The sequence below is a fragment of the Perca fluviatilis genome, chromosome 23 (assembly GCF_010015445.1).
Source record: "Perca fluviatilis chromosome 23, GENO_Pfluv_1.0, whole genome shotgun sequence".
In the NCBI taxonomy this organism is placed as follows: Eukaryota; Metazoa; Chordata; class Actinopteri; order Perciformes; family Percidae; genus Perca; species Perca fluviatilis.
In genome coordinates, this window is record NC_053134.1 from 24,490,064 (window position 1) to 24,593,859 (window position 103,796).

Below are 103,796 nucleotides of genomic sequence, written 5' to 3' on the forward strand. Positions count from 1 at the left end.
ACTTCTAACCTAATCAAAACTACCAAACATTCAATCATTTTCAGGATTTTAACCCTTTAAATGCCAGTTTATGTATTTGAAGTATGTCATTTTTTATTACAAAAACACAAAAAATTATTTTTTTTCCATATAATGAATAATATCTAGATGGGGCTTTGGTGGTGATTAGAGGCTTGGATATGTCAAAGATAAGCAACAAAATTAATTTGATTGCATTAGTATTTTTTACATAGTTCCAGATACTCCCTTTGGACACCTTTGAGGCAAAAATGTACATGTCCAAAAAACTGATATTAAATCATCATATATCAATATTTTTTCTGCTTTTTTCATAAATCACTTAAAAACTTGTAAATTGCTCAAAACTACCAAAAATTTAATAATTTTCTGGATTTTAACCCTTTAAATGCCAGTTTTAAATCTTTGAAGTAACAATTATTTATGAAAAACCCAACAAAACATTAATTATTTTCCATAAAATAAATCATAGGGGAATGGGGCTTTGGTGGGGATTAGAGGCTTGGATATGTCAAAGATAAGCAACAAAACTGATTTGATTGCATTAGTATTTTTTATGTAATTCCAGATACTCCCTTTGGACACCTTCGAGGCAAAAATGGCCCCATTGACTTCCATTATAACCACATGTTTTGATCTCACTGCCTTTACAGTATAAAACCATGCATTCTGTAATGTCAGCATTTCATTTGGAAGAAAACTAGTCATATTTGACATTTTTACAGTATTTCACCAGATTCAACCATTTTGCCCTTGTAGGCCGATGCATGAAATTATAGTTATATTATGGAGCTGTGTGTGTGTGTGTGTGTGTGTGTGTGTGTGTGTGTGTGTGTGTGTGTGTGTGTGTGTGTGTATGTTTTTTGTGTTTGTGTGTGTGTGTGTGTGTGTGTGTTTGTGTGTGTGTGTGTGTGTGTGTGTGTGTGTGTGTGTGTGTGTGTGTGTGTGTGTGTGTGTGTGTGTGTGTGTGAGAGTTTGCGTAAACCTGTAAGCAAGCAATGATCACTTTAGGGCTGAAAAAAGGCATCTTTTGAAGGATGCATTTCATGTGTCTTTGAAGACGTGCTTGAATAAAAACATTGTCTCCTGCATGTGCTGTAAACTGGCGCTTATCATTTCAAATGGTTTGTGGGACATGGTGGCCCTGAAGACTGGTCTCCCACTATGGACATCCCACAGGCTCCGGGTGGATTCCCCTTTGGACCGGTACACACCAGCCAAGTGTGAAGTCCCATGTATGTTTGACTCTCTTGAGCATCCACATCACTCCATCCTGAGATTGAACACCTCCCGTGTAGGTTTGTCATTTCCTGAATCAGCTGGATCAAGTCAAGAGTGAAGAAAAGGTGGAAAGAGGATGCCACATCATGGATTCTTGATATGGCATATCTCGTGGGCTCTGACATCATGCCGGTCGGTGCTTGAATGTTGCGCAGCGTCTCAGTATTAGATGGAGACCAGACTTGCCAACTCTTCACTGTCCATTCAATGTTAGGATGGACAGGATCTTCAGTGTCCTCTCCACTTTCAGAGGAAGGGTTAGAGGCACTCACAGAGTTGGAGCACACCAGTGACCATTTTGTCAGACTCCAGAAACTTGTGTCACCTTCAGATGAGTCCTGCAGTTGGCTGGAAGATAAAGGCTCCTTCTCTCTGCTCCAGGTCTTTCTCCTTCTCTAGAGCCAGGTGCATCAACACACTAATTGTTGTTTTTGTTTACAACAAATGCAGGAAACAATGTTTTTAGTCAAGCACGTCTTCAAAGACACATGAAATGCATCCTTCAAAAGAAGCCCTTTTTTCACCCAGATTTACACAAACTCTCTCTCACACACAGACACGCATGCACGCACACACACACACACACACACACACACACACACACACCGGCTCCATAATATAATCTAGCTAAATATGTTTGTTTACAAGAATTTAAAAACTAAATATAGTATACACACATGTACATACAACGCATCACACAAACACACACACACACACACACGCATACACACACACAACACACACGCACACACACACGCACACACACCACCCGCAATCCGCAATAACCAAAATACATAAACACCGCATAAATACATAAGCGATTCGACCTTTGCGCTTTTTGCTACATTTCGGGCCGGCCTCAAACATAAAGATATAAAACTGTAATTTTTGTGAAGAATCAACAACAAGTGGGTCCCAATTATGAAGTGGAACGAAATTCATTGGCTATTTCAAACTTTTTTAACAAATAAAAACTGAAAAAGTGGGCGTGCAAAATTATTCAGCCCCTTTACTTTCAGTGCAGCAAAATCTCTCCAGAAGTTCAGTGAGGATCTCTGAATGATCCAATGTTGACCTAAATGACTAATGATGATAAATAGAATCCAGCTGTGTGTAATCAAGTCTCCGTATAAATGCACCTGCTCTGTGATAGTCTCAGAGGTCCGTGTAAAGCGCAGAGAGCATCATGAAGAACAAGCAACACACCAGGCAGGTCCGAGATACTGTTGTTTGGAGAAGTTTAAAGCCGGATTTGGATACAAAAAGATTTCCCAAGCTTTAAACATCCCAAGGAGCACTGTGCAAGCGATAATATTGAAATGGAAGGAGTATCAGACCACTACAAATCTACAAGACCCGGCCTCCCTCTAAACTTTCAGCTCATACAAGGAGAAGACTGATCAGAGATGCAGCCAAGAGGCCCATGATCACTCTGGATGAACTGCAGAGATCTACAGCTGAGGTGGGAGACTCTGTCCATAGGACAACAATCAGTCGTATACTGCACAAATCTGGCCTTTATGGAAGAGTGGCAAGAAGAAAGCCATTTCTTAAAGATATCCATAAAAGTGTCGTTTAAAGTTTGCCAAAAGCCACCTGGGAGACACACCAAACATGTGGAAGAAGGTGCTGTGGTCAGATGAAACCAAAATCGAACTTTTTGGCAACAATGCAAAACGTTATGTTTGGCGTAAAAGCAACACAGCTCATCACCCTGAACACACCATCCCCACTGTCAAACATGGTGGTGGCAGCATCATGGTTTGGGCCTCGCTTTTCTTCAGCAGGGACAGGGAAGATGGTTAAAATTGATGGGAAGATGGATGGAGCCAAATACAGGACCATTCTGGAAGGAAGAAAACCTGATGGAGTCTGCAAAAGACCTGAGACTGGGACGGAGATTTGTCTTCCAACAAGACAATGATTCAAAACATAAAGCAAAATCTACAATGGAATGGTTCACAAATAAACATATCCAGGTGTTAGAATGGCCAAGTCAAAGTCCAGACCTGAATCCAATCGAGAATCTGTGGAAAGAACTGAAAACTGCTGTTCACAAACGTTTCCATCCAACCTCACTGAGCTCGAGCTGTTTTGCCAAGGAGGAATGGGCAAAAATGTCGGCTCTCGATGTGCAAAACTGATAGAGACATACCCAAGCGACTTACAGCTGTAATCGCAGCAAAAGGTGGCGCTACAAAGTATTAACTTAAGGGGGCTGAATAATTTTGCACGCCCAATATTTCAGTTTTTTATTTGTTTAAAAGGTTTGAAATATCCAATAAATTTCGTTCCACTTCATGATTGTGTCCCACTTGTTGTTGATTCTTCCCAAAAAATTACAGTTTTATATCTTTATGTTTGAGGCCTGAAATGTGGCAAAAGGTCGAAAAGTTCAAGGGGCCCGAATACTTTCGCAAGGCACTGTATACACACACACACACACACACATATACACACACACACACACACATACACACACACACGCACGCACGCGCGTGCACACACACACACACACACACAGCTCCATAATATAACTATAATTTCATGCATCGGCCTACAAGGGCAAAATGGTTGAATCTGGTGAAATACTGTAAAAATGTTAAATATGACTAGTTTTCTTCCAAATGAAATGCTGACATTACAGAATGCATGGTTTTATACTGTAAAGGCAGTGAGATCAAAACATGTGGTTATAATGGAAGTCAATGGGGCCATTTTTGCCTCGAAGGTGTCCAGAGGGATTATCTGGAATTACATAAAAAATACTAATGCAATCAAATCAGTTTTGTTGCTTATCTTTGACATATCCAAGCCTCTAATCACCACCAAAGCCCCATCTACATATTATTCATTATATGGGAAAAAAATCATTTTTTGTGTTTTTTTTTATAAAAAATGACATACTTCAAATACATAAACTGGCATTTAAAGGGTTAAAATCCTGAAAATGATTGAATGTTTGGTGGTTTTGATTAGGTAAGAAGTTGTTTAAGTGATTCATGAAAAAAAAGCAGAAAAAAATATTGATATATGATGATTTAATAACAGTTTTTGTGTGCGTGGACATTTTTGCCTCGAAGGTGTCCAGAGGGTACAAAATGAATCATTTAAGTATAAAAGACATGTAAGAGTAAACAACACTGGATTTAAAAAATTTGACTGAAAAGAAGGATTCCTACAAAATTTCATGCCATAAGAAGTAACACAGCAAAAATGATCACGAAATGAAAAAAAAAACTTGAGAAAAATGTACAAAAATGACCGAAGAGGGCATGAGGGTTAAGGCCATGTTCTCATTCCCAACTCGTGGTAAACATTCTGAATTCAAACAAACGTACTTGGTTAGGTTTAAAAAAAGATCATACTTTGGGTTAAAATACATTATGTTTGTTATGTACATTAAGTTACGTACAAACACCGTTATCCCAAATTAGTTGACTTTATTAGAAATTTGCGTGGAAACCCACTACTTTAAACGGTTTAAGTTTTAACACAAGGGGACACTTAACAGGTCAAGTTGTATTACCACAGAGTGGTAAATTGATGCAGTAAACAAATCAAGTTTACATTAGTAGACATTACTGAAAATCATTAGTAAACTTAAGTTATTTTTGTCTGGAGTCATGTTGGAATATAACATATACAAAGCATTAGGCTATACTTGTAAAAGCTAGAGAAGAATCTTTTTCTTATAAATATGTTTTTTACTTTGTGACAGCCTGATTTTAAGAACAATGTACTCAATACATAAATTCCAATAAAACAGAAAGGATAACAATGCACAGATTGTAATTTCCAATGTATTCTGCAGGGGACATCTCAATCAGGAGACATTACAGATTTCTAATCTATAGGACCTAACATTATGTTACTCCCCAGACCTCATCACGTCTTCCCCCCGCCCCCCCGGGTCTCGGTCATGGTTCACCAATAAATGCAGACAAACATGAAGACTAAATCAACCATACAAAACTAAAATCAAGACAACATAAATGCACACCCAAAACATTTAACACAACATTATTAAAACACACTTTAACTTTTTTAAGGACAGAAAACCATCAGAACATGTTTTTTTTCCCTTTGCACCACTTCAGAACAGTTCCAATGACCCCGCCCCTCCCATACAGAAACTTACCACCCAGGGCCCTCGTGTGAGGAGGACCCAAAAAGATGCTAGAATGAATAGCTGTGGATGCAGGGAGGGGCCCGTAGAGAATTTTTCAATTCAAATCACAACAGGCGTTATCTCAGGACACTTAAGTTGAGTAGGTCTAGAACACACTATGATTTAAAAACTCTATAATTTAAAAAGACAGAGTGGCACAACCAAATGCAAGTTGAAGTCACTTTTTGCTACACCATAACATACAACGACAAAACAAAATGACTCATTACGGTGGAGTACTGGGAATAATACTTTTGCGATTATTGAATGTGGGTGCAGCACTACTGTAGTTTAATCTCAGGCTATTGGGAAGTTTTGAGGAGACTTAAAAAGCACTAGGACAAGGATTAAAGGACAGGTTCACAATTTTTCAAGTCCGCCTGAAAACAGGCTATACTCGCTGTAATCATTCTTCCTGTTCACACAGGCCTTTAAAGTGATGGTTCGGAGTAATTCACCCTAGGGTCCTTTGCACCATGACCTCGAGCCAAACACCCCCCCAGAAGCTCTTTTCTAATGGACCCACGTTTGTATCTCGTAAATGACCCCACTAATAATGCCCGAAATGATACCAAACGTCTACAAGTAGTACAAATAGGTTATGCTCTCATAAAACGATGGATTGGAAAGTTTGTAAGTACACCAGAAGTTTATGTAAATAACACTTGCCTGCTGGCTTCTGCTCTCTGCTGTTGTTGCTGCTGTAAGACGAGTGCTTAGGGACATCTACAAATTACAACACCGAAAAGAGATGCAACAAAAATATTTATTAATTTAACTAGCAGGAGACAAGTAATAACTGAGGTAAGTTTGGAGACATTACCTTATTTAATCATTGAATTAATAAATATTTTTGTTGTAACTCTTTTCGGTGTAGTAATTTGTAGATGTCCCTAAGCACTCGTCTAACTGCAGGTAGCAGCAGCAGCAGCAGCAGCAGAGAGCTGAAGAGAGCAGGCAAGTGTTATTTACATAAACTTCTGGTGTACTTACAAACTTTCCAATCCATCGTTTTATGAGAGCATAACCTATTTGTACTACTTGTAGACGTTTGGTATCATTTCGGGCATTATTAGTGGGGTAACTTACAAGATACAAACGTGGGTCCATTAGCCCCTGCGCTAAGCTATTCAGCTGATAACGCTACTCTAGCTAACTCTAGTCAATGTTCGACCCAGGTGAAAAAAGCTTCTGGGGGGGTGTTTGGCTCGAGGTCATGGTGCAAAGGACCCTAGGGTGAATTACTCCGAACCATCACTTTAAGAGATCCCTTCCTAATGTGCTTCCAATGTAAGTGATGGGGGAAAAAAATCCACAGTCCTCGTTCCGTCTCCCATCTCTCTTTCCATCTGTGTGCATTCACGTCCCAGTAACACTTGTTACTAACTTCCCCAGAGTCCTTATATATTCTCGCCACGGAGATTTCCTTTGAAATGGATTGGGGCGGCACCTTGGTCGTGGTTGCAGCTGCTGCTGTGGTCCAACTCGACGCCCTGCACTGTTACTACTATTATTTCTAGTGCTAGTTCTATTATCTTTATTGATCCTATAATTGCCACTGTTCATCATACCAACTGCTATAATTATTATGAATCATATCTGTACATCTGTATGAGTGTCTCTGTGTCCCAACCGCAAGAGTCTGGGTCTGTCTGTCAAAAGGAAGTTTTTCCTCGCCACTGTCGCACCAAATGCTTGCTCTTGGGGGAACTGTTGGGTCTGTGTAAATTATAGAGTGTGGTCTAGACCTGCTCTCTCTGTAAAGTGTCCTGAGATAACTCCTGTTATGATTTGATACTATAAATTAAATTGAATTTAAGTGGATATTTACATGGTAGCATATATTAAAATGCTCATATTATGCTTTTTGGCTTTTCCCCTTTCCTTTATTGTGTTATTTATCTTTTTTGTGCATGTTATAAGTTTACAAAATGAAAAAGCCCAAAGTCCCCCCCCCCCAAAGGGACAGAAAACACTGTTCACCAACTGCTCCAAACAGCTCTATTGTAGTCCAGCCTTTACTTCAGAGACAAACGTGGGTCACTTTGTAACACACGTTATAATGCTCGCCTAGCTGCTAGCGTGGCACGCCCTCATACTCTGCTTCTGACTGGCTAGTAGTCCTTACCTAGGTACCGTCAGGGCACACCCTCATACTCTGCTTCTGACTGGCTAGTAGTCCTTACCTAGCTACTGTCAGGGCACGCCCTCATACTCTGCAACTGACTAGCTAGCAGTACTTACTGCGCATGCGCGACTCCCAACAAAGATGGAACAGAAGTGAGATGCCTCACTCTGTAGCTAAAACAGAGAGCTCAACACACAGGGTGAAAAGAGGAGCTGCAGCAATGTGCAATACAACAAAAATATGCTGTTTTCAGAAAATTAAACCACATAAACCTATTCTGGTACAACCTCTAAATACAATTATGAACCTGAAAATGAGCATAATGTGAGCACTTTAAGCATTAGCCATAATATGGTTAATAGTAAAGTTCAGAAAAGTTATCCTGTGTCCTCGTGTTTTTCTACCATTAAACGTACCGTGCAGGGATTTGAGCACTAGCGTGAAACCTGAACTGACACTGTGCACTTAGTCAACGTGACAAGATGCTTTTCATCCCTCGTTATCGCAGATACCATCAGATTTACTAGGCTTCAGATTCAAGTTTCCCATGACTGGGATACGCAGGCTTGTGACCAGAACGTTAAAGGGCAGATTCACACAAACAATCAAGAAGACCTTAAAAAGCCAGTAAGAGAACTGTCAATGCACTGAAGTGTTAGGGAGGGTTTTGCTGTAAAAACATTGTGTAAGTCAATTTTCCATCCATAGAGATGAAAAGTGTTGGCAGGATATGCAGACTAAATGGATTATCTGATGTGATGATAAATCACTCGCTGATTAATGCAAATGCTGACATTTAGAGTTAAGGGCTCAATGAACAGAATTAGAGGCCGATCTCTTCTCTCAAATCTCAGGCAGTTTGCGTTCTGAGGGTTAATGGATAATAAAGCTGTCATCTGTCTTCAGGAGGGAGAATTTATAGTGTAAGGCGTTCCCTTGGTCAGAGGGACTGGGCTTTTAACCGGAGCAAACCGATGAGCCATTGGCCCTGCCGAAGTGTCTATGGGCAAGGCACGGAATCCCCACATAACAGGAGCCACAACAGCTAAATGGTAAAGTTGAGACAGTGCCAGCATTTGTAACTAAATATTATAACAAAATGAAATCAACTTAAAGTGATGGTTCGGAGTAATTTACCCTAGGGTCCTTTGCGGTACCACCTCGAGCCAAACACCCCCCCAGAAGCTTTTTTTTTTTTTTTTTGCATAACCTATATATACTAGTGTAGACCTTTGGTACCATTTCGGGCATTATTAGTGGGGTCATTTACGAGATACAAACGTGGGTCCATTAGCCCCTGCGCTAAGCTATTCAGCGGCTAACGCTACTCTACGCTAACTCGCCCAATGTTAGACCCAGGTGAAAAAAGCTTCTGGGGGGGTGTTTGGCTCGAGGTCATGGTGCAAAGGACCCTAGGGTGAATTACTCCGAACCATCACTTTAATGGAATCACTGGATTCACTCACAGAGGTAAAGTACATTTGCGTAGAGTCTAACCTTAGTGAACTGTCTTGACAGTGCTGACCTTTGAGGAAATAGAGAGAGCTGAGCAGTACTAAATAATAATAATAATAATAACTTTTTCTATTTATATAGCGCCTTTCATGAAACCCAAGGACACTTCACAGAATTACAGTGGCTAAGCTGTGGGAGGTTGTAGGCTGTGGTGAACAGGTGGTGTTTCAGGAGGTTTTGTTCAGGGATGTAACATTTTGGATATCTGCAGGGAGGGTGTTCCAGAGGGACAGGGCTGCATCACTGAAGGCTCTGTCTCCGAAGGTACAGAGTCTGGTGTGGGGAACGGAGAGCAGGCCAGCGTCTGAGGGTCGGGTGTACGGATGGAGGAGGTTGGAGAGGTACTGTGGGGCCAGTGCAGATTTGTAGGTGAGAAGAAGGATTTTATATTTGATGCGTTTTTGATGACTTTTGGACATACTGGAGCCTGTCTAGGGTTTTGCTGGGGACCCCAGACAGGACTCTATTGCAGTAGTCCAAACGGGAGGTAACAAAAGCATGTATGAGGGTTTCTGCCACGGAGTCAGAGAGTGATGGCCGGAGTCTGGAGATGTTTTTAAGATGAAACAAAATGGAGGAAGCTGTCCTATTAAGCTAGCTTGTAGAGTAATAGTCTTGATCAACGTAAGTTAATTTGCAGGATAATCGCAGAAAGATCCGGATGTCCCTCGCCTTGCAAAACTCCATTCGTTTCGGGAAACAACAACACGCGATTGTTCTGTCAAGCACTTGTAGAGACAATACTGCGAGTTGGGCAGAAATATGTTACGCTTCTGAGACCCTCCCGGTGTGGTATGGCGCGTGGCAGAGGACGGAACAAAACCGGGACGCAGCACAGACGCGCCCCAGTGGAGAATCACAGGAGTAATATTATGCTCTGTTCCACAAAGAGGAGTGGATGGAAGAAATAACTGTTTGTTTTCTTCTGTCTGGTTAGAGTTAAAGTGCAAGGTAAGTCAATAAGCTTGCAGGACCAACTATTTCACAAGGATATGCAAATTATTTCTGGTGCGCCACTTTCTGGTGCTGTAAAGGTGGAGTTGAGGAGTTCCTCTAAAAGCCCTAGATGCTGCCTCATACAGAACTCTCACTCTACTCATTTCAATGTTGTCAAAATCTCTAATTATCTATAATTAAAAATGCTAATTTGACATTTATAATATGTGTCTTGCTGGTGTATTTTGAAAATATATCCATTAAGAGGATATTGAGGCTTGTTAATTTACCAGTGGGGGTGCTTGCATGCATGATTAGTATGTAACTGGAAAATTAATAAGGGTCTAGAGCGGCTCAGTGATGGCCCAGACACGCCAAACTGACATCAAAGAACTGGCAGCGATGAACGTCGACCGTTACGCCACTTCACGTTGCACGGTAAGGACTACAGCCAATAGCAAACTAGCATGTACATTTTGCGCCTGTGTTAGAGGAAATAACTGTGCATACCAGCAGGCGCAGTAGTCTGTATTCGTCATTCAAAAAGGTAAACCGAAAGACCGGCAGCATGGATTTCGGACGCTAGTAAGCCAGCTAGCACATTAACAATCCATCCAAGTCTAGGCATAGTGTTTCCAATGTTCATCATCTTAGTTTGACACGTTAGCAGACTAACAATGTACAGCTGAGGCTGATGGGAATGGGAATGAGTTTTGCATGTAATTGGTCATTAACCAAAGTATAGGACACATTCAAGTTTTGACCTTATGATGGCGCTAGATCAAAAGTGAAGCGTTTACCAGAGTTGTTAGAATTCATCCTGAGCGGATTCATCCTCCGGGAACAATGAAAGTCTGCAACATGTTTTATTATTTATTGTTATTTCACTGGATAAATGAAACATTGACCTTCTACAGGATAACTCAGAGGATCACCAAAGTCATGAGGGTTCATTCTCTCTTCATCACATAGTTCTTTGAGACATTTCACAAAAAAACTAAAATATTACCCTCACGGTAACGCTAAGGGCAGCTGCGTTTAGGGCGTGTACGAATCCACTTTTGCTAGTTTAACGGCACGTTCTAAAGGGTTGTACTTAGTGTCTTCATTAATCAGAGGTGTGTTTTGGGCGTAACATGCAATAAACCAATCAGAGTGTCATCTCCCATTCCCTTTAAAAGCCAGGCCTTGGCGCATTGCTGTTGTGATGGAGGATTTGCTGAGCAGGAAGGAAAGAAGAAACTGATTGCTCGTGCATGAAGTGAAAGCGCGCGAGCAGATCATATCATAATACTATTTCACATTGTAATATTTTTATTTTTAATCTTTTGCATGTTTGTGTGCTGTTGCGCGTCCCTGTGTGTATAACAAGAAAAGTGTGCGCGCTGTGCACGACCCTAGGCACATTTTACTAATGCGCTGTTAAATTAACAATGAAATGCTGCGCTATTGACTTTAGACCAGGTTTTTGTTGGTCAATGGTGCGATCACTTCCCGCTACCTCAAGATACCAATACGCCCAGAATGCACCTGAGCACGCCCATGCCGATGAATATTCTGCCGGATTTCACTCATTTAGGCCGGATATCCGTTAACCTTCCTCTTTCTTTGTGTTGTCATTCTAAACTCCGGTGGATTTATGAAGACTATGGTTAACTGCTCCTCAGATCTCTGCAGGGTAAATCCAGACAGCTAGCTAGACTATCTGACCAATCTGAGTTTTCTCTCGCACAACTAAAACAACTTTTGAACGTGCACACGTTCCACCAAAACAAGTTCCTTCCAGAGGCTATTTTGCAGAGCTACCGAGGCTCCGTCCGCTTAACGCTACCCAAGATGATGGTGATTGGTTTAAAGAAATACCAATAAACCAGAGCACGTTTTTCTCCCATCCCAGAATGCTGTGTGGACTCGCCGGACCCTCCTCTGCAGCGCTGTGGAGGTAGGTCTGGCCATGCGAGACTAGCAGAACAGCAATATACATCACTATACTGTGATGTAATGTGCTGTGATCACACAAAAAAATCCATATATAACAGCTTTAAATGTTGGATTTTTTGTTACATAGATGTTTGCGCTGGGGGATGTAGAACTAGAGGTGAGAAGGTGAAAAGAGCTGTGACAGCTTGCATATGCGATGATCCATCAGTGTTGACTTGTTTCGTTTGAACCCAATCATGGTTGGGCGGAGGGCGGAGGGCGAAGGACAGTTGCTTTCCTCTGGAGTCAAGTGGTGACATGTGAGCATCCGAGGAAACTTGTCACTCTGCCCGAAATGTGTCCTCATTAGCTGTCCCTACGTGGTGATGGGTAATTAGTGCGCCCGGGTGTTCACAGGGTGGCACACATACAGTCCTGAATCTCTTTCAGCCTCCTCCTGCTATCTCGGTTTAGGTTTGGTGACAAATGAGATTGATAACCGGCTAAATAAAGACGGATCGACCGGCGTTTTCACTGAGCACCCACTACATGCTGAGTCATCCGTCCTCGGCAACAGCACTATCGATCTTCCCTTGTCGAAAGTACAGCTACTGCAAGTGTAAAAAAAAAAATAGAGGACTCTGTGGTGGGGGTGCAGAGGTTACAGTGTCACATCCAGGCCGTCTCTGGCTTTTTCTAAAAAAGAGTGACTCAACGTTTAAGACAGCGGGATATAACGACCCTTTGAAGAGGACAGAGAAGTGCAGGTCAGAGCAGATCAACATCAGAGCTCACTAAATCAGACACAGGGAAAACAATCATATGTCCTGTCGGACTCCAGAGGAATGTCACCCCAAGGTGTCCAGGAATTTCTCGGTTTACCCAATAAGAACACATAGATGCTCTGGTCAGTCTACCTCGACTCAGACAAGTAGAAAAGCCAACTAGTCTGATTTACAGAGAAGTCAGATTCCTTCTCATTAACATTAAGTCAAACTACAAACCCCAGCAATGTTGCTGGCATTCTCTTCCCATTAAGCGCTATCCTTTTTTTTGCATAAATATACTGTATATTTATATAAAACTGTACAAATGGGGATATATTTATATAAAACTGTACAAATAGGGATAGCACACTTTTGCTCAGTCTGTCCTCAAAGGCATTCATGGCGTATAAAACAATCACTTTATGTGAAGCACACTGAGGCTTTAAGAGCAGAGGACGTCCCATACCAGCACCTAGGGGTGATTATGGCAAAAATAAATCCCCCATGCATTGGTAAAGACCATATCATACAATGTAATGGTTTCATTGTTCTCAGCGTCACCCTCACGAACCTTTCGCCCTTTTACTTTACGGTGCAATTTCCGATCTCTGGTTTCACACTGGGACACGCTGTTCGGACATGTCTGAGCACCTTGGCTCGACTGGCAAGACCCGCGGGCCTCTGGAGAAATCTGTTTCCAATTACTTTGTGTATGAAACGTCAGTTGTTTTCCTGAATTTCCAGGGAGCTGCTGGGGGGGATTCACGAGCTGGCTGTGAGCTACCTCCAGACTCGTTTGGGACCCCTGTCTGTCTCAATGCTCCTTGTTAACACCCTAATAGCCCCAAGGGTGGCTGGATGAGTGACGTAGGGGGTGGGGGGTTAGGTTTCACAGGCCCCTCTCAGGTCCCGTCTGGGTCACTGCTGCTGAGCCGGCAAACCGAGGACATACCCCCCCCAAAACTCGAAAAATCTCATATCGACCTTGTTAAAAATGAACTGTCTAGACCAGTAATTCCCAACCAGGGGTACTTGTACTTGTCTGTGGAAAAATCATAGAGCAGCTCAACTAATTTAAAAAGAAATTGAAATTAGAATTTGATAACATTAGGGTCAACTGTAACACCTGAACACTACCGTTATGTGAGAAGCTGTGTTGGAAACCGTTCCCTCATTAACCCTCATAACTCATTAATTATTGACAGTTTAGTTGTATGAAATAATTAACAATATCCTCTTTTATATAATGTATAGTGTTATATATACATTCAGAACATACATTGGGAATTGATGGTGCATGCTAGTTCATCTGACAAAAAGGGTTGTTGTAGACAACAACAGAGGTGCGTTGTTAAATGCAATGCACGTCCGCACACCATCTGAAATATTTTAATCATAGCTTCCCCCTTTAATATCTAAGAACGATAGCCTGATGCGTGCCTGGCATGTGTTGTTCAGTGCTCTGATAATAAGGTACTCCTTTTTAAATGTGCAGCAGTTATTCGATACAAACCTCCTGAGCCATAGAAAGTCCTTCAACTGACGAACACGACTGATTCTCTCAGCCTTTAAGACAATCCATAAGCATGAATAATCTATATCTGCTTGGCTTTGGCTTTGATCACATGAGAGGTAAGAAAATCCATTTGATGATGTTGAAACATTGCGAATAGTGTTGGAATGCTTCTCACCGTGTTTAGAGAAATATGGGAAATCCATTGGTTATACAACCCAGGACTTTGAATTTAGACCACGCGCACAGTCTGTTGGTTGGCTATTTTCTTTTGATCCCATAACTGCCTATTCCTGTTTCCAAGAAAGATGCACCTTGTGACACCCATCTTTGAAGTTTCTTCTTGAAGTTTGCTTGGGAAGCCACACAATTGCAGAGACGTCAGTGCTTTTATCAGTTTTCTTTCCAGCTCACGGACGTACGGTAGCTCGTCTGCTGCAGTCAATCGATTCTGAGCCTTCTTCTGACCCAAACTCTGATGCTCAGCGGTGTTACTGCTGCGGAGAGACGCTTCACTGCCAAATTGGCGAACGGATCTTTCCTCCTCTAAAATGGCAGCTGTCACGCTAATGATCCACCAAGAGGGCAGAATTGAAAAAGACACAAAGGCCTTTAGACGGGATTTCAGGAATGCCGAGGTCAAGAGTCCACGTCCCTCCAATTTGATTTATTCAGTTAACAGTTCAGTTCTGTTTTTCCGTAAATATTCTCTGTCCCATCATGGCCTTCTCCACACTGCAGTAATACAGTCCTGGTGGGGAAACACTGACATTTATGGTGCTTGGTATCGGACCTTTTAGAGCCCCCGAAGTCCTGACAAGTCAAAGGACTTGGAAGCATTCACGCAGGGACGGGTAAACCTGGGTGGGCCCTTCCTTGCTGCCCAATTTTGTGCATACATTTGAAAGATGAATGAATGAATAATAAGTAGGGATTCAATAATGTATAGTGCAGAGTTGACCTGCTTCCCAAAAGCCCTGTTGGCTCTGCCTCTCTGGCAGGATCCAGTCCAGATGATACAGTAGATCGGCTGATAAATGACTTCTACGCAAGATATTTATGTCGCTATATTTTGCAAAGCCCTTAACGTAACGCTCGGAATTTGTTTAGTGAGCGACCGTACAAGCTACTGCTTCTACGTCACGGAAGAGGATATTTAATTATCACAAGATCCATGAATGATGATGAAAAAGTCGGCTTTTTCGAATTCGCGGTGTGCCGTAGAACCTCAGTGCAGCCGACAGAGTACCAGAGTACCGACCAAAATGTTTTCGCAACATTGAGTCTTGAAAAGTGTTAAGTGCTGTTGTAAATATGTCACATTCCATTCTGTAAAATCTCTGAGCAAAGATGAATTGTTCCACTGTTTTCCTCCCTGAAGATTCATCCGTGTGAACCGACCCCCTGAACCAATCCTCCTTTCCTCTGGAGCTTTCAACTCTCAGGTCATCTTAGTGAATGGAGGGATTGTTAGAAAAAGCATATACCCTCGTGTGTCTCAATAAACCTTTAGAAGTTTGGGAACTGAAGCCTGCCTCGTGTCACTTTGTTCTCCGAGCGCTCGCCACTGCTTTCACGATCAAGGCAGGAGAGCTCCTGGGATCCCTTTAACCACCGAGGGCTCGTGGAAGGGGAATGCATTCACATTCAATAATTATGACCAAAAAAAGTCATCCAAAAAAAAATCAAGTCCAGGCACTCAAGGTTGGTTACTGTTGAGAAAAATGAAGATTTACATTCTACTGTCTTGTTCATTTGAAAACGGTTTGCATGGAATGTCGTATTCTGCTGATTGCACTCCCACAAGATAACATGGCGCCACTGACTATCCTTGTCTGGAGCCCGGAATGATCCTGAGGGCTGAACATGCCCTACCTGACCAGAGATAAAGGAGACGACATCGACTCTGTATTATGTCTTCATAATAATCATAAAAAGCTGCTGTAGAGGGCTTTTCTGTGCTTTGCTGTAAAAGTGCTGCAAATTGACTCTACTTGCAAGTAAACTAACTTTGTGACGATGTCAGTGTCTTTGTCCATCTCTTGATAAATAATTATTGTAACAGTTACAAAAAGTGATAAAAGGCCTTTAATAAATAGGACGAGACATCAAAAATACACAAAAATACAACACGTGGCGGCTTGAGCCTTCCTCAAGGTGGGACCAGTGTTGTAATGTAACAAAGTACAAATACTTCACTACTGTACTTAAGTCGAATTTTCACGTATCTGTACTTTACTTGGTTATTTATATTTCCGGAAACTTTTACTTTTACTCCACTATATTTCCTGAATAAAATGTATACTTTTACTCCACTACATTTCCCCTAAGCATCTTAGTTACTCGTTACTACAAAATAAAATTAGAAGAAATGTGTTACACTGGAAAAAAGCAGGTCTGGAGAATCATTGCTCCAAGATTGCCAAGATACTGCACCCTCCATTCCAGTTGGTGACCTGATGCCTGTTTGTTGCCAAGCGGCAAAAACTAAAGAAGAAGAGGAGGAGGAAGCACGATGACTGATAGTGTCATGGATGATGACCACCCCGACGACAATGGTGATGAAGATAACGTTAACACACCTTTGGCCATAAAGTTCATAATCAAAGGTTTTTTTACTTTTACTTTACTTTTACCAGACCCTCCTCCGCAGCGCTGTGGAGGAAGGTCTGGAAATGCGAGACTAGGATACAACCAACTGGTCCGCTCCCAGTACAGCATCAAATAAAAGAATAGTTGATGTTGGTCTGAATCAGACCTCCATTTCACGACTTCAACTTGTACAAAATGCTGCTGATCGCTTTCTGACAAATACATCTAGACGTACACACATCACTCCCGTTCTCTACACCCTACATTGGCTCCCTGTGCGTTTTAGAATCGATTTTAAGATTTGATTGTTGGTTTTCAAGGCCTGAAACGGCCTGGACCCAGAGTATTTGTCCGAGATTTTAACCCTGCGTGAGCACAACCAGTCCTTGCGGTCCTCAAATCAACTGGTTTTAGAAGTCCCAAGGTCTAGGTATAAACAGAGGGGGAGGGGGGGGTGATCAGGCTTTTGCGGTTGCTGCCCAGAGACTCTGGAACAAGTTACCCCGATAATCAGACGATTACAGATGTAGCTCTTTTTAGGTCTAAACTCAAAACCTATCAGTTTAGAATGGCTTTTAATACGTAGTAGCTGTGTGACAATTTCCCTCTCCTATTTCTATGTAACCTTTTCTGATTTTACTGTTTTCTATGTTTCATTCTTTTCATTGTATGATATGTTGTATGATAGGTGTTTTATTCTTGGTTTCTGATGTGAAGCACTTTGGATGCCTGCTAGTTACTGTAAAGTGCTATATAAATAAACGTTGATTGATTGATTGATAGTTGGGTTATATTCTTCCCTGCGATGGAACACCAGCTTTTACAGGGAAACTACTGTATGTGTTGGAGGTGGGCGTACGTCTGAGCTCTGTGCAGAAATGCACGTTTCCATAAACACTGAGGTCAAGAGAAGAGGATGAACATTGCCTGGTCGTGTTGTCATGGAGACCATCGGAGAACGTAGATAATATCTCTGGCTTACTTCAGGCACACTTTTTACTGTTCATTTCAATCATAGCACCTGCTTTTCCTCCCTGGCTGGATACAGATGAGGGACGACGAAAATGAGCTTGTAGCTAACTCTGGTACTGCTAAGGAGCTGTGTAGCCGTTATTTTATTAGATGGCCCTGACAGTACTACGTAAACTACTAGCCAGCCAGAAGCAGAGATATAGAGTGGCCTGACAGTACCTAGGTAAGGACTACTAGCCAGTCAGAAGCAGAGTATGAGGGGCGTGCCCTGACAGTAGCTAGGTAAGGACTACTAGCCAGTCAGAAGCAGAGTATGAGGGCGTGCCCTGACAGTAGCTAGGTAAGGACTACTAGCCAGTCAGAAGCAGAGTATGAGGGCGTGCCCTGACAGTAGCTAGGTAAGGACTACTAGCCAGTCAGAAGCAGAGTATGAGGGCGTGCCCTGACAGTACCTAGGTAAGGACTACTAGCCAGTCAGAAGCAGAGTATGAGGGCGTGCCATGCTAGCAGCTAGGCGAGCATTATAACGTGTGTTTCAAAGTGACCCACGTTTGTCTCTGAAGTAAAGGCTGGACTACAATAGAGCTGTTTGGAGCAGTTGGTGAACAGTGTTTTCTGTTGGAGATGGTAAGTCCCTTTGGGGTGGACTTTGGGATTTTTCACTTTGTAAACCTATAACATGCACAAAAAAAGATATATAACACAATAAAGGAAAGGGGAAAAGCCAAAAAGCACAATATGAGCACTTTAAGCTTTCATCCGCTGCATTCAGAGGTCATGTGACGGCCGTCTTTCCCTTTCAATGCAGTAATGACTATCGGCGTGTGTCCATGTGGATAAGAGGGCGGCCACTTGCCAGCTAAACCCTTCAACAAAAATAACCAGAAATGAGATGCTTCTAAATTCCAAAAACATTTATTTAGACATTTTCGGCTCATATGAGCCACAACTGCAAGTAAAAGGTTTCATACCAAAAAGGGATATATATCCACTTTGAACCAAATTGATGTCACCCTCTAGATGCTGACAACTTTGATCTCTAGAAATAGTTCCATGCCAGTAATTAAAACATCATTTTAGAATGAAAAATGCAATAGTCATCGTCGTAGAACTGAAAGGGAGTACAGAAGGAAAGCATTGCACAGAATTGCAATGCTGCAGAAAGACATTTGCATTAATGACATGACAGAGAGGAACCAGTGAATCTCAAGAGGCACACATTGGGAGTTGATAAGAGCCATGCGCGCAATGTGCTGCCGAGTTATCGGATTAAGGTTTGATTTAGGAGTTGATAAGTAAGCTTGTCCCCCCCCCAACCCACCCCCCCATGTAATTTCTCCAGGAGTCAGAACGACCAATTTAACAATCAGGGTGCTTTATCTGGATCACTTTTCTCTGACCTTTTGAACACATGGCATCTTCTGAAAAAGCCAATGAAATCTGGTGTTTAATCAGGTTGTGTTCACACTGATGTTGATTAGTCTGAAATGAGTTATAACATGAAAGCTGCGGATTAATTGTGAGCATGAATGTAGATACTATGCACACATGCGCTGCAAACAGCATGTGAAACCTCCACTGTGGAATGTTTGAATTTTTCCGGCCGGACTGGCGCAGTGCTCCTGCTGCGTGCACGCAACCGGACCAAAACCATAACAGAGAGGGCAAGAAAAAAAAAAAAAAAACAGGAAATTAATGAGGAGGTTGACATTTCATACAGATGATTTCATGGTTTGTTTTACATGAGAGAAAAGTGCTGTTGACATTTATATAATAGGAGGCTGAAAAGATGAAAGTAAAAGTATCTGTGGCTTGGTCGATGCAAAGCAATAACTAACCGTTCACTTAGCGCTGCTCTACCTAGATCCCGTCGCTACGGCTGTAGCTTTCCGTTCTCCCACAGCCATATGCCGTTTATATGACAATAATAACAGAAATTCATAGTATTCTTTGAAAAAATGGGTCCTTGATTTTGGACCAGAGCAGCTTCTCATTTCTAGGGTCCGCTGGTTTTGCTGACGGACATCTGATGGCAGATGTCGCTGCGCTGTAGGTGCGCTGTAGCTAGCTATATAGCTAATTAAGCTAACGTTAACTTCACGAGTTGCTTTAAAACACTAGCCGTGTTTCCATCCACACGTTTTTATGCAAATTAAGTATTATCTAATGAAGAATGCCTTATGGAAACTGTAATATTCGATTGAATTTCTTGGATATAGACACAAAGTTTGTACGTTCGATCTCATCGGATTTTCTCTTAATCGGTAAACAGCTTACACGATAAACACTGATGGAAACTTTCTTTGCCGAACAAATAATGAATTGCGATTACATTTTACGGTTGTAACCAGCCATAAAGTTGTTTTCATTTCCGCCACGTATTTCCGCTTTCATTGCAGACATGGCGGGTGTCAACAAAGACACCCGCACGAGGAGACGAGAGACTTTTTAAATTTAATTTAAGACCGAAAAATAATGGCTATTTTAGAGATTGTTACTGCCGTTTACCTGCATCATCATAGCGATGTTTTGATAGCGTCGTCGTTGTCTTACTACAACTTGATATGTCGCTATCAGCTGGCACATAAGCACTGTTATAACTTGTGCAATACGAATCATTCGTAGGTAAACGGCGCGATCCATTTTGGCGAGCAAACTTTGTTCGCAATCATCAGCTTGAACGTTGCGCGATTCGGTGCGAAAACAAACGGAATCACCTTAAAATGTCTCGGCACGTGACGTCATTATGCCCACGTTTTTAGCCGCTTTAAAGCCGCTTAATGGAAACGCACTTTCACCGGCTTTATGCGCACAAATGTTTATGAACGGACTTCAGATAATTTGATTGACAAGTGGATGGAAACACAGCTGCTGTCTCCAGCTGACTCTTCTTCTGAAACATGTGGTGGCTACGTGCATGATATAATGCTAAAAGAGAGAGGCGACAGCGGCCTGTCAGTTACCAGTCAATCATCGACATGAAAGACATGCAACACTAAATCAAGAAACAGCACTGTTCTTGCATTGCGGTTGTAGAGCCAGTTAGATTGAACGATCAAGAAAAATGTAAATGTTATTTCATTCCAAAATATGAACACACTATTTGACTGTTCAGCTCGTATACTTGTTTGTATTTTCAAACCGTATGTTTTCACTTTTAGGATGAGGACTAACCGATGTGTCTGGCAAACACAATGGTATCCCAGGTACCGTTGCTGGGCTCTAAACTTGATCAAGAGCGGGGCATTGGAACATGAACTAAATTAACTTAAAAATGATCAAATGATTTTTATTTTGACACTTTCGTTCCTACGTCCCTATGTAAACATCAATCAGGTTAGAAAACGTAAAAGAAAAAACACAGAAATGTCTCAGAACTGCACACGTGCATGTTGGCTTACATGCAGCTAGGAACAATGGTATAGCCTTATCCTTGCAGAGAACAGTGTGGGAGAACTCAAAATATTAAAAAAAGGCAAAAATATGGAGAGATGTATGGATAGAGCTTGAACTGAGTTTGGTGAAAACGGAACCATAAAAACACGTAGACGCAGGAAGAAATGTCGACTTCTCCAGCCATCGTTACAAATGTGTGTTATTCCCGTCTAACCCTGGTGCTGGTGTAGACCTGCTAACGTGGCAGTTCAAAGCGCGTGTTCAGCTGACCTCGGATAAACTTTTCACTTTTCTTGCCTCCATCCCAGCCGTCTCTGTGTCCCTCCACTGCCTTGATGTTGCGAAGCTGTATTACACAAGGCAGATAACAAAGTTTGTGACACGGTGCGTGGTAAATCCCCAAAAATACACACCAAGAAAAGAGATTTTTTTTTTTTTTGACGTTTGGCTGGCAGAGAACGCCACAGCACGCAGCAGCAAAGGTTTCCTCAGCGCTGTGGGTGATGGCTCTTGACAAGACCATCGATATATAATATGCAAGTGCTTTGGTGCAAACTATGCAGAGGAAAAATCTGTACTGAGAAAAGTCAAAATTTTATGGAATATAATGTCTTTTGTATGTACAAAAAAACAAACAAACAAAAAAAAATGAGGGGGAGGAAAATGGTTTCCAAACCATCATGTGGGTCAAGTGAAGTGAAGCAGAGGAATGTGCTGGCCAGAGAGAGAAGGGCACCAACATTCCCACAAGGCTTAAGGAAAAGTGAGAAGCCGGGGCAATGGCAGGAGCAGGAGCAGCTTTCGCGCCATCACCGCCTCAGTCGCCCACATCGCTGTCTTGGTCTCCTATGACCCACAGGAAGTGGAAGCTGAGCGCCAGCAGGGCGGTACCCAACAGGTCACCCAGAGCTGTCAGGTAAGGGATGGAAAAGCTGTCGGGATCTTTGCCGCTCCGCCACATGGAGTGCACCATCCAGTCCGCTATGCACAACAGCAGCAACACCTGCAAGAGAGAGAGAGAGTATTAGGAGATTAGGAAGCCTACATGGTCACTTCTCTCAGAAAGAACAGGGCGACAACATGGGTGGCAGGGGCGTTGGAATGAACCGACTCGGCATCGATGCATCGCGATGCCGACGTGGCTGACGGGAGTAAAATAAAAGTGCCTTGGCCGTCTTGGTTCACGCTGGTTCAGACTGCGGAGCCTCCGTGGTTTTATTTTATTACCCTCAGCTACAGTAGTTAGCACGCATTAGCTAGGAGGGCTAACTTGGCTAGTTTACTTCAATCAGTCACTCCAGAAAAACGCGATTATGCGATCGCATAATTCAACGCATAATCAGCCAAAGTTCGCATATTTATGCGGGGGCCGCATCTTTTCAAATACGCCGCACTTTCGCCGCATAAATGGCAGATTTCCGCGCAAAATATGCGGGGGTTGCATGATTTCATAATCCCCGCATTTTCGTTGCAAAAAAAGTCACATATACTGTATCTTAGCAGAAAGTTGAAAAATATTGCGTTTACTTCACACAAGAGCAGCCATTTTCCCCTGTTGCCATGGGAACGTTGTGACGTAATTACGCGACGTGAACATCATCGAAAAGCAGGGTGTTGGGGGAATCACTTTTTTTCTCTTTTTCATCAAACCGCAGTTTTTGAAAGTTCCCGCAATTTCATTGCGTAAAATTGCATAAATATCCCGCATATTCCATCGCATTTGTTAAGAAAACGTCCCGCATAATCAAGGATTTTTGCCCGCAACAATCACAAAAAAACTCAGCATTTTTCTGGAAGGACTGTTCAATACGTAAACGTCTTTGTGACCCTGAACGTCCCGCAGAACCCCGTCTGGCAGTTCAATAAAGCGTTGCTTGATAATAGATACCTGAAGAAAAAAACTAAAATAAAAGGAACAAATAGTCTCATATCTGTATTGATCAGCTAAAATCAGATTCGACTGAGAAAGTTCTGAGTCGGGTACATTGCTAAATAATAATGGTTGTTGTTTTTGTCAGTTGACTCATTTCACTAATATGTGGTAGAGATGGGCCTGAATCTGGCTACTCCCGAGTGTAATTTGATGTATATTTTTTATTTCTTTTGACCCGTTTAGTAGAGTTTCAAGGCAATACCAAAGAATAATATGGCAGAAAAAAAAAAAAAGGATAAGAAGAGGCAGCCTGAGTGTAATCCTTAACCAAAGAGCAGAAAGAAAAGCAAGACGGAGACAAGAAAAAGCTTATTGCGGGAGGAATAGGTGCTTCAAAATGCTATGCAGAATGGCATAAACACTTAAACTGTAGTGGGAGAAGAGCGGAGGACGAGTAATGGACAGAGCAGCAGACCGAGAGACGAGTTAAGAGAGTTTTATTCATAATTCAAGTTTCCACGCACGGAGGGAACGGTGCCGAGAGTAAAAGAGAAGTCTATTAAAAGATAAGGATGGGTCTATAATTTCGGGGGAAATGAGCTGTCCAAAGTTGGTAGTGCAAACATTATGAAAACAAATATGATATGGCAGTCATGGAAAGATGTTGAATGGATACAAGCAGCGATGATGGTATCAAGAGATAGCCCGGGTGATTGATTATGATAATCTATTATTTTCTGTGTCTTAACGTACGCGTTTTGATAACCTGCTGACGGCACCACTTGTCTTTGAATGTGGGAGAGTTTGGGTGATGTAACGTGTAATCTTGTTCAACAACGTGGCCTCCTGCTTTCCCAACCCAACGTTGTTCAGTCGTGACACGCTGAAAGCGTCTCACAGGCGAACAACAAGCCTTTCCAAAGCCGACTAGCCACAAAGCTAGGGTGTCAACGGCTTTGGCTTTTATTCGTGATGACAGGGTGGCACAGTTGGACATCCTCTCAGTTGTTGCAATTGTGGCTTTTGTAGAATCGCTTGCCTCAAACTGTCAAATACGATCCATCATTCACAGTACACAGCTTCCCATCGAGGATATTGCTTTAGTTTTTTTTTTTCCCCCACTCAGACTAACAAGAAAAGGGAGGAAGAGACAGAGAGGAACCTTTGTCATCTTTTTTTTTTTAAGGATTAAGATGCATCCAATTTCCACAGTTAGCCAAAACAAATGAAAAATGAACGAGACAAATGAAACGGAATGGCGATCCATCATGGAGGCCTCTTTCTCTCCGTGTCTGTATTCCGTCCCCTAATCGCATCTGAGTAGCGCAAGAGATGGAGTGTCTACAAGATGAAGCTGTTTGGTCTCCTGAGGTGGCCATGGCAACATTCGCCATTTGCCTGTGTGTCAGTTTCTCCAATTACAAACCACTTACACAGGTGGCAGAAATATACGGCGGAAAATGAGTCGGACTGTTTTGACATTTTGTTGTGGATGCTGGGAGCAGAATAAGGTGAATGCAATTCCTCTGGCTGTCTAACAGTGTTGGACAGAGGCGCAGGGAAAAAAATTAAAATCTGTTTGGTGCTCCTACGTGTGGGAATCATGCAGAGTTTTAGAAATTGTTGTTTTGTGTCGCAACGTCAAACGGAGCATGAATCCTCTGAATGTGTCTATACACACCTTTTGGTAGGCAACGGGCAAAAAAAAAAAAAAAGGTTTTTCATTATCATGCTAAACATCTCTTGCTTTCTTTCGTGAAGTTCCAAGTCAGATTCACAAATCCTCTGAACTGCACAAACGTGTTGGAAATCATTTGGAAATCATTTCAGCTCGATGAGTGCTGCCTGCTCGTGACATTTGGTCATTAGTAGAATTGGCGCTCTTAAATTGCTAAATAAGACTACATGTTCCATTCTGTTGGTGCGCACGTTTCTTCTTCTTCTTCTTCAAAAAAAGTTACCCACGAGGGGCTGGATGTTATTTTGAAGATATTTGGAGGCTGGTACCCTGGAAATGAGCAGGGATTTTTTTTTTTTACTTTAGACATTGCTAGGATCTCTGAATGTAATTCCTGTAAACTAATTGAATATTACTTGTTACAAAAATGCTTTGAGAAAACACTGCATAGTGTGTGTGTGTGTGTGTGTGTGTGTGTTGCTTCAGGTGCATGCAAGACTTATGACTTGTACTTGCCCCCAAGAACATGACATTTGACTTGCTCCAGAAGAGATTTTGGTGCCACTTGAATGCCTGCGCTGACCTCTGGATGTTACAGGCAACAGAAGCATTCCTTCACGTCACGTTAAAATTACACTTGGCAGAAGGTAACGTTGGCCTACCGTTAGCCTCCTGTTAGTAAGTACCTGGCTTAACCCTTGTGTTGACTTCGGGTCAAATTGACCAGTTTTCAATTTTTGTTTTATATCCTAAAATATGGGACATAGAAATAAGCGCTGAAAATGTGTAGAAGAAAAATTTTACAATTTAAAACGCTGGAAAAAGCAAAAACAAAGTGCTTTTTTTCAAGGTTGACGGGAAGACAACACAAGGGTTCAACACGGTTAAAATGTTTAAAGTCGGGGAGATGTCGGAGAAACCACACCGACAAGACTTCATGGTGCATTCAAGTGCACATCGTAACCTCATGGTGCATTCAGGTGCACCTTGAGAAACTCAAGCTGTAGTCAAGTAAAGTACCGTTCTGTCATCTAGAGGTTGTTTAACAGCAATTGTATAAAGAAATATTTAAATTTGACCATATGGCCTTAGCATTAAAAAAAGCCGTTCTTTAAATGTTGTAAACTCAAACTACAACTCCAACAGAATGATAAGGCTTCTCTTGTAAAATAATTGACATAATTTATCATTTTTGAAAAATATAACCTCAGATCGGAGTCCGTATCAGCAGATACTCAATATTAAAAGAACTCTGATTGGAATCGGGAACAAAAAATTTATCAGGACATTCACAATCGTCATTGCTGTAAATCCAGTAGTCCTGTAACTAATCAGACATTGCTTATTAGCACGTCTTAAGCATGGGGAAAAAAAGCAACACGTTTTAAAAAAAACACAAGGTGCTGCACTCGATTATTGCTTCAGGTACTGGCGAGATGATGAAATGAGATTCAGAAAGGCCGCTTTAATGCATTCATGGCTTACCACACACCAAAACACTGCACGGCAGTTTATCACACTGCGAGACAGGGTTTTGCAACGCTTCAAAGTAATCTTAGCGGCGTTCATTCATGTCTAAAAGATTCATGGTAAACAGCAGAGTATGCAGTTCACTTTAAAAAAGCCCCAACCATCCTCTGAATGGCCTTAGTTGATGTATATGGAATTACATATTTAACATACAATGTTAATCGACGTGGGTATCGACTCAAATAAAACCCCTATTATAAGCTGCTCGCTCTAACACAAAGTTCCCTCTTCTGTTTGCTCAGATTAACTTCTCTGAGCCCCCCTCTGCCTCTGTGCATCACTTAACTATGCAAGTATACATAACCGCCCTGTGTTCAAAGACACCTGCAGATACTGCCTGAAAGAACAAACTCACTTGATTTAACTCCCTTAGCTATTTTAGAACACTGCAAGTATTTATCATCTGGGCAAACATAATTGAATTCTTAAAAGTAACTGCCCGCTGAAATGCTTGATTTGCAGACCGTTTCACATTGTTGATCCAATATTGTATAATAGCATATTCTAGTGTATGACTTGAATACAATTAAGCTCAGGAATGACTTGGGGAATACACCGGTATTTGGACTTTTTCTTTGTATCCTCCTTTAAGCAAGCCACCCTGAATGATACCGTTTGTTTGGACCTCTCGGAGTCATTTGGGTGCTCGTTCCTGGTGCCGAGAGGTCGGGTCAATTTTCCGTTGAGCGATCCGATATTGATTCATAAAATCCTGAGATGGATCTTTTTAGAGGCTCGGTTTTAAAGCTAGAGTGAATATATTGGTATCCATGTCATTCTTAAATAACAATCCAATCCAAATTTAGGCGATACCTTGGTGGGGGAAATGCATCACACCCTCTGCACTTAAGAAAGCACTATTTCTATCTCTATGTCTATGTTTGGGGTCAATTCTTAACAACATTAATATTTTTAATAATGCTCCAGGTTAGAGGGTTTCTGAGAATCTCATTCATATCCAAGCTAAATTGGTATTGTAACGGAAATATCCCTCACTACAGTAACTAGACATTAAATCCAATCAAAATCAGAAATCGAGACTTTGTGAATCAGAATCGAATCCATTCAGGAAATCAGTGGCGACACCCAGCCCTAGCAGCAAAGAGTCCAAAGATTCTTTCTAAAGCCCAATAATTGTGATGGCACAATGGCGGCAGTGTTTGCAGTGGCCTCCGCTGTAACTGCAGGGGAAAAAAATCTGTAGTAGTAGTAATGTTCAGATCTATATAATAGATAACTGTCTAACTTCAGAGAGCCTTATTATAGTGTGTTTCTGTCTGCCTTACTCTTGAGCAAAGTTGAGCGGTTTCAGGAACAAAAGCTCAGATGATAGACCAAGGAACTTTCTCACAGCTTAGATGTGCCGGATGCCTGATCTGTCAAGATAACACTGATACCATCGGATAGCCAGCCAAGACTGAGATAATGAGGTTTGGGCTTCAGAGCAAGAGATGTTCATCCTTTGATTAAGTGCCTTTCACATAGCTATTATTGGTTTGTATCTGACCATGTTTTGACCCAGTACCTTCAGACCAGGGGTCATCATCAACATTTTTTCCAAGGGCCAGAATTTTTCTAAGCAGACACTCCGAGGGCCGGACTTTCAAATAAAGAAAATAAAATGTATTTATGTATACCTAATACGCCTAGTCTTGTTTGATATTTTCACTTTCTTACTAAATTAATGCTATATTTTTTATTTTTTTTTTACATGCATTAGTGTGAGCAAACTCCTAAAAAACATGGAAACTCCATAATGATAACTGGCTCTTTAACTAGAAAATGATCTCAGACTAGGAGGCAGTTCACGGAGGAGTGATGGTTAAAGTCTGTGAAATGTTGTAGTATGCAGTGTCCTGATTGGTGGAAAACGCTTGCAGAAAGAAAGGCCTGTTGTCTGGTAAACATGTCACTGTCAAAGAGGCTGAAGCGAAAGGTTGACGTGGAAAAGCCCAGCTTTAATGACGAATGGACTGATAAGCAGGCTACTCATTTGTAATGAAACCATGCTGTTGCAAAAGAACACAACCGGCATCATCATCAAGAATGAAGAACACGAACACGAACATGACGATGACGTCATTCACGTGCATATTAAGTAGCCACATGCATCTATTTTGGTCTTCTAATACATCCATAGATTTACCGCTCCAGTGGAGAGGATCGTTCGTTTAGCCAGCAGTTAAGTTTACAAGAACTTGTCCAAATTGCAAGATTCGTGGCAAACTAAGATAAACAGACTACAAACCGACAGCTTTTGTTTTAGCTCGTTTGTAAAAATTCGCTATTTAGAGTAGAGCCGTGTTTGCGTAAAACAGCGTGGTGGACAAGAGTGGACTGAGCAGACAGAGCAGATTGAAACATGGCTTTCTACATGTTTATGCCTGTAGACAGGTGAGTCGGCATTGAGAAGCATTTATTTTTTAATCGTGGAGGTGTTATTGTACTTACAGTAACGAGCGTAGCGCAAGTTCATCTGCGCCAACGGCCCTTTTATAATCCTCCCGGTATCGTTCCCAGTCAGGTACACGTGCTGCGTGGTGTAAAACACACCTCTCGGCTCAGCTGTGCGTGTGTGTACAAGGGCATCGCTGTTTAGAATCCCGTCTGTCTTCCAAAATGCAATGCTTGTATCCAAACGCATTGTGCTTGAAGCTGCATGAAATGTTGTCTGGTTTACCCGGGTGTTGTCCAGTTAAGCGTGACTTAACGGTCAGATTTGTGATCATTAATACAAAATTGGTAAACTAGGGTACTGTTAAAATTTTAGTAGGCAATAATAAAAGTAAAAAAAAGACAAAAAAAGAAAATAAAAATAAAAAAAGAAAACCTATAATAATTGTACATACTGTAAATATTGAAATTGCATGTCTTTTGAGGTGATCCCTGTGTAGGTGTTGTATTTGTATTTTATCTGTATTTTATATTGTGAATGAACTTATTAGTAGGAATGCTCATCATCCACTGTATATACCTGCTGTCACTTTGGCTCTGCCCAGGGAATACAGATGAAAATTAGCTTGTAGCTATCTCTGGTCTGTGCAACACATTTGTTGTACAATGTCCCTGTCAAATAAATAAATAAAATAAAATAAATAAAACTTAACGTTAGTTTCGCAATACCAAAACTAGGGGTGGGTTCAGCTCTCCCTGTGGAATGTTATCTGCTGTGAATGCTCGAAATGCTAAATATCAGAGTGCATTTTCTTTCTTCTTCATTTTCTGAATTCAATATTATTCTGCTGGCCGGACTGAAAGCTTTGGCGGGCCGCTAGTTACCGATCGCTGCGTTAGACCTTTTATTATTAAATGTCCCACATTGCGTTACATTACCATAGTAATGCATATTCATCAGTGGTAAACTTTGTGTAGCCTTTTTTTTGTTTCTTGACTCCTAGAGTGTCAAACTACTATTTTCTCGTTCTGAGTTTTCAGACACCTCTTGGGCTTATTGCACTACATTGCCTTATTTTATTTCGTATTGCCTCATTCTTTGTCTGAATACACTGTGGGCTTACACATTTTTGTTAAACCATGTTGTGTATTGTTCAAGTTATGTTCTTACTCCTGTTTGGTATGCCCTCAATTTCCTATTAACTGTGGATTTGTGCAAAACCATCACCCACTGTATGCCAAAATATGCAGAACTCCGGCCAATTTAAATGCATTCTTCTTCTCTTCCACTCAGTGACTGCACCGTGAGGCTCGCAGAGATATCACAAAGAGTCGCGCTATTCTGCAAAAATATTTTTCAATTTATCCGCTAATTTCTTATGGCTCCCACTCTAAATGGAACATTATCAAACCACAGCATGTGCAATTTCCGCTTATCGCTGCTATTAAAAGAACCAGACGGTTACAGACCCTTTTACTTTAACTGAATGACATCAATTTCCATCATGCCACAGACATCTTTGCCAAATTGTGTCTGACCCCATGCTAGGCACAGAGACGAAATATAAAACTATATTATAAGGTCTGCATATATTCAATCTCAAATGGATGTGAGCCCATGCTAAGAGTCTCAGGCAATTGGATATTTGGAATGCAGGTCACGTGTGAATTATACAATTTATTTATTTACTTAGGGTTATTGCGGGACATTAAATGAAATACATCTGCATTGGTAAAGGGATTTCAGTTTTCAGATATGCAGTAATATACCACATCAGGGTCTTTTGAGGGCACTTACCAAAGCTATTGACAGCCATGACTAATGCTGCTGTCTACCTCATTCAAGTGTCTAAACTGAGCCTCTTTGATATCTCTCTTACCCAAACAATCTATTCTAAACATGGAAAACATAAGAAATGTCCCCCCTCCCCCCGTGGTCAGGGATCATAAATGACAACAAAAGCAGATCATCCCAGACCCTCATTTTTCAAACAAATGAGCTTGCGTGTTCATTTGAGTGTACTGTCAGGCGAGATGATGAGAGTGGCAGAATGTTTATTACTATCATTAGTGCCTGGGTTGGAGTATAGTTGGAGAGGCTCACTGAAGGCACAGCCTACTGTAGTGTAAGCATTTCCTGCTCATAATCCTCAAACACCCACACACATTTGTTTGCAGAGAGATAAAGACATGAGCGAGATAAAGACATGAACAAGAACCTTGCGCTCAGTCATGTTCCTTAACTACCAAGTGCTGAGCTCGGTACTGCGCCATGTGCGCCTCCCAACAAAGATGGAACAGAAGTGAGATGCCTCACTCTGTAGCGAAAACAGAGAGCTCAACGCACAGGGTGAAAAGAGGAGCTGCCATGTTAACCTATTCTGGTACAACCTCTAAATACAACTATGAACCTGAAAATGAGCATAATATGAGGTCTTTAAGATTTTTTTTCTTCTTAGATTATTACAGAGTCTAGCATTCATCCATGTTGCAGTAAAAACAATGAGCCACAGATTGCTTATTCAATTAGGAAAACCTACAGTTAGTATTAAACTTCCATATTATTTGCGGCATTCGGCCGAATAATTAGTGTCTGCTATTCTGCCTGTCTGTATGAATACACTGATGACAAAGCAGATGCAATTCCATGGGTAATTTCTGCGGTAAGCTTCAATAAATAAATCATTCTATAATAACCTTGCTGCTATGACACGGTCTAGAAACCATCATTCAAAGCAGAATTTAGGCAATTCCCCAGACATAGATCAAGGAGGACAACAAAGAAGTTCATGAATTATTCTGACACGCAGCGTCTTGTCTGCGCCTGACCCGGCTTGAACACCCTGTCGAACATTTAAAAAAACAAAAAGCAAAGTGCTGTTTAAGGTTCTTAAATCCAGTCAATAAATTGACCAGTATTCTCGCTTTGATGGCTGTAAATATTAGGATGTAAAAGAGGCTGGATCCAAACTTCCTGCCATGGGCCTGTCTCTGCCATTTGATGTTCTATCTGGGACTAAAGCCCCCCCTTAAAGCAGCTCTACTGGCTACAGACTAAATTGATTTGGAAAGTTCCCAACGCCTGCAGTTGCCAGGATTACATCCTAATGTTCCATGTCTGCATTAATGATTAAGGGGAGTCTTTAAAAGCCTTTGAGCAGAGCAAGCTAAAAAAAAAAAAACACACACACACCGGCTAAATTCTTAAAATTCCAGACGTTAACATAGATCATGGTGCACCTGAAAAAGTAAAAAAAAAAAAAAAGGAGTCATTCATGACCCACAAGCCTTCATAATTATCTTAACTGCTGCCGAAACAAAAACGTACAGAAGTCAGATTCATTCAGGCGTCGCCTGAAGCCACAACGCTTGAGGAATTGACAGGATACACACACACACACACAGCTGCTTCTCCTCCTTCACTACAATTGTTGGGAAGGAAACACGTCCACGGATTAATCTTTCATGGGAACTTATCCTCACTGACGGGGAAAATAATGTTTCGAATGATGCTGGAAATCAACAGTGCGGGTAAGATGAGCCTGTGCGCATAATGAGCGAAATGAACTTGCCCGAAGGTCATAATGCAAACGTATATATTGCACAGTCACAGATTATGGTGAACTACGCGGGGTCAACGTACACACAAACACCATTCCAAACCACATCAACAGAAACATACTCTCTTCACTTGTGCAAACAGAACAGGTCCCGTGGCAGGAACATTTCACTTTATGAGGTTTTTTAACATTAATATGTTCCCCCAGCCTGCCTATGGTCCCCCAGTGGCTAGAAATGGTGATAGGTGTAAACCGAGCCCTGGGTATCCTGCTCTGTCTTTGAGAAAATGAAAGCTCAGATGGGCCAATCAGGAATCTTCTCCTTATGAGGTCATAAGGAGCAAGGTTACCTCCCCTTTCTCTGCTTTGCCCGCCCAGAGAATTTTGCCCATGAGAGAGAGAGAGACATCATGGCTTGCAAACAAGCAAAGTGGCAGTTGGTCAAGGCCACACCCCCATCCTCACACATCCCCCTCTCACCTCCTCAATGGCATTTAAAGCTACAGACACAGAAATGGCACATCCTAAGGAAAGCTCATTGTGGGACTGGCTCTAGTGGCTGTAATTCTGCACCAAGGCTGAATTTTGGGAAAGAGACTTCAGATACAGTATTAGGGGACCACTAAGGTCTATATAAAAGAGACTTCAGATACAGTAGGGGACCACTAAGGTCTATATAAAAGAGACTTCAGATACAGTATTAGGGGACCACTAAGGTCTATATAAAAGAGACTTCAGATACAGTATTAGGGGACCACTAAGGTCTCTATAAAAAAAGACTTCAGATACAGTATTAGGGGACCACTAAGGCCTATATAAAAGAGACTTCAGATACAGTATTAGGGGACCACTAAGGTCTATATAAAAGAGACTTCAGATACAGTATTAGGGGACCACTAAGGTCTATATAAAAGAGACTTCAGATACAGTATTAGGGGACCACTAAGGCCTATATAAAAGAGACTTCAGATACAGTTTTAGGGGACCACCAAGGTCTATATAAAAGAGACTTCAGATACAGTATTAGGGGACCACTAAGGTCTATATAAAAGAGACTTCAGATACAGTATTAGGGGACCACTAAGGTCTCTATAAAAGAGACTTCAGATACAGTATTAGGGGACCACTAAGGTCTATATAAAAGAGACTTCAGATACAGTATTAGGGGACCACTAAGGTCTATATAAAAGAGACTTCAGATACAGTATTAGGGGACCACTAAGGTCTATATAAAAGAGACTTCAGATACAGTATTAGGGGACCACTAAGGCCTATATAAAAGAGACTTCAGATACAGTATTAGGGGACCACTAAGGTCTATATAAAAGAGACTTCAGATACAGTATTAGGGGACCACTAAGGTCTATATAAAAGAGACTTCAGATACAGTATTAGGGGACCACTAAGGTCTATATAAAAGAGACTTCAGATACAGTAGGGGACCACTAAGGTCTATATAAAAGAGACTTCAGATACAGTATTAGGGGACCACTAAGGCCTATATAAAAGAGACTTCAGATACAGTATTAGGGGACCACTAAGGTCTCTATAAAAGAGACTTCAGATACAGTATTAGGGGACCACTAAGGTCTATATAAAAGAGACTTCAGATACAGTATTAGGGGACCACTAAGGTCTATATAAAAGAGACTTCAGATACAGTATTAGGGGACCACTAAGGTCTATATAAAAGAGACTTCAGATACAGTATTAGGGAACCACTAAGGCCTATATAAAAGAGACTTCAGATACAGTTTTAGGGGGGCCACCAAGGTCTATATAAAAGAGACTTCAGATACAGTATTAGGGGACCACTAAGGTCTATATAAAAGAGACTTCAGATACAGTATAAGGGGCCTACAAGGTCTCTATAAAAGAGACTTCAGATACAGTATTAGGGGACCACTAAGGTCTATATAAAAGAGACTTCAGATACAGTATTAGGGGACCACTAAGGCCTCTATAAAAGAGACTTCAGATACAGTATTAGGGGACCACTAAGGTCTATATAAAAGAGACTTCAGATACAGTATTAGGGGACCACTAAGGCCTTTATAAAAGCATCCAAAGAGCACCATGTCATGGGACCTTTAAGACAGCATTAATGTCTGCTTTACAAAGACCATGAGCTTCAGTAAATGTACGTGGAATAATGAGCAATACATGTAAAACTGACTATTTTAGAATCATAAAGCTTCTTACATATTAAAGCACACTCATAGTCATGACGTGCTCACCTGCAGCGTAGCAGCAGCCAGGTAGACGGACATGAAGATGGGCGTCAGCGTGGTGTGTCCGCTCTTCATCAGGTGGATGGTATAGAGGAAGATCAGGTGACCGGGGATCACCAAAAGGAGGAGCACCTGAGCAGAGCGATGATTGGCTCCTAAGAAAATACAGAAATGTGGGAGGGGAGGAAGGTTGGAGATGAATGTGAGGGTGTCGCTTCTTTGCAGGAGAAACGGTCTAAAAGCGTGAATGTACGGAAAAGGATTAGGACCCCATGCGGAAAAATGCATTTGAGTTCTGAATTTAAATGAGAATATTGTGTTTAAAGTCAGAATTGTGAGAAAAAAAGTCATAATTCGGACTGTTTTCTTTCAGAATTCTAAGTAGGGCTACACGATATTTTGTTTCATCGTCTACATTGCGATGTGCGCATGCGCGATACATCGCAGGCCATTACGATGTTGACGCGAAAACCTTTTTGCTGCTCGATAGAAAAGTCAACTTTCACCGTTCTCCTTTTACATGATCGATACCGGCCGACCCATCCCCTTTAAGACAACCTGAAATTTAGAGGAAGCAACATGCATGCATCATTAATATCATTCACTTTAGCCTGGATTGATAGTATTATATGGATAGAATGGTGTCATGTCAGTCAACCAGTGTATTTAACCATCTAATTTCCCTCTCCAAAAATCACTTCAGAAGAGTAGTCACAGGTGTACCTTCTTTGGCGTAAAGCATTAAAGTTCAACAAAGAATAGTTCACATTAGAAAAGTTCATTTTTATTTTCTATGTAGACACACTCACCTACAAAATCACCCCAGTAGTCGAGAATGATTTATTATTTCCAAATAGAGCTACTTATGCCATCTTGTAAAAATTTGTCTTTTTTTCATTTCACAATATATATCGCGGGAAATAAAATATCGCAATGTCAGTTTTTTTCCAATATTGTGCAGGCCTACTTTAAAGTCAGAACTCAAATACATTTTCTCACACGTGGCCCTAATCCTCTTCCGTATGAATGGACTCTATCATGACATGAATTTTGTTTGGTGACCAATTTGGGGTCAGCCCTATGTTCCCACAGCCCTATGTTCCCAAAGCCCAATGGTCCCACAGCCCAATGGTCCCACAGCCCTATGTTCCCACAGCCCTATGTTCCCACAGCCCAATGGTCCCACAGCCCTATGTTCCCACATTTCTAAGAATTTGTTTTTCACTGAAAATTAGGGGGAACTGTAGCTGTGGGAACATAGGCATGCTCCCACAAATTGTGCTGTTTGAATCAGCCAACCTACTGTCCACAGGGTTCAGAGTCCTGCTGGTTTCCAGTCTCGACTTCTAACAAGAAATTAACTTACACTTGGGACAGCAGTGCGTGGTAATTACCTGCCTGGTAGGACAGAGAACCAGCAGTACTGCAGCTCACCAGGCACAGAGCTGAAAACCGCTGCTTCAAACTGTGAACTGCACAAGTGATTATAATCCTGACAACTATTCCGTAGACCTTGATATTCAAACCTACTTTAAACATGTGCACTTGTGTGAAAGCCAAATACAATGTGTGAAGGCCAATAACCAGCATTTGACATAGTATTCCTAATGATTACAATAATTAACAGTTTGGGGGACAATAAACTCAATTTCTCAAGAGCAATTTTTCAAGGGGACACAAATAATACAGCCAAAATTGTACTTGTACAGGATATGTGTACACAGAGGAAAGCCTAACTACTATTATTAGTGTAGCACATGGAGACCGTGGCATTATTATTTTTCTCAAGGTTTCTCTATGGTTTTATGAAAAAAGCTGACCAATATATTCTTCTTCAAAACCATGTATTGATTGCAGAGTTTTTGAAGTTGTTCACAATCAAGCTACCAAAATACACTGACATTTGAACTTAACATTAAAAACGTAATGACGGTTATTGTGAGTGTCACAAAGAAATAAAATGATTTTGTGACAAATAAAATGAATAGGCTATTAGGTTTTTAGGTTATAGCTACTGCTGCTACATGTTTCAGCGGCCGTTGCCGATAAGTTTAGCCAACAAAACGGAAACTGTCCTGGGGCGACGACGGTTATGTTTAGACACCAAAACGACAAGTTAAGATCCGGAAAATAATGGTGGTTTAGGTTAAAACAGCGACCCCCTTAAGTAGTACCCCCGAGACACGAAAACCCATTTCCTGGGTAAAAATCTTGGGTTTTCCCCTTAACTTCTTCCGGGACAAGAACTCCACTCCGCTGCTTGAAAGCCCTGTGTCTCCCACCGGACTTGTGTTTTGTAGGTGAGCAAGGGGGGGGGCTCAAAATGTTTCTAGATTTAAAACAATTTTTTTGCCCTATTTGCATATGTATTGTTTTACTACTTTCACAATTGTAAGTATATATTAGAGGCGTACCTATAGCAGTATCTGAAAAGCCTCCGACACTGCCTAAAATGCTGGTATCGGAAAGTACTGGAGTTGATGCACCATGTAATTTAGCCCCAAAGAAAATCTACTTTAATGGGGCGCTATGCAGTTTTGGCCATTTGTTCGCTGTTTTCTCGCTTTTTGCTGGCAGGTTTCTCTATAGAGCCCCCCCTACAGATTCAGAATAGATATTTGGCAGCTCCTATGTATATTTGTGTCTGATTCCTCTCTCGGTCAGTCTGCTGTTTCCTCTTTTTCTGTTCCTCCGACAATACTCTCCTGGCTTTCTGCTTCTTTGTTACCGGCTCAGTCATGACGATAGTGTGAAAAACTCCATCGCTACCTTGTTAGCCGGTTCCTGAATGGGCGTATGTGTGCAGTGCCGTGAAGCAATTCGTTACATCGCGAGACCTGATATCACGCCATACTTCCTGACTCGGCCCGGCTCGCCGGCCGAAAGTTGCAAGGGTGGTTTTACAGCTCACAGGCTCTAGGGGGGAGCGAGACGACCACCATTCAACTCGAAAAAAGTCATATAACCATTCCAATGACTCCGAAGCTGTTCAGTTAAGGTAAATTAAGCTTAAAAAAACTGCATAGTTCCCCTTTAAAAGTAGTTTATTTATGTACTTTTTCCGTTATGACTGACTGTCAAACTGGTTAAAAAAAAAAGTTCTACGGCATTTATGGTTTGTGGTTGTTCATGTATTATAAAGACTTGAGACTTGACAGAAGTCATTTCACATCCGCACAGGGATAGTAGTATACTGCTGTTTAACACACTGGTATTGGATCGGTAGTCGGTACCAAACACAAGTTCAGGTATCGGTATCGGGATGGAATAAATGTTATCGGACCATCTCTAGTACAATCACTATATATTTTTTTGCTATATATTTAGTTTTTTTAGGTCCTGACCCCCCACCCCCACAGCAATGGACAGCTATGCTTAGCCACAGTTCTGACCTGAACCCCAGAATGTGCGGCAGGGGTAGTAGCAGCCCTTGGCCTCGTCAGGAACCTCCCCGGGAGCGCAGTGGAAATGCAGGTGAGTGGAGAACCTGCTGGCCTGGATAGCCACTAGGTTGCCCCCGATTCCTGGAAAAGATAGGAGAGTTCATGGGTCACGACTGGAGCAGAGCATTCAGGGGGTTAAGTGAAGTCAATGACAAGACAGATTAAAAAGGCAGCTAAACGTGGCCATTTATTGTCACTTTTTCAGGGAACACAATTCAATTCAATTTTATTTATAGTGTCAAATCACAAAAAGAGTCGTCTCAGGACACTTTACAGATAACAGTAAAGTGTCGTTCGATCCCTAGTCTTTACTACCAACAATCTCTAACAGCATTGGAAACGCAAAAAGCCCAAGAGGCATGAGTGAGCTACAGTGTGACTTTAACAGCTTTGTGTGAGGGCTCCGCAATTACCTCCACACACACAACTATAAAAAGATAACTACCATGGTAGAAAACAAGAAAATCTGCTACACCAAATTATGTTTATTTTTTTATTAGACTTTCCTCTCGTCTTTGCATTTTGTCTCATCTTGCCTCTAAAAATGAGAGCTTTGACATTGCTTTAACCAGCCAAAATGTTTGGGAGCCAGTGTTTGCAAGTTTTTATTTTAATTACTACCACATTTTTCAAGACAGTGAAATGGATCAGAGTCATTTTCCTTGTCAAGCAGTCTGGAGTATGTTGGACTCCATCTGTACCGACAAAACAAAAAACAACACAGGGCCACTTTACATTCACATACTGCAGCTATCACACCTTCCCTTCAGCGAGTAACGCACAAACTCACTTCCTGGGACTTTCATGTTTGGATCCACAGTCTGGTGTACTAAGCCCTGCAGGAGAGCTCGCATCCATACCGATAACAGCAACAAAGTAGCTGACAGGTGGGCACAGAGCAGCTCAGAACAGGAGACTGGGGATTGACTCTTCATGTCTGTAAAAACTATTCAGGGTAGAAAGCAATGCTCGAGAAGAGATACGGTTTCTCTTTTCACAATCATAAAAAAAAAATTTTTTTATTCAAATGGTGGGTAAACATGGTGGGTCAGTGGGTAAACACATCGTCCATACAGTGTTGGCTTTCATTCACTGAAGTGGTTGTGTACAATAAACTATATACAGTAGGGCAGCGACGATAGGTTGTCCCGATTCGATTCTTTCACGACACAAGGGCGCCATTTCGATTTGGGATGCGATGTTCATTTCTTGCGACTCTAGAAGTACTGAGATTAGTTTAGGGATTTTCTTTTCCTTCTTTGACAAAAAGTAAAGTTGCATGATACACTTCTTTTTTTTTATTTTATTTTTTTTATATATTTTTATTGAAGGAAGAACAGAGTGATGCATCACATACAGAAGAAGTTTAACAATACTCCTTGTTTTTACAGTTTTTTTCCACTTTCCCACAACAACCCACCCGAACTGAACAAAAAAAAAAAAAGGAAAAAAGAATAAACAAAGTTCTTATGTGGTAAACAGTGAGAAAATAATTGACAACATTGTTAGCCAAATGTGTCGGATTACCTCATCCGATCCAGTGTATACAGGTCTTTTGATATCAATAATTATTTTTAGTTTGGGGGAAGAGTTGCGTTCTTTTCAAAATAAGAAATCATTGGGGTCCATACAGAATAAAAACGTTTGGTGGAACCTCTAAGAAAATACTTAATTTTCTCCAGTTTTAAAAATAGCATCACATCACTAAGCCATAGTGAAACTAAGGGTGGTTTACTTGACTTCCAATCAAGTAATATTCTTCTACGAGCCAAAAGACATGCAAAAGCACATGCGTCTTGACACTTTTTGGACAAGACCACATCTTGTTCAGGTACTCCAAAGACAGCCATCTCAAAACTAGGCCTGATATCCTTAACATGTACCACAGACAACATTTTAAATATAGCTGTCTAGTAATCCAGCAGTCTAGGACAAGTCCAAAACATATGAGCAAGGTCTGCCTCAGCAGAGCGACAACGCTCACATGTATCAGCTACATTTGCGTATATCTTAGACAGCCTAACCTTGCTGTAATGAAGTCTGTGTAGGACCTTGAACTGGATTAAACCCAAGCGAGTACATGAGGTTGTTCTGCATGATACACTTCTAGAGACAATATATCATGAGACATTCCAAAAACTAATTGTTTTCTACGAAAGTCAGTCAGTCTGACATTTATTTGATTTGTAAAGAAGAACATAACATGGATTTTCTGCTTTCGGTCTGTTTTGCTAGAAACAGATACGATGTGATCACCGTCGGCGGTACCGTATAAAGAGAAAATATTAAAAATATTGATTCTAGGGAAAAGAATGAACAACAAAAAAAAAAAAATCATGATACATAAGATTTCCCCCCCCCAAACCACTAATATAGACAGAAAAAGAAGCAGGATGTGTGTCTCAGACTTCCCTCTGTCCCTCTAAACCAGGCCTGTTATTGTGCTGAGTGTATTAAGTTAGACACTGCCACCACCTCAGGGTGAAGTCCACTTAATTCAATCTATTGTGGCTCTTTGTCCGCCTGGTGACATTTAATTGGAGCATTAGCAGAACTCCCACAGGGCTTGTAAACAGCCATAACTTCACAATGAGCGTTGTCACACTGTCGCCGCCCTCTCACTTCACACTCCTGCCCTCGCCATCTGAAGATGTCACTGATCTGATGTAGGTCTTTAAAAAAGGAACACTTCAATACACTAAGGCTATGTTTACACTTGGCGTATTTCTTTTTTCTTCTTTTTTTTAAGCTGCCAGTGTCTGTTTTACATTACAATCCTATGGAGTGAACTGTGTTTTCAAAAAAAGTCCTGAGTGCTTTTTTAAACGCCACCGCTGACTTGTCTTTCTGCAGCTCAGGGCGTCTTGTTGAAAAAATTTCAACTTTTCTAAACACAGAAAAAAAACAAAAAAAAAAACATCCTACATCAATCGCGAGTAGCCAGACCTGTCATTTTTACAACGAGAAAAAAATTGAGGCGCTCACTGTACAGGTAACTCGCTTTGTGTTATGCAACGTTAGCAGCACCGCTCACTCTCTCTCTCTCTCGCTTCGCTCCACCACTTTGTTTTATCTAACGTTAGCACCGCTCCACATAGCGCTCTTGGATTCTGTAGCAGTACTTTTTGGACCCAAAACACCGCCAGCTTTTTTTTTACTACAAAAGCGCACTAGTCAACTTTTTCTTGTCAAAAAAAGACGCAACGTGTGAACATAGCCTTATGTGCTTTCTTCCCAAGACTGACAGGTCTTTGGGCCATTTACACATGCACGGCAAAACTTGAAATAATCCACACATTACCCCGGCGGAGCTGTATGTGGGAACGCAAATGTCCACATCAGTCGGACCGGATTTTTTACCCTGCCAGCTCCTGAGTACAAACTGTAATGAATGAATAGAGCAGGTCATCGAGAATTCACAGCGAGCGTGTTGATGACGTTTTCTATTGTGGCTGATGGGGAAAGCGGAAGAAACGTAATGTCCGAGGGTGAAGAAGAAGGGCGATTTAGAGAGACGCCAGCAAAAAAGAATGTCTAACTAGAGAGACGACGAGATTTAGGATCTCCTGCCTAAAGGGAGACGCAGTGTTCTTACACCCTCAGCAGGGGGGCAGAGGTAGAGTGAAGGTTTGGGGGCAATATCTGGTTTATTCAGGTCAGTGGGTTTGACAGGAGGAATGAGGACAAGGAGGTCTGGGCGTAGCGCGGCTATGTGGGGAACTACAGGGGGTCTGTGCTCCTGTCAGGGGGGGGTGTGGGTGTTTGCACAAGAACTGTCTGCCCGCTCATCTCATCTCCTCTCCTCTCCTCCAGGTTTAATTTCATTTTGTTTATTCGAAATGGCTCGAACAGCGGGATGTTACGCGATAACACAAACACAGATCACAGATTGCATATAATCAAAGAAAAACATGGACAGGAGGGAGGAAAGAAATAACTTATTGGTGGAAGTGAGATGTAAAGCAGGCAGACACCTTATCATAAACAAACAACAGGAGAGAGAGAGAGAGAGAATAAATAGGCAAATATGCCGTGATGACAAGCAAAGATTAAAGACTGCTGTATCTGAGTGCTGTCTGGCGGGAAAACTGCAGAACAAGACGTATAACACAATGTGATATCTGCAGGTTCAGGAAGCCAGATCAAAGGTGTTTTAAGACCTTTATAGTGACACGTGAAACTGAATTTAAAATCAAAATCCCCCCCCCAAAAAAAAAGGCAAGAACACCAGGCCCATCTCCGGTGTAGCATACTGCCGCAAAAGAATCGGATTCAATAAACAACAAGTCCAACAGGAAATTAACTGGCAGACGCTTCCTCCATACCTGGATTAAGCATGCCAGAATACCTTTTGAAATATTAATGTAGTTTAAGCAGCCAGAGATACTTTCTATTGCAGAAAAAAAAAAAAAATCATAAAATTGCATAAAATAATGCATTAAAATGAAAGAACGGAGATCAGTGTGGTAAAAAGGAGGCTTTCTCTCTCTATCTTTCATTTAACCTGTCTTTTCTTATCACGCTTTACACGTCTCCTTTCCCACTGCCTTTTCATTCATATATTATTTATTTTTTTATTACTACGGGATCCTCAGTGCATCTTAATCCGCTGACAGGCCGCCTCACTGTGTGATCGCCCGTGAATAAAGTGCCGTCAATCCGAAGCGATTAAAACGTTTGCTCAGACGTGAATTTTTCTGATGCTACACGCACACACACGCACGCAACAACAAAACAGCTCGATTCCCCCGGCTGTATTGTGCCCGGGATACGTCTCGACGGAAAAACCAATTACCGTCAGAATCGTACTCCATCTCGTTAAATGTCCCTCATTAATGCCATTTAATTAAAGGCTTATCTCTTGCTGTTGGAAGGTGCCAGGGCCCTGGCAAACCGTGGCTGAGCCAGTTAGCAGTGGGAGATAAGAGGCGAGAGGAAATGGAAGAGGGACTAGTTTTATGAAGTGCAGACAGACAGACTGACGGACTGCGGCCGACTGCCTGAACCAGTCTCATTAGGCGACTTGTTTATGCCGATGCTGAGCATTCGTGTGTCTTTATTTAGTAACTTTCATTTATCCGGGGACTGTTGACTGGGCCCAGGCGCTTCATCTGCTTTCGCAGTCGCATTAATTCACACCTGGGAGCCGCACGGCACAAGGCAAACAGACTCCGTGGTGTGTCATCCATCTTGTGTATAAACACCTTGTCTATATCTCAGCTCCAAGGGTCAGAGACTGCATTAATTGCACAACTGAGATGGGGGGGAAAGGAGACAAACATCTACAGACAGAGTTTCTCCCAAAATTCCAAGTTAACAGCTTGGTGCCGTCTGCTAAAAAATTACACTGATTCACTCACTCACACACTCACTCACTCACACACACACTTTCTAACTTAACTTTTACTGAATACCCAAAGTATTTCATTTAACTACATAGTTATGCTAAGAAGTTTGTCTTTCTTCCTGGGAAATCATGTTTTACCCATTACTTATTACCACAGGACCCATTCAAAACTGACTTCAAATTTCACAAAGAGTAACCAACTTGGATAATTCCCGATCCAAGTTCCAAGTTGAGCCATGGTGGAATCTTTCAGAATGAGAAGCGTATGCCATGTTGATTTGGGCTTTAGAACATGCATGTAAGCAGGGACCAGGCGTAAAGGTCATTGATCATTTTAACCAAAGTTACACACGTGTATGACCACAATCTTGGGGTGTGTGTGTGTGTGTGTGTGTGTGTGTGTGTGTGTGTGGTCCTGCACTTCCACTGAGGAAGGTGCATTAGAGCAATCCAACTACACAGGCTTTGAGTTTCCATTACATTTCATATGTATATCTCTTTTCTGTAAGGCCCTGGATTTAGGAAGCCATTATATTAAAACCTTTGGTTCCAGATTCTCCTCGTCTGTTTGTGCCCCTGGGGGGAGGGGAGGGGGGGGGAGGGGGCACAATTGCAAATCCAACAGTGACACCTTGAAGCCATTCACAGTGAAAGGAAGATGCAGTGCCAATACCGTGACTCACCGTTGATAACCGGCGTGTACACCACGATGCCAGCCAGATTTGGGTCAGACACTGTTTTGTCCAGGATGAGTCCTCCGATGCTGCAGAACACAACATAATTAGATCATTAACTGGTGGTACTGTGTGTGAAAGAGAGAGACACAGAGAGAGAGAGAGAGAGACAAAAGGGCGCATGGAAATAGAAAGACAGAGCATTCGTTATCTAAATGATGTCCACAGTGAATCTATGGCCTTTTAAAAAGCTTCATCGGCTGCACTGCAAGTGGTGAGGACTTATGCTACCCTGTCACTGTGGTGGGGTTTTTATTTATTTATTTTTTTTGACGGCAGGGATCGCCCTGCTTCCCAGCATTGGACGCTTGATGGGTTTGCCACTAGCAGTAATCAATTTTCTCTTCAATGACCACTGACGAGCAAAGAAAACAGGCTACGCCGTCCTACAAGCGCGATGGCTGACCCTGATTGGACGTGGGGCCGTCTGCTCCCGGGTTTTAAAATAGACTTAAGCGGAGGCTCGTTTTGGAAAGTAATTGAAGGCAATTAGTTCACCCAAATTTGTTTCTGAAAAACTTTTTATGCGAGAAATTAGCTATGCAGTTGCTGAACCGGTCTTCAATTTAGGAACGACGACCAGTTTTAACAAGTTTAAAAGATTTCCTTGAGTAGCCTGGACCGCGAGTAGCCTGGACCTCAACATCTCTCGAAAGTCGCCACTACGCTACTAGAATGGATTGCTTGGCTGCTCCCGTAGACAATGAATGGGTGGAAAAAAGCGGAAAGCATGGAAATGACGCTGACAGTGCACACGTACCGTAAGAGAGAGTGAAAGACTGTACAAGAGTTTTAATTAGGGCTGAAAGGATTCTCCAAGTAACTCGAATAATTTGATTACTAAAAATCCTTGATTGCAAAATCGTTTGCCTCAATGCTTCGTTTAATCAATGTAACTAACGTTGTACGGCTCACTGAATTTCCGCACAGACAATTATTACTAGCGCACAACGGGCTGGCGCTGGACACAAGACTGACGCTTAATACATCCATGGACTGATGGCGCAGATTACAAAATGAAGTAAGACAGCGAAAAATAGTGAGGGGTTAAGAGAAGAGACAGGCGAGAGAAAACGACAGAAAGTTTGGGATCATTTTAAGCTGCAAACATGCTGCTACATCATCTCAGTAGAAAACATCCAGTCTACTCCTCCATTCCACAGAGCGAACCAGACACGAGGTAGGCTGACTAAGGTCTGCTGCTCTCGTCCACCGCGCTGTTTTACCCAACCAGCCTATAGCACGCTACTCTGCCAATAGCCATGTTTTACCAACAAGCTAAAACGAAAGCTTCCGGTTTGTAATCTAACCGTTCATTAGTTTGCTACTAATCTTGAAATTTTGACAAATGTCTGTAAACTTAGCTGCTGCCGGACACAAACCAGCCCCTCCCCACTGGAGAACCTCACGGCTACTTAATATGTGCGTGAATGACGTCACCGGACCATGCCGGTGGTGTCTGCATTCTTTATTTTTTTCTCCCACAAAATTTTTTTTTTCCCCAAAAAATTTTACCTGGGCTTAGTGAACAGCTCTTTTGCATATCCAGTGCGAAGAGCCAGAGGCAAGAAAGGGAAGGGGGCGAAAAAGATTTACATTTGGGCCACAGAAAATGTACTTTTGCCAACAGAGGGGGCTTGGTGGCCCATGTGGCCCGTGCTTGAAAATATAAGCATCTATCCCTGTTATTGAATGCAATTTAGGCAATAAAAAAGGAAAAAAAGAAAACGTCTTTTGTATATTTGCTATTGCCGTTTACTATAAAGCAAAAGTATTTCTTATCCGATTACTCAATTAATCTATGAAATAATCGATAGCTGCAGCCCTAGTTTTAAGCTTCTGGTGTCCAGAGACAATACTTCTGTCTTTTTGCTCTATTAAACCTGGGAAATGTGTCATCACCTGCACTGAGTGTTGCGAGGCGAGCGAGACAATCACTCCCTTCCTACTGGCTGTCTTAGTAAAAGGCTGCCAGGCTCACGGGGACCCGAGGGTGGGTGTGCTAGGGTGCTGCAATTTGTTTTGGGGATGAGTCATCAAGCAAACCAGACACTGGCAAGTGCAGATGCAGAATAGCTGTTCTTTCCCCTTTGAAGACTAAGCACGCACACACGCACACGCACACACACACACACACACACACCTGCTGATGAGCATGGCGGTGATGACTGGCTCCCATCCAGAGTAGAGCAGGGTGCGGCTGGCCGGGTGCTTGGAGGAGATGACAATCCACAGTGGAGTTAGACACATGAAGAAGGCGCAAACCAGTGACGACACATATGGGTAGGTATCTGGGGGAAGAGGAAGAGAGGCATTTATTTTTCCTGATTCATTTTTTCCTCTTTGGGCGGCAGTTTGGAGCTTATCCCAGCATGCACCACTAGCGTGACGGTAGGGAAAAGCCCTGGGTACTGTTCAAACCGAGCGCCAGTCCAGCTTTACAGTGTTATTTATTTTTATACAATGCATCAATGTTTAACTTAAAGCTACATTTTTATACAACCTACGTCTTTCATATGATTATATTTTAGCAAAAAGGGCCCCAGATAACACAGGATCTGCATAAAAGGATATTTTAAAGGGTAACTACGTTTTTTTTCAACCCTATTTCCCTATGTTTCTGTGTCTAAGTGACTGATGGGAACAACAATCTCTGAGGTTGCTCCAGTATTAAGTGAGATCGCTGCAGTCGGCAGCGGTGAAACAAGCTACAATGTAAGTTAACAGGGCAGTTGTCCAGCTTGTATTTACCTTCACAAAAGTGCTCGTTTTGCCGCTGACAGACTCAGATTATTATTCTAAGTGTCTGACAACATTATGGAAGGATTTCTAAGGATGTCCACCTTTCTGTTAAAGAGGAAGATCCTTTTTTTAAACATAAAAACATCTGCGAAAATTGGGTTCGCTAAACCCACCAGACTCCATGTAAATAAACACCATTTTAGCATCGTAAAATACACTTCATTCAAAGACAACAGAAACAAAATAAAACTATGAAAAGCCGTTTTGGGTCATCTTTCCACTTTTCCAACCATCACAACTCTAGTTTTGGTTGAAATAAACATATAGTTTACCGATCTACATGTGAAAATATGTATATACGCTAAAAGTATTGTGTTTTTAAATGGAGTCTGGTAGGTTTAGCGCTAGCGACTTCAGAGCTGTTTCTGGTTAAACAGAAAAGTCTTAAAGAGGTTTTAAAGGTCTAACTCTGCAGGGATCCGCTCCATTATGATGTCACACACTTAGAATATTAATCTGAGCCTGTCAGTGGCACAATGAAGCACTTTTAGGAGGACCAAACTGACAATGCACATTTGCCCCACAGGGTTACATTGCAACCTGGTCTGTTACAGCCTTTATGCTTAATACTGGACCAATTTCAGAGATTATTGTTTGTATCTGTCACTTACACAAAGAGAAAATAGGGTCAAGGTTAGGTAGTTACCGTTTAAGTGAGTCTCTCTCAACTCGCATGACATGAAGGTCTGCACCAAGCAATTTTCGCTGATTTCGGTTACACTCTGGAGTGGAGTCACTATGTATTACTGGAATGGATATGAAATTAATGTATGTAGTATTGTAATTGAATTAAGTTATGTATTACTGAACATTAAAACATTTTTGCACAAATGACACGCAAGTTTACTGAGAGACAATCCCCTCGCTAGGCTCTAAAATGCTAACATGCTAATGATTAGCAGGCTTAATGTTTGCATGTTTACAATCTTCGTTTAGCATATTAGCATGTTAAGATTAGCTAATTAGCAATACACGCAAAGTATGGCTCAGGCGGATAGGAATGTCATTAGTTTTGAAGGTATGTGGGCCTAAACCAAAATACTGGACATATTACATTTCAACCTGATGATGGCGCTAGAGGACAAGTCCGGGGATCATGAAAGTTAGAAGGATACCTCGTCTAGGAACCGTGACTGCCTGTAGCAATCCATCCAAAAGTGGCTGAGATAGTTCACTCAAAACCAGACATGTCAACTTCAGAATAGCACTAAATGAAAAGTCAGAGCATCACCAAACGCATTCGACTTCATCCTCTATGGCAATTCATGAAATTATTTTTCGAGATTATACTTTAATCTGGACCAAAGTGGTGGACCAACCTGCCACCCTTAAAGCCAGGCTAAACAGCTGGTTGAACTCTCTAAATAAAAAAATAAAAAAAAAGGTGCTTGACTTTCTTTCCCATTTTTTTTGAGCCTGAGGTAAATTTAACTAAACTAACAAAAGGAAACACGACTTGCAGTCCCAGAAACATTTGCTCCGTCAAACATTTACAGTACATGCTGCAAATCCACCATTTCTGACAAATTCCTGCCCATACACAGCTTTCCTTAACATTGTGAGTTTCTCCATTTAGGTTAAAGAAAAGTAGCTAGGAAAAGGGGAACGCTTATCACATTTAGCCTACCAGCTTAAGTGTCCAATCCACCTGAGCTGCGTACTATGTTTCAAATGTGAGGGGAAAGTGGAGCACCGAGAGGAAATACACACCAACGCAGGGAAGGTCTCGCTCACTTTCTCTCTACAACTGTACCTCTTTGTTTAAACTACAATATGGCACAACACAACTATTTTTGAAAGAGTAATTAGGGTAAAGCACCTGCTTAGAGCAAACCACCAGATGTTTCCAGGAGGATCCTGTTCCAAGCAGTAAATAACAGTCATTACAGAAACAGTCCCAGATTTATCATCTCCATGGTCTGGTAGCTGGAGAACAGAAATGGCCCAATGTTCAGTTCAGGGTATTAATGGGCTATAGCAGACCTTCAGTCCCAAAAACGCCGAGAAAGATATACTGGAGGCACACATTTGAGAGGAGAGCCTTTTTTTCAAAATCAATCCACCTCCCTCTGAAGCAAGGTTCACGACATTGACATTAAATTGACATGCACAGAGTTGAGCTGACACGCCGATTAAGGTCGTCAACAGGTTAAGCTATTTACATGAACCTCTGCCACCCTGCCATTGAGTTGTCCTGCTGCTAGGAATAAACCAAATGAACTAACAATTGATATTCCTGTCCATCTCTGGTGGAATAAATTCCACTAAAACGCTCTGCCAGGAAAAAGAATGGCATGGCTGCCAACTCTCAACTCTCTCTTTTAGCTGAGAAATGGCAAGATGCTGCTAATGCACGGGAAAGAATGGGGATTTTAATATTGAAGTACTGCTAGCTACCCTGCTTTATGATTACAGAAATGCATCCGAAGCCCAGCATGAGTTTGCATATGTAGAAACTACCAGTAAGATGAGTGAGACGTTTCTCTGCCCAGGAATCCTGTTCACGGGGTTAACTATGCACCTGAAGCAGGATTTTTCTAACTTTTTAACAGTATGGGCCCTAGCTTGCACCCAGGGTGTAGTGCAAAGCCCGACGCAAGTATCTTTTGCTAGTTTAAGACCGACTGCTTTCTCGTAGCTGTTCCAGATGTGGTTCTGAAAAACATGTAGCTAATTTCAATGCCCTGCAGCCAAGGCAACGCATTGTAAGTTGAACATTTTGCATGCGTTTGCTGCAAACTCAAAACCAGTGATGAACATGAGATAGAGCTGCCTACACTGACTGTGCTGTACTTGAGAGACCCTTGTCAGGACATCTGCTTCCTTTGCCAATGAGCTTAGACTAGTTGTGGATACAGGCTCTGCAGTGTCCATTTTGCCACACCACATCTACGATAAGTCCCACATACTAGTCGGCTGGTGACCTACCCAAGGAAAATAACTCCTTTGCTTGGTGCATACACATCACAGTGAGTAGAGGAGTTATGACGTCCTCATCCATGTTCTTTGTGGTAAAGAAAGGCACCCTTCTCCTAGGAAGAGATCTCGTGGCTGCCTTAATAAACATCTGCATTCAAGGCAATACTGTCTGACCTCCGTCCACTGCTCCTCCTGGTCCTGTGTTGACTTCAGACTCTACACCTGCATTCTGCATCCCTGCTGCTCCTTACATCGGATGTGCACACAGCTTTGTAGCCTGGAAATCCAGACCCAAATCCGAAAGATTAAGGGTCTGGCTATGAGTAATGAAAATGGCCCAACTCGAGGGGCGGCACCAAGCATGCATTTGAAAATATCACTGCACGCAATTGGATAACACTACGACCAATGTTTACTGACTGATTCCGGACTTGGACGTCGCAGCGCTGTCGTCATCGGTTTAGATCGCCTTTGACCCGCCTATATCAGATGCACCGATGTGATTGGTGCAGCTCGGCTCCACGGGCATAGTTAATGAGCATCATTGCCAGAGTGACTCGCTGAGCAAATTCAAATTGGGCTCTTGCAAGAACTTGCGAGATTTCCAGGGTAACAGCTTTGTGCATCAGGTGAAAATCGACCATATTGTCAAACCTGTACGTCAAAAAGCTAGGACCACTGCCTTTTGCTATAAGGGCTTCCGTCTCAGCGGAACTGGATCGCTTGCTGAAAGCTGGCGTCACTGAAAAGATTGATGCATCACCCCTGTGTTTCACCTATAATAGTCACAGGACGGAAAACTGGTGCAATAAGAATGTGCACCAATCACCGTGAACCTAACAAAGCCGTAGGTACAGACTGCTACCCCCTGCTCTATGTGGATGAACTGTTTGCAAACCTACAAAGTTTTCTCTTCAATTGATCTGGCTAATGCATATTACCAGCTGGCCCACTATGAAGACAGCTGAGACTTCACAGCATTCATCACACATGACATGAGGGTCTTTTCAGATACTGTAGGGCCTACTACTCTAATGTTTAGAGAATGCACTCCGGACCTGCCGCTATAGTCCCCTAAAGAGGTGTGGCAGTCGTGAAACCCACGTAACGTAGATACAGGAAATTATTTTGAGTTGGGGCTGCTCGGTTCTCAAACCCATAAAGTATTAAAACTGATGGCCATGAAATACATCTGTAATATTGTTAAATTACCCAGCACACTCACGTGTTTCTATGTTGAGGATACCATTCAAAGACAACTTTCAAACACCGCTCCCACTTTATAACTCCATACAGTATTTTTGTTCGAAAATTTAAAAGTTGTCTGGTAAATAGATTAGCACACAAACTTTAATCCAGACATTTAACTCTGGAGCTGTTCAGCTTTCTGGCACTTTTTTTCCAGGCACAGCCTTGTGCCAGTTTATGGCCGCCCGTAATAATGTGGTGAAGTTAAAAAAAAATACTAAAAAGCATGGGAGGATAATGTCCCCTCTCTTTGTAATTGTGGGCAATTTGTCATAACAAATGGATGTGTGTATATGACTCCCATTCTGCAGGTGTAAATGCAGTCCGTTTCTCACTATTTGAGTCTAGACCCAACCTGATTTTTTTTACTCAATACTAGCCATTCCTTCCTGTTTTGTCTACATGATGGTTTAAATTCTCTCATGGACTGCCCTGAAATGACCCATTGTTGCAACATCCACACAAACACACAGCCATGCACGCTCACAGGCTTTGACCCCATTTCTTGGTGGTGCTGCTTTTATGTATTGTTGAGCCCTCTCAGTGAAGCTCTCTCTAACAATCCTGTTTGTTAAAAGCACTTCATGAATAAACTCGACTGCGCTCGACCTGGCTCCTGCAGCTACTGCAGTCTCGCTGGTGTCTCATCTCTACTCCTCAACATTAGAAGCATTAGAGCCATTAAAAGGTGCAGTAGGTAAGACTTATAAAACTAACTTTGTCATATTTTCTGAAACTGACCCTATGTTCCAGTAGAACTACATGAAGCAGGTCATTAAATAAAATCTGGCTCCTCTGGCGCCACCTACAGCCTGTAGTGGGATTTACAAAAATCCACCGCTCACTGTTCAGATGCACCAATCAGGGCCATTTGTAATTTTTTTTTTTATATCAATGATTGACCTAAATATTTTCTGTTTATACAGTACAGCCGACGGCAATTACATCTGTTTTCAGCATAACGAAAAGCAGAGAAATGCTGAAAATCCATGTTATGTTCTTCTTTACGAAGTAAATAAATGTCAGTCGGACTGACTGATGTGATGTGCATTCTTCTTAGAAAACTATTCGTTTTTAGAAATGTCTCACGATATAGTGTATTTTTCAACTTTTGTTTTTGATAAAGAAGGAAAGGAAAATGTCAACACTCAATACTATTGAATCGCAATCCTTCTAGAATCGCATTATATGAAAATCGCAATACGAATCGAAACCCATGTATCGTAAAAGAATCGAATCGGGACAAAAAGCATATCGTCCCAGCCCTAGTAATCGTGTGATTTATACTCTGTTTAGCTGATAGTTAAACTGACTATTAGTTCCACTTTAGCAGGAAAGTGTTGGCGTGGCTGGGCTCGAGAACAACAGAGCCACTGTCCTGAGAGTGACACAGCCAGACAGCCTCACTGCACTGCACTGCCATGGAAATATGAAATCTGAAGTGTGTTTAATACATTTAGCTCACAGCGCTGAATTGTTCCCTTTCACTGTGGTGAAACATCTGTGTCATACAATTAGACCAGACAGGGTTAGTTAATATCAGGAGCCTTTCCAAGAGGAAACAGGTCCCAGTGTACGCTATGTTAAGTGAGACAAGGTGGTGCAACGGCGGTCTGGGTGTGACATGAATTAAACATGTGGAATGTGTGGTGGTGGGAGGGGAAAGAGACGGTCTGTTCTGCAACTAAAGAGCGAGGCAAGAAGGACCTCTACTGGCCGACAGAGGGAAGTGTCTCACTACAAAAGCCACCGCAGAAAGCAAAGATCTGGGCTCTACAACTATTTCTAACGGGAGAAGATTGACCAAATGAAGGGATTGTAAATGGGTTCTGTGTTACTTCAATCTAGGGCTGCACCTTATGATTATTTTAATTGTCGATTAGTTGTTTGGTCTATAAAATGTCATAACGTTGTGATAGATGTGGATCAGTGTTTCCCAAAAAGCCTAAGATGACGTCCTCAAATGTCTTGTTTTGTCCACAACTCAAAAGATATTCAGTTTTCTGTCACAGAGGAGAGAAGAAACTAGAACATATCACCACGCCACCAAGTTATTTAATTTTTTTTTTTTTTCTGCCAAAACTTGAAATAGGTCTGAAAATATATACATAAACATGAGTCCAACATATTATCAGCAAAAATAAATCAGCCTATTTGTGATTTATTTATTTATGAAATAACATGGATGACATGCATATTGGCCTTGTAGGTACGGCAGCCACTAGGCATCCACAGACAGTTAAGCTTAAGGATTAAGGAACATGTATGTTTAACATTAAATCATCATGTATGAATATGTTAACCCTTGTGTCTGTCGACCTGCAACTTTGAGTTTTTCTGGGTCAAAATTTGAAATAAAATAGGTCAACGTTTAGGTCGTCTTTTTCAACACTTTTTCCAACGTTTGTGTCACTTTTTCCGATTTTTTTGGTTGAATTTCTTCTGCACTTTTGAAGCTTTTTTCCACGTTCTTTTATCATTTTTTTTTTTTCAAATGCTATAAAATTGAATAAAACACACAAATTCAACAAAAGTAGTGAACCCATCATTTATTTTTCTTGTGAAGAGTAATGGTTGTAGGGAACCATCCACATTTGTTTTTTTGACAATTTGAAAGAAACTCAAATTTCTAAATAGAAACTTTTTTTAAATGGGTCAAATTTGACCCGAGGACAACAGGAGGGTTAATATGTCAATTATTATTGTAATACCTTAGTATTGTATGCACCATAATAAAAAAGGTATGTGTAGAGGTTTTAGGCCACCCTACACGTTATTGTATAGGCCCAGTTTAATATGCAACTTAAGTTTAGACAAAAGAAAGTAAGGGGTCCCTGCTTCGTGTCTCTTTCAGCTAAGGGGTCATTTCCTCCAATATTGTGAATCACATCGCAATATCAGTCAAAATAACTGCAATTAGATATTTTCCTCATATCGTACAGCGCTACTTACAAGGAGCTCATTATTAAGAGCATTATTAGTCCAGACTGTAACCCGACCTTGTATATCATAAATCATTTTACTCACTTATCTGGGAACTGATAAATCATACAAAATAGGACAACAACACAATACAGCTTTGTTTGGATCCATTTTCTGATATATCAGGTAAAATCCACACACTCACATGGGGCGCAGAGCCTGCCCCTCCCCTGTTACCACAGACATGCTCTTGAGGGAGGCCTTACCCTCCAGCCTCCGCTTTTCAGGTGGTCTCGATCTGGTTGGATTGGCCCGTTGGAAGTTTTAACACCAGCACAAAACATGCAGACTGTTGGCTCATTGGACATTTTTTAGCCACTCCTGATGTACTTATATAGCGGTTTCTAAAAGGAGTAACCGTTCACCTACCTAGGCACTTGTAGAGGCCTTGGCTTATCCCGGCCAGGATCGCCAAGGTAATGAGGTCCCCGAAACTGGCGGCAATGGGTGTGGCTACATTGTCTGGGTTGATGCCCGTCTTCTTGGAACCCACAATTACACCCACCATGATGATACCTGAACGGGACACGAAAAGGGTCAGCGGTCATCACATAACTGGTGTGCCCTTCAGACATCATTACACAACCAGTCTGTCAGAGAGACATACCTGTTTTTTAAACTGCATGTGATATTAGTCACAAAGACTGTTTGGGAAGGGGACATAAGTGACCCAGTTTCTCCAGTCACAGTATTAACAGCTTATTTTAAACTGGGGTACTCAGCTGTCACTGTGTGTGTGTGTGTGTGTGTGTGTGTGTGTGTGTGTGTGTGTGTGTGTGTGTGTGTGCGCGTGTGTGTGTGTGCGTTGTGTTTACCCTGCAGCAGGGAGGCTATAAAGGCCGTGGCCACGCTGCTGGAGCAGAGCAGCACAGCGTGGCTCATCTGGAACTTCCCTTCCGGGATCCAACCGAGAACCACGGCTGCTACGGCAGCCAGGAAACCCACCACGGTGGCCTGAACCTGGAGGGGAGAGAGGGAGGGAGTGTGTGCTCTTTTACTAGAGTAGAGAAAACAACGCAAACTACGTGTGCGAAAACAGTGCTTACAGGATTAGCAGGAGGTTAGGTAATGTTCCATATAAACAGGACTGTGGTAATACTGTGAGTAACATCATGTCCAGGTAGATTTTCTTCCTGCTGACGTGTGTGTTATTGCGGGACATGTCAGACAAACAGTTCACGAAAAACACAGTGACATTGCACGTGTCGTGCTGTGTTTATTTAGTGTGTGGGTAGATGATTAGCAGGAGCATGTACGCATTCTTACACAGACATAGATCAATAAGACTAATCTAAATCCAAAAAATGACCAACGTTGGTAGTCAGCGACAATGTGTATCAAGAATATTACAGACCATAGAACATCCATAGTGTCACATAAATAAGATAGTATGCACGTGAGACTGTGTGCCTATGTTTAATATAATTCAATTACATTCTTTTAATGGCCAAATGTGGAACACAAATCAGTAGAGGCATTCGGTTTGTAAAGGAAAATGCATATTTAAATGGAAGCTAATCAAAAAAATTCAAACAATTATTGCAGTATTGATTCATTGTCAATGAAAAGGGCAATAATGGCTGTTCATGCACGTACTGTAGATAGTTTAGGGCTAAACTGTGCGTGTTACCTGCTTCAGTGCCAGGTTGCCTATGATTAGATTCCACTTCTCTATGGGAGAATCCATCTTGCCCACATTCACCTGTGTTTCGAGGTAGGACAGAATGAAGAAAAACAATTAGTAACATTCTGTTAGTTTTCGATGACTGCCTGTGAATATGCCAGAGCCCCATGAAAAGCCTGTAGCATTTTATACACTAGTAGAGTGCCCATTCAAAATGTGCCCGTTTGGAACAGGCTGATTGCTTGGCCTGTGCAATTGCTGCTTGAAGCTGTTTTTCAGAACTATTGAACCCCAAAATTACTTTATTAATTATTTTTTTTTGTCTTTATTTCTTTTTGTTTCAACGTACCCTTTGAGGGACATGCACAGAATTTGTTTATTATCTGTAATAATTATATCATAATTATCCTGTTCACTTGTATTATTATATCTGATGTAGTTACTCCTTGTTGCTGTTTACATGTATGTTTCTTCTTATGCTTTGGCAACGCAGATGTATTTTTTTTGTCATGCCAATAAAGCAACATGAAATTGAAAAAAAAATTTAAAGATTGAGAGAGAGAGAGAGAGAGAGAGAGAGAGAGAGAGAGAGAGAGAGAGAGGGCAATGGAATAACAGAAGTTTTTTGTTAAACTACATGTTAGTTTTGTCCCTAAGAGTCTTTTTGGGACACCAGTGAGGGGTGTCAGCTCCCGCTGAGCTCTGCTGTCCGTGTTGACACAGCACTGTGAATGTGGAGCGTGTATGCTGAGAGCCGGGGGCCGACAGGACGAGCCAGAAACCAAACAGAGAGAGAATTCTGCTGTGTCACTTCTTCAGATTTTTGTTCCTACTGTGCAAGAGTCTGAGTTAGGGGTGCAAGATATATCGACTCAATATCGTTAGCGCAATATATCGAAAGTGTCGCAATAAGTACGCAATATTTTGTTTATTTTGTGGAGCGCTGCGTCTCGTCCGTTGGCTGTGTGGCTTAGTTGGGTTTGATTTAGAGCTTTAAAACGCTATAATGATCATGTTTCATTGGCTAATTACCGTGCCACTTGCACAAGTTAGTGCACGTCAGCGCACGGGGCCACTACCTGACAAACCCTATGGAGCGTAACATGTGTGCGCATATTGTAAGTGACAGTGTGAGTGAAGAAATAGATAGAGAGAAACAAAACGAATCAGAGAAGTGAAAGAAAAGTTGTGTCCTGTTCTCTTTATTTATAGATTTTCTACTGTCCAACCAGTAAAACATCCTGTTCTGTAGACATTATTATTAGGTCCTTATTTATTTATTCATGTGGGACCAGTCCAATATGACTGTCAGGTGCAATAAACCTTGTGTTGTAAGAAAACTTGTTTAATTTGTTATGAATCTATTTTGATGCGTTTTCCCCGTAACTTTTGTAATTTTACACGTTTGAAAACATCGAAATTAATATCGATATCGCAATATTCATAATCAATATCGCAATATCACATTTTGTCAATATCGTGCAATCCTAGTCTGAGTAGTTGAGACAAACACAGAGCCGTCGACACACACTGCTGAACAAGTGCTTTGTGCACCGTAGTACAGTAATATGACAAAAAATATGACAACATTACAACTAGGCCTGTAGCAATGATTACATAATTGACTTGTCGCAAGTTTTTTTAACGTAATCGCCATTTCTTTGTTCAACCGCAATTAATTGCTAACATTGGCTAAGGTCCTGGGGTATGACTTTTGATGGTAACTGTTGATTTTTTAAGTATTTTTTGTGGCATTTTTAGGCCTTCATTAGATAGGACAGCTTTAGACATGAAAGGGGAGAGAGAAGGAGAATCGGACCCGCGACCGCTGCGTCGAGGACTAAGCCTCTGTATATGGACGCACGCTTTACCAGGTGAGCTACCCAGGCGCCCTAATTGTTGATTTTGTTTAGATATGCCAAATTGTAATTATATAAGTGAGTATTCGTGCTTTGTATTTTATTGATGGGGATAAATGTGCTATTGTCAATTTGATGGTACTAGAAGAAAAAAATACCATGTTGTACAATAATAAAAGGAGCGTGGTTTACTTCACAGGCTGTGTACTTGTGATATTACCGGATATATTATCTGGGTCACATGACATATGTTGATGATATAACCAAAAGGTGTATCCTGGGATTCATTCAAAAGTTGAATGTGTCTGAAAGTAATACATAAATAAATGTTTCTTAAAATGTGACTAAAAGAAAAACCTCAATTATTTCTGAGCAAATTAATTGTACAGCAAAATTTTGAATTGTTACAGATCTAATTACAACATTACGGCACAAATCTTTTTATTTATTATAGAGTTTTTACCGCGTGTCTCCTCGACGTGTCTAGTCAGACAGCCAATCACTAACATTATTAGAGCTTGGTAGAAGCATGCTGCATACTTATTGGCTCACTCACTCTGATGAGATGTACTACTTAGGGATTGAAATTGACTATTGAATGACGAGGCATTTTTCGATACTCGACACTTAAGGACGCAATTCAGTCGCTGCCTAAAAAGTATCGAACTCGGTACCCAGCCCTATTTATGACGCAGTTTCATGGGGAATCACGAGCTGCAAATGAATGCACGCTCGATCAGGCAAACCTGTTTCTTTCCTCACTGCTCTTGCCTTGTTACACTGTTTGCTAAGGGAGATCCGAAGTGGAGCAGTACATTCAACATCCTGGTTGCAGCAGCCCGTCCCACCTCCGTCTACAGCAAATCACCCCTCACTCTGCTACATCAGCAAATTCCTCCACTTATTCCTAATCCGCAAAGCTCGTACACCAAAATGCCTTCAATATGCAGCTAAATAATTCTTGCATTAAACTTTCCATAGTAATAACAGTGTTTTCCCCCAGTGTATTGCCAGCCTAAGATGCCCGCCACCAGGCCTAAGCCACTGGGAAGTTTTTTTTTATGTATTTTAAAGTGCTCATATTATGCTTTTTGGCTTTTTCCCCTTACCTTTATTGTGTTATATATCTTTTTTGTGCACGTTATATTAGGTTTACAAAGTGAAAAAGCCCAAAGTCCACCCCAAAGGGACTTACCATCTCCAACAAAAAAACCCTGTTCACCAACTGCTCCAAACAGCTCTGTTGTGGTCCAGCCTTTACTTCAGAGACAAACCTGGGTGAAGCTTCTTGGACTTTGGCTCGATTCTACATTGTCATGGTCTGATCACATCAACAAAGTTGTTGCTAAAATGGGCAGAGCTGTTGCAGTAATGCGTAAATGTGCACAATTTTTAAATTCACAGTTGTTTAGTCGTGTTGTTTGTACATTGGTTTTGTGTCATTTGGATTACTGTTCTGTTGTATGGTCTGCTGCATCATGCAGTCATTTAAAGAAATTACAAGTGGCTCAAAATAAGGCTGCAAGACTGGTTCTTGGTTGTTCTTCGAGAACTAGTGTTGCAGAGATGCATGAACGTCTTGCTTGGCTGGTGGTCAAGCATAGACTATCTGCTAATATGTTAGGATATTTTCATAGAATTATTAACACTCGGATTCCAAAATTTCTTTACGACAATATAATTTACTATTCAGATATGCATTCACATTACACAAGAGGGGCGAATAGTCGACAGATTTCTTTACCCCTACCTAAATCTGACTCTATGAAGAGGACCGTGTTTTATAGGTCAATTGTGTTTTGGAACAATCTTCCAGTTGGGGTTCGTGAAATCAAGGGAAAAACTGGTTTTAAAAAAAGACTAAGACTGTATTTGTTTTCAACATCGTAATATCGTCTGGATTGGCTGAGAGAGGTTGTATCATGTGCTATGTTTTGTATTATTTTACTATTATTCTAATCAGTACTTTTTGTATTGTTATTTTTTCTTGTTCTTTTATGTCTATTATTATATGATATTTTTGTGAGTAATTGTGATTGTAATTACTCACATACACGTTTTGTATGTATTGTTTGGACCCCAGGAAGACTAGCTGTCGTCTTGGGGGCAGCTAATGGGGATCCTTTTAAATAAACAAATAAACTTTGGAACACACGTTATAATGCTCGCCTAGCTGCTAGCGTGGCACGCCCTCATACTCTGCTTCTGACTGGCTAGTAGTCCTTACCTAGCTACTGTCTGGGCATGCCCTCATACTCTGCTTCTGACTGGCTAGTAGTCCTTACCTAGGTACTGTCAGGGAACGCCCTCATACTCTGCTTCTGACTGGCTAGTAGTCCTTACCTAGGTACTGTTAGGGCACGCCCTCATACTCTGCTTCTGACTGGCTAGTAGTCCTTACCTAGGTACTATACATGTGCGACTCCCAATGAAGATGGAACAGAAGTGCGATGCCTCACTCTGTAGCTAAAACAGAGAGCTCAAAACACAGGGTGAAAAGAGAAGCTGCAGCAATGTGCAGTACAACAAAAATATGGTGTTTTTTGAAAATTAAACCACGTAAACCTATTCTGGTACAACCGCTAAATACAATTATGAACCTGAAAATGAGCATAATCTGAGCACTTTAAGACGTTTTCTAAAACTACAGGTTTTTTACGACTCAGTTGGAAACTTAGACGGAGTCATATTTTCAAATCTCCAGTTAGCTTTTACCGTTGACTTAAAGTAGGATAATGTATGGAATCTGTCTCATGGACTGGACTTTTTAAATTCTGAATTTTGCGATTCCATCCACGATTCTGTTACCACAGAAACGATAGGGCTCTCCATTAATGCTGCTATCAGTCTGGGACCGACCCCAACCGGCCCTCGTCGGGAAAAAAAGACACTTGCCTGAATTATAACTTGAATTTAGAAGGCGGCAGTGAGCGCCAACACAGCTGCACTGACAAACAAGGTTTCCACTGTTGTGTTTTTGTCTTTATTTCACCTGACAGAGAAGACGCTCCAGCTGTAATTACAGACTGGGATGTCACAGAGGTGACCAACAGACTATACGCAGAGAGAGGCTTAGTCTGTGCAGATGAGACGTCACCGCAAAGAATGATGTAGCCACACACACACACACACACACACACACACACACACACACACACACACACACACACACACACACACACACACACACACACACACACACACACACACACACACACACACACACACACACACCTAAAAAGTTAAGAGAACATGTTGTGAGGGCTGGCTGGAAACGTTTCCAACGTTGCGACATAATATGAAAAAAAAAAAGACTAAATAGCTTTCTGTCGACTATGCCGTAGCGGGGAAAAAATAAATGAAAAAGCAGACCGAGTCAATGCAGCGTATCTGCATTATGAGAATGTATGGGATGTCAGTTCTTCAGTCGTGCAAGCTGACTGTTCGCTACATCACAATATATGCATTTATTATATATTCTATTGCACTTTTACTGCCGAAACCTTTTAGTGACAAATCCATTCCAACTGAGCATATGCATTGTAATTAGTTTCCTCGCACATCAGGCTGAACATAAAAATACTTCCCTGCTAGTCACTCACAGAGAGAGCCAGTGTGTGTATAAGGGGCGGGGGACTTGACGAGTCGTTTTGGTTCCTAAAACTTAACTTCCATCGTCGCATGACGCTCACTTTTTCTGTCTAAACTCCACTACTACGGCCCCTGAAAGGACCGTCACCTGGCGGTGCCTGTACCCGACTTACAGTCACCTGTTGGCGGCTAAACAACTGCTGCTGGTAGCCGGAGTCCGGGAGCTCTGGAGCGGCTAAATACAACCAGCAACTGCTGCTCGGATTTTATCCTTCTACGGCACTAAAGACTGTTCACGTTACAGTGCTGTACTTAGTTTAAAATACTTCTATTGTAGATAAATAATTAATATATGGTCTATTGATGAAGTAGCATTGATCACTTTGAAGGGGAATACATTTTGTCCCCACCAGGGATAACAATAATTCTGTAAAGGCAGGGATCTGTAGACCAGAAAGGAGGAAATCCCATGCATGCCCCTCCAAAAATCCCACCCTGGATGAATGGACGCCAAGTATTGATCTTTCATTGTATAAACTGCACATGAGAATTTAACTTTTTGGTACTAGAATAATAAACACGTATGACAGGTTTGTATGACAGTGTTGGCCAGTTTGTCTGCTTGACAATCCCATTTTGCATTGCATTTTACAAAATTGAACAAAACAGAAATTGATAAGTTGCACAATACACCGCAGAATATTGCAATATGCTGAAAATTTTTAAAGTATTGTGACATAAGTATTGTGATATCATTTTGCGGAGGCCTCTGGTGATTGCCAGCCCTAGTGTGTGTGTGTGTGTGTGTGTGTGTGTGTGTGTGTGTGTGTGTGTGTGTGTTTGTCTCACCGCTGTGGACAGCCTCGAGGCCAGGGTCATCTCCAGGTTTCCCTTGAGGCCGAGCAGCGCCGGTACCAGGATGAAGATCTCCGTGATGTACTGGAACGCCTCCCAGTGCTGCGGAGGACACAAGCACGGAATACAGAACATCACGTCTGACCTAACTACTGCACTTTCACTCAGCCTCATTTAACGTTCAAATTAAAATGCTACGCTATCATTTAGACAGCGCTAGATAGAACTCATCATTTGCATATGCATCCATGAACCAGATCTTTCAAATGCTAGCATGTGGAACTTAACAAGGTCCCATATTGGAAGTGTAAGGGAGACTTCTAGTCTAGACTAGGGCTACATTTACACTGCGACGTTTTGGTTTAAAAATGAATATCTTTTGCTACGTTTACACCTTAGATTCACACCGCTCGGACGTTTCCGAGCCCCTAAACCGGAGAAATGTATAACCCTTCTGACCCTGTGTTGGTTTTGCAAAAGTCAATGAGTAATCGTGTTAAATAAGTGTGATTTCAATATTAACCAAAATAATTGTGGTTATGATTTTTTTTTCCCTAATTGAGCAGCCCTAAGCAGGGTCCAAGATTAGCACCACCTACCAGCCAAATGCAGGTAAAATATGCAAGTGGCTGGAAGATTGGCTTCACTCAACAGCCAATATATCAATTATTTATTGAGTGGCTGATCAAATTTGACCATTCCCAAGTAACATATGTTTTATCAAAGGAAAGGTAAATTTTAAAAAGAAAGTCAAATCTTACCTTCACTTCACTTAACTGATCGTATGGTTGTATTTGTTATCTTACTGTGTGGTTGGAAATATTATATTTCTTTCCTTGTCTATGTGAACTACCTTGATGTTAGCTATGTAATGTACTGTAATATGTTTAAGGTATTTCTTTATTTTCATGTTTTTTTAATTATTATTATATATATTTCCTTACTTTTTGGTTGTTTTCTGTTATTTAGTTCTATATGCATATATTGCTGGGTTTCTTTTCTTTTCTGTAGGAGTCATGAAATGTTTAAATATAGTCTGATTTAATGTTGTGTTGTGTTGGTTCCCCCAGGAAGACTAGCTGGTCGTCTAGGCCGCAGCTAATGGGGGATCCTTATAATAAATACAAACACTCGCCATTTGGCTGCTGGACCCTGGCCCTAAGTGTACTTACTTTTGGATTTACCTCCAAAGAAAAAGTGGTTTCGATAATCTCGATAAACTGTTTACAACCAGTGTGATTGTCTGACTGACCGGGTTTCTTAGTTTTATGTTCCCACGTCTCTGTAATTCCTTTGCAGAGTACAGTGTTAGGAAAATAAATAAACTGGCATTAGCCTTTAATGCCACTCTGTCTCGAGCTCTCAACCATGCTGCTTGTTTCTTTCCGAATAATGGTTGCATTGTAGCTCGGCTTACCTGCACAATATCCAGCACCATTCCAGCTGAAACGGTTCCAAATCCAGCCAGCAGGAAAGGCAGCAAGATCTGCAGCGCCATGGCCAGCAGCGACTCCTTGGGCATGTTCTGCCTGGTCGACCTCTGCCCTTCCTCCTCCCCTTCTTCTTCTTCTTCCGCCTCCTCGTCCGCCTGCTCCCCGGAGAGCCTCCTCTCGGCCAGCATGGGCTCCGTTTCGGAGTAGCCTCCGTCCCCGCAGTCGGACAAAGTCACGGAGGAGCGCGAGGCCCGTTCCAGGAGCCGTCGGGAGCCTTCTACGTGCGACGGCTCTTGCCTGTAGCCGTTCTGGAGCGAGACGGGCTCGGGCTTGGCTCCGACGTCCACCATGGCGAGCCGCTCCTCCTGCAGCTTGGTGTAACCGGTGGGGACCATGGCCTGGAACAGAGAGGCAATCCGTCCGGAGGAAGGCGGCTTCAGAGAAAGAGCGCTCCGGCCGCCGCCTGCCCCGCTCATACGCACCGTCAGGCTAGAGCCTAGGGAATCCCCGATAGCTCCTCCCAGACTCTGGATACTCATGGTGTGCTGCAGGGCCGCAGTGTCTCATCTCCTGTCATCCAGCATGAGAGCAGTGTGAAAATGAGACACAGTAATAAAGTGGTTTAGACTAGCTCAGGTGCACCATCCATGCTGGAAATTGGAAATGGAGTCTCATGAGCCTGAGGGAAATACAGAAAGGAAAGATAGCAGAGGAGAGAATAGCTAGAACAGGAAAACACAGCGTGAAGCAACATGAAGGGGAACTTCGGGTATTTTCAACCTATATTCATATGTTTATGTGTCTGGTAGGGCTGCACAATAGATCGGGGTTTTTTTTACCGGCAGAGCGATATCAACTGGCACAAGTTGTTGTACCAGTCCAATATGACAGTCAGTTGAAATAAACCTTGTGTTGTATTTGTTGCCAATCTATTTTGATGCGTTTTCCCGTAACTTTTGTAATTTTACATCGGTTTAAAAATATCGAAATTAACATCGATATCGCAATATCACATGTTGTCAATATCATGCAACCCTAGTCTGGGCCAAAAATTTGCACTGGAACACAGCGCACAGACTACAGCCGCCCTGCAGGGTTACACTGCAGCCTGGCCCGTGGCTACCGGTTACAGCTTTCTTGCTCAATACTGGACCAATTTCAAAGATTGTTGTTTATGAAAGAAAATATATGTGTCACTTAGACACCAATGCATGGGAAAATAGGTTCCAGGTTGAAAAAAAACACACTAAATGACCCTTTAAGATGACATTGCACCGTCATGGAACAGCTGAGACACTTCTTAGAAAGAGGAACAAAACATTCACAATCCCCGGTAGCCAGAGACCCAAGGCTCTAATTAGGCTGGTTTCTATTGATATACAGACCGGCTGTAGGAGCCACATACTGTATGCTGTTTATGGTCTCATTTATAGTATTTACTGATTATTATATTGTGCACTTATATTGTAGGTGGTGGGCGTTTTCATGGCGGTTTGAGCGGAAGTGATAACATATTTGTTTGCGTCACCTGTTCACCTGGGAGCGAACACTTTCTGTTGACTAATGCTGCGGCTGTAAGCAGTCCAACAAAGTGCCGCCGCACTAAGGCACTTATTTCGACTCACGCGGTAACTTTACATTTGGTAACTGCAGTGCTAGTTGTATTTTACGTGTGGAGGGAATAAATCATAACAATACAGGCGTCACAGTGTGTTTATGCATCTCTCAGTGTTCAGGCCCTCACGGCAGCACTTTGTCGGACTGCTTACAGCCGCAACATCGGCTCTGAGGGACTCTGTGCAACTTTCCATCAACAGGAGTTACAGGAGTGTGAATAAAAAGTGGCCTGCCATGTCATTACGGTAGCTACAGGCTTCTTAAAAGATACGATGGCTTCAAGATACACTGTAAACCCGAACGTTCAAAGTAATTAAATAGATTAAGTAGTGTATACTCAAAGTTTTAGAACAAGTTCTACTAACTTAATTTTGTCAAGTTGGTGTAACATGTTCTTCCTTTTTGAGTATTGTTAACTAATATTTTTTGATTAAATGGAACTATTTTGTGTATAAGTAAGCATAACTTAAAAACATAACTTAAGTACAATGTAATAGAATTGAGTAATAACATACTAAGAATGATAAAGTCCTGTTATTTCTATTGTTTAAAATAGGGATGATTTAAAAATAAACTGAATTTATATAGCACATGTTAAAATACAATAAAATCTCAAAGTGCTTTACCAAATAAGTAAAATCGATCATAATAAATAAATTGCAATAGCAAATGGTCTGAAATGCATTAGACATTAGTGGAGGACAAAATGTTTTTATTTTATTTATTTTTTGCTTCATCAGTTTAATGTAGCCTATATATTCTTTTTATTTTTATTTAAGCAGCTGCAGGGATAATTTTGTATGGAGAGTTAATCTCTGATTCAACCTGCGCGAAGCAGAAGGTGCGCGCTAATTTGCACACTACACTGATTCCTTACCGCTCTTTGGAAAAACACAGAAGAAGAAAAGTTTGCAACGCACAAGGCGGGAAGCAGCAGACAGTAGGGTTGCAAAACTACACCTCGCGGCAGCAATCAGGCTCACTGGACTTACTGTAAGTTTTGAATGTTAATATTCATTCGCTTTTACTACTTTTATACATTTTGTATGTGTTTGTCTCAGAGAGCGTAGACCTTCTCCAAGCCCCCGCCCTTCACTGGCTTATCATGGGAGTCTTGTAGGGATTGGCAACTTGTCAGATATAGGTTAGCTGCTAAAGAGCTAGCTAGCCACTTAGCGCGCGACCAATAACGTTACCAGAGACTATTTAGAAGGACTTTGACGTTACACACTCCAGCAGCACAACTAGCGACCTAGCTACCACTAACCGACTCCCTGAAGAATTTGACGACGGATGAATCTAGTAATCACACGCTCATTCCCCGCTTAAAGGTGGTGTTAGAAAATTAGTTGTTAGTAGAAGCACTAACAGACACCTGGTATGTTAGTAGAAGCACTAACAGACACCTCGTATGCGATAGTTAGTTTTTTTGTTGCTGGAAACTTTCAATAGTGCACAAAAGAGCATAAACGCCTCAAACTGAGTTCCTACACTGCAAGTCCGCGCTCTCTGTGTAGCTTCTAGGGACGCTAGTTTTAAATTCTGTGTGAGCAGACTGTCTGAGACACGGAGATTGCTGTTAACAGAACGAGTCAACTGCCCGTGCCTGCCTACTGTTGCCTCGGTTTTAAAACAAACGACCCTGCTGGAGGCAAGCTGCTTTTCATGACAAAGATGAATAAAGTAAAAACCCTTAACAGTAAAGCTTTGGTTTGTAGTAATGGTATTATTGTTGATTAACCATGCACTAAGGTTCAAGTGTGGCTGCTTTTCTTTACAGTAATGTTAATTTTGCTTGATGGCTTTAGTAACTTGACACTTATGGGGATTAAATGAAAAGATCATTAACAGGGAACATTTATAAATGGAAGTATTTATAATTTGACACTCTTTGAATCTTTTAATTGTTCAGTTTCAGATCAGTTTATGCCTTTGCATCTTGCTGTTCCAGTTTCAAGAAGTTAAGGAAGATAACTGGAGATGTGATAACGATACCAGGTAATCCAATGAATGTGAATTCTTCTATCACCCCTCTAAATACCAATAACTTGAATTGTTTTTTTTTTCTCAGACAAGGTTTTAGTGTGGTAACCCCAAATTATACGCACTCCCACATACACACATCATTGTTTTTTCTACTTGCCGGTTTGATCAAAATAAAGTGTTTTGCTGTATTTAAGTCAACAAATAATGAATGTGTTCTGTTCACGAATACTACTAATCATATTTTACTTAACTTTGTATTTGCTTGCAAAAATTGTTGAAGAAGACTGAGAAGAAACTGACCCTCATTAGAAAGATGATGGAGACCACATTTCCTCTACGCCGACAGACCATAGTGATGTCCTGCCCACCAGTGAACGACCTCATGGACCTCTGGCCTGCTCTTAAAATGGAGTCTGAGGTAATATGGATCAGCTCTCTCTTTTAAAGTGAAAATTGTGATTCTTACTCATTTGGCTGATATTTTTGCTTTATGAATGTGTGCAAGATTCTTCAAATTGAACTGTTTTTTTAATAAGTGTTGTTGCTGTATTCTCCTCTGGCTGTTATTTCTATGTAGTTGTATGCAGAGTTCCAGCGGATTACAAATCAGAACCTGCCCAACACGTGCTATGCTGAGCTTGACCGCTATCTTCCTCGACTGATGACCTTATTCAGACGGAAGGCATCAAAAACTGGGAAGACAGCAGATGCTCTGGCTGAAATTTTAAAAATCCATGATGAACAGGTAAATAGATTTTTACACATTTCATAGGTTGAACCAGTAGAACATTGAACAGGTTCAATGATTGAAATGAGCTTTTTGACTTTTGCAATTAGTCCACTTTGTTTGCCATTTGTCTGATTGCATTAAAGATGTTAACAGGTTATTTGTGGACATATGTTCTGTTTGGACTGTTTAAAATCAGCTTTATGTAAACTCTTCAGTATATGCAATTCTGTTTTTATCTGAATAGGAAATCCATGACATACACACCAAGCGCACTACTGTTCTCCACGTCCTTCCTGTGTATCTGCGTGAGGACGTCTCTGGATGTTTAAGAACCTGCACAGTGAGTCTCCTTAAGTCACTAACAGATTCTGCTGTGTATTATCTAACCCGTAAATACTAACATTTTATTCAATGTTCAGTAAAACATTTTCTTGTAAATGTCCTTGGTTTCAGTCAGCACTTAGATTCTCTGGTATTTTGGCTGATTCATGTGTGCAGAACATGGATCTTATGTTTTTCAACTCTTACAATGAGACCCAGGTCTCTTTTGTAAAAGTGGTATTGGATTTCAATGGGACTTGGTTAAGGAAAGACAAATTATGTCATCTGTTCTGTTCCATGTGTTAGTTTGTGATTAGTATCTCTTTTTTCATTCATTCAGGATGAGTCTGATGAGCCAGAGCTTGATGGTGTTGCAGTGGGCCTCATTACTTTCATCGGTGACCATGACGCAAGTCCAGTTCACTACCACCCTGTGAGAATCACTGTCGTCATTGAAAGTGATGCCGGGTCAGCCTTCCCAGACTTGGCGATGCCTTCCTGGTAATCTGTGGAGTGATCTATGCACTACACCTCAGCTATCCCAAAGCACTGACCAACACTTTTGAATTCACTCTAAAGATTTAACTTGATCTAGAAAGTGGTAAACTATCCCCGAGGTTGCAGACCCTCAAGAATGAATTAATGATGTAGAAACTCATCTGAAAAAAAGGCTGCAGGGTAAAGCATTATAAAAGGCTAGTTCAAAGTTATCTCCTTTTGTCTAAATAATGCCTCAAAAAGTTACTGCACTACTGCAGGTGTTCAGCCAATAGGCCCAAACTACTCAATATGCCTTTGTTCTTATTAATATAATGCAAAAGTAACGCTAATGTTTTGTATGTTTTAATGTTTTTCTTAACCATTGTGGGCTGCGCAAGATGACTCACATTTCCCTGTGCATTTGATATGGTTTGTAAAACATTTACATTTTAGAGTTTTAAGTGAAAATGTTCTTAAACTCTATAGAATATTTGAAATTTCATCCAAATTGCTGCCCTGTCGCCTTACTCAGGAATTAGCAAGGAAGCCAAAAGCAGTGTTTTTTCTTTTATAGCTGTAGACGATAACTTCATTTTGGTATTATTGTTTTTGATTACTCCGATTATTTTCCTGACTATCTGATTAGTTGTCTGGTCAATATCAGAAATGTGTGATAAATATTTATTTCCTAGGGCCTTAAAGAAACATGCCTACCGTATTTTCCGGACTAAAATTAAGCTCCGGAGTATAAGTCGCATCAGTCAAAAATGCGTCATGAAGAGGAAAAAACGATATAAATCGCGCACGGACTATAAATTCGCATTTATTTAGAAATGTATTTCACAAAATCCAAAACTACACAATAGCACCCAGAACAACAGGCTGAATACGGTAGGTGTCCGGTATGTTAACGTAACACATTAACAGTTATTAAACTATACAATAGCACACAGAACAACTACCAGGTGGCGGCGTAGCGAGCTAACTGCACCGTTGACAAGCCTCTCCGCAGCAGCACCGTTGTTCAAGCACCCATGTGTGACTCGTTCCTCCAGCTCTGGCCATCTTGCTTTCAGCCCGCGATTAGCCGATTAGCTTTCTTTGTTTTCTTCATTGCATAAGAGTTACCCTTTTCGCCAGTCCCTCACAAGTTTCTCCCTTGTTTCAAACTTTCTTTCTGCTGCTCGATTACCGTTTTCGGCTGCATATTTTACTACCTGCAGTTTATCTCTTTTCTCTTTCTCAGTTGTCTTTAGGAGCAGCATTCTAGTTGTCACAAGCATAGACGCCCTCTTGCGGGCTGTAGATGGTAATGTGTTCAGTATGAATTAACATTTAAAAACATGTTAAATTATATATATTTTGATATACAAGTTGCACAAGTCACAGGACCAGCCAAAGTAGGAAAAAAAAGTGCGACTTATAGTCCGGAAAATACGGTACTTATTGGGATTTATTCACAGTATCCCCCAGAGTTAGATACAGTGCCTTGCGAAAGTATTCGGCCCCCTTGAACGTTTCGACCTTTTGCCACATTTCAGGCCTCAAACATAAAGATATAAAACTGTAATTTTTTGTGAAGAATCAACAACAAGTGGGTCCCAATTATGAAGTGGAACGAAATTCATTGGCTATTTCAAACTTTTTAACAAATAAAAAACTGAAAAAGTGGGCGTGCAAAATTATTCAGCCCTTTACTTTCAGTGCAGCAAACTCTCTCCAGAAGTTCAGTGAGGAACTCTGAATGATCCAATGTTGACCTAAATGACTAATGATGATAAATAGAATCCAGCTGTGTGTAATCAAGTCTCCGTATAAATGCACCTGCTCTGTGATAGTCTCAGAGGTCCGTGTAAACGCCGAGAGCATCATGAAGAACAAGGAACACACCAGGCAGGTCCGAGATACTGTTGTGGAGAAGTTTAAAGCCGGTTGGATACAAAAAGATTTCCCAAGCTTTAAACATCCCAAGGAGCACTGTGCAAGCGATAATATTGAAATGGAAGGAGTATCAGACCACTACAAATCACCGAAGCCCGGCCGTCCCTCTAAACTTTCAGCTCATACAATGAGAAGACTGATCAGAGATGCAGCCAAGAGGCCCATGATCACTCTGGATGAACTGCAGAGATCTACAGCTGAGGTGGGAGACTCTGTCCATAGGACAACAATCAGTCGTATACTGCACAAATCTGGCCTTTATGGAAGAGTGGCAAGAAGAAAGCCATTTCTTAAAGATATCCATAAAAAGTGTCGTTTAAAGTTTGCCAAAAGCCACCTGGGAGACACACCAAACATGTGGAAGAAGGTGCTGTGGTCAGATGAAACCAAAATCGAACTTTTTGGCAACAATGCAAAACGTTATGTTTGGCGTAAAAGCAACACAGCTCATCACCCTGAACACACCATCCCCACTGTCAAACATGGTGGTGGCAGCATCATGGTTTGGGCCTGCTTTTCTTCAGCAGGGACAGGGAAGATGGTTAAAATTGATGGGAAGATGGATGGAGCCAAATACAGGACCATTCTGGAAGAAAACCTGATGGAGTCTGCAAAAGACCTGAGACTGGGACGGAGATTTGTCTTCCAACAAGACAATGATCCAAAACATAAAGCAAAATCTACAATGGAATGGTTCACAAATAAACATATCCAGGTGTTAGAATGGCCAAGTCAAAGTCCAGACCTGAATCCAATCGAGAATCTGTGGAAAGAACTGAAAACTGCTGTTACCACCGCTCTCCATCCAACCTCACTGAGCTCGAGCTGTTTTGCAAGGAGGAATGGGCAAAAATGTAAGTCTCTCGATGTGCAAAACTGATAGAGACATACCCCACGCGACTTACAGCTGTAATCGCAGCAAAAGGTGGCGCTACAAAGTATTAACTTAAGGGGGCTGAATAATTTTGCACGCCCAATATTTCAGTTTTTTATTTGTTTAAAAGGTTTGAAATATCCAATAAATTTCGTTCCACTTCATGATTGTGTCCCACTTGTTGTTGATTCTTCACAAAAAATTACAGTTTTATATCTTTATGTTTGAGGCCTGAAATGTGGCAAAAGGTCGAAAAGTTCAAGGGGGCCGAATACTTTCGCAAGGCACTGTAAGTCCATACATACGCTTCTCATCTCTGTGCGTGTCGTATCTCTGTCTGACGCACCCATGCCTAGCTTAGCACAGATCCTGGAGGTATCTGGCTCCATCTATGCTCCTAATAAGTGACAAAATAACGCCAACATTTTCCTATTTACATGTTGTGATTTGTACAACATGTGCTAAGCTAGGCTAGCAGTGGGTGCGCCAGACAGAGTTACAACACACACTGAGATGAGAAGGGTATTTATGGACTTCTCTAACTCTGGAGGATACGGTGAATAAGACAAAGTCCCATTAAGTCGGCGTGTTCGTTTAAGTGACCAGGAACACATTTGGAAGGATAGGATCAGAGAATTTTGAGTTTTTCTTCTTAAAAATCTCTCCAATTTATTTATTTATTTAATATATATATATATAAGTATATTTTAAAATTATTTTTTATTTTAATTTATAAATGTTTTTCTATTTCATTTTAACATGTAACTGTTCAAAAGCAGACGTTCACGACTTTAAGATATATTAAGTTAGTTAAACTTAATGTAAGTGAGGCAATCGGTTGCCTAAAAATTTTTAAGTTTTGAATCACATGTTTTTAAGTAAACAAACTCAACATATTTGACTAATGTGTACTTAAAACAATGACAAAACAAACTAATAAACATTGAGTTTTATTAACATAAAAATTGTGTGGTTGTGTACTTATTTTTTTAAGTTCTGTGAACTTATTCCTGTGGTTTGAAAACTCAAAACTGTAAGTCATAATAACTGAAAATAATTGAGTTCCCTTAACAGAAAACTAAGTCATATTAACTGCAAATATTTGAGTTGAGCTAAATGAGCACTTTTAATTTAACTGTTATCAAAAGGTACAAGTAGCAATTAAACCAACCTTTTAAGTTCGGAAAATTTTGACTTTTAAGTTAATCAACTTAAAAAAAGTGAGGCAACTGATTGCCTCACTTTTTTTGAGTTCTGGTAACTTATTCGGGTTTACAGTGTAGTGTTTGGTCTCCTGTCACTGCTCGTGATCACAATTCAGTCAGTGGTGGGGGGACAATTTGTTGTTAAGGACACTAAACAATTGTCCACATCTCCCAGCGCTGTTAGGCAAAAATACATTTCGCTGGATGGCGTTAAGGAAGAGAGTCAGGTACGGTTAGTCACAAAGCCTGGTGAAAAGGAATGCAGCATTAGCAAGCGAAAACGAGAGCAGGAAAGATACTGATCATTAGAACCAGGACTGATTCAAAGTGGAGACACAAATCTTTAGTAAACTGCACACATCATAATAAATTGTTAGTGTAGCTGACGGAGCGCATCGAAAGCGAAAGCAGGAAATACGCCTTTCTGAAAACCAAAAATGGCATAGACTTGTCATGCAAATAAGTGATCATCTGCCAAAATCTGACTGCCATCTGTGGGAGCGTGTTGATATACTGCACGTCCACGTCTTACTTGGAAAACTGTGTGTCAGTGGTTGTATTGGCCTTTTAAAAAGGTCCCATGGCAGGAAAATTTCACTTTATGAAGTTTTTTAACATTAATATGTTCCCCCAGCCTGCCTATGGTCCCCCAGTAGCTAGAAATGGTGATAGGTGTAAACTGAGCCCTGGGTATCCTGCTCTGCCTTTGAGAAAATGAAAGCTCAGATGGGCCGATCTGGAATCTTCTCCTTATGAGGTCATAAGGAGCAAGGTTACCTCCCCTTTCTCTGCTTTGCCCAACCAGAGAATTTGGCCCGCTCATGAGAGAGAGAGAGACATCATGGCTTTCAAACGAGCAAAGTGGCAGTTGGTCAAGTCCACACCCCTCTCTCCTCCTCAACAGCGACAGACACAGAAATGGCACATCCTAAGGAAAGCTCATTGTGGGACTGGCTCTAGTGGCTGTAATTCTGCACCAAGGCTGGATTTTGGGAAAGAGACTTCAGATACAGTATTAGGGGACCACTAAGGCCTCTATAAAAGAGACTTCAGATACATTATTAGGGGACCACTAAGGTCTATATAAAAGAGACTTCAGATACAGTATTAGGGGACCACTAAGGTCTATATAAAAGAGACTTCAGATACAGTATTAGGGGACCACTAAGGTCTATATAAAAGAGACTTCAGATACAGTATTAGGGGACCACTAAGGTCTATATAAAAGAGACTTCAGATACAGTATTAGGGGACCACTAAGGTATATATAAAAGAGTCTTCAGATACAGTATTAGGGGACCACTAAGGTCTATATAAAAGAGACTTCAGATACAGTATTAGGGGACCACTAAGGTATATATAAAAGAGTCTTCAGATACAGTATTAGGGGACCACTAAGGTCTATATAAAAGAGACTTCACAGTATTAGGGGACCACTAAGGTCTATATAAAAGAGACTTCAGATACAGTATTAGGGGACCACTAAGGCCTATATAAAAGAGACTTCAGATACAGTATTAGGGGACCACTAAGTTCTATATAAAAGAGACTTCAGATACAGTATTAGGGGACCACTAAGGCCTATATAAAAGAGACTTCAGATACAGTATTAGGGGACCACTAAGGTCTATATAAAAGAGACTTCAGATACAGTATTAGGGGACCACTAAGGTCTATATAAAAGAGACTTCAGATACATTATTAAGGGACCACTAAGGTCTATATAAAAGAGACTTCAGATACAGTATTAGGGGACCACTAAGGTCTATATAAAAGAGACTTCAGATACAGTATTAGGGGACCACTAAGGCCTATATAAAAGAGACTTCAGATACAGTATTAGGGGACCACTAAGGTCTATATAAAAGAGACTTCAGATACAGTAATAGGGGACCACTAAGGCCTATATAAAGAGAATTCAGATACAGTATTAGGGGACCACTAAGGTCTATATAAAAGAGACTTCAGATACAGTATTAGGGGACCACTAAGGTCTATATAAAAGAGACTTCAGATACATTATTAAGGGACCACTAAGGTCTATATAAAAGAGACTTCAGATACAGTATTAGGGGACCACTAAGGTCTATATAAAAGAGACTTCAGATACAGTATTAGGGGACCACTAAGGCCTATATAAAAGAGACTTCAGATACAGTATTAGGGGACCACTAAGGTCTATATAAAAGAGACTTCAGATACAGTATTAGGGGACCACTAAGGCCTATATAAAAGAGAATTCAGATACAGTATTAGGGGACCACTAAGGTCTATATAAAAGAGACTTCAGATACAGTATTAGGGGACCACTAAGGTCTATATAAAAGAGACTTCAGATACAGTATTAGGGGACCACTAAGGTCTATATAAAAGAGACTTCAGATACAGTATTAGGGGACCACTAAGGTCTATATAAAAGCATCCAAAGAACACCATGTCATGGGACCTTTAAAAAGGGTAGCCTATTTCTACAGGTACTGGGTGGGCTAAGCTCTGTCAGATATAAGCCTCATGAATGAAATCAAGTCATGTTGAGGCATACATAACCCTTCATTGACGAGGTCAATCACTTTTTTGCAAGTGAAAAAAAGGATAAATTGGTTATAATAAAGGGCATTAGGCGTCACTTTTCGGCACGACTTTTACTGTCGTTGCTTCGCTTATGTTGACGATGCAGTCCGGAGCCCAAAGCTTGTATGTCACCTACGTTTTCATCCGCACTAAATTCCGGCCTTTCACATACCTGTCTTTATAAGTCTTCGCATTGTGGTAACATGTCTACTTTATGGTAGGGCTTTCGTTTAACGCCTTCTTACGGCAACAGCTAATATTGTAGCTATAACAGTTAGTTGTGGATATTTGTTTATGTTAGCTACCCCTCTGCTATCTTAGCTAACGTTAGCTGTGCAACGATAGAAACCAAAACAGTAGGAAGCACGGCACGGCTCCCTAACGTTACTTTGCTTCTTCGTTAACCGGGAGAATACAGTAGCCGAGGTTAGCTTATGAATCTAAGAACAGCAAAACTAACTACTTATTGTTGTCGCCGTATTTTATTGCTTTCCATAACTTACCTTTCTGGCACGGAGACATTTGGTACAGGAAAAGAGATGGGAGTCTTATTTCTTGACAGCCAGCCAGAGCCAAGCACTAGCCGCGTCAGAGCGAAAAGTGCCACCAAAGCTCGTCTATGGTGGGAAGATGTACTACTCGGTTTGAAAATAGTGGCTGTAATCCGCACATAGACAGGTGTGTCGCATAGACAGTATATAAGGTGTGTCGTCGATATGTGCTACTTTCTGCACATGCGTGGTCTATCGAAATACGCTCTACCGCTGAAAAAAGTGAAGTAATAATATGTTTCCCTTAGTCTTACAGTAGCCTACTACCCTGTTTTTAATAATAAAAAAAACCACGTGTCTGATGAAAATACACAAAAACAAATAAGGTGGCATTTTTCAACAAGGCGCAGCATAAATCGTCAGAACGCAGCACAGTTATCAAAGTTTTAAATGTCGGTTGCCTTGTTTCACACGGTCACACCATGGACGTGACGTTAAATGACTTTCAATCTGAAGTTATTTACTAATTATACAAAATTATCAACTCTGTCTGACGGGTTGCGCGGTAACAAAAGCAAGTGAGAGTGGGATGTCACGCTACACCTACAAGCTTTCTTGTCGGAACAAACGGTGCCACTCAGATATTTTGATTGCAGAGCGCAAGCGCAGGCACCTTGGTGTTATTTAGTTATTTTTATCATAAAAATCTTTGGTTCGTTACTTTTTCTGATAGCTTCCGTAAACATGAGGAGTTGTAACGATGTTTTAATGGTCTGGTTGTTTATTAGCGTTAATGTTCGTTGTCTGTGCGATTTTACAGCCAACTTCACACAGTCTAATTTCGTGAAGTCTTCCGAAACAGGAGAGGGTGCTATGTTTATTTTCTTGCCATCCACAACGGAAACCACCCGGATGTTGCTTTTAGTAGTTAGCTAATACATCCATGAGTGAGACACATGTCGACACAAACGTTGCCTCTAAAATGGAATTAAACGTCAAGAAAACGAGTTCAAAGGCGTTGCTTTCATGTGGGAACGGACAAGGTTTGAATAATTGTATTAGCAGTTATAATGTTGGAAGAAAAACGCCGCAAATGAGAATGAGAAAAGCCTGTGTAGTGTGTTTAGCCTAGCTAAGTTACGATACACTAAAAAGTTAGCTAACTACGACTTGTTTTAACGTCAGTTCTGTGAATAAGTTTAATAATATTTTCTTCCAGGAACTGTTAAGCGTCCACATGAGTTTCTTTATAACGACTATTAGCTAGGTGTCTTGAAGGTTTTCTAGCTACGTCCCGGAGGCGATTCATACTATGGCCACGCCAAGACCCGCCCTTCAATAGCATTCACACACTACTATTGGCCAGGCGTCCATGCTTAATTGTTTAGGACCTATCCCCTGACCAATTGGCTGATCCTAACCCCAACCAGCTGCTTCGTAGGGCGGGTCTTGGTGTGGCCATAGTAGGATTCGTACATTTAACGTAAGTTTAACGGTTTAACGTAAGATAACGTTATTTGTTTATTAGCTCTTGAAATGTTTTTGATATTCCCAAAGATCTGGAATTATCATGACTAGCTAGTTTCCGAGGGATGTTGCTAATGTAAGAGATACGCACAGTATAATAGAATATGTTTTGATACAATTCACAACAATGTCCTGTACCGTATATTGTTAATGTTAGCAAGCAATACATATATTTAGTGTTAGACAAGACTAAATGGATATGGGTAAATCATCATCAAGGTATTAATAAGGATCTTTTTTTATTATTATTTATATATCAACGCAGTAGTTTGCAAAATCAATTTTGAAATGATCAAATTCATGCCCTACAGTTATGTATTACATGAGGCATAATTATTCACGTCAAACAATATGAATAACAGAGCTTTTAATGACAACTTCCCCATAATAATTCATTTGTACAGCATAAAAATGTATAGAATGCTAAAATCCAAACATCATAAAACATTGTTTAGCTGAAATGGAATTGACATTATTGAATCTCTAATTAGACCGGGGACAGCTGTAGAGTTCACATCATTTTAGTTGTCACTCTTTTTTTAAAGTCTACAGTAGTACGCGTGGCCTTTCTACACCCCTCAACACCTAGCACTGTTGTGAGAAAAAAAGAAAAACTCTACTCAGTTGAACTTTGTGCCATTCAGTGACCCATAAATATTAGGCAATGTCCCTTTTTACTGTGACTTTGTGCTGCCTTTCTCACACACTTAGTATCAACTTGTGTGTCTTGAGTTGATTCTTTTTCACTCTAGATGAACCGGTGCTGTCCTAACTCATTGTGCGCCTGTTTGTTGTGCTGCTAGGTCTCAGTGAGAAGCTTCTCCTCAAGCCAAAGGCTGGCAGACCCCCGCAGACGGAGAGAGTCCCGAGGAGCAGCGGTGAGACCACAAGTCCCTTCCCCTGCATGCTGTTTTACCATTAGTTACCATCAGTGGTGGAAGAAGTGTTCAGATCCTTTACTTAAGTAAAAGTACTAAATACCACACTGTAAAAAAGGTTGTTACAAATACAAGTCCTGCATTGAAAATGTTAAGTAAAAGTATGTATCGACAGGAAAATAAGATAAGATAAAACTTTATTGTCTGTTCACACAGAAAATGTTCTTGCATCATCTGCTCCAACAGTAACATTTAAAAAAACAAAAACAAACATAAGGCGCCCGGGTAGCTCAGTTGGTAGAGCAGGCGCCCATGTGTAGAGGTTTACTCCTCAACGCAGCGGGCCCGGGTTCGACTCCGACCTGCGGCCCTTTGCTGCGTGTCATTCCCCCCCCCCTCTCTCTCCTCTTTCATGTCTTCAGCTGTCCTATTAAAATAAAGGTCGAAAATGCCCAACAAAAAAAAACAAGCATAAAAAAACATCTGTATGGTCACCCAACAATGTCTGACACACCTTTCCGTCTCACACACACACAAGCTAAACATAAAATTGTTAAATGTCCTCAAAGTATTAAAAGTAAAAGTGCTCAATGCAGAAAAATCCTGACATTTTAGAAACTGGAAACAATCCAAACAGTTCTGTCAGTCAGTTTAATGGTGTTTAATGGTCTAATCATTTCAGCTGGACTTGTAGGACTGTATATTGTTGGCTAGATTAATGTATAATAAAACATCAGATTTTATAAACTACATGTGTTTTGTGCGCAAACATCGTAATTTGTAAAGTAACTAAAGCTGTCAGATGAATGTAGTGGAGTAAAAAGTACAATATTTCTCTCTGAAATGTAGCCGAGTAGAAGTAGAAAGTGGCATGAAAAGAAAAGACTCAAGTAAAGTACGAACACCTCAACATTTGTACTTAAGTACAGTACTGGAGTAAATGTACTTAGTTACATTACACCACTGGGTTTCCACCTTTTAATATATAGGAAAGCTTAGATATGAAAGGGGGGGAGAGAAGACATGCAGGAAACCGTCACAGGTCGGTCTCACACCCCCAACCTTCTTCATCGAGGAATAAACCTCTACATATGTGCGCCCGCTCTACCAACTGAGCTAACCTGGCCGCCCACTGGTTACTATTTAGTTATCACTATTCCATAAGGTGGTTTGCAGCACAACTAAGAACAACAGTCTTTTTTTAAAGCCAGAGGGTGTGTGTGTGTGTGTGTGTGTGTGTGTGTGTGTGTGTCTGTGTGTGTGTCTGTCTGTGTGTCTGTGTGTCTGTCTGTCTGTCTGTCTGTCTGTGTGTCTGTCTGTCAGTGTTGGAGCGGCTGCAGAGCTTCCTGCCTCAGATGGCCGCGGCCAATGAGAAGCTGAAGCAGCAGATGGACGAGGCTCCGGCTGGACGCTTCGACATCGAGAGCGTGGAGGGGGCCGAGAAGGTCATAGAGATGGTTAGCAGCCGCCTGCCTCCCTCGGGGGGGGAATCCACAAAACTGAACGCATCATGAAACGCACACGTCAACTTGTAACAAACGCTCTTTTCAGTCGTTAACATTATTTGTCGGCGTGATTTGATTGAATCATGTGATATAATAATAATAAAAAAGAGTGTAGAAAAAGCTGGCACATCTCAAGTTCCCAAGTTGAGGAGGACTCAATACTTATTTTATTAGGCTCACATCATAATACATCAACGCTGACGCCTTTCGGCACAAAGCCTTCTTCAGAGCGTCTCAGGGAGCGAGACTCTGTTTTGGGTTAAGCACTGCACCTCGAAGCTCCATTTGTTGTTCCGATTCTATTCTTTCACGATACACGGGCACCGATTCCATTTTGGTATTGCGATTTTTATTTATTGCGATTCTAGAACTATTGCAATTCGATAGTATTGAGAATTGCGATTTTCCTTTCCTTTAACAAAAACAAAAGTTGAATGACACACTTCTAGAGACAATATATCATGAGACATTCCCAAAAACTCAGTTTTCTAAGAAGAATGCACATCACATGTCAGTCAGTCAGTCAGACATTTATTTACTTTGTAAAGAAGAACATAACATGGATTTTCTGCTTTTTCTACTTCTGGACTGTTTTGCTGTAAACAGATAGGATGTAGTCGCTGATCCGTGGTACCGTATGAACAGAAATTATTTAGGTGATTCATCGGTAAAAAATATATAAATTCTAGGGAAAACAATTATAAAATCGAGAATTTGATTTCTTATTTTCTGTGCCCCTAGTAAACCGGCTAAAACAGGAGTAGGACCCTGTCTCTCTAATCTTTGATGTCTTCCTCCTGTCCCTCAGGACGTAGCGCTGGTGGAGCTCAGCGGGTCCGACAGCGACTCAGAAGATGGAGAGGAGACGTCGGAGGAGGACTCCGGCGAGGAGAGCGACGTCACAGAGCAGAACCTTAAACTACCGGGAGACAACGGCAAGAGGAAGAAAGCCTTCATCCAGGTTCTCCATCCACCGGGAGAGTAGAGAAGGTGGCGCCACAGACTTTTTGGCTGCGTGTTGAGTTCCTTTTCCGCATGAGGTGATGCGGGTTTAAACTGACCAGGGACAAAAACCTCTGCCTGCCTCAGGCGTGGAGTGATTTCAACCTACTTCACAGACACAGAGACAGAGAACAGGAAGACACAGATCTTCCTCCTCTCATCCCTATGGGAACAAATATCATTTTGTACATTTAAGGCTCACAGCTGCAAAAGTGCCTTTGGAGCCAGAACAGATGCTCTGATTACCTCATCAGCTGACCTCTGAGTGGACATAATGTGCAGGGTTTCCCCCAGAAAAGCCCGATGGCAAGTGTTTTTTTTTCGTCAAGGGCCCGGCTGGGGCCGGTCCCAGACTGATGGCAGCATTAATGTAGAGCCCAATAACAGAATCATGGACGGAATCGGGACATTGTGAGTTTTAAAAAGCTAATGGCTCTAAAGGCTCTACATTGAGTCAGTGCTAAAAGCTAACTGGAGATTCAAAAATATGACTGTGTCTAAGTTTCCAACCGAGCCGCCCCACTGCAACTGTTGTTAAAAAAAAAAAAACACACACACACCCAGTGGCTAAGGCCTGGTGGGGGGCAATTTATGCCCGGTGGGCCACCTGGTTTACAATACACTGGGGGAAACCCTGATGTGTTTAGGCGTAATACTCGCCTTGTTTGTTGGCCTCTGTTCATAGTTTCATCAGTTTAGGCCGCAACGTATTGTGTATTGTGCTTTCATGAAGCACAGTTGGGATCTTCTCAAGGAAGATAGATTACCAGATTTTTTTTTTTTACATGGCAATCCAAATAAAGCCTCTGTGCACAAGCCCTGCTGCATCCAGATGTGTTGATTCTTCTAACATTTTGGCTATCTGAAATAATCCCGGTCATAATGAAATACCATGTTTGGTTCTATTAGATACACATTGATGGCTTCTCATCAACCTACCCATTCTCATATGAAATCAATATTTTGCTGCTGCTGCCTCAAAGTAAGTATTTTGTATTTGGGGTTCAAATTGAAAAGTCTCATTCATGATCAAGATAAGTGAATAAACTGCGGTTTGGATTCAAGGATTTAGTTCCAGGTATAATCCAGGTTTGTGTCAAACAATCAACGATAACTAAATTGACATGCACATATTCTGTTTTTTGCCCTTATTCCGAAAAAACAACATTCCGACTAATCTGTTTATATGGTTAATGAAAGTGAATATTCCACTAATATTCCCGTTAACATGCAGCTGTGCAAAATAGGGTTTATTTCAACATTTTCGACCAGTGGCGGATTAGAAGGTTGGCGTTGCGATGTTTGTGCATATTCAAAAACCCGTTGGTATGCAACTATTTCATAATGTTTAAAAGCAGCTGGGTTTCTCTTGTCGGTTTGTGTACAACAAGCATTGCAACGCACAGAGCTGACTGTAAGCCTTAAACGGGAAAGACACCGTAAACTATCACAAACTGCAGTAGAAACCCTAAATAAGACGCATTATTCCAATTGCGCTATATACGTGTCCAAAGAAAGCTTCTAAAACCCGAATAATATCGGCATATTCCACGTGTCTTTATCGGAAACTGCTAAATTTGGAATATGCTGTTTTAAGATACATACCCCGTATCAAATTAGGATCATTGTCATATTCTGAATAATAGTGGAATATCAGTGTACATGTTAACATACTCACTGAAATCAAGTTTAGTCAGTATGAAGAAAAGGGCCGATGGACAAATGCAACTCTTGGCGACTTTAGTCTGAAATCAGCCATCGCCTGAGCTGTGCCAGTGGTGCATAAGACAGAGACCTAAAGGTCCAAACATAACTCCTGGTAGAGCTGGGCAATATATCGAGATATGAGACTAGATATTGTCTTAGATTTTGGATATGGTAATATCGTAATTTGGCATAAGTGTTATCCTTTTCCTGGTTTTAAAGGCTGCATTACAGTAAAGCGAGTCATTTTCTGAACGTACCAGACTGTTGTAACTGTTCTATTATTTGCCTTTACCCACTTAGACATTATATCCACATTACTGATGATTATTTATCAAAAATCTCATCGTGTAAATATTTGCACTACACTACAATATTGTTGCGGTATCGATATCGAAGTATTTGTTCAAAAATATCGTGATATTTGATTTTCTCCATATCGCCCAGCCCTAACTCCTGGCCTACAGAGCCGTGGTCCTCCCCACCCTGCTGTATGGGTGGGAGTCATGGACCACCTACAGCAGGCACCTGAGAGCCCTGGAACAACAGCATCAAAGACACTTCAGGAAGATTGTATAAATCAAATGTATTTCTTAGATATTACATTTTTGGCTGTTTCACTTCATCAGGTATGCTATCAAAACCTTCTATCAAACAGACAGCATACTACATGTTGACAAATGGACTCCTCATTACCAATAGCCTGTTTTATTATTAAGTTATGAGGCCATTTTATAGTCTTTAAATCCATCTATTCTGTATAGTTCACAACATTCAGTGGTGTAGTGATATTTGTTATTAACTTACAGAACGCTTTTACTTTATTCGCTTATTTGCATAAAGTGCAACAATATAATAAAGTACATAGAGTCCAAGATGTTGTATAAAGTGCTGTGAGATGATCAGCTGCATCATTTCTGTGTTTCACAGAGAGTCCATCTTCCAGGATACAGAACATCACAGATTTGATCTACAGGACAATAAATATTTGAAAAAAATATACAGAATGCCTGAGAGCCTTACTTCATTATGATTTATATTTTCAATTGTCCCCTGTGTTATCCTTTACATGAATAAAGACATTTCCAGCATAAATTGATGCACAAAAGGTGCATGGAAATTCAACAGAATGCAGGACACTAAGTGTTAAATGTTGAAGATTTTCTAGCCCAGACCCCCCACATCAGGTCTCCTCAAATGTGTTAAAATACACCCTATGCCTTTGCAACCCGTTCTCACTCCGAACTCGTAAAACACGGACGCTTGGTCAGTGGCTCTCAGCGTCAGATACTACACAAAAAGCGCCCTTCAGCGTGTGTGTAGAACGCACCGGGCAGAGCAGCAGCTACACGGCGCTTGAAGATGACGTAGTATTAAGATTGATAACAGTAGCGAGTAGTATGAAAGTCTGAAATTCGGCTTAGGGTGGGTGGTTGGGTAACCTAACTGCGCCAAAACGCCAATAGTCCCGACCCAGCGCATTTAGATAAAGCATGTTTAGATATGACGCTAAAGGAGACTTTTAGTGTCAATAACAACGCCAAAGAGGCACCTGACCAAGCGTCCGTATTTTACGAGATGGAAGTATGAATGTGTTGGCCTTTGGGTTGCCAGGCCAGCTGGGATCAGGTCAAATGTTTGTGCCACGTGACCATGGCCTGGAAGCTGGCACCCGTTGGGCCATCAAAGCACTTATCTAACCTGTGTGCTACCAACCCCCAGGTTGCCCACCCTAATATTCCCGGCTAGAACCAGCCCTGCACATACACCACTTTCACCTCGCACACACACAATGCAATGGTATAGGTTAAAAAACATGTAAACGGCGATATTTCAATCTGCTCTGCTTGCATGCAGTCTATTGTTCACCGCACGGTTTTAAACTGTTGTAGTTGACTTTACTAGAAATTTGCGTGGAAACCCGTTACCTTAAACGGTTAAAGTTTTTACACAAGGGGACACTTAACAGGTCAAGTTGTATTACCACAGAGCGGTAAGTTGATGCAGTAGACAAATCAAGTTTACTATAGTAGACACCACTGAAAATCATTAGTAAACTTAAGTTATGTTTTTTCTGGAGTCATGTTGTCTAAAATAAGCATGTTAAGTCAAACATGCAAAGACACATAACAAATAGAAAACATTAGACTACTTAGCACTACTAAATAAATAATATGTTTACATAAATATTGTTTTTCTTTTATGACAGTATGATTTTAAGAATAATGCATTTCAATACATTGGTTTCTAAAAAAACAGAAAACAATCAACATAAAACATTGAAATATTCCAATGTACTGTCCCACATGGATAGTTTATCTCAGGAGACAGTGTTACTGTATGTACTGTATGTTTATGCCACTGAATACTTCCATGCTGCCCAGACCCCATCAGTCCCCCCCAATGCATTTGACAAATCAAGTTTACATTAGTAGTCATTAGTGAAAATCATTAATAAATTGAAGTTTCTCAAGTCATGTTGTATAAAAACTATAGACTAGATTATACCTATCTTAACCACAGAAAGAATATTCTCAATGTGTTTTTCCTTATGACAGCCTGATATTAAGCACTATGTACTCAATACATTTAGTCCAGTAAAACAGAAAGGATAACAATTCTCAGATTGTATTTTCCATTACGCTCTGCAGGTATGTTGAATCTTTGCCTACATTGCTGTCCCGACCCCATCAGTTCCCCATCCCACCCCCAGGTCTCAGTCATGGTGCAACAATAAATTTAGACTAACATGAAGACTAAATCAACCATACAAAACTAAAACCAAGATAACATAAACGCACACCTAAAAAATTAACAGAACATTATTAAAACACACTTTAACTAGGACAGAAAACATTCAGAACATGTTTTTTTCTTCCCATGAGCCTTTGACGCATCGCAATCACTAAACGCTATAAATAATTAAATTTTTTTTAAAAAAAAAAAAATAAACTACTCTTAGATTTTTTTTTTACAAGCTTTTTTTGTACTATGTCTTCATTTGCCACGAGTCTTGAAATTTGAACAAGATCTTGTAAAACTAAACAAGCCATCCTCTCCGCTGGAGCTGTAAATCCATATCGCTACTTAAAGGAGAATTACGGCCAATTTTTACGTTAATCTTGATCGCTATAGCTACGCGAGTACTTTCGATAGAAAAAACCCCGACCCGAATCAGTGCAGGTAACACGGAGAAGCTGCAGCTACGTACTACAAGCGTCCCTGGTACATGTCTCGATCCTGCCGGTAGCTAGCTTGCCCTGCTAGCTGATAGCCGTTAGCTGCTAGCTGCCGTCCGGTGAGTGTATTCAGACAGACTTCTGTGATAATCACCAGGGTAGGTGAATTTAAACAATGTCTGAGTTGAAAACCCATCTTGTTGACACGTAAGGGCCCTATTCATGTGGCACAGACATATTAATTGCATTTTGTGTCTGTTAAGAGGCACAAAGGCACTCTAAAACTTGCCCCGAGCACTGCCGTTTTAGCTCAGGGGACGCTTGTAGTACGTAGCTGCAGCTTCGTGTTACCTGCACTGATTCGGGTCGGGGGGTTTTCTATCGAAAGTACTCGCGTAGCTATAGCGATCAAGATTAACAAAAAAATTGGCCGGAATTCTCCTTTAATATGCACGTGAATGACGTCATTGTCATGTTTGCCTCTTCATTCTAAACTTCACTCAGTATTTTGATATCAGGAATATGATATGTTTTATTGAGAATAGTTCAGGGAAATGTCCAGGTAAATATTATGACATTGCTAATGTTGGTTGGCACTAGCAACCTGCTGGTGTTAACTAGTTGTAAATAATGCAAAGGCTTTTTACTAAAAAAGTAACTAAGTAACATTTACTTTGAGTACATTTTAACTCTTGTGTTGTCCTCACAAAGTTTTTTATATCAGAACTATGGGTTTATTTATTTTAATTTAATCTTTTGGGGGCTTTTCCCTTTATTATATAGTGGACAGACATGAAAGGGGGAGAGAGATGGGGGATGACACGCAGCAAAGAGCAGCAGGTCGGATTCGAACCCACGCCGGTGCAAAGGACTCAGCTGGGGTGCACGCTCTTACTGGGTGAGCTAGAGGGCGCCCCAACTATGGGTTTATAAGTTAATGATTACTTCAATTGCATTTTGGGTGTTTTATTCAATTTCATAGCATTTGAAAAAGCATGTTTGAATGGTTTCAAAACAGTATCCTGACTAAACTTTGACATTAACCAGTCTGTGATTCACCCAACATGCTCTGATTTTAACTATTAGTCAAAATAATTCATAATTTCTGCTTTGAAATTACGTAATGACATATAAATTAGGCTTATTGACCATGAATTAAAAAATGAAATAAGTCACAAAAACGTTTTAAAAGCCTTTTAGCTTCTCTCTGTATTTCCACAACGCACTGAAGAGCATCATTGAAAATGTTTGTGCGTGAGAAAAAGCGGTGTATGTGCATGTGTGAGCTGAAATTGTGTGTGAGGTAAAAGTTGATTATGTGCATGTATTCTTGACCTAAACGGCCCCTCATACAGAGACATAGTGGACTATTTATGTGACAATGATTGTGGTTATTATGTACTTGATTGCAGAAGTGTATTGCTCATTGGCTACAGCCTTGTGTATTTGCTTTACACTTACGGTAGCTGTTTAGATTTCTGTGATAGTTAGGGGATAATAAACACTATATGGATATGCTGAAACTGACTGTCCTGGCCTCTTAGCTCACTGGTTAAAAGCTGCGGGCTCGTCCGGGATTTGAACCCAGGACCTCTCGCACCCTAAGCGAGAATCATACCCCTAGACCAACGAGCCAACCTGTTGGAAGGATGTAATTGTACAGATCTCAGACCTGAAATCAGGCACCTCAAACTGCTGATGTGGCAACTTGGGGCTCCACGTTATCTAGTCCAACAGCTCCCTCTGCTGGTCACCATTATATGTTCATCTCACTGTAGATGACATGCAAAACTGAACCCTCTGTATCACCTGTGATACACCCACCAAACGAGAGAAAACATAAAGCCGTTAAACCATGTCATTCAACACAGAAACCGTAGCCAAACGGTGCACTCCGTTTTGAAATTGAACCTGCCCCAGTTAAGGAATTAGTGTTCACACATGTAAGGAGTATGTGTGTGTGTGAGACCTGGCGAAGTGTAGCATTTTGATTGGTTGTGTTTGGAAAAGCAAAAGCAAGTGACTTCCTGTTAGATTTTTAGAGTTTTTAGAGTTTTAGAGTTAGATTTTTTGTGTCTTAGGTAGAGAATTATGTGTAGTGTTTTGAACAAAAGTGTGCTATGCAATTAAAAACTGAGAAACAGGTCATGGTTTTGGCTTGTAGTTTAGCTGATGCTTTCATCCAAAGTGACTCACAATTGCTATATGTCAGAGGTGCCCCACCTCTGGAGTAACTAGGGGTTAAGTGCCTTGCTTAGAGACACATTGGTTGATGTGTGAATCAAACCCAAATCTCCCACACATGTAAAGATGTTGTATGTAAGCAGTTGTAAAATAAACTGTAATGAGAAAGAAGAAGAACAGAACATGCACCGTTTCTTAAACAGTTGAATCCTGTTGAGTCAACACAGTCTCACTCCCTACTCGTCAAATGTATGACGCATGGTCAAGGACCCTGGCGTCAAGTTTCAACGAAATAGGGGTACCCTTGACGTTATTTTTCGACGAGGGGGTCCGTCAGATAGAAATTCATGTTATTCCCTCACCATCGGATATCGACAAAAGAAAAAAACACGCCCCCCGCCCCTTAACTCCAAATCTGTGACAGTTATTATTGGTATTTTTAGCCCAATAACCACTGTTTTAATCAACATTATTCACGAGATATTATCATGGTTTATATGTATTTATTTTAATGTTATTATTTCGGTCTATTTCGGCCAGAGAAGCTGGGTTGCTTTGTTGTTGATTTATATTTTTTAAACTATAACGCTACATCTATCAACATTTATTTAGATGTTATCATGGTATTCATTTCTTTATTTTAATAATATTATTTCGGTCTTATTACCGGTAAAATATTACAGTAGACCTATATGCTGTAATTAGAACATTACGATATGATCCGAGCTTGACGCATTCAAAGCCAATATCCCCCAATGCAATGCGGCCGTTCATTTCAAAGAATCGGGCAGCGATCAGCGGGTATTTAACGGCAGGATCGCTTCAATATACAGATATACAGTCAGTGATTGTGTCACCAGCAACAACACGTTGCTCAGTTTTGTTCCAGTAAGTTATGAACCATAATAACGTTTAAACGAATCCGCGGAAAACTCCGGAAGTGACGTAGTACGTCCCGCTCAGCGGACACGAAGATAAAAATATATAATATTCGTAATATTAATGTTTTTTTCTAATGTTGTATTTGAGGAGTTAAACAATAAAGATAGTTATAATATTAAAATACACTTGAGTGCTATATGTACCTATTAATCAACAGTGGTGGTTAACTTGCAACATGGGCTTTAAGGGGCGGGGGGCGTGTTTTTTTCTTTCGTCGATATCCGATGGTGAGGAAATAACATGAATGTCTATCTGACGGACCCCCTCGTCGAAAAATAACGTCAAGGGTACCCCTATTTCGTTGAAACTTGACGCCAGGGTCCTTGACCATGCGTCATACATTTGACGAGTAGGGAGTGAGACTGTGTTGCTAAAACAGATGCAATACAAGCCAATACAAGAGTCAGGGAAATGTTAATCAAGTCGCCTGTACACACACAGGAGTGCTGAGATGAAATCACGAGTCTGGGTTTGCCATCAGTGTGCAGAGACTTGTATAACGATAATAAAATGCTGTTAAAAAAATTCAGAATACAGCGCTATACCCAAACATCACCATCCATCCATCCATCCATCTTCGTCCACTTATCCGGTGTCGGGTCGCGGGGGGAGCAGCTCCAGCAGGGGACCCCAAACTTCCCTTTCCCGAGCAACATTAACCAGCTCCGACTGGGGGATCCCGAGGCGTTCCCAGGCCAGGTTGGAGATATAATCCCTCCACCTAGTCCTGGGTCTTCCCCGAGGCCTCCTCCCAGCTGGACGTGCCTGGAACACCTCCCTAGGGGAGGCCCGGGGGCATCTTTACCAGATGCCCGAACCACCTCAACTGGCTCCTTGCCGGCCCCTTTTTTCCCCCCCCCCCCCCGCACAACTCCTCTTCTCTCCCCCCCCCCGCAGGCGCGGGCGCCCCCCCCCCCCCCCCCCCCCCGCCCCGGGGGCGGGGCGCGGGGGGCGCGGCCCGGGGCCGCGCCCGCCCCCGCGGGGGGGGGGGGGGGGGGGGGGGGGCGGCCGGGCCGCGCTTTCTCCTCTTCTTTTTTTCCCTTTCCCTCTTTCTTCTAGCGTTCGTGTTTTTTTTTATCTCTTCTCCCCCCCCCCCCCCCAACCACCCACCCCCCCCCCCCCCCCCCCCCACAACAAACCCAAACCAAAACACACCCCGCCCTTCAGGAGGGGAGGGGGGGGGGGTTCGCCGGGGAGGCGGGGGGGGGCGGGTGAGGGGGGAAGCCCATTCCTTTTAAAAGGTGCTGATCCTCATCCCAACCGCTTCACACTCGGCCTTGCGAACCGATCCAGTGAGTGCTGAAGGTCGCAGGCCGATGATGCCATCAGGACCACATCATCCGCAAAAGCAGCGATGAGAACCCCAGCCCACCGAACTGCAACCCCTCCCCACCCCGACTACGCCACCGATATCCTGTCCATAAATATTACAAACAGGATTGGTGACAAAGCGCGCCCTGGCGGGAGGCCCCTCACCTGAAACGAGTCCGACTTACTGCCGAGAACCCGGACACAGCTCTCACTTTGGTGTCGTACAGAGATTCGATGGCCTGGTAGAACCCCCTCACCCCATACTCGGACCCACAGTATCTCCCGGGGGACCCGGTCATACGCCTTCTCCAAATCCACAAAACACATGTAGACCGGTTGGGCATACTCCCAGGCCCCCTCCAGGATCCTTGCGAGGTGAAGAGCTGGTCGTTGTTCCACGACCAGGGCCGGAATCCGCTTGTTCCTCCTCAACCTGAGGTTGTCGGCGAACCCTCCTTTCCAGCACCTTGGAGTAGACTTTACCCAGGGAGGCTGAGAAGTGTGATACCCCTGTAATTGGCACACACCCTCTGGTCCCCTTTTTTCAAGGGGAACCACCACCCCAGTCTGCCACTCTTTTGGCACTGTTCCGAGACTCGCCCCGCAATGTTGAAGAGACGTGTCAACCAGGACAGCCCCTCCACACCCAGAGCCTTGAGCATTTCTGGACGGATCTCATCAATCCCGGGGCTTTGCCACTGTGGAGTTGTTTGACTACATCAGTGACTTCCGCCCGGAAATCGCGACAATCCCCCGTCATCCTCCAGCTCTGCCTCTAACATAGAGGCGTGTTAGTCGGTTCAGGAGTTCCTCAATATGCTCATTCCACCGCCCTATTACCTCCTCAGTTGAGGTCAACAGTGTCCCATCCTGACTTATACACGCTTGGATGGTTCCCGCTTCCCCTCCTGAGGTGGCGAACAGTTTTCCAGAAGCACTTTGGTGCCGCCGAAAGTCCTTCTCCATGTCTTCTCCAAACTTCTCCCACACCCGCTGCTTTGCCTCTTTCACGGCAAAGGCTACGTACCGGGCCCTTCCGGTACCCTGCAACTGCCTCCGGAGTCCTCTGGGATAACATATCCCGGAAAGACTCCTTCTTCAGTCGGACGGCTTCCCTGACCACCGGTGTCCACCATGGTGTTCGTGGGTTACCGCCCCTTGAGGCACCTAAGACCCTAAGACCACAGCCTCCCCGCCGCGCTTCAGCAATGGAAACTTTGAACATTGTCACCTTCGGGTTCAATGCCCCCAGCCTCCACAGGGATGCACGAAAAGCTCCGCCCGGAGGTGCGAGTTGAAAGTCCGTTGGACAGGGGCCTCCTCAGACGTTCCCAATTTACCCGCACTAACGTTTGGGCTTACCAGGTCTGTCAAGAGTTTCTTCCACCCCCTGACCCAACTCACCCCAAGATGGTGATCGGTTGACAGCTCTGCCCCTCTCTTCACCCCCGCAAGCTGTTTCGCCCTCACGGCATCAGATGAAACGATTATAAATCGATCATTGACCTTCGGCCTAGGGTGCTCTGGTACCAGGTACACTTATGAGCATCCCTATGTTCAACATGGTGTTTCGTATTGTCAATCCATGACTAGCGCAGAAGTCCAACAACAAACAACCACTCTGGTTTAGATCAGGGAGGCCGTTCCTCCCAATCGCGCTCTCCAGGTGTCTCCATCATTGCCCACGGTGCGTTGAAGTCCCCCAGCAGAACAATGGAGTCCCCACTGGCCCCATGCAGGACTCCACTCAAGGTCTCCAGGAAGGCCGAATACTCCGAACTCCTGTTTGGTGCATATGCACAAACAACAGTCAGAGTTTTCCCCAACAACCCGCAAGCGTAGGGAGGCGACCCTCCGTCCACGCGGGGTAAACTTCCAACGTGGCGCGCTCAGCCGGGGGCTTGTTAGTATCCCCACACCCGCCGGCGCGCAAACCTGAGTAACTCCGGAGAAGAAAAGAGTCCAATCCAGGAGTACGGTTCCAGAACCGAGACTGTGCGTAGAGGTAAGCCCCACTAGATCTAACCGGTAGCGCTCCCACCTCCCGCACCAGTTCCGCTCCCCTTCCCCACAGAGAGGTGACGTTCCACGCCCCCGAGCCAGCGTCTGCTGCCCGGGTCTGGTCCGTCGAGGCCCCTGACCTTCACTGCCACCCATGTGGCAGCCGCACCCCGCAGCGGTTCCTCCCACAGGTGGTGGGCCCATGGGCTGGAGAGATGGGAGCCACGTAGCTTGTTCGGGCTGTGCCCGGCCGGGCTCCGTGGCAAACCCGCCACCAGGCGCTGCGCCGACGAGCCCGCCCGTCTGGGCCTGGCTCCAGACGGGGGCCCCGGGCTTCCTCCGGGCAGGGTCACTCCATTTCTACCTTGTTTTTCCATTGGGGTTTTGAACCATTCTTTGTCTGGCCCCTCACCTGAGACCACTTTGCCTTGGGAGACCCTACCAGGAGCACAAAGCTCCAGACAACACAGCCCTCAGGTTCACAGAGACACACAAACCTCTCCACCACGATAAGGTGATGGTTCACGGAGAGGCCCAAACATCACACTCAGTCCAAATTCCAAAATGAATGTTTCTGCAACGTACGCAACTTTGGAACTCTCCAAAATAAATAGTCAGAAGATGATTCTAGGAACACTGTTAATATAATTTCTTATACTGCTGCACAATGTTTGAAGACTGACTGTGACAAGCCATGTAGCAGGAAAGGCTAGAAAATAAAGAGGCTTAAGGAGGGACATGATCATATGACACATCAGTTAGCAAGGTAGATGGCACATGATCAGCTTTTTTGTAAATGCATTTGGATAGAGCTAATGGTATGTGTTGTATCTCAGGAAAAGTTTTTACAATGAATTAAATGACTTCCCTTGAAGGTCACTTTGACATGTCTAACCTAATTTCTATTTCACTTTTCTTGTATTTCAGTTCTTTTAAATAAGCAATAAAAGAATGATGAAAGCATGATTTCCATGCTGGTCTCTGCAGTTTTTATCCAGCAGGGTATCTTATCTAGCGTCGTTGATTAGTGCTCCTCGCTGAATCGTAACAACAGTTGTTACGGTCTTTGGAGACACCCGAGGCCAAGTCTGAACCACCATTGTTCATATCAGGCCAAATGTGAGCGTTTGCTCTGGTTCCTGCTCTTTAAAAGAACTTTTTTTTTTCTCTAAATCCCACGCCAACAGCGTCAGTATCCTGATGTTCGCCCTGATGGGCCATTTATCATCGTTATGAGTCTCCACTCAGACTCATTCTCCATCTGTATAGAGCAACGTTTCTATCTGTATGGAGCAACGTTTCCATCTGTATAGAGCAACGTTTCTATCTCTGTAGAGCAACGACAACATTTCTATCTTTACAGAGCAACATTGTTATCTCTATAGTGCATCAAGGACATTATTTCATAAGCAGCTAACTATACACAGCCATATAGCTTATCTAACAGCTTGAAACAACAACAAAACTGGTAAAATCTTAGCAGTCAGGCTTCTCCTTTTTATGTTTTTTCCTTCATGTGAGTGGATGGATAGTGTGTTTGCACACTATCACTTGTCACCCCCATCTCCCCATCTTTTGGCCGTGTGTCTTTAAGTTCAACACATAACACAAAACCTGGGAGGCTTCTGTGAGCAAATCCAGCACACACCTTACACCTCAAAGTCAGGGCAGGAAGGGAAAATGATGGAATAATTCAACGGAGTACCCGCCTTCAAAGAAGTTAACACTTGTCAATGGAGAGTGGCCAGATTCTCTGTACTAATGAAATGTACAAGAGTGTGGTAGGACCAGGCTATAATACTATCGCAATTTGGAGAAAGTTAGTACAAAGTAAGTAGCCTAATACAGCTCCTCAGACAACTTTTAGGGAATATCAGCAGAGTAAGATGTGATCACACTGCTGGCAGGATGCTTCTAACAAGTCGCGGCTACAGGGTGAGATGACAAGCTGCTAAATAAATTTGTGTCTTTATGCAACACATCAGTCAGTCAGGTCCACAGCTGTGGTTTCCTCTCCACTCCCAGAAAGCAGATACGCCCGGTGGCAAATAGGGTTTAGCCTACTGACTGTTTACTTATGTGGCAACAGCTGAAGGCTGACATTAGCTTCAATAGCTCAGCTTAAAAACTATATTAAATTTTCAATTCAATTTAATTTATAGTGTCAAATCATGTCAAATAAAGTTATCTTAAAGGGGTGATAGAATGGTTATATGGGGTATTTCACACTGTTCCTTAAGGTCTCCTAATGGGGTATGTAACATTGGTTGGGCTGAAAATGGCCTGGTTGATATTTTATTGGCCCTTATGCATCCCTGTGTTTTGGCCCTATTTGTAACAAGAGCTTTTCTTCCAAATATGGTATGCTCATGAATATTCAGATGAGCTGCGCGCTGATTGGTTGAGCAGATCCCCATACACACACATTAGAGACGTGCGCTGATTGGTTGAGCGAATCCCCATACACACACATTAGAGACGTGCGCTGATTGGTTGAGCGAATCCCCATACAAACACATTAGAGACGCAACAGAATCTCATATTCCAGACACTGCAATGTTTCATTACCAGTGTTGCCAAGTCCGCTTATTATAAGCGCCTTTGGGCTTGTTTTTCTGTAAAGTTGCTCACAAATATTGGTAGTCGCGTGTGTTTTTTTTGGGATTGTTTCTAAAGTGTAGTTGCTTATTTGGGCTTGTTCCCAGCTCCAAAGTAAGTTGTCAAGCAGTTTATCTTGCCTGCTCCCTCTGTCCCTCCCATTTCCCCATACACACAGGAGACAGCAGAGTTGTTTCCCACCCACATCCTGCTTCTAATTGGCTATGACCCAGATGGCAACGAGTACTAGCCAATCAGAGGCAGAGCAGGGCAATCGTTTTTTTTCTGTTTAGGAAAATGTCAGTGAGTGATGAGAAAGATAATGGTGGTGTTATTCTTTATATATATGAGGCTAAAGTGTTAAGAGTCTTAAGAAAAATGTTTTAGACCAAGACTCATCCTCACCTGCTCAAATGGTTTTGACTGGAATGTTTTTTAAACCAGTTTAATTTATTTAAGTCTTTTCTAACTCACTCATTTGTTTATCAGAGCAGGATCCACTTTATTGCTGCACACTAAGATTATCAATAATTTCTCCTGTTTCTGGGTTATGGTTATTTAAAAATGGGATCTTCTGCAGTCCCTGCAATAATAAATAACAAATTTGTGAATTCAGGATGATATTTATTTGTGTGTGCAAATTTTAATTATCAGAGGTTTACTGCATGTACTTGGTACATCAGTCTATATTTGATATCCCATCAGTTTTCTAATGTTGAATAATAATAAAAGGTGGTTTAACTAACTCTTGTAGCCTAATCATTGTCCTGAAGCTCATCCACATGGATGTAAATTGACAATCTGTACCCACAGTTTAAAATCCGTCCCCACGGATTGTAAAACCGTGCACACAGTTTATTTATTTTTCTCTTCCCGGAACCTAGGGGGGCTCCGTAGAAAAAGGTCGCTTGTTTTGGGCTTGTTGTCACAGGCCTGGTTGCTTATTTGTCTCGCAAGATCTGGCAACACTGTTCATTACCAAATTCACTTCTGAGACTTTTTAATGCAAAAAATCAACTATATAATCAAATATGGGCCGTTTTACGAAAATTTATGGCTAATTGCAAATTTGGTAAGACGTGTCAGACTTTAGGAGCTCCACACAGTCTGACGAGAAAGCGGCTGCCTGCTGGGCTCCATACCCAGGGCAAATAAGTACATTTGGTTTGTCCTTCAGCGTCTGATGCCACGAAAAAGGCACCCTTCGGCGTATTTGTGTAACGTACTGGGCAGAGCCGCAGTTGGATGAGATTTAGCGAGTGGTATGTAATGGGAAATTGCTGCGTAAGGGTGGTGGATGGGTAAAACGACGGACTTTCACTCAGGAGACTCGGGTTTGCGCCCCGCGTGTGGCGTTTTGTTTCCCCGTCTCCGGCGTGTGTTTCCTGGCTTTTGAGGCGTCCTTTCCCCGTTGTTTTTGTTTTGTTTCCCCCGTCTACGTCGTGTATTTCCCGGCTTTTGAGGCGTCCTTTCCCCGTTGTTTTTCTCCTAAACCCAACCTCCGCGATTCCGTTATTGTCGCGCTTCACCCGCGGTGTGTTTCGCGGATTTTGAGGCATCCTTTCCCCGGTGAAAAGGGACGGCAATAGTGGCGACCAAGCACGTTTACATGAGACGCTAAAGGAGACTTTTAACGTCAAATAAGAATGAGAAAGGCTCCTGACCGAACGTCCTTATTTTATGAAGCAGGACGTAGCAGTAGCATTAGTAGCCTTCTTTGCAGCAGGGGTTGTAGCCGATTCTGTGGTCTGTCCCAGGACCATGGTCTCTGACAGGGACCAGTGGTTACTGCCACTAGGGGCGCTAGAGACACTGGTCGCGACCAGCTCCTCAGTAGTCTTCCCTGTGGTCCCTGTTGTTTTGGCAGCACTGTTAGCTGGATAAATGTCAGAGATCACAATCTTTGTCTATAAAATACACTATATCATATATATTATGATTATTATTGTTATAATTATTATTGATAATGGAGATCCATGTGGTCAGGACCAGCTGGTCTCTGGCACGGACCAGTGGTCACAACCACTAGGGGCACTAGAGACACTGGGTCGCAACCAGCTCCTCAGTGGTCTTCCCTGTGGTCCCTGTGGTCTGTGAAGCGGCTTTAGTATTTTCTCCCCTTTCCTTGTTTGTTTGTGGTCGCACTGTTAGCTGGATAAATGTCAGAGATCACAATCTTTTATCTATAAAATACACTATATGATATATATTATGATTATTATTGTTATTATTATTGATAATGGAGATCCGTGTGGTCAGGACCAGCTGGTCTCTGACACGGACCAGTGGTCACAACCACTAGGGGCGCTAGAGACACTGGTTGCAACCAGTGGCACAGCGGTCATGACCAGCTTCTTACTGGCACAAAGGGCACCAAAATTACTGATCCTGACCACCTCCTCTGTGATCTGTTGTTTGGACCAGTTGAGTGATCTGTGGAGTGTTTATTTTTAATACAACTTTTTACGTTTCTCAAAGTGTGAGCAGAATCGCCTAATGTGAGAAGCCATAATTGTTTGTCTATCCAATGCTATTGATCACTATTATTAATAGAAATAATAATAACAATGATTAAATTATTATTATTAGTCGTAGTTGTAGGAGTAGTACTATCAACTATGCAGGTCCGTGTCTTCCATCATCAATGATCAGGACCACTTACCCTAACTCTTTTTTGAAGAGAATTGAATTTTGGCTGCATGGCCACTGCCTATAAACTAATGAAATGAAGTAAACGGTTGGTAATTCAGTTCCTGGCCAATAAGAAGCCATTTCCAATTTTGATGCCAGGTGTGATCATATTGATCATATGCCGTATGCTCATTCTTTTTTTTTTCTACAAGTATTTTTATTGCTTTAGAGAAGATACAGTATGCAGTGCAACATTACAATGTCAATTATAACAAGACCTCTTTCAATTAACCCCATCCCACCCACAACAAACCCTTGTGCTGAGGAAAGGACAGCTAAAGAAACAAAAAATAAAAAATAAAAAAACACCTTTCCTTTATTACTCATGATAGCAAATAGTGTAATCAGTATGCTTTACAAATCTTAGCAGTTATTAAGAAGGACGTGTAATAAGTCTTTCAAAGTAAGCCACTAAAGGGTCCCAGTTTTTGTAAAATGTTCTGGTTAATCCTCTAAGAAAGTATTTGATTTTTTCTATTTTTAGAAACATCATAATATCAGAAAGCCATGTGGAGGCTTTTGGTGGTGTAGATGTTTTTGTAGTATTCTCCATCGTGCTATTAAGGTGACAAAAGCAACAACACTTTCCTTCCCAATGGACATTACAATATCACCCTCTTTTACCCCAAACACGGCCATTGTAGGGCTAGGCTGTAGATCTAAATCAACTGCTTCATTTAAGACCTTAAATATTGAAGCCCAGAACACTCTCAACCTGGAACACGACCAAAACATGTGAAGTAAATCTGCTCTGTCCATTCTACATCTTTCACAGATGTCATCCATGTCAGAGTATATTTTGGCCAGTTTAATCTTACTGTAATGCATACGGTGAAGAACTTTAAACTGAATCAAATTTAAACGTGCACAAGAAGAGGTCGCATTCACCCAGCTTAAAGCTCTGTCCCATATAGCATCTGATATATTTGTCCCTAACTCTTCTTCCCATTTTGCTTTGATAGGATCCATGGATATACTGTAAAGTGAGATTTGAGACTCATGACTTCACAGAGCAACTTAGAGAAATATGCAAAGAGTCTTCCTCTTCCACAAAGCCGAGCCAGATGTTTGATGCCCATGATGTTAAGGCAGAGTTTCAGAGAGACCAAAAAGTAAAACCAGGAGTCAAAGGAGATAAGAAAAATTCCCTTTTAAACTGCTAATGCTGCATTATCAATATAAGTGACCCCTCATCACTCCGTTTTCTCCCTCAGACCCCTTAAGTGTTCCAAGACCGGTCCCCATGCCCTATCAAACGCATTCTCCCTCCCTGCAATCATGAATCTGATCCTCTCTAAGTGGAGGACTTCACCCAGCTCTCTCAACCACAACTCAAATGAAGGGGCAGCATCTTACTTCCAAAATCGCAATATAAGTTTTTTAGCCAGTACCGTACCCAGATACACTGGCCATTTGTCCCTGCCAGAGTTCAAAGCAATGTCATTTGTAGACCCCAGAATGGCTACAAGAGGGTTGGGTATCCACTGCTTGTTGAAGGCTATTGAGTAGAAATCAAATACAGAAGACCAGAATGAGTGGAGGTAGGGGCATGTCCAAAATTGGTGTGTGAGGGTGCCCTCTTGGTTTTTACACTTATTACAAAATGCTGATACGCTGGGATATATCTTGCTTACTTTTACTTTCGAGTAATGCAACCTGTGTATTACTTTAAATTGTATTAGATTATTTCTCACATTCACTGAGCACCTATGAATGTTCATAAGACATGAATCCCAAAATTTCTCAGAGAAGGGAATCCCTAGTTCTGTCTCCCACTCAGTTCTTAACCTATCTGTGCTGGGTGGTGCATGGTTGATCAATGACTGGTATAATATTGCCACTGCTCCTTTTCTGCCTGGCTGAACATTAGTTATGTTTTCGAGTGTGTCATGCCTTGGTATGTCTACAAGTGTAGACAAGCAAGACTTTATAGAAAAGATGAGAGGCTGGGAGACTATATTTGTTCATTAATTGCTCAAAGGACATGAAGTGCCCACGCTGATACAAATCCCTCAAACATTCCACTCCTTTTTCCTTCCATAGAGCAAACGCAGGATCCGTCCCCGAAGGTTTAAAGGCATGGTTGTCGCAGATAGGGCTGTCTATGAACATGTCTGGGGCTTTCAAGTACAATTTAATCTGCTTCCAGACTTTCAAAGAGTTGTGTACTAGAAAGTTCCCTCCGTATAAAGATTTATTTATCTTAACAGGGCTGTTCAATAGGGCTGGGAGAGAGGTCCCGCAGCAGGCTGATTGTTCTATAGAAAGCCAGGCTGGGGGGATCTCCAACCATGCTCTCAATGGATTTACCACTCCTCCAGAAAGCCAGCGTGTTTAAATGTGCAGCCCAGTAGTAGCATCTGAAATCTGGGAGACCAAAGCCCCCCTCTTTTTTTGTTTTACATAGATGTTTCTTGTTTATACGCACCGCTTTGTACTGCCAGACAAAGGGAATTATAATAGAGTCTAATTTCTTAAAGAAGCTTTGTGGAATGCATGATGGGATCGACTGAAACAGATGTAAGAATCGTGGGAGAACCACCATCTTAATGGCGTTTACTCTCCCGACTAGTGACAGTGGGAGAGTCTTCCAGAAATCTATGTTCTGCTTCAATTGTGTTATTTTCAGATTCCAATTCTCATCGAGAAGCCGTGTAGGTTCCCTGGTTACAGTCACCCCCAAATACGTGAGCCTGTCCGTAGAGACTTTAAAGGGTACTGAGTTCAGAGCAGCGCTATCTTGGTGTAAAAATATAGGCATTAATTCACTTTTATCCCAATTAATTTGAAACCCTGAGAAAGACCCGAAGTGGGTAAACAGCTCCATAATTGCAGGTAATGATTCACATGGGTTAGCTACGTATAGCAGAACGTCATCCGCATACATCGACAGATGGTGTTTCTGCCCATTAATAGAGACAGGTGATATTCTGGGGTGCTTACATATGCCTGTCGCTAATGGTTCTATGGCTAAAGCAAACAAGAAAGGGGAGAGAGGATCCCCCTGTCTGGTGCCTCGGTATAATGGGAACTGAGGAGAGATATCCTGGTTTGTGATTACACTAGCTGTGGGGTGAGCATATAAAATCCGTATCCAATTAATGAACCCCCTCCCAAAGCCAAAAGCATCCAGGGCTTCACACATATAAGGCCACTCGACCTGATTGAAGGCCTTCTGAGCGTCCACAGAGATCAAAACTGACTCTGTATTAAGTTCAGCGTATAGTATATTGAATAGACGTCGTAAGTTGGAGTGAATGTGTCTATTGGGAATAAAACCTGTTTGATCAGGGTGCACAACTGTGTGGATATGACTTTTCAAACGATTGGCCAAAATTTTGCTTATCAGCTTTGTTTTGTTAGGGATCAATGACACAGGTCTATAAGAGGAGGCATCTAGCTCATTGCGTTCCTTTTTCAAAATTAAAGATATGTTTGCCTTATAGAGCGTTTGAGGTAATTGACCATTAGTTGCTGCATGTTTAAACAACCGCAAAAGCAGTGGAGACAGCTCCTTAGAGAAGCAGTTATAGAACTCCATAGTGTATCCATCTGGTCCAGATGCTTTGTTATTTGGGAATTCCGCAATTGCTTCTACTATCTCCGCAATAGAGATGTCCTTGTCTAACTCTGCCAATGCTCCATCGCTAAGTTGTGGGAGGTTCAGCTCCAAAAGAAATGATCTAATAACTCCTGTGTCATGATTACCGTTTGACTTGTACAATTCTGAATAGAACTCCATAAAACGTGTGTTTATTTCTTTAGGATCAGTAAGAACAGTCCCGTGTCTGAATTTATTCTCAGTATGGCACGAGAGGCTTGGGACTTTCTCAACTGCCGTGCCAACAGTTTCTGAGATTTATCTCCTATTTCAAATTGCTTCTGTTTAATTTTGCTTATCTGTTTGCGAACCTGAGCAGTTAAAATTGTATTGTACTCATCTCTATGGGAGACAATGGTTTTCAACGTATCTGGATCTGCCGAGGCTTTGTAAGAATGCTCTAATTGAGACATAGATTCAGTTAACTCAATTAACCTCTTTTCTGCTTGTTTCCTCCTACATGCTACATAGGATATAATGCTCCCTCTAAGCACAGCTTTGATTGATTCCCACAGTATTGAATCATCCACAACCCCAGTGTCATTAGTGGCAATAATGTCTGGCAACCTAGCTGACATATAATCCAGAAAACTTTTCTCTTTCAAAATTGTGTTATCAAATTTCCAAATGCGTTCCCCTCTATGAATGTTAAATCTAATGTCCAGTGACACAGGAGCATGATCACTAATCAAGATATTGTGGTATTGTGTAGTCACAACACTGGAGATTAGTTTAGAGTCCAGCAATATGAAATCAATCCTAGAATAGGATTTATGAACTGGAGAAAAAAAGGAGTAATCTCTGGTATTTGGTTTAAGGAGCCTCCAGGTGTCAACTAAATTTAGATCGTGCATAGCATTTTTTATTTGATCTCTAGATTTGCTATGAGGAGTAGGCCTTGATGATTGTTTATCCAATAAAGTGTCTAGAATGCAGTTAAAATCCCCTCCCCAAATAATGTTTGTCTCACGACCTCTGGAATTCTACGTAAAACCTTCTGGAAGAATGCAGGGTCGTCAAAATTTGGACCATATACGTTTATCAGTGTGACAGGAACACAGTTGATCGTCCCTGATACCATTAGAAACCTACCTTCTGGATCCCGACTGTATACCCATGATCAAACAGGACATTCTTCTTAATAATTATGGCTACACCTCGGGCTCTGGCGCCAAAGTTTGACTGATATATTAGTGATCCCCATCCCATGCTTAGTTTGTTTTTAGCTGTATTCCTGATGTGTGTCTCCTGGAGAAATATAACATCAGCTCTCAAGCTTTTTAAATGTGCCAAAATGTTTCCTCTTTTAACTGGGTGATTTAATCCTCGCACATTCCAGCTCACTATCCTTGTGATATCCCCCATGTTCAAAGGTATGATATATCCATGTGCTTATGCAACAGCTTGAAGTTGTCCAAAGATGTGTGTAAACATAATGTTGCCATAATGCCATAATGTTATATTGTAAAAATATGTAAACAGCTGAATTTGAACAAAACTTAACACTAACACCCTGCGTTGTCCTCCGGGGCCATCTCCCTCCCTTCAGAGTTTCAGAGAGTTAAGACAAATAAGAGCATGGGGCCTGATTCTATTACAGGAAGATTGCTAAAGCACTATTCATGTTCTGTAATATATTTAGGATATCTCTGGAGCAGCGAAGGGTCCCAAAGTTATGGAAGGAGTCCATTGTTGTTCCGGTGGCTAAAAGCGGAATTTTAATTTTGATGTAAATTTTGTCAGCTGGATTGTAGATTTTTTAACATGTAGATCTCAGAGGGTTAGGGTTAATGGCTTTCTGTCAGAACAGCGCTCCTCTTCCACTGGCTCTCCTCAGGGCTGTGTCCTGTCCCCATTGCTGTACATTCTTTACACCAATGACTGTAGAAGCCAGCATGAGAACAGGCACATTCTGAAGTTTGCTGATGATACGGTCATCATTAGAATGCTCCGTAAAGATGAATCTGAGCATGGGCCAGTTGTGGATGAATTTGTCCAATGGTGTGATGAGGCCTTTCTCCAATTAAACTCCACAAAAACCAAGGATATGGTCATTGATTTTAGGAAAGTATTCCTCCCACCATCTAAGACTTTCATTAAGGGAACTGAAATTGAGTTTGTTGAACAGTACAAATATCTGGGAACTGTCATTGATTAAAAACCTGAAGTTTGATGTGAATTGTGATGCAGTCTGTAAGAAGGGACAGCAACGTTTGTACTTCCTTAGGAAGTTAAACACTTAATGTAGATAGGAAAATGATGTCCTTATTTTATAAATCTTTTATTGAATCAGTTCTTATGTTTGCCATGATTGCTTGGTACGGTAACCTTAATGTCAGGAACAAAAACCACCTCAGCCATATTGTAAAGGTGGCTGGTAAGGTTTTTCACAGTCCCCCTTGATGGTTATCTTTGACCAGCAAGTTCTTCGCAAGGCCCGGTCTATATTAATCTGCTCAAACCACCCCCTTCACTCTGAGTTTGTAATACTCCCATCAGGTCGCAGATTTAGAGTACCTCTGTTTAAGACCAATAGGGGTAAAAACTCCTTTGTCCCATGTGCAATAACTCAGCTTAATTTGCACATGTAATGTAGTAGTTGTTTTGTTTTTAGAGAATGTTCCAGTGGTGATAAATTGTGTTGTGTGTATTACATACAGGAAATCTTTTTTGTACTCATGTCTTGTATTGTTGCCTCTATTTGTATGTGGCTTGAATGTGTTTCTTTTTAGCTTTCACTTCTGACTGCATATCAAGTTTCCCATTTGGGATAATAAAGTGACTGAACTGAACTGAATATAATTGAATTATATGTTAAAGATTTGGCCTCTTAAGGTTAGAGGGGTCTGCAGTATATCCTCCAGGTCAGAGTGCTCAGGCAATTGAGAAAATTATGAGACGTGTGTTCGAATAAAATGACAAACCTGAAGATATCTGAAAAAACTGGACTTAGTGATGTTGAATTTACTGACCAAGTCAGTGAAACTGAGAAAGATGTTATTTAGGAAAAAATCTTTACATGTAGAAAGGCCCATACTGTCCCACTGTTTGAAAGTATCATCAATTTTAGCAGCCGTAAAAAGATGATTATTAAGCCATATGCTCATTCTAAAACCACAAAGAGCGGAAAATATGGTCTAGGATA

The 103,796-nt window shown here is 41.7% G+C and overlaps 2 protein-coding genes and 1 non-coding gene across 4 annotated transcripts; 1 reads left to right on the plus strand and 2 right to left on the minus strand.

The window, feature by feature from the left end:
• Positions 1–18,712: 18,712 nt before the first annotated feature.
• Positions 18,713–75,743, minus strand: slc41a2b (solute carrier family 41 member 2b). 2 transcript variants are annotated; one of them, XM_039791522.1, is made up of 11 exons: positions 75,541–75,743; positions 63,297–63,991; positions 61,874–61,981; positions 55,581–55,652; positions 54,766–54,910; positions 54,320–54,466; positions 46,143–46,290; positions 43,949–44,028; positions 37,868–37,999; positions 34,482–34,630; positions 18,713–22,212 (listed from the first exon to the last, which is right to left on the minus strand). In XM_039791522.1, exons 2-11 carry the CDS (start codon positions 63,849–63,851, stop codon positions 22,027–22,029), a joined length of 1,722 nt encoding a protein of 573 aa, XP_039647456.1. In that variant the 5' UTR covers positions 63,852–63,991; positions 75,541–75,743; the 3' UTR covers positions 18,713–22,026. The 2 variants fall into 2 exon arrangements, with proteins under 2 accessions (XP_039647456.1, XP_039647455.1); XM_039791521.1 differs by having other exon boundaries at positions 63,297–63,882; positions 75,541–75,742.
• Positions 75,744–76,177: 434 nt separating this feature from the next.
• Positions 76,178–81,258, plus strand: nopchap1 (NOP protein chaperone 1). The gene is made up of 4 exons (XM_039792452.1): positions 76,178–76,571; positions 77,859–77,933; positions 79,257–79,390; positions 80,247–81,258. The coding sequence occupies exons 1-4, from the start codon at positions 76,472–76,474 to the stop codon at positions 80,421–80,423; spliced, it is 486 nt and encodes a 161-aa protein (XP_039648386.1). The 5' UTR covers positions 76,178–76,471; the 3' UTR covers positions 80,424–81,258.
• Positions 81,259–86,886: 5,628 nt separating this feature from the next.
• On the minus strand, positions 86,887–86,958 carry trnap-agg. Its single transcript has one exon. It is a non-coding gene; the product is annotated as a tRNA-Pro (tRNA).
• Between the last annotated feature and the right edge of the window lie 16,838 nt (positions 86,959–103,796).

What these genes read in the sequence shown, in the direction of transcription:
- slc41a2b (XM_039791522.1), bottom strand. Translation starts at nt 63,851, where the DNA reads ATGAGTATCCAGAGTCTGGGAGGAGCTATCGGGGATTCCCTAGGCTCT. An exon ending in CCTCGAGGCTGTCCACAGCG is followed by an intron (nt 55,653 to 61,873) that starts GTGAGACAAACA and finishes CTCGAAACACAG; the next exon opens with GTGAATGTGGGCAAGATGGA. An exon ending in ACCGCCATGCTCATCAGCAG is followed by an intron (nt 44,029 to 46,142) that starts GTGTGTGTGTGT and finishes TGTGTTCTGCAG; the next exon opens with CATCGGAGGACTCATCCTGG.
- nopchap1 (XM_039792452.1), top strand. Translation starts at nt 76,472, where the DNA reads ATGAGTGAGACACATGTCGACACAAACGTTGCCTCTAAAATGGAATTA. An exon ending in TTCATGTGGGAACGGACAAG is followed by an intron (nt 76,572 to 77,858) that starts GTTTGAATAATT and finishes TTGTGCTGCTAG; the next exon opens with GTCTCAGTGAGAAGCTTCTC. An exon ending in GAGAGTCCCGAGGAGCAGCG is followed by an intron (nt 77,934 to 79,256) that starts GTGAGACCACAA and finishes TCTGTCTGTCAG; the next exon opens with TGTTGGAGCGGCTGCAGAGC.